The sequence below is a fragment of the Epinephelus fuscoguttatus genome, linkage group LG4, assembly GCF_011397635.1.
Source record: "Epinephelus fuscoguttatus linkage group LG4, E.fuscoguttatus.final_Chr_v1".
In the NCBI taxonomy this organism is placed as follows: Eukaryota; Metazoa; Chordata; class Actinopteri; order Perciformes; family Serranidae; genus Epinephelus; species Epinephelus fuscoguttatus.
In genome coordinates, this window is record NC_064755.1 from 11905778 (window position 1) to 12026753 (window position 120976).

A 120976-nucleotide genomic window follows, 5' to 3' on the forward strand; every position below is an offset into this window, starting at 1 on the left:
GATACGACTGTAGGAGACAGTGAAGAAATTGGAATGAATGGAACGAAATTCTCCATCCACGTTGTATTTAATGTCCTCATAGACCACAGCCTTCTACAATGGTGCCTCCCTTAAAAGGTACATTCGTAGGACCTTCTCTACCTTTGCCTTGTCTATTGTCTAAAACTTTTGACTCTGCCCTCTAGTGCCATCTTTTTGGTTGTATCTATGCCATCATAAAGGACATAAAGGGCAGGTACATTTACAATGTTTGAAACAGACATATGTATTTTCGCATGTAACGGGAGTATAAATGAGCATTAAGTCATGTGCACACAGTTTGACAGCTGCGTAAATGCATGGACGCATCGACCAGCCACCCACCAATATACCCAACGTGCTGGAAGGTGCGAGTGCCCATTCATCACCGCTTAAAGCTTTAATTCTCTTTGGGTTTGTTTACACATAGTCACATAGTGCATTGTTAGTATGATAATACTGATTAATACAGTGGTATTAAACATATCATTTGTTTATGTTCCCATTAATCCAAAAGTTGTGTTGAACCTATTGTGGTGAAGACAGCTTAGAAAAGTAGTACTATGAAGTGATGACAAAACTGGAAAGAAAATGCATGTAAACATCTGATTATGCATCAGAGTAATGAAAGTAAATTTTCTTGTGAGAAAAAAAAGGTTAAACCATGATAAACCAAAATACATTTGAAAAAATCTAAATTTTCTACTATACCTTGGACTTGTGTATTCCAAGATATGGTTTGCCCCCATCTGGTGGACATCTTTGTTAGTGCAGTTGGTCAAACAGGTGGAGAACAGTAGTAAATACACTGCTTTAGCAACTTGCAAATATTGAGGGGACCTGCAAGCCAAACCAACAGTGTATGCTTTAAGTGTGTTAAAACTGAGCCAATAAACAAATAGGAGAAGGTTATTTTACTTTTCATCTTTAAATCTGTAATGAATAATGCCCACATTAAAGAGGCACACCACAGCTCCAGGTTTTATTGGAGGTTTGAGCAAAAAGTAGAGAAAAGTCTGATTTGACTCTGCTTTACACTGGTCAGCTTTTTTAACCATTCCAGCAAAGCTGCTTCTTTCCCCACCTCTTCTGCCTAAAGGTCCCATCTTAACTCGCTACAGCTCGATAACTACTTCATAGATATGATGGTTTGGTGTGCCCCCTGCAGATGGCTTGCAGCAACACATGTCCTTTGTCTGAGTTTTACTCCTCTGCAACAAGCAACAGGGAGAATAGGAAGAGAGACAGAGAGAGGAAGGTGAGCTGAGCAGAAAAAGAACGATGAGTATTCAGGAATGATCATATGATGTAAGGAGATGGAGAGCAGAGAAGCCAGTCTCACAGAGAGGAGAAGGTAGAGAGAGCGGCTGAGAAAGATGGGACGACAAGACAGCAGCAGGGAAGAAAAGGGAGAGGAGGAGGAGGAGCGAGGATGCAGGGAAGGAGGAGGGGACGAGTGCACGACGTGTCAGGGAAGACATCAGTCACCGTGCGAGCACCAGCCTATCCCTCTGACCCATTTTATCCTCCATCAGCATGCTGAACGAGGGATGAGAAGAGGCTGATGAATAATAGAGGAGAGGGAGAGATGGATGAGAATGAGGCTGCCTTCCTCTCGTTCACTTCTCCCTCCTTCATAGCCCCTCTTCTCCCTTTTTTTCCCTGCGACCCCCTTTTTTATTTTAACTCCGGGACAAAAAAAGATTTTATAAATAACTAAAGAGAAGAGATTTTTTTTGGCTGCACTGCTGACGTGGGGGCACGTAGCGTGTAATCGTCAGAGATACGTCAGTCTTGAGTGTGTGTGTGTGAGAGAGAGAGAGAGAGAGAGAGAAACTTGTAGAATACAGGTATGCCAGGTCAAGAAAGGGGGATATTTCCAGTTCTTTCTTAATAACTTGGTGTACATTATATTGCATAAATAAATTGTCAAACTTGGTAATAATAAAATCTATATGTAGAAGAACTGAATCGCTTTTGGCTGCCAGTATATCATGGATGAGGATGCGAAAGTGGTCAAAACTAGCAACCCGATCATGGAGTTCCCCTTTGAGCATTGGGTGGAAATCACAGCATATGCTATTATTATTTTTACACAAGTCTGGTTGGTGGTTCAGTCTTTTCTATCCTAAGATACACAATTCTAAGGCACGCTTGCGTAATTATTGACCCCCCCAGAGGAGCTCTGTTATTGATTGCTTTGAGATGTCACAAATTGTACAGACAGACCAGATGGTGAGCAAACAGTGAGCTGCTGAATAAGGCTGCCTAACCGAGAAGTGAAAAAGAACATTTTAACTAAGATTTAGCAGTAGCTGTACATTGTCTTAAGCTTCACTGTCAATGTCTGACCCAACATGGAGGCAATGATGAGAACATTTTTAACTTTTTTCGACCCAAGAGTTCATGAGTTGCCAGGTTGGCCATAATTGACACTGTAATTTATACACACACACACACACACACACACACACACACACACACATGCACTAAGTAAAACCACAAATGTGTCTAATTTAAACCACAGACTACTGAAAATCTTAAACATATATTGTGTTTTTAAAATTTAATTAACATAATTACAAATTTTTAAATTAATGAAATCTCATTGGTTAGTATTTTCATAGTACAGATTCTGTATGTGACATTCAGCAGATTAAGGGCTCATTTATACTCCCTTTGCATACTAAAATGAATTCATTCATTTCAAACACACTTAAGTCATGCTGTCTTAGGGCACATTTACACTGGCACTATTTGGGCCGCTTTAACGAACCCTGGTCCGCTTCCATGGATAGTTCGGTTTGTTTGGAGTGGTGTGAATGGTCATTTGAACTCTGGTGCAGACCAAATGAAGGAAACCTGGTCCGCTTGAAAACTGGGGGTCTTGGTTCACTTGCAAGTGGACCATGGTGTAATTCACTTACAGTGGGAAATGCAAACAGACTACCCAGCGAACCATAGAGAGGAGGTGAACTAAAGAGAAGAAGTGACGTAGACGCAGTGCATTTTGGGTAGAAAAAAATGTTTTGCATTATACATCGTTTTTGTATGCAAGTTGACTTTATAAAGTTGATTTTAAAGATGACAATATGTCAATGTTGTGTGTACAGCTTGTTCTTGTTGCCTCAAAGTGGCAAAAAATAATCAGTTAATTATGTTTTAAAAACTGCAAATGTTTTTTACCTTTTGTTTTTCTACTGTAGATGAATTCTCCATACCCTTCACCCCTACCTCCTCTGTTTACAATCATCAGCAGCGATACTGTGACAAACAATATTTGTAACTTTCCAAAACCAGTGATTTGCTGGTTGTGTACACAGGATTTGGACTTCTCTCAAGTTCTTTATTAATCCTTCACACAACTATCTCTGTCACTTTTTGTGTGTAGCCTACAGTTAGCAGCCCGGTATCGTAGAGATATGTAAAATTGACAGAAACTCTTATTGACGTTTTACATGATGGTGGGGATAGTGTTCTAATTACTTGCTGGCAACATGGAAATGCCAATGCCAAGTCATTAAGGATTTTGGTAGACACAAAAAATTCAGTTCAAAAAATGAACGGGGTGATGAATGAGTCAAATAAAAATGGAATTTGACCAGGTGGCTTCGCTTTATGTCAAGTGTGAAACCAAAAGTCAACAAAATTATGGGACTTTACAATGGAAAGTACTTACCTTACGTCCAGTACGTAGTTTCAGGTATTTCTGTGAGACTGTCAAAATAAGTGCAACACCATTAATGCGCTGGAATGAGAGGCTGGCCCAATGTGTGGGCTGTTCCACCTTTGAATATTCCACATATTATTACATTGAGCTGCTCTCTGTGACGGCATGCTTTTGATCCTGCCTTTGATTGCGGCAGTTTGGCACACACTTTAAACACCTCCCGTTCAAATGTGCTTGGACGACACGTTGTACAAACTAGTGTGTTCAAGCAAAGGTCAGCCTTTGATGTATTGCTGCCACACACTGTTACATGCCTCCACTTCACAAAGCCCAAAAAATAAAGAATAAATAGAGCAGGGATGTTGTTGGTCAACCCCCTCTCTGCCACTATAGCTGCTGTCATGACCACCACAGTGCACATGGATCAGGAGAAAGACAGGCACGCTTAAAACAAGAGAACAACAGATGTCTCATGTGGCAGCAGTAAAATACTATTAAAGTTAATAGTTACTAATATTGTGACGATCGAACTTTTGTGTGTGAGTTAAACGTTGAAGTGACGCCTATACAAGCCTCACTCAAGCTCTGCTTTGTACACTATGTAACCCAGTAACCATTATCCGAGATTGTGTCAGCGCCTTCATAGCTCTTCGTGACTCTGTTCAGGTGATGTCATGGATTTGTGAGCACAGACACTTGTGTTACTAACTTCTCTAAATCCTAATCCCTTTGTTGTGGTCAGGAATCACACTAACTGCGCGTTGCTCCACCTGCCCTCTCAATCACCTGCTCACCTTCTTTCTCTCATCCTCCTCCACTTCCCTCCCCCTCTTTCCCTCTCTCTCTTTTTCTACTACCAGTGTGTTTAGAGGCCTAAGCCTTAATCCCCAGCCTCACAGTGATTTTATTACTGTAATCTGGGCTGGAATTGGCTTAACTCTCCCAGACACTGGCAGACAGAAGGACAAGGACAACAAGAGCAACAGGACAGCTGCAGGGAGGAGCTGAATGGGAAAAGGAGGACATGGGAATAAGTGTAAGAGAGGAGGGGATGAGAGGACAGGCAGGGAGAGGTAGGAGGAGACAAACAAAAAGAGAGTGATCTGAGGGGAGTTAATCTAAAATAAATTTAGTAACAATGTACCATCTGATGTTTCCTTTCTGGCCATGCTGAGAACCAAACACCAGTTAATGACCCTTTGTATATGAATTACTCAAACTGTGAAATCGTGAAGAAAACTTTTTTTTTTCCTCTTTCAAACTCACACAATTCATAGAGTACAATCAAAGTCTCATTAATCCAGTCGTATGCTCAGTACTTCCCAAACAGACAGCTCTTTCTGACATGGAACTGGGCTGAGAGTGAAACTCCATTTATAATCTCTCCAAAGCCAGACTCCATTGACAAAAACAGTGATTTTAACCCCCTGAGCACAGGAGCTACTGGTCTACTGCTGCCTAGCTCAGTTAGTTGGTTTGTGTTATTGTGTGACTTTGTTATTTTAAAGGGTTAGTGTGGATTCACCAAAGTCACACAATAACACAAACAAACTAACTGTTTGAGGCAGCAGTAGACCACCAGCTCATGTGTTCAGCGAGGTAAAATTACTGTTTTTGTAAATGGAGTCTGGCTTTGGAGAGAGCATTGGTACGTTTTACTTTCCGTTGTAAAGAGCTGTCTGTTTGGGAAGTACTGAGCATACGACTGGATAAATGAAAACTTGGAGAGTTTGTAAACAGATGTTTTGATAAAGTTGTTAAATGCAGACCTGTATGAATCCAGTTCATCAAGAAATTTCTCTAATTGTGGATTCTTCATTCACTATAGAGGCAAGTGAGAAAAACAAAGTTCTCATCACTAATTCAATGTAACACGGGGTGATACACAAATGGTTGTTTGGAAAGTGAAGTATTCCTTTAGGTGTGCCACATTGGCACAAAACTCAAAAGGGAAGTCCTGAGTGAAGGGCAGGGATGTCCTTTCACTTCTCCTCCCTCAAACACAACTGACATGCCCTTGAACACAACACTTAAAGGTTTGATCAATTCATTGTGAATCACACAGGGCAGAAAAAAGTACCAGCAGCAGTGACGAACACGAAACCTAAGTGTAATTTACAAGTCAGTAAGTTATTTTTGTGCCATTTGTACGCACAGGCAGCCAGCAGGAAGGAATCTAATGTGCATGCTCAGTTGGCCCAAATGGTGGAAGCCTGAGGGGCCTTGAAAAACTCTGCCAGCATGTACACCCAGTTAGCAACTGACATTGGGAACTAATGGGGGTATCCAGTTTTCTTTATACATCCATGGCTTGCCCCTTCATGCAGACATTTGCAGCTAAAATGCAGTGTAAATGGCTTTTACTTGCGCCCTGTGATGTGTTTCAACTGTAAGTGCCCCCATATTAGAGTTAGAGTTAAATAGCGGGCAGTTCAGCAGCAGTTTTCTGCCTGATATGATGATTAGCCCTTTAACCCTCAGCTGTGAGGGTAGCACTCCTCAGCGGGCACCAGCACAGACTGTGGCTGTACTTGCTGACCATAATAGTGTCAATTCAAAAATCTGAATCAGGTTGTCAGGAGTGCAATCAGTCAGTCATTTTGAAGTCCACAGAAACTGATTTCTTACCCTTGTTTCCGCGTGCTGTAAGTGACTGAAATCTATTTCACATTAAAGTTTCGGTTTCCCTAAACCATCATATTTCTGTTACTTTCATATCAACAAATAAGGAGGTCTTAGTGATGTTTCTGCCTCAGAGAGTAACCGCTGCATACAGACCATCATTAACATCCTTGAATATCCCTCTTACTCTTCCAAGCTAATTATGAAATGACAACTCCAGCCCATGCAATATGTACTGATAAGTAAAACTATCTTACAATATGATACAAAGATTTTTATGTACGAGGATTAATCTGTCAAACTGTATGGAATCTGGGAAATTGGGATTAACAGCTAGAAAAGTCTTTTTGTACTTGCAGGCAGAAGCAAATATAACACACTGTGCTCTGAGCTCTGTCCAGGAACAAGGCCCTGGTTTCTTGCAGTTTTAAGTGGAACTACTGATTCCTACTGAAAAAATGTTACTATAAATGCAATGAGCTCTGTGGATTATGCAGTGTGACGAGGGCAGTTTTCTCAAAAGGGATGTTGCTGTAGAAATTTTGAAAAGTAGCTTTTCAATGTTTTAAGCATAAAAACCATGGCACATCAAACCAAAACTATCCACATAGCCACATACCCCCTGTCTACACCAAACAGCTGCATTCTGTCGAACAGAACAGATGCTTTGGTTCTGATCAATACAGTCTGCCCTGATGACGCTGGTAGCTACAACCTGAAGCATCTTTTATCTTACATGGAAAGCAGTGACAGCGAGTCAACGTCTGCCCTGATGGGTCTCCATTTCCTATGATGACCAAGAGGCACATTGCTATACTTCTTGGTTCTATTAAAACAATTTTCTTGTTTAAAGGGCTGGCTAATGTTATTGTTAATGCAGCAGACTTCTGATGGATGTATTTGAATGGTTGAGAGGATTTAGATTTGCCTTTAACACTTAAAGGGGAACTTTTTCAACCAGGACCCTATTTTCTCATGTTTTTGTGTCTAAAAATTGTCTTGAAATTGCTCCAGTACTAAGAGAGAGTGCTGCAGCCAGCAGTGGTGAAACAAGCTACAATGTACCCACACGGGGCCAGACCTCCAGGAATGCCACCCAGCCTTGCAGCCAGCTCTTCACAGTGGCCACTCACGGTATTACAGCCTAAAAAATTCCTTGCAGCCCAAAAAGCATTTTCCCCATAGACCACTATTGTGAAAGAGACATCTGTAAAACTGCAAACAAGTTCAGTTATTACTTTTTCTTTCATTCTTTTTTTTTAAGATATCTTTTGGGGCATTCCTAGCCTTTAGCTGACAGGACAGACAAGCGTGAAGGGGGGAGAGAGAGAAGGAGTGACACACAGCAAAGGGCCACAGGCTGGAGTCGAACCCGGGGCCGCTGCAACAACAGCCTTGTACATGGGGCACCTGTTCCACCACTAAGCCACCAACGACCCAGTTATTACTCTTTCTATTATGAATTTTTCATATTTGTAAAACTGTCCTTGAGTCAAAAAAATCTGTGACGTTTACATAAGATAAAGTCTATTAGCTGCACAGGAACTCATGGCCAGGGCAGTGGGAGGACCCTACGAAGACATGAAAAGTTTTTTTTTACTTTTTGCTTGTTCTGGTCTCTTTTGTGTCTTGTAATGAGAGGTCGTGTTCTGAAATCTCACAATGGTTGTCTTATTGCAGGAATAAAACGTTGGAAATGCAAGTGAGAGTTGGAGAGAGGAGTGTCGGTAATAGTTTGTTGTGTTGGAATACAGAACGTAGCTTTGCATGATCTAAAAGATTTTCAGTGTCATGACGTGATTTTAGCTGATTTCGGCAATGTGAAAATGTGAGAGAGATTTCAAAACAGGACTCCTGCTTGAGTGAGACTTGGACATAAAACGAAGCTGAACAAGTGTAAAGGTATGGAAAAACATTTCATATCTCCGTAGGGTCCTTTCTGTAATTTGTAAGACACTCATGATATTAACCTGAGCCTGTCAGTGGCAAAAACAAGCGTTTTTAGTGGACATAAATTGAAGGGTGAGTGGTTACACTGCAGCCTGTTTTGCCTCTCACTCAAAACTGGATCCACTTCAAAAATTGTTGTTGGCATGATTCACTTAGACTTAGAAAAATACCAGAGTTCCCCTTTAAGGTATGTCAGACAGAATGCAAGGTGAGGGTGCAAGGTGATGCAATTGCATATGAAGTCAATGGATGATTCTGTTCTTATATGTCTTGATAGTTGGTCGTTTCCCAGATTGGAGTGAACGTGATGCTGTCTTATATGTACAGTACTGGGGTGTGCAGTACAAGGCAATGTCACTGGTTTTTCTACCGAATTTCTGTGGTCTTGAGGGAAGAACTATGTGATTCTCTCTGGGAAAGTCAAAGAGCTACTGACACAATAGCCACTCGACAGTGTAATAAAATGACTACACATATCATTTACCAGCAAAATAAATTTTAGTGTTGAGATTGACATTACTCTAACATCTGTGTGCTAAATATGAAGTTAGAACCAGGAGTTCATCAGCTTAGCTTAGCGTAAAGACTTGAAATAGGTGGAAACAGCCACTCTGGCACAGCAGGTCTAATACTTTGTGCCAAGCTAAGCTAACCAGCTGCTGGCTGTAGATTTATATTTACAGCACAGACAAGAGAGTGGTATCAATCATTCAATCTAACCCTAAATGAAAAAGCAAATAAGCATATTTCATATGTAGACTCTCACATTGAGCCAAGCATCTGAGAACCAGCTGAGACAGTGATGCAAGAAGAAAGACAAAGGGTGAGTAGATGATGAAAAGCTACAGGTGATGGAGGAAGAGAGAAGCTTGCATCTCTGCTGAGCGTGTGTCTCTTTAAGAGCTGGAGTGTGCTATTGAGCAGGAGGAGGGGGGTTGTTTGGCTGCATTGGAACAGTCCTCTTTAATGAGCAGATTTTCTGAGAGAGAGAGAGACATACACACACACACACACACACACACACACACACAGATCAGGAGAGAGAGAGGGGATACAGAGAGCCAGCCGAGGAGGAGAAGAGATTGTAAGACCAAGACAGCAGGCAGGAAAGGCAGGCTGTGCGTCAGCCGGTGCTCCATAGGGAAACATGGAGACAAGCAGGAGATGCTGAAGAGGACAGAGCACACCATAACAGGATCATATAGATGGATGTTATTTCATCAAGCAGGCAACCTGAAGGCAACCCACGCACAGGATAAACCACTTATGGACGCAGTGGATTAAAGACCTACAGACTGACAGAGAGAGAGAGGGAGAGGGGGAATAGAGGAGGAGAAATTAATCAATTCAGTTGTTTATTTTCATTGTCTATGTGTGCGCACTTGCTGTCAGAAAGATTGTGTGTGTGCCTGCGTATAGTGTGTGCGTGCAAAAGACAGGAGACTGCATTGCTGCTCCCCAGCACCACAGGACAGACAAAAAAAGAAGGCAGCCAAGCAGATTACCTTATGTGTTTTCCCCATTTTTCTGTCTCTCCCTCTCTCTATGCATGTGTGTGTTCCTTTGCTGTGCGACCAGGCACAGTATGTGTGTGTGTGTGTGTCAAGGCTGAGAATAAGAAGAGGATGGTGAAGCCTGAAGTGAGCTACAGATTCTGACTTTAAATGGGCTTTTTTTTTGTCTGAACATCGGGACCAGCCTTGAAGAAAAAAACTATTCCTCTCTTTTTCTTTCGCTCTTCATCACTCAACATGTCACAGCTCCAGTTAGGCTACTGGTGCTGATCAGAGAGCCTGAGGGTGGCTTCTATGCTGGAGGCTCGGGGGTTTGAAGGGCTGCCACCAGGGAGACTTCTCTGCTCTACACCCCAGAGAGGTGGAGGCATCATCAGGTAGGAGGCAGCTGAACGCGGGGGTCTGAGCGGAAAGCAGGAGAGGAGTAGGAGGAAGAGTTGTCGTGTGTGTCGTAGACTGTGTAGGCAGGCCGATGGCCAACTGGTGGAGCTGCCTGATGGTTTAAACTCCTGCTGAGGGGAGATAATGGCAGCTCCGGGCCCACTCTCCTCCTCTCTCACCTGCATCTGCCACAGAGAAGCTGGCAAGTGCTAGCCAATGCTACAGTGACCCCACCAAGAGGATGGTGTGAACAGCGTCACCTTTTCCCACCACGCCGGGAGACCCCTGACACCCCTGTGAGGGGCCAAGTTTTGTTGCTCACCTTGTTTCGCCGCCTTCTTCTCCAAACCAGCTGAAAACAAGGAGTGGCGTTGCTTTACTTGTGTGGGAGTTCTCTCCCTCTCCCTCCCGCTCTCTCCTCCTCCTCACCCCTGACCTCACCAACCTCCAAACTCAGCTCCATGAATTGGTTCTAGCACCAACCTGTCCTTCTTTCTTCTCCCTTCGTTTTCTTTTTCTTTTCTTTTTCTTTTTGTCGAGGCTTCAGGGGAATTGCCAAGACCTGTTTCATGCATGTCCACTGGCGGCAGGTTCAACTTTGACGATGGGGGGTCATACTGCGGAGGGTGGGAGGAGGGCAAGGCACACGGCCATGGGATCTGCACGGGACCCAAGGGCCAGGGCGAGTACTGTGGTTCCTGGGCCCATGGCTTCGAGCTGCTGGGCGTCTATACGTGGCCCAGCGGGAACACCTACCAGGGCACCTGGGCTCAGGGCAAGAGACATGGTGTGGGCCTGGAGAATAAAGGCCGCTGGGTGTACAAGGGCGAATGGACGCACGGCTTTAAGGGACGCTACGGTGTGCGGGAGAGTACAGGGACGAGTGGGAAGTATGAGGGGACTTGGAACAACGGGCTGCAGGACGGATACGGAACAGAGACGTACTCAGATGGAGGTAAGAAGGGGACGAGAGACACAGATGCATTGTGGGTGTTTTGGGGGTGGGTTTGAGTGTGTGTTTGTGTGATGTGTGAACCAAACAGTGCCTGTCAAGGAGTGATATTTGAGATTGACTGACATCTGCCGTTTGTGAAAATGACTTGTTACCGGAGAATGATTGACAGGCCGATGACAGTTACAGAGGTGACAGATTTACAATAGGAGGAGTTTGTCCAGAGGTCTTCTCGGGTCACCCTCTCTCCTGCCGTGCCTTGACGACACACCCAGACACACACACACACACACACACACACACACACACACACACGCGCGCGCAGACGTGCGGAGGCAGGGGGTTGCATCAGGACAGGCTCTGAAAATGATTCTCAATCTCTACTCTAATTTTATACCTCTCACTCTTTCTTTCTCTGTCTTTTCCCCCTCATCTTCTCTCCTCCCAACCCTCACCCCTCACCCCTTCAGTTGCACGAGGACACTGTGTGTTTTAAGGCCTTCAATTCAGGCCATGCAGTCTTAAGGGATGAAGAAAAGGTTGGAGGGACAGAGGAGGACAGCAGCTTCCAAGTACCAACTCCCAAGAAGGGTTTTAGAAAACAGATAACAGTGTTGTAATGATCTAATAGAGAGGGCAGAGACAGCAAATCCACGTCTTCACCCTCGATTTCCCCACCATACCAGCCTAATTACTCATGAAGGCTGTAAAATATCTTATCACGTACAGCACAGAACAAAAGATTCACACTTCAGTGGCAATGTAGGAGGCTAATTTTCAAATATTCTTTCACTCCAAATGAGATGCAATTAGTCGTGGTTTTAGTTATTCTTTGTCGAGACAAAACAAGATGAAGAGTCTATACCAGTGGTGGCTGGAAAAATTGAATTGCAGTGCTACTGTGACACTTGAAATATCCCTGAATCTGACAGTTTTGCCAAAACAAGCAATGTAAATAAGCATGTAACATATCTGTGACCCTGTTAATTGTTTTCATATGACTGCAATAAAAAAGCTAAAACAGAAATGTACAATTATTTACATTTAGATCTTAAATTTGTAGAATATCTTTGGGATCATCTTATTTTCCCTGAAATTGAAAGCAATGCCATCAATGTTCTTTGAGTCTCTTAGATCGGGTCAATCACTGTTAATGAGGCACCACACACCATATGGATTCCTGCTTAAAAATAGACACACACACACACACACACACACACACACACACACACACACACAGGAGCATACACATTGTGCGTGCAAAAATGCACACACATGAAATCTGACAGTGTGAGCTGAGCAACAGAGCTGACAGTAGCATACATGCAGTTAATGCTTTGTTACATAACTCTACAACTACCAGGCCGTTTTACAACGCCGGCCTGGACCACACACACACAAACACACACACGCACACATACACACACACAGAGTCCTGAGCAGCCTGATAAAATCCGCAGACCAGACTGGTTCGAGGGGTTGCATCAGGACAATGGAGAAGAAGGCAGCTTAACAGATAACCAGACAGATGGGATGGACGGACGGACGGATGGAGGGAGGGATAGATGGATCGACAGATGTACAGATTGATGGATGAACGGTTCAGTTAAATGATGAACAGATAATGGAAAGATGGTTGGTGAAGTGGATGGATGATTTTCATGATTACTGTGAGAGATATACTCTAATCAGAGGAAGAGTGAGATCATTAGAGAAAGAAAGGGAAAGAAAAAAATGGACAGCAAAGATAAGAGAACCTCCCAGAGAGGGATGTGTTGGAGAGACACTGTAGCTCTGTGAAGTATTTGAACCCACATACTGTAAATGCAGCAGAGATTGGCCTAGTTATAAGTGTTTATCTTGCTCCAACAGTACACAGTGTCCTTATTATAACAGCATGTGTTTGTCCTTTATATAAATCTATTAGGTAAAATAAAATGTTTTTGACAAAGAGGGTGATTGAACAGAGAGATGATATTGCCAGGATAATTGTTACCTTGCCATGGCTGACTTATTTAATTAACGTCTCTTTTTATGGATTTTAACATGGCACATACCTCCATCTGGGGTTATCTTTTCATTGTATCATTATACTGAACAAAACATTTAGTGCGACACTTGTGCCATCAAAGCTTTGCTTCCATTTTTCACAGGTTTAAGTTAAAGATCTATGACTTTTTAATGCACTCAGCATATATTTTTGTCGAATTTGGGTCACAAATTTGTCAAAATGCACTTCTCCTTTTCCAAGATATTCAACCACCTGACAGGTGTGGCTGATTGAACAGCGTTGTTACTACTGAGTTGTGCCTTGGGATGGTCACAATAAAAGGCCGCTCTAAAATGTGCAGTTGGATCACACAACACAATAACATAGACATCACAAGTTTTGAGGGAGTGTACCATTGGCATGCTGACTGCAGGAATGTCCATCAGAGCTGTTGCTCGTGAATGAAATATTCATTTCGTGACCAAAAGCAATCTCCTGTGCCGTTTCTGTGAATTTGGCAGTACAGCCAATCGGTTGGGTTTAAATTTTTGTTCAGTGCTTTATTCTGTGCAGAAGTCCTCCTCTAGATCTGCAGAGACCGGCTTGTGGTTTTGGTATGGAAGGAGACACTACACGAACAAGATGGACAAAGATTATTCATGTCAAGGGCCTACAAAAACTCTACTGCTGTAATAAAGTAAAAACATTTACATTTCAGATTCCACAGATTGGACCTTTTGTCCTGTAGCTTGGTGCTAGCTTGATTCAAAGGATGCAATCTGACAGGGGCACTGCCCTGACTTTTTGTCACCTCATTACGTTATTACAGCTAATGTGCTAGAAAAGCATTGCCTTACTTATGCCCATTCAGCAGCAGCTAAATGTTCAAATTTCCTCACTGGCCAGTTGCTAACATTGTCCATGCCCTCAGGTGTTCTGCAGCTAGCACATTTTCAGTGCAGAAACGATTAAAATGTCAAGATTGAAAGTAAATGTACTATTAAACTAAAATAAATAGCTAAAAGAGGGTTAAAAAGCTCACTTTACATATAATGTGTTTCAGTGTCAATTTAAAGCAGAACAGTATATAGTGGTAACATGGATTAGGCAATGTAACTAGCCATGTTTAATACATTTTTATAGTTAAATGGAACTCATCACACATCATTGAACAGGAATGACAGTGTTCAAGAAAGAATTAGTTTAATTTGTTCTTAATGAACAGGACAATTAAGACCTAGCGTTGTCATGAAACTCAGTCTTTTGTGATTTAATTGGTCTTCTTTTAAGGTTCAGTATGTAGAATTTAATGGGATATGTTGGGCAGACATGGAATATAATATTCATAACTATGTTTTCATTAGTTTATAATCATCTGAAACCAAGAACTGTGTTTGTGTCACTGTAGAATGAGAGGTTCATATCCACATATGGAGTGGTTTCTATCCCATGGAGTCTGCCCAGGGTTGTATTAAGAGACCTTGATGCAGTGCCGAGCGAGGGACCCCATTTATTCCTATAAAAGTAGCTCAGTGGTACATGTAGCCAAATTTTTTTGTGTGTTTTTGTGCGGTATAAAATTACTCAAATGATCAGAATTGTCTCCGCATCATTGGACCCATAGAGCAAGTGCACCAGAGACGTCTGCCAGCTACTTCCGGTTTAGTGCTCCGTTAACTTGAATGGAGATAAAATGATTTAATCATGTGGCTCTTCTAGACTACTAGACCAGATGGATGAAATCCTGATAATGAAATGAGTCATGGGGGGTTTACAGACATCTCTTTCCCAATGTGAGTCTATGGGAAAAAGTAATTTTGGGGCCCAGTGGCATCATGTGACAGACTTGGGAGTTGTTGTTACAGTAGTCTACAATGGACAAACCAAACTCTGGCTCTGGGGATTGTAATTGTAGAGAACTTCCACTGATACTCACTGCTAACTGACGATAACTACTGGGGAAACAAGTGCGCTATCCTCTTCCTGTTTTGACTGCACAATAGTTGACGCAATTCCTTTGTGCTTTAAATCGAGCCCTTAGTTGGGAGGTCATAACCGCTGGCAGACAAGGCACATACGGATCCAATCTATTCGTCAATGGTGCCGTTATTTTACATTGTACAATCAACATTTACTTTATAATGATAAGTTAAAGTAAAAAAAAAACTTGTCTATTGCTATCTAAATATGTTCAAATACCTTTGCCACCCTGAAATAAACTGTGCGATGGAAGGTCAGAGGTCTTTAAGTGGTCTTCTGATGGCCAAATGCAGGTTACTCTTAGATTAAAGCTGACAGTCCATCTTTGCAACCTCAGGGCTCTGCTATGTCCAAAGCAATAAGAGTCAGGAGCCAAGACGTTCAAAGATGCTCTGCTGCCTACATACTTTTGGAACACACTGTGCACTTTAGAGCCAGCTACATTTCCCACAGTCAGGTCTAAGCTCACTGCCAGTCCCACTCTCCCCTCCAACTACACCTGACGCCACATTTCTAGGAAACACTCCTCCTCTATCTTATCTCTGCTGTTTGGCTTTTCGTTCCTCTCCTACGTTTGCCAACTCTCCTCTCTTTCCACCTCTCTCTATCCTCCCTCGCTCCACTGCATTTCCACGGAGCCGCTCTGTACAGTAGGGTTTCCATAGCAACGCTCACCGACATGCAGCAGGTCAGCGTGTCACGAGGGACTGAGTGTTGCTTGCTGCTATTGGCCGCCCAGCCGGCTCTACCGGGCTTTGATTGGCTGGCTTGGCCTTCCGGGCTAATGGTGTTTACTGAGATGAAGAGCTAAGCTGACTGATTACCAACCACACATACACACACACACACACACACACACACACACACACACACACACACACACACACACAAAGAAAGAGAGGGAGAGAGTGAAGTAGAAAAATGAAAAGACAGCTTCAGTAATCATTTTAGTGAGAAACGAAGTGAGTCACAAAGGAAGAGGCAGAGATTACAACTGTCACTGTGTACAACAGTGGTAACAGCTAGAGATTACAGCAGCAGTGGTTGTTGTGTCTGACTAGCTGATACACCACACACAGTGTCACAGGAACTCTCTAAACTACCCCCTGCTCCATGAAGACTTCACCACACACCGACAAGAAAATAGAAAGTGTGACAGTGTTTATATCAACGCAGATGCGTCATTAAACGATGCTTGTGACAGCTCAGCAGCATCCTGGAGCCTCCCCCCGTCCCCCAGCTGCTGGCAAATACGCTGCTGCAACATTATAATTGTCCCACATTAACATATCTTGCTAGCTTGCTATAGGCCACCATCAGTGCTGTGATTATTCCAGCTCTGCCCATGTTATGGAAACATAATAAATTCACTTCTCATGTTGAACATTGCCCAGTAACTACATAAATTATTACCTACACTGAGATATGACAGGTGGGCCAAATAAGGTTAAAACCTGCTTCACTGTTGTCATGCAGTGGTTAGATGTGATGTTTGGAAGCGTGATGACAGGTGCATATAAAAGACTGTATTTGAGAGAATTATATTTGCAGCCTATTTGAGCATGTGGGAGGAAGCTCTTCAGCTAACAGCGCCACTCTGTTTTCTATCATCCTGTAACTATCAAGTGTTTCTCTGGACCACTCAGCCATGCGTGCGGATGGATTATGTTCAGATTAGAAGTATTGAGGACCATTTTTAAGTTGGTATCCTCTTATCCTCTTACCTTTGGGGCTCTTGGGCTGGTGACCAACCTGCTCCTGTTTCATCGCTGCATCTTCTACAGGTTTATTATCAGCCATAGCATTATTTTTAGACATGTTTTTTTTTTTTAGCATGATGATACGTTTAATTTATGGCTGTCATGGTGACCCTCTATGTCTCCATAAAGTACGACTGACTTGGTATTACGACTATCACAATATCAGATTTTCACTACATGATTATTGGGCCAAAAAAGTTCACGATAATGCTATTATCACGATATCTATAGAAAGAAAGAAAGAAAGAAAAATGATTTAAGAGGCATTGGATTATGTACACATATTATCATATGTGTATTATTAACATGACATTAACATGATCAACGCTCTATTTTTTTTTTTTTTTAAAGATATGTTTTGGGCATTTTTAAGCCTTTAATTGATAGGACAGAAGAGCGTGAAGGGGGGAGAGAGAAGGGGAGTGACATGCAGCAAAGGGCCACAGGCTGGAGTCGAACCCGTGCCGCTGTGGCAACAGCCTTGTACATGGGGCGCCTGCTCTACCACTAACCACCAACGCCCCCAACATTCTATTTTAAATATTAAGGTTATTGTCAATACTGCTATTTCCTGAGACCCCTACTGGTATTGGTTTAAAGTACCTAATCCTTGTTTGCAAGGGTAGTTTTAGCTTATAGCTTATACAGCAGCATCTGTACCGCTCACTTATCAATGAAACTGCATTTGACACATAAAAAACTAATGGATGTTGTCACTGTGACGTCACCTATTGGTTTGTTGACTCACATTTCGAAGCCTTAAGTTCGGCCTTTTGGCCGTTGCCATTTTGGATTTTTGGAGCCAGAGATGACCAGTGAGTGGAGTTGTAAAGGAGTTAGCGATGGATTTGACTTAAGCCCCGTTTCTGCCAAAAAAGTAACCCCTGTGGACATGTACCTAGACCCTGGATCAGTTTAGAATTTCCACTGCAGACAGTACTCTTTAATGTAGGCAGGGTTGTTGTCACTCATAGCTCGACAAGTGAAAATTAGAATATATGCAGTTCACATAATCTGGTCGAAATTTATATATGTATTTTTAAACACTTGAGGATCTACTCATTACTAAAATTGTATGTCATCCAAGGGAGACAATAAAAACTAATGGAACAGTCAAAGTTGTCACAGTGAAATTTAAGGTGTGTTGATTGATTCATGTCATTAACTTTCGCATTGAGTAACATTACAAGTAAACGTTCCACCTCAAATGTTCCTGGCAGTTGACTCAGTGAATTAAACTGTATTTTTCTCACTCCTCAGCTGCTGCGAGAGGCAGCAAAACATCCTTTCATTTTATAGTTATAGTTTGCTAATATATGTTTAACTTGCCACAGCAGTGGTTACATAAGCTTCAAAACCAGCTACAACTCAGCCCCGAGCAAGAGTAACTGTCCTCTATTGACCAATCAACAGACTGCAGTGTTTCTAGCTCCACCTTTTTGTACCTGATCTGTGTGCTAGGTACCCCAACAGAGGGGTGATGAAAAATGGGGACAGTAAGGAACAGTTCCATTGGTACCATCAACAACTTTTCACAGTGGAAACAGAAAAAATGTGTAACAAACTGAACTGAACTGGACTGAACTGGGCTGCTTGGTGGAAACAGGGCTTAAGAGCCTGAGGTAACACCTCACATTTAAACAGCCTGCCCTTAATTATGCAGAACTTTAAGATTTAACAAAATGTAAACAGGTGAGTTATATAAAAACACAGTTGTTATGAAGGGGGAAATTTGCTATAGAGACCAGAACCATTTTTAACAAGCTGTTAACACCTTTATTTCTGTTGTAAAGTTGGACATTTTAACATAGGAGTCTATGGGGATTGACTGACATTTGGAGCAAGCCTCAAGTGGCCATTCAAGGAACTACAGTTTTTAGCACTCGAGTGTTTTAGCTTCATTTTTCAGCTCTTTAGGTTGCTGCTTGGTATGATACTGTTAAGTTTTCCACCTCTTTCTATCCGTTAGCTGCCATTGCAATTGCACCAGCAATTTTTCTTTATGGTTATTGAGTCCAGTTTATATTAAGAGTGAGCTACAGTATGGGATAGTAAAGCCAAGTCATCTGCAAAGTAGGTTGTCCAGTTATGTCCCAGTTCTTGTGCTCTGAGAAAGTCTTTGATTGTTGTCAATTGCCAACAAGAGCAGAAAAGGGGACAGTCGGCAGCCTTGACCTCCGTCCTCACTTCAGAATCCTTTGTGAGTTTATTAAGAGGTCATTGCCTCATATGTGTTTTTGATCATTTTTAAAAAAAAACTTGACTGATAAACCAAAACGTCTTAAAATGCTCCTTAGTTACATGGACATAGAGCAGAAAGCTTTATCCTGCAGCATTTCTCAATCACGATACACAGAGGTGTGGTTTGGTCAGTACAGGATCTGTCTCTGTGAAACCCAGTGAGCTGCTCCTCCAGCTGAATGCTGACTAATTCCTTTATTCTGTTCAAGATGATCCTGTTAAGCACTTTGCTTGGTATGGGTAGGAGTGTGATCCCTCCATAGTTTGCACTCTTGCTGAGGTCGCCCTGTATTGCAGTCTTGATCCGAAAGAGAGGGTAGAGCATCTTCACCATACTGCTTAAGTAGAAGTGTTGGCAGGCCCTGCTGCCTTTCCAGATTTCCACAGGACGCCTTTAAATCCATTCTCAATACTTAGTACACTTGTTCTAAATAGATACGGTATGTCCTTTCTTTAATGATGTCTCGAATAAGGTTGGTTAAGTAGAGTGCGTGGATGTGGATGAACCATCCAGAATTAATGTTGGAATTGTACATTTCTACAAACCACGGATACGTTACATTTGTACATTACATATCAGATCAGTGGCGATTGCTCTAAGACTGCAAGGGAAGCTCAGCTTCCCCTAAAATGTCAAAAAATAAGTGGTCAAATATGTAAGCTTGTGTTTTCATGTCATTGACTAAATATGCGCTAGAACGCGTTCAACTTTTGTTCAGAATCAGCTACTGATCACAGGTCACTGACGCGATTTTCTTCTCATTCATTCCCATAGCATCACAGTGCATTAAACAGCGGAGGCTCAGCGTCCAAAGACTTCAGTGGGGAAGCATAGAGTGGGTTGTTCCACTGCAGCAAAACTAGACGGTCATTGGATAAATGCTCGGTTGGCCTGGACGCTGGGCTTCTGCATGATGATTGGATGATCTGTCTGAGGTTGAATCCCTTTTTGAAATGAGCGAATCAACGATCTTGAAATATAAACCACCAAAGCATTTTTCAAGTTTCATTCCGTTGTTCCGAGTTGATCTGGAGACTTTTCCAATCCTCTTGGTGACTTTTTCTTTGTTAAAAACAACTAGCGACAAATCTAGCATCTTGTTCTGGCGTTATTGGAGACTGTACTCGCGTTTGGAGACTCTGACTTCTGTCGCTCTGCAGTTACTGTCCCCAACGAGCAGCGGGTGCTGTGAGCCCCTCCACCATCCCAAAGCACACATAGGCGGTCACACTAGCCTCGCGCAGCAGGGTAGAATTTATGTATAAATGAACAGACACATTTTATCATGTAGGCCGAAAATGAGCTTCCCCTCCTTGAAAGGCCAGCAGCCGCCACTGTATCAGATACATTGAAACTTTGCTTTTCTTTATATTTCAACAATGCTGTGATAATGTGTGTTTAGGTTTAAGCACAAAACTACTTATGGTTATGTTACAGTTCAGGTCAAATGAGGACCCAAATGCAGAACAGCAGGCAGTTGGAGGTTTAATGTAGCTGGTAAAACACCCCCAGAACAGGGAGGCAAAACTCAAAGTACTAAAGAAAGAAGAACCAAAAATAAACTGAAAACAAATCAGAATGGCACGGAGAACACAAGGATGAACACAACAGGGAAGCAATCCAACGGAGAACATGACAGATCACCAACCGACCAGGGAAAGACACCATAAATACCGACAAACTGACAAAGGACACAGGTATATATAGACACAGAGAACTGATCACATGAAGAAGACAGCTGGAGTTAGCAGACACAGGCAAAAGGAGAGAAACTCAGGGATTGGCTGACAATGAAGACAACGAGGGTGTTGTAGGTAACACTAGGTTGGGGCAAACAAGACTAATAGAAGACACGTATGCAGGGAACACTTTGGAACAGAGAAGAGCCAATGAAACTGATACAAGACAGGAGTGGTAAGACAAGACATGACACAAGAGGAAAGTGACCGTCAGAATAAAACAGAAAACAACCTATAAGCAAAACCAAAGATCATGACAGGGGATGGTTAGATAAAGATCATGTTTTGCTTTAAACTACTTGTTTTTAATGGCACAATCCTGCAGCAATGTCTTGGTAAAAATTGCTTTTCAAGGCACTATCCCCAGAGGAAACAGCAACCGGCCACTAAAAACATCTACATTTGGTGGCTAAAAAGCTGCTAGAAATGCAGCAATGACTTGCTAAAAGTCTACTACCTACTACTACTACCTTTCTGGTGTTTTGATGGTCTCGAGCAGGAGTCTGCAGTGGTCTGCAGCTTGGCAGGTGTCCCGCTTATGTTACACGGCATCCACCACCCCCTCCACCTCCTGATGAAGTGAGCTTAGGTACTTCATCACTTTACAAACACTGATTTGATATGTAAAAAATGTACAAATGTAACGTATCTGTGGTTTGCAGAAATGTACAATGCCAACAGTTTCTTCTGGTGAATGGTCTGGATGAACACAGAGGTGGATGCAGGAATCAACCTGTTACTTTTCAAATACAGGACTGTTTCTCTGACACCCACATTTGAAATATTTGGTTGACTGGAAAAGCAAACATCTCATAGATTCAGCCACCCATTTGCTATTGAGAGGACTGTCAGTGTTTGTGCCAACTACTTGAGGTCTGAGGTTACAATCGGACAAAAAGTGTGGACATTTACAGATAGTCAGGGCAATGGCAAACCACCATGTTATCATGGGTCTTTTTCATGATATTTTTTAGCAGATAAATAATCCTCAAATGGGAATCTGAAAGACTCAGACAGCAAAAGGGCCTAAGCAAAATCTCTTAAACGGATAATGGTCCCACACAGTGATTTACACAGGCAAAGGGTTTAGCTTTGAACTGACTTCCCTTGCTTTCAGTGTTCAGTGATTCGACCATAGTTTGCTTGTCTGTCTGCATGGCTGTCCAGCATATCTGCTATGTGTCTGTCTAGCTGTTTATCCTGCCTGTCTGTATGGCCCGTTGCTTGTCAGATGTCTTGTCTACCTGTCTTTAGTTACCATCTGTCTTCCCTGTTGCTCCTCTCCCCAGCTGATGTGTCTGGGTTACCTGAGCTTGTGTGCTATTCTCTTCCTTCTCTTTTCCTGTATTTTGTATTTCTTACACTACAGTATGCGTCACTTCATCGCAAGTGATACAAAATATAAATCCACTGGCATTCAAGGACACACACACTTGCAGATTTACGTCTTCTTCCTAAAAGCATTGCACATTATACCTACACATCAGTTTAGAAAAAAGTGACACATCACCCGTAAATGGTGGAGTCACAGAAAATCCAACCTCCTCAGCATTTGTACATCGCTTTCTTGATTTCCAACAGATGCGCTCCAATTATACAGTGAAGTAAAGTATTCAGGAGTGCCCCTTGCACTCAGCATGGGTGTTTTGTTTTTTTCTTCCAGGGCCATTGCTAATACTTACCTCCTCTACTACCACAACAACCCCACTGCAGGCTTTAGCTTATGTAATGGGAGTGGTTTGATGTTTGTAGTGAGGATTAGTGGTGCTGTCTGAAACATGAAAACTCTAAATATCTATCTTGGAAGTCTGCCCTGCACCAACGCTGATACAATACGAACTGGACATACTAATGAGGGAGTTTGCCTGGAAGCTCTTAGGATGGCATGGTGCTGCAATTTCTCTGAAATGCTCAAATATCAGAGACTGTATGAAAATTGATAACGGTGGAGGAAGTTCAAGTGCTCATTTTTCGTGGGAGAGCAGGGGAGGGTCTTTTGAAAATTTTCTCATCCCATTTTTATATTTTATTTCATTTTGCGCATGCAAATATGTATTAGTTATTCTTTTAGTTATTGATAGTCTGACTCACTGGATGTAGACTGGCTGTAAGCCTGACATTGGCCGACTGTTTAGGCTGGTATTGTCCATTCCTTCCTTCTCTGTCTTACCTTTTTTAAAAATCCCCTTAGTTCCGGGAAACAACAACAAAAACCTCAGTGCTAAAAACCTACACGCTGAAATTGGCAAGTATTGATGAAAATTTGGACTGTGTCATAACGCATGCCTGCTTTGTTCTTTTGGTGGATTGTCATAAAGATCTTCAATAAATAAAAGAACTTTGGAAAAGCCTAGATTTCGTCTTACAGGACTCTCATGCCCGATGTTGATCCATTTTCTGACACGGCCAGTCGGAGTTGATTTGCCACATCTTCTAATCCGTTCCACTTCACACAAGCTTTTGTGATACCATCATACTAATGTTCTGCTAGAGCCGCATACAGCTAGAGAAATCGTCTGTGGTTTTAATGAGTCCAGAGAGTTCCTCCAGAGCTACAGTATAGTCATGCTTCACCTTTAGGGCACCAATTATCAAATTATGTTTATCTTTTTTATCAGTAAACACTGAATCACACAGTCAACAAACACCTGTTACTATTTTTTTTGTGGAATTTTCTTTTGTGGGGCCGTTTTAATGACAGTGCTCACCTCCACACCTACCAATGCTGCATCATAACAAGTTCACCTGTGACATTAATTTGCAAGGGCACTGTCGCTGCATTCAGGGTCTTAGTGCTGCCCAAGATGATTGTGGTTGGTTTAAAGAAATCAAACAAGCCCTATAGCAGAATGATAATGTGTACTTCCAGATCTTTGTGTTGTGCTGACAAAGCATCTGGCTACACAAGACTAAGTTATTGATGGTAAATTGTTGTAGTACTATCAAATTTTTTCGGGATAATGGGGGAAGGGCATCGTTGTTTCCCTTCTAAGTCGAGGGGACGGTGTGAATAAAAACCTTTTCAAAAATAGTGAAACATAAGGTTCAGCCCTCCTTCCCACTCCCTTAATTTTTATACAGCCCCTTCTTATTATTTGTAATCTGATTGTTATTATTACGATAATTGTAATTATACATTTCTGAGCTGTGTTAGTGGAGCATTGAATGAGAACTAAAGAGCTGCCACTGAAACCCTGACTGGCACAAATGATCTGAGCCACAGAGGAAACTCTGTGAAAAACTTGACCTTGTGTTGTCTAGTCTTACTCTCCCTCCTCATTTCTCTCACATATACAAACACAGACACTCCTTCTGAAATTCAAGTGCTGACATGGTGAAACAACACATTAATAATTCATAAAATAACCAATCTCAACTCTTTCACAGGCCGTCTTACTCTTTCTTACCGCTGTGCTTCACAAATCAATATTTTGAGGTGTAAAGTAGTCACAGAGGCAAATACTAAGCAATGACATGAACTACTTCAAATCCTGGAACTAGTGAAATGAGAGAAAAAAAAAACATAGATAGAGCAGTTTAAAGAAACAAGCATAATTTACAGATTTTGACAAGTGTCTTCTACGGCTGTATCCTTAGAATGAGATACGGACCCTGAGAGACAGATGGTTTTTAACCTAGAAACAGAGAACAGACGCGCGCATTTGTTAAAGAGACAATTATGAATTCAGCCTGGGGGTTGGCGCGTGATCAAATCGCTGTGCCTCTGTGATGTTTCCGCAGCTTTGATCTCTCTGTGTTAACTCTTTCCGTGCGGCCGCCTCGTGCCCGCGGTAGCCTCGGCCTGGGTTATAGGCCCATATGATTTGAGAGTGCTTCCTGTTTGGCCTCCAGGCAGAACCACTGAAATCGTTTTGGCATGCGAGTTGTGAAGCAGATTCTCCTCACAACTGTAGGCTGGGGGTTGAGGCCTTTGCACATCCAGGAGTCAATTTTTTTTCAGCACAACTGTGACAGGTTCATATTGAAAATGATTAGAAGGGGAGAACTTAATTTGCTGTTGCATGCCTCTTTTGTCACAAAGCAGGTAAAATGTTTCTGTTTAAAAGTGCAAAAATTATTTTTTTCTGACTGTTTAAAATTTGTTCCTTGTGTTTTCCAGTGTTTCCATATAATGCACTAATTTCACATGAAATCTGTAACTGGGTCTGATTTCAAGGGACTATCACCACCAACAGCTGGCCTCTCAGACTGTATTTCTCAGGACCATGGAGAGCGACATTGGAGAAGCAGCCTAGTGCCCCACTCAATATTTGATTTACTCAGGCATTACTGATGGAGGGTGCTATATGCTTTCAAGGAATCGTGAAAAGGCAAAAACCCACACACTGCTTCACATATACATTTTTTCCCTCACTCACCAAGTTACCAGTTTCTTAGTCACGTCTAGCTATAACTAATGCTGTCTGATGGAAGTTTATGAGATTATGTTTATGTTGAAACTGTTCAACAGCTGTGCTGATTCAACTTTATGATTGTGTTATACACAGAGGTTTTTCTACTATTTACAATAGTCTAAATGGTTTAGACAAAATGTTAGAAACAGTGTTTGCTAACAGTTAGGTGGCAATAAAACTGCAGCGTGTAGTTTCATTCAGAGAATGAAAGCCTCAGACCCAGAGGTTCTGACTCTCATCCCAACAACTTCACGCCCCACTGCATGCTGAAGGTCACGGTCTGATGAAGCCATCACAACCACATTAGCTGCAAAGGGCAGAGAGGCAATTCTGAGGTCCCCAAACTGGTTGTTCTCCTTCCCCCAGACAGTGGCGCCCCCAGAAATTTGTCATAAAAGTGGCCAGATGGGGCAACTGAGAAATGTTGGGGTGACACACCAAAAGTCATACCTGAATTTCAGGAATTCAGTTATGCTGTTGTATTATTATAGGCAGTATGGTGATGCAGTGGTTAGCATTGTCGAGCAAGAGGGTTCCCGGTTCAAATCCAGGGTGGGGGGTTCAAACCCTGGGTGGGGGAGCCCAACACCCACTGAAAACGTGTTTGACTTCCCGTCGAGAATGTAGACACAGTACGTGCTCCCCCAGTACCCCCCAAGGGCATTTATTTTGCAGTTAGTATACAAAAAATCAACATACTTGACAGGTTTATAGTGTAAGGAAGCAAACACTTGTGTTGTAGGACATCAATCAAACTGCAACTCAAACAGTTAATCATTTTTGCAAATGTACGTATTCGATTTCTTGTTGAGAGTAAGATGAAAAGATGAACATCACTGTCACGCCTGTACATTGAATATAAAGCTACAGCAAGTAGCCAGTTAGCTTAGCATGGTATAAAGGCTGGAAACAAGGGAAAAGATTGAGTCTGAATCTGTCCAAAGGTAAGAAACCCAAACAAAAATCCAACCAAATCAGCTGCTCTGCTAAAGCTCACTGATTTGTGAGTATCCACTTCTCGGTAGTCTTATGACCAGACCATGATTTTTTTTTCTCTGTCTGATCCCCCATCTGTCTGCACTGTCAGCAGAAAGACAGGTGATGCTCTGTCTCTGAATACTCAAGACTGTCTCTCTTCTTTGTTGCCCTCTGTCTCACTCTTCTGCTCAAGCATGCTGGCGGCCATTTAATGAAATGGTAATCTTATCATGCTGTTGCACGGGTGTTTGTGTGTGTGTGTGTGTGTGTGTGTGTGTGTGTGTCTGTGTGTGTGTGTGTGTGTGTGTGTGTGTTCTTTGATCTGTCTGTCATATGGTCGTACAGCTGTGTACTGACATGATTACAAAGGCCTGACCAGATGTGCTGGCCAGCTGTCCATGACACAGACTCTGTTTTTGTTTGTGTGCGTGTTTGTGTGTGTGTGTGTGTGTGTGAGTGAAGGGTAAGAGGCAGCATATTGTCCTATTGGCGAGGGCAGGTTCAGAAACAACACCACTTCTCACTCAAGTTTTTTAACATCACTGTGGACGTGCTTGTTGTGCCTGCGCGAGTGCGTCTTAAAACGTAAGCAAGAATACGATTGGCTTAAAACATTGGCTCCATTCAGCACTTCCCACTTCACTGACACTTGAGCCCACAAGGGAAATGTTTGTGTGTGTTTGCGATAGAGACAGAGAACGTGGTTGCAGTCCATATATGGTCATGTAGTTTGGTTAGAGCCAGTGCGTTTGCTACAGAATGAATCAGAGTGCTGTTACATCAGAGGTACGGGCAGGCGGGATGGATCACTTGCACTCCTATTGGAACACACACTTCCGTTTGTGCATGTGTGTGTGTATGTGTGTGTGTGAGAGAGAGGAATGACAGAAACACATACTCAGATGGCCTACTTTTCAGCAACATGGGGATGTAAGGACTATTATGCAGCAGTGCGGGCGGGTAGTGCAGAGACATGGTGTGAATGAATGGGAATAGATGGACAGAAAAGGGGAAGTCACTCCCATGTACAGTACTACACCTCAACTTATTCACACTGTCAGATCTGATCATAAATATGACTGTATACTCATGACAGAGAAGAAGTGAAGTTCTCTGATACTGCTGTAAAATTGTTGCAGTTTTGGGATATTTCTCAAAGTTTTATTCAGGTCAGCAATCATAATCTTTTGTCAGAATCCATTGAAAACCATGTGTAAATCAGGGGCAAAAAATTGCTGTTGAGCCCTGATTGACCCTCCACAAACACACATATATATTCAGGAAAATCTGCAAAGTCGGCGCAATATAAATTTTTTTTTGACCAATCACTGCTAAGTGGGTGAAATCAAAAATGGGAAGGTCATCAGTCCTTGCGAGCCAGCTACCCACTGTCTCATGCACTCTGCGGGAGATAGTCCCTGAAGTTCCCTTAGAAAAGCTCAGCTGAGTGACCGTGTACTGCTCTTTAACGGAGGTAGGGCAGTAAACCAGATGTACATTTGCCAAACCAACCAACATATCATACAAAGATACATATGATATCTAACTAATACGTGGCAAACATCGTAGCGCCTCTGCCGGTTAAGTTTGGCGTAGGAAAAGCAACTTGGATAAGTGACGTCACATTACGTACTTAACATAAAGTTATGTACTTAATGTAACGTGACGAATCTTAAGATAAGTTCACTTGTGGGCCTTTTCCGCTTTAACTTTTGGCCGCCCTGAGACAAGCCATGCCATGCTGATTTAGATTTCCATTGTCAGTTTAGACCTTCTCCTTGGTTTCACACGGCACAGAAACACCTGTCTCGGAGGAAAATCCTATGTTTGTTTGACCCATCCACCTCCCCAGCCTCTCTCCCTACGCCCACTTGCACTCTTTATACTACTTCCTTCTTTACTCCCGTCATTACATTGGTCACATGATCACAGCCTTCACAATTATGTGGGTTATACATGACTTACTAGCTCATGATTACGTGGGTTATATACGAACTCTGGTGCATTACTTTCGTAGGTATTGATGTAAACTGTGTATTAGAAGAGCCCCAACCAACCAGTTTTCATCCCTGAGGTCTTTTGTCTCATAAAGCCTAAAAACACTGTTTGAAAACACTTCAGAGAAAGCTTTTATCTCATCTTTGTGTTGCTTGTGTTGCTTTTCTTCTTCTTTGCCTCATTATGGTCCACAACATGAAGTCATTATGCTTAGCTGATATATGAAATTACCAAAAGCCAAGTGATACCAAGAATGTTTTGGTGCCATTGAGGGTCTGGGGGCCAGTAGCAGTTGCCCATTTTACTTGGTTGTTAAACAAGCTTTAAGATACTGTCTGGATAAGATTTTTGATTCCTGTCTGTGCAATGCATGATGGTAGTTAGCTTCTGAGTCAGTAACTACTGATTGTACATTACACTTTAGGATAAACTGTGGGATAATTTTAGCCCACTGTATAGTATAACAATTATGACGAAAGATTCAGACAACACTACAAAAATACAAACTGTATGCAGTGATGTACAATGCAGTGAGTGGTGAACGAACACTTTTGGCCACATGCTAATCAGCCTCACAACAGGTGTTTTGCGTTTGACAGTTTTTTCCGTGTTTGAAGCTGTGTGAATTATATAGTTTACATTCATTCATTTACGTGAAAACAGCTCCATCTTTGCCATGTGTAAAAGATTAATAAACAATATCAAATTTGCCTTTGTGACTCCTAATTAAGTCGGCCTTCTATTATTATTCATATAAGATTTCTGGTGCTCTTGTCGTTTGTACGCAGCACCAACTTTAAAATCCTGTTTAATAATCAGACCTACCACAGAGAAAAGGTTTTTATATAATTGGTCATTTTTCTCCTCATTTTTTTCAGGAACATTTCAAGGCCAGTGGGTTGGTGGGATGCGGCACGGCTACGGAGTTCGTCAGAGCGTCCCATACGGGATGGCGGCCGTCATCCGCTCCCCGCTCCGTACCTCCATAAACTCTCTCCGCTCTGGTTCGGAGCACAGCAATGGTACAGCTCTGCTGGACCGGACCGGGGCAGTGGTTCCTGGTCCTCCTCCTGTTCCTGGCACTTTGACCACCAGCGTCTCCATGTGCAGTACGGGCAGCAGCGGCAGCAGCCCTGCTGTGTCTCGTGGAGGTTTTGTGCTTACGGCACACAGCGAGGCTGAGCTGCTGAAGGGGAAGAGAAAAGGAGGACTCTTCCGGAGGTCCATCCTGTCCGGACTCAAGCTGAGGAAGTCTGAGTCCAGGAGCTCTCTGGCCTCCCAGAGGTCAAAACAGAGCTCGTTCAGAAGCGAGGCTGGGATGAGTACTGTATCCTCTGCTGCATCTGATATCAACTCCACTATCAGGTAATAAAAGGAGTAAATAATGGAGGGGGTAGGCAATTTCTACTGTAGGCCAGGTAGAGGTATGCTCATTGGTGTAGTGGTATACACAGATATACAGGGTATACCCACCTTTTTTTCTGGTTGTTTACAGTATACAAACATATCAGCCAGGCTTGGTTTTAAATTTCGACCCAGTACCCAAGGAAGTACATCCATACTGGATAATTCCACACCTCACAATTTATGTCCAATTCCAACATTCAGTGCTAAGTCAGGAAGTAAACTGAGTCGGAATTTGATGCAGGTGACTCAAGTTTGCTTCCTGTCCAGCCCAGTCATCAGAGGAAAATGTTCACATTGTACATTTCTGCAAACCACGTTATATTTGTACATTTCATTGACTACATAGCATATCAGAATTTCTAGAGCAATATATGAGCTAATTTTGCCAACTGGAGGTGGAGGTGATGGTGGATAATGTAACGTGGGTGTTGTAAGCCATAACATGACCTTCTCTGAACCATATCCACGAAAAAATTATGTACAAATGTAACGTACCCTTGGTTTGCAGAAATGTACAATGTGAACATTTTTTCTGGTAATGGCTGTGCTGTCTAAAACCCACAATGAATGTCTGCCTTTTTACTTATTGTAATTATGATCTTTCTGAAACCAATTTCCATGCACAGCTTATGTAAAAATTGAGAATTCACAAAATGCTGGCACTAAACATAAACATAAACATAATCCCATCTTTTTTGCCAAATTGTCCAGTATTGAGGCTGATGTCTGCCAATAAGGTTGTGTGCTGAAATACACAAAATTAATTATTAAAATAAATTTTCACATCATATTTCAAAACCACACCCTTTCTCGCTAAGGTCAACAACTTTCCTTGGTTCAACTTTTACTCTGCATTCGTCTAATATTGGGGCGACCCATCAAACCCTTCCTCAGGCTTCCCAGTATCCTGTTTTACATAGAAACATGTCAAAGCAATTTCAATGCCACTGCACTGACTGACTCTGCACTGCACTGAAAATGAATGAAGAGGGCAACAGTTAAATAATTGGAGAGTTCAGAGAAAAGAGTGTGTTATAGTAACTCTGTAATGAGGTAATGAAATGAATGAAAGAATGGAGAAAGGTGAAGTGAGACGACAAGGAGGGATGACGTACTTAAAAAGGTAACTGTCCCTCATCTGAAGGACACCAAGGCTACAACAAGCACCTATCCTACTTAAGTGTCTTCAAAATGGATTGGCATGAGGTTCAAAGTGACCTATAGGTCAAAAGGTCAGTTTACTGTTCAGCTAGCCTGATAAAAAGTTTACATTGTGTTTCTTAGTGATAAGCCAGTTATCGTCATCTCTCTCTGCTCCGCTGTTGTCCACTCTGTTTTCTCTTTATTGTTCTATGAGCAATCATATTGGACACACTGGCTCAGAGTCAGTCAAAGAGCGCACATGCCGCTGGGTACTGCCTGTTTGATTCATCCTGTAAACAGTAGCATCTTTAACTCGAATGCGGTGAATCAACTGTGTACCACTGGAAACACTGGAAAATTCCAAGTACTCTGGATTGAGGTGGCTTATTTTTAAAGGCACCAATTACTAGACGACAAGAGTAAGCAGCCCTTAACCCTGTTTGTTGGCAAAGTGGCTGACAGGAGCTTATCAGGTCTGATTAATTATTGGCGAGGCTGATAAGGTGAGAAACTTCTAGGGTTTTTTCCATTCTACTGCTGTAAAAATGCACAAAAAAGCCTCTGTGAGGGCTCATGTATGCATGCAAGATAAAGACAACATTTATTATTTATGTGTATGTAATGTATTGCAATTAATCAATTATTTACTGATGTGTTAGATATTCTTATCATTTGAGCATATTATAGCAATAACGCTGTGCTGGTGTAAACGTACTAAAAGGAAATAGAGATTTAATTAATGGGCCGGAGGAGGCAAAATGAATACAAGCCTTTGTCAAGCCTTGTCCTTTATTGTTCCCTACCAACCTCAGAACGACTGTATAGTGGCTGACCATAAGGAAGTGATATATCAGGACTGGTATCATATGAATAGACTGGGACAAGGGAATAGAATGAAATATATGTTAAGCATTGTTACTGTATCGACTGTTGTCAGGTTCTTGGGATGTATATTCCCTAAGACATCCAACACACTATATTGTTATTAAACGAACACTGGTCTTCAGGGTGAAAGTCCGCAGTTTGTTTGACCAATTCACCTGCTCTGCTGCCTGCCCCATACACTATGATAGCTGCTCGGAGCCTCAAAAATGCTGCCGCCCAGTGTGACTAATACCACCACTAAAGGGTACCCCAGTGCATCTTTATTTGACGAGTTGATCTTTGATTTTAATAGTTGTTTCTGGATGTTTTGCACAAACTTAAGTTATTCAGAATAGTTTAAAATTTGTGAAGTGCCCTTATTTTCTTCCTTTCCAAGCAAAGGATGTTTTCAATTTAATATCTGTGTGATAACTGTCGACTTGAGTAAGGTCATTGATAACCTAGCTTAGCACAAAATTGTAAACAGAAGAAAATAGCAAGCTGGGCTCTGTCCACAGCCTCTACCACCACCTTCATTTATATATTGTATCTCATTTATTTGACACAAACAGAAATGTACAATAGATAGATTGTTGAACTTTAGAGTTGGCGGTACTCTTATTTTTCAACTTCAGACAGAAGCTTTGGGCTAGCTGTTTCCCCCTGCTTCCAGTTTTTGTGCTAAGCTAAGCTAACTACTTCCTGATTCCAGCTTTATGCTTAATGCACAGAGATGAGATTAAAATCATTGCCACTGGTGCACAGCACTCCTGTTACATTATGGTAGAGCTCTCAAAGCTTACCTGCCAACCAAACCTCTCTTCTTCTTGTCAAATTTATGTGGAGGATTACTGATTGAACACACCCTCTAAACCAATGTGACCTGTCATTTTTCCAGTCTTGGAGATGCAGACGCAGAGCTGGCCGTTGCAGATGATGATGTGGACGCCACGGCAACAGAAACCTACTGCGGGGAGTGGAAGAATGACAAGCGGACGGGATTTGGTGTGAGTCGGCGGTCTGACGGGCTGCAGTACGAGGGGGAGTGGCTTAGCAACAAACGCCACGGCTATGGCTGCACCACATTTCCTGATGGCACAAAAGAGGAAGGGAAGTACAAACAGAATATCCTGGTGAGCGGCAAAAGGAAGAACCTGATCCCCCTCCGGGCCAGTAAGATCAGAGAGAAGGTGGACAGAGCCGTGGAGGGAGCACAAAAAGCAGCTGACATCGCCAGACAGAAGGCTGAGATCGCTCTGTCCAGGTAGGGGCTTTATGATGGTTTGTTCATGAGTCTGTGCAGCTGTCTGTCTTGTCTTTGTCATTTCCTTCCAGTCCTTTGGTTGAAACAGAAGGCCACCCAGGTTAGAGGTGGTTTGTGTATCTACACTGGTTAGATCATGGTTAATGTTTAATCTGAACTGACGAAGGCCTTAAAGTCCCTGAAACCTACTTTCTCAATCAGATTCTGAATCGGAGGGATGGGCTTCTATAGACATGCTAACATCCTGCAAAAGTTAGACTGATTTTGTTTATTTTACATGAGACATTTCTTTGTTTGGGTTTGTCTGTTTATCTGTTTTTACTGGTCTGAAGAAGGTGGAGCTCACTTGAAAAGAAGCATGTAATGTACTTCTGCACACCTGCACAAAATGGGATGACAGTCTGGGGATTGATTGCTTTTGTTTCCAGCATTGTCTATCAAGCCAGCTACCTAGCTACAGCGATGCTCTTGCTCAGGTTAGAAAAAGTCAATGAACTACATCATTTGAATCTTTTAACAGAACTGAATGAACTCATTCAAATGAGCAAAGTGATTTGTAATTTCCAACTCTAATTTCCATTCCTCACCTTTCATCTCACTCTCTGCCTTCTGTCTTATCTCGCTGTCTTTGTGTCGTACCAGTGTCCACCCCCTGCTGATGTCTCCATGTGTCTGAATCACTGGGGGAGCTGGCTCAACATGTTAACACTTGCGGATGGCCCCATTCCGCATTATAATTGAGATCAATGACAGATTAAGAACAGGATTAAGGTTAAGGTGAAAGTAGGGTTAAGGAGGTTATGGTACAAGTGAAACAGCAAGCGAAGCAAGACCGCCAGGAGCTGTTCAGACTCTGATGAAGCTGCTCTGCTGAATGAAAATGAGAGCCTGCTCTCATTATAACTCTGCTCATTGAACTGAAACAATGAGCACAGTTGGGGTTGTGATGTTAATGGGTGTGTCCTGACCTTTTTTACGGCCGCTAGAAACTTTTGGACAGGAATGTAAAGCAACAATTTTTGTTTTTCAGCTCAGGACTCAGAAATTAATTAGCTGTCCTGGGACCTGTTGTCATGGATACACATCGATACTCTTGTCATGTGGGGACCCATCAGAAGTAGGCCTATGACCCATTTTGGTCCCAGACCTTGTTGTTTCAAGGAACCAGGTTACAGGGCTGTGTCAGTTCAGTCAGTTCAGTGTGCTTGCTGTCAACCCAAGGTTTGAATAAGGAAATTTAACAAGTGTCAGGGTGAACATTTGGATAATGAGTTCAATCCAGGGATACAAACTGAGCAAGCAATTTGGCTGCAAGTTTCACAGGAATCCCATTCCACAGTTAAATCTATATCCGCTAAAAAGATGGTTTGCCTGAGCCAGTTCTGAAAAGTAACATAGGAGGTCACAAGTTGAATGTTTCTTCCTACGCCAATGACTGCAGTGGAATTTAAACAGTATTTCCCTGATACCATAGCAACAACATTGAGTATCTAAAATGTGAGAAAAGTCACTTGATAAGATTTAATTTAATACATAGTTTTGAACCTAGAGGATAGAGAGCCATGTTTGTGAATAGACAGTCAGTTTAATATTCTGGAAAGTGAAAGAGTGGCTGGGTTGAATCAGTGGTTGGTATGAGAAAGAACATGAAGTCCAGCACACACAGCTGGTATTAACAATGTAGAATTTGTGCATCCACAAAAAGAAATAGTTTGACATTTGGGAAATACACTTCACTTTATTTGTTATGTCATTTGTCGTCATGGACATTACTTTAAAGGTGTAGTGTGTAGGATTTAGTGGCATCTAGCAGTGAGGTTGCAGATTCGAACCAACTGAAACTTCTCCCGTGTTCCAAGAGAGCAGGAGAACCACCGTGGCTGACATAAAAAAGTGAAAAAGTGAATAGCCCACATCTAGAGCCAGTGTTTGGTTTGTCCATTCTACTGTAGAAACAACATGGCGGACTCTGTGGAAATGGACCCTCTCAGTATGTAGATATAAACAGCTCATTGTAAGGAAACTCAATGATTCTTATGGCGCGTTCCAGGCGTGTTTTTACAACCTTCTACCTGTGAAAGTGCACTGGAACGGCAGTCAAACCCGTAACTTACCACCCGTGAACTCGTACCAGATCAATCCCAGTTACGCTTTCTGACGTCACACAGCCCTCTAAACCAATTACCTTACTCCTCTAAACAACAATGGCAGCCCTATGGATGCGGTGTTGATGCAGGTGATACACGGTGAGAAATAGACATAAAATAACCCTAATGTTAATTGGCAGCTGCTCTAACAGCTGGTTTCAAGTGCAAGAATAAATCAATACAAAATATGTTTCCAAACACACAGATAATGTAAAATAAAAAGTATAATGGCATCTGTGACCTTATGCGCCGTTTCTCCTCCTCCGTTTTGTTCAAACGTGGAAGAAACCAGCACCTTTAGTGACAGAAGTGATCATAAACAAACATAAACCCGCACGGTCTGCCATGTTGCTTTGACACTTTGGCGTGACTTGCCTGGGACGCTATGAAGTCGTGAGTCGTGACTTGAAGTAGTGACTTACGGGAACGTAGCATTAGATTCAGGTGATTATGCATTAATTAATTAATTAATGCATTAAACTAAAGGATTGATTAGGACACATCATATAATGTATAATTTTTTTCTCCATTTTTTAATTTGCTGAAAATGTACGAACTATAGACTATATATTCTGTGAAGATGGAGTACATGTCTCCATTTATTCCCACTGTGCAAAAATGAGTCCAAATACTGCGAAAATTACCACTGTCATTTTGCACTGGTGACGTCATTTTGAGCCAGAGTTTGTGTAGTAGTGATTGATTAGGACTCATCATATAATGTATAATTTTTTTCTCCATTTTTTAATTTGCTGAAAATGTACAAACTATAGACTATATATTCTGTGAAGATGGAGTACATGTCTCCATTTATTCCCACTGTGCAAAAATGAGTCCAAATACTGCGAAAATTACCACTGTCATTTTGCACTGGTGACGTCATTTTGAGCCAGAGTTTGTCAGCCAGCCACCAGGGGGCGATTGAGATGTTTTGGCCTCAATTTTGGGGAGCTGCTGTCCATCTTGGTGCTAACTCTGTTAGATCTCTGTAGAACTGTTAGATCTTGTTTCATGCAACTCACGGTATATGTGACTTGTATGTTAACACTAAACAGTGGAATGCTGCAGTGTTGCAGTCGCAATAATGAACACAAGTTCAACCAGTCCCCTTGCATTCTGGTTGCAATTTTGCCTAATCACTGCAACTTTTACGGCAAATTTGACTATTCAAAGCAGGTAAAGTCTCATGTCATTGTAGAGTGCGCGCAGTGGACGACCGCTGCAGGAGTGTGAGCTCTGTTTCTGGGACACACACACAGTGACAGGGCTAACTGTTAGTATCACACAGCTAATGTTACCCAATGGTTACAAATGGGTTTAGAAACAGAGTCAGGCCATTTTGTTATCAGTGTATTGTTTGCATTGTTAAATGGCTCAATGTTTGATGTTAGCTGCTGCTGCTGCTGCTGCTGTGTTAACTCGTGCTATGTACCGTAACTAGGCAGAGAAAGCAGGAGAGCAGCTCAAGGAGATGGTCCTCCAGTGCTGCATTGAACAGCAGCAACAGCTGATCATTGCCAATGCTCATAATAAAAGGCTCCGAATCCGAGACAGCATTACCACTATGTATTTCTGCAAATTTCATGTGCCTCCACAATTTCATTGCAAACAAACAAACACATTGCCACATAGAAAAGTTGCTGTGAAATCAGACATTTAAGGCTAAAACAATCCCAAAAACAGCCCACAAAATCCCTGAGGGACTTGCAGGTACTGTGACTTAAGTGTTATCTAAGAGGACACCTAGCTTTGCAGTGCCAGCACAAGTTTTCCCTCTATTAGGTTATGTTGTACAACAGATGTGCGGTCCTGCAAAGGAAAGATATGAGCGATGATTGGGATAAATGGCTGCAGAGTGAAAGCAGTGGGTTAGTGACACTGAGTTTGTGAATGAGCCAGTGGTCTGAAAAGGGTTAGGTTTACTATCTGATAAGCAGCTGACCTTGAAACAGATCAACAATGAAGCACACTGACATCATGGTCAATAACTGTAACTTACATGTATGTACAGTATATGTATATACCTTCGTGTTTGCATGTTCAAGAGTAGATGTCCTGTATTCTACAAGTGTCAAGACTTAGATGGACAAGCGTGTTTAGGGGATAGAGAAAACACAAAGAGTGTGACAAAGACATGGTTTGAGACAGAAAAGAGAGAGATGAAGAGATGGAAAAGTTGGAGTTAGAGAGAAAAGACAATAACAAAATGAGAAAGAAAAAGAAAGAGAGAGTGAGAGAGATTTCCGCATTATGCCAACAATGCTGGCAGGCAGCCTGAGAGAGAGCAGAGAGGCTGAACTAGAGGCGTATACACACACACACACACACACACACACACACACACACACACACAAGCAAGAGAATACATGAGGTGAATCACTAAAGATCCAATCCTATTAGTCCTGATGACAGTCTTCTGCTGAGGCCAGTATGACCACAGCCTGCTACAGCTGCTCACCTAACTCATCTCACACTGTTGATAAGTCACGCAGAAAGAGAAAGAAATGACGACAAAATTAAAGTTCACATCAGTCACTGGGTTGTCCGATATAACAGTAATTAGATCTCCTCTCTCTTGTATGATGGTACATGTGTGAAGGAATAGTTCAGTCGATGGTGGTCAGCACACCGCCAGTTTGGAGAAGAAGACTGGAGTCAGACACAGAAGCTAAGCAATTTGTTGCTGTGGATGCCAATAACATATTTTTAAGCCACATAAAAGGGTCCCACCTAAAACAGTAAATATCAGTTTAAGTGTACGCTATATTGAGAGTATTTTAATTGCTTTACCTTTCTGTAAGACAGCCTGATCCAGTGGGAAAGCAGTTAAAGGCTTCAGTTCCCCGTCTATGCTCTCCTCAAAGCCACCAGACTCCATTGACAAATAGCAATTTTGGCTTGCTGAGCACGGGAGCTACTGGTCTACTGCTGTCTCGATCAGTTAGTTTGTGTTATTGTGTGACTTTAGTGAATCTGAACTAACCATTTTAATCCCCAAAGTCACACAATAACACAAACAAATTAACTAATCGAGGCAGACGATAGATAGATAGATAGATAGATAGATAGATAGATAGATAGATAGATAGATAGATAGACAGATGTAGACCAGCTGCTCCTGCGTCCAGGGATGTTAAATCACTGTTTTTCTCACTGGAGTCTGGGTTTTAAGAGAGTGATAAAAAAGCAGTTAAAATACTCCCAGTATAGCGTACACAAAAACTGGTATTGATGTTTTATTGCTGGCCCCTCCACAGCAGGACATTGCTTTGCTTCTTTGGCAATACTCCTGCCTGTTTCTCAAAAGTGGGGGCATACCAACTGCCATCTACTGTAGGTATAACATTGACTATGGATAAGTACCTCATACAGCCCTACTTAAAAAAAATCAGAACTATCCCTTTAAGTTGCAAGACTTGCAATTAACAGGTCATATACAACGAAGACAGCAAGCATAGCTAGAAACACCAAAGCTATAACATGTGTAGCCTAATGCTAACATAAGCAATGTGAATGGCTGGACAGAGTGGCAAACAATCTATTTTGTTAGGCTGTATCTAAAGCAGACTGTCAATTTGAATATAGTGTAACATCAGTGTTTTCACAGTGTGAGCCAGTCAGCAAATGTAAAATCATAATATCCCTCACAGTTTTCAACAAAGCATCATGGCTGAGCAAAGTCAAGTATCCTGTTTTAAAAGGTGTCAAAATTCCCTGTGGAAGAAGAATATGAACAGTTATACTCTGATGAGGAGAGTTAACTTCAGACATGAGTCTATGATAGAGTATATAAAGAGTTTATAGGTGTGATTTCTCCTCACCATACTAATAGAGGAAATAGGTAGTAATATAGATGGAATATAATAAATGGGTAAACTAAGATGAAGCAACAAACCTTTCCCACAGAAAAGCGTTTGTGGTTTTATGATATGAGATCATACTCTTATGTAAAACACAACTTTAGTAAAATTTAGATCAAACTAGGATAAAAAGTGATCTGGTTGATGTTTTGTGATGGTTTCACTGTTATAGATCACCACATGATTCCCGAGCGCGGCACCGCTGCTGCTCACCGCTCCCTCAGGGGATGGGTCAAATGCGGAGAACAAATTTCACACACTCAGGTGTGTGACAATCAGTGGAACTTTACCTTTACCTTTACTTTATAGAATGGAAAATTTACTTGCATTCTGCACAAGTAAACAAGGCACAGCCATGGGCAGATTATGAAACAATGGGCCCTCGGTCACAGATATACAAAGGGCCTCTCCATCTCTTGTACACAGGAGGAAGACACACAGATTTTGTGGTGGTTTTACATCTCTTTGTTGTCATTATGCATCTTTTTGTGTTTTTGTATCAGAAAGACGCCCGACAGATGTAGAGTTTTTGTTGGAATAAATATCAGATTAATCATGATTTAAATGTCTTAACAGTGTTAGAATTTCATGTTGTTTGTCAACTAACATTTACATTTTGCAGATGTAGGGGTTTGTTCTCCACACCTTATGACTAAATGTCATTACGGTACGTTGAGAGGATTTTGGCATTTGGACATTTGGAAGACGTTGAATTTTGGTTACCTACTATCATTAACATCTGTCGTCAGTGTTCTACTTCAAATAAATTTTGGCATTCTGACATTGAAGTTTGCTCAACCGAAGTCACAACCTAAGTTCAACCAAATATAAACGTCTAACAACATTGGTAGCCAGCTGAGTTTGTGGTCATTTTGTGTCTCCTTGTGGTTTTTTTTTGTTTGTTTTTTTTTTTTGTTTCTTTTTGGTAATTTTCATTTTTTTATCGTTTTGCGTCTCTTGGTGGTCATTTTGAGTCTTCTCTTGGTCTGCACTTGTTAATTTGACATTTAACATTTCGTGAATGAAAACCAAGGGGCACCCTGACACCTCAGGCCCCTGGGCCTGTGCCTGGTAGACTCGTTCGGTAATCCTAAACCTCTTCCTCTCAAGACAAATGAAATGCTATAAATGAACTGTATCTGTCCCCTTTCTTGGCAAGTTTTTGTAGATGAGGAAATTATTTCAAGTTTCATCCTTTTGATCAGCACAGGGATTGGTCCTATGTGTTTGTGAGAGTGTTTGTAAGACAATTTTAGAGCTGTTGGAAGGCATATTTTTGCTGTTTTGGTGGAGGCTAGCCAGTTCCCACTGCTTCCTGTCTTTGTGCTAAGCTAGGCACAAAGAATGATAAACTTATAATTACGATGTATTTTTTCAAAGGTAGTACCTCATACATTTTACTATACCTATCATTAATGTCAAAAAAGTATAATACTTTTATATAATTAATGAATGCCACACGCAGTATTGCAATGAAAAAATCCCCTGCAGCCCAAAAAGCATTTTTCCCATAGGCCACCAATGTAAAAGACAAGTCTGTAAAAGTGTTGACAGGACACTTCAAACTATGGTAGTAACAAAGATAATCACCATAGCATTTATTTGACAGTTATTAGTATTTCAAGATGTACAACCGCGTTTCCCATAGAACCCTCTGGTAAGGTAGTCTGCTTTGTTTACAGTAATTATACTATTGCCCTCTAATTAACATGCCAGCAATTTATTGATATGAATATATTTCAAACCTTATTATTCATTAGTTTCACCAGTCTGTCAGTTGTCTTTGGTTTACATCTGTCATTCTGCCTCTCAGTGGCTTTCTGTCTGTCTGGGGGCAGTTTAACTGGCGTTGTTTTTCCTGATATCCCCCTGAAGTTTTCCTTGAAATCCATTTAAGTTTAAAAGTTCAGTGGGCTTGAACAATGTTTGACTGAATCACACAAATTTGGGCCCACAGGTGGATCTGGCAGGGTTACGACATTATATTAAAAAAATAAAGTAAAGACACACAGGCAGATCATGCAGGCCTCAGCTTATGTATGCTGAGGAGGACTGTGCTCGGATATTTGGAGGGCATGAGCTCATGCACAAGGGGGGCTTAAATTATTTTTGGGGAGGGACAGAGTGTCCTTGTTTAAAGTAGGGTGCCACTTTCTGCATGCTTAAAGCAGATAAACCACGATCTCAATACAAAAAGTACTTGGATGAGCCTATTTCGTGAAGGCACTCAGAGTGGCAGAGGAGAGACAAGACTCAGAGTCTACAGCCATGCTCGCAGCTCTGTGAGGCAAAGCACTGCTGAGGTGCATTCAGCTAAATGCTAACACATCTTAAAGAGGACCTTTTTATGCTCATTTTGATGTTCATACTTGTATTTGAGGTTTCTGGTAAGACATGTTTACATGCTTAAATGGTCAAAAACCACTTTATTTTCCTCATACTGTCTGAAAAACTCCGTTTGGTGTCAGTGTCTTTAATCCCCCTCCTTAAAAAGCCCAGTCTGCTCTGATTGGTCAGCGTTTCCAGGTCTTTTGCAGCTCTGTTAAACACTTTTAAACACAATCAGGAATATGATCTGAAAGTGGAGATAAATTAACAACATCTGCAACCAAGATTGTTTCCCCAATGTTAGCATGTGGCTACATGTAGCAGTGTAGGCTTTGTAATGTAAACACCTATAGTAGAGTGGAGCAGATGGTCCAGGCTGTCACTACCTGATGTCATCTTGTAGCAAAAGTACAGAAAACAGTTGGAAACACAGTGTTGGGCAGTAACACGTTATTAGTAACACATTACAGTAACGCTGTTAGTTTTAGCAGTAACTAATACTCTAACACGTTAGTTTTTAAATTCAGTAACTCAGTTACCGTTACCAAACGGAGCGTTACTCCGTTATATTTGGCCAGGTGTTCCCTGATGTTCCCTTTCACTAAAACATTTTAGCCCTGAACAATAAAAGATAGTCAAGTCAGATAGAGGTATATGAACAGTTCTTACCAGAACATCTTAATGAAACACTTCTCTCACCATCTCTGAAGTCACTGTCGACCTGCTGGCCTCACCACAGTGCTTAAGATTAAGCGGTAGCGCTTCTGTAGATTTTTAGTCCCAGTAACGTTATATCCGGTGACGTGATATCCATTGTTATCCCAAGGAAGCTTTTAGCTCATTTTCCATATTTGTATCCAAGTACCATAGTTGTATAACGATTAGCTGCCTGACAGCAAGTGACTCCATTGTAGAAGACGGTTGCATGTTTTCTATACCGTTCAATTGTTTTGTCAAGTTGTAGTCTAACAGTCCGTTGGTTAAACTCCATCCGCTGTCGCTTAGGCGATGTAGCTACGAGCCAATACAGTTAGGAAATGTTTTAGGCTGCAGTGCTGAGTTTCCCAAAACATGATCCTTCTTAGCAACGTTGTCTTCTTTGTGGCTTAGAAAAACTACACTGCAAAAAAGAAAAGCACCTAGCGCCCTCTAGCGTCCCCACTCAGTCATCTACAGCCAGGACGTACTCAAAGTATAGATGACACTAGTGCGCATGCGTCAAGGTCATGGCGGGATTGCGAGCCAAGACAAGAGTCCTAAGTCGTTTTTTGTAACTAAAAAGTTACTTTTCACAGTAACACATTACTTTTTGGTTTAAGTAACTGAGTTACTTACTGAGTTACTTTTTAATGAAGTAACTAGTAACGGTAACTAGTTACTATTTTTCAGTAACTACCACACTGTAGAAACAGAATATTCAGAACAGTCTGAGGCCTGAGGTTTTTGCTCACCGGGATTACTTTCACACACGTTCACCTTATTCTGTGAAACTCTGGCCATGATAATTATGAATATCCATCATTTTAATAATTTATATATATATATATATATATATATATATATATACATATACATTTATATATATATATATATATATATATACATTTATATATACAGTACAGGCCAAAAGTTTGGACACACCTTCTCATTCAATGCGTTTTCTTTATTTTCATGACTATTTACATTGTAGATTCTCACTGAAGGCATCAAAACTATGAATGAACACATGTGGAGTTATGTACTTAACAAAAAAAGGTGAAATAACTGAAAACATGCTTTATATTCTAGTTTCTTCAAAATAGCCACCCTTTGCTCTGATTACTGCTTTGCACACTCTTGGCATTCTCTCCATGAGCTTCAAGAGGTAGTCACCTGAAATGGTTTCCACTTCACAGGTGTGCCTTATCAGGGTTAATTAGTGGAATTTCTTGCTTTATCAATGGGGTTGGGACCATCAGTTGTGTTGTGCAGAAGTCAGGTTAATACGCAGCCGACAGCCCTATTGGACAACTGTTAAAATTCATATTATGGCAAGAACCAATCAGCTAACTAAAGAAAAACGAGTGGCCATCATTACTTTACTGTACTGTATATATATATATATATATATATATATATATATATATACATATGTATATATATATATACATGAAGGAACATATAATATGTCCTCTTAAATCTGAGATTTGTTAATTATCACTTAACGCAAAATACAGCGCCAAATTGAATTTCGCCAAAGAAATATAATTCATCTTGAGGAGAACATGAAGCTGTGACAGTCTGCCTCATGGTTGATGAGATATTTCAGTAAAAGCCAAAAATGTTGCCCTGCTGGTGGAGAGGAAAATGATAAAGAGTCAGCAGATCATCAGAGTTATTAGATTAATCCTGTGGGGGCTGTGAATGTCTGCACTTTCATCTCAACCTATACAGCAGTTATAGAGTCCAATATAAAGTTCGATTTCTGCAATTGTTCCAAAGCACCACTCGCCTATAAAAACCACAGCATGCCTCTTCTGTGACTTGTTACCTTCAATTCAATTCAAAAAATACTTTATTGGTCCCTCAAGGGGCAATTTGAAGGGAGCGAGTTTGCAAACACAAATGCATATGAACAGTTCATTGACACACATAAAAACAATCTTCAAAACAAGCATGACAATGTTAGAAAGAGTTCAGATTCACCAGGATGAATGGTTGCGATCTGCAGATGGCCAACAATATCCAACGCCACAAAGGCACATTAACACAAAAAGTGTCAAAGTGCATGTATCAATCTGTATAGAGGGTTTACTGACCATGTCTTGTACTGCAGCTAACGACCTCTGAGTTAAAAATAAAGTCCTTTTCATTTGTTTAAACAGAGGCATCAGTTTAAAGTAGTCATAGAGAACATGTGTAAGGTCTCCGTTCATCTCATGTGCTTTTTCAGGACTTGTTCAGTATTAAAGCTGTAGTAGGTAGAAAAAATTAACTTTCTGTCATATTTGCTGAAACTGTCACTATATCCACACAGAACTTTCAACACTTTACAATAAGGTACACAAAAAACTAGTAGTTACTATGTAACTAATGAGGAAAGAATATGGATCTAACTGTTGGTCAGTGGTCAGTTGCTGAGTAACTCCCAATCAAATGTGATAGGGTAGCTAATCATTAGTTAATAATTAATTAATTGATGATGACTGAGGGTAGTACCTGATTTTTATGTACTTTATTGTAAAGTGTTACTTCACATTCCTCTGCTTCATTTTTGTACTGCAAGACAAAACAAGCAATCAGAGCTGATGAGTCTCTAACGCAGCTGTCAATCATATACAAACACTGCTCATGAACTGTAGTCAAACTGTCAAACTAGGCAGCACTGATCAAATATGAATAAAGATTCTGTTACAGCATTGCTTTTTCTGTCAAATGAGAACATTTGTGATTTGGCCACATATTAGCCAAGCCAAAAACCAAGCACCGCTTACCAGTCAAAGGGAATATTCTCATCTTACAGCTAAACAGTGCACTAAAATATGTTTCTGAAAACATTTGAGGCATGAAATAGGAAACACACTAACACAATCTTGATTGATATTTGATCAGCGTTCCCCAGTTTGACAGTTTGACCGCAGTTCACAAGCAATGATTGACATGATTGACAGCTGCGTTAGAGACTCTTCCTCTCTGATTGGTCTTCTTTACTCAAGTGTGGTAGATTCTACTATATGTGGTCGAAGCACAAGGAGTGGGAGAAGGAACCAGATTTTTTTTACGATCTGCTTGGTGTACTTCTCTGTGGATATAGTCTCAGTTTCTGCAAATATGACAGAATGTAATTTTTATAAAAGGTGTGCAAGAGATCTTTGTGTCTTGGCAATATTTTAGACCTGAGGTCATGAACACTTGACAAAGAGATGTAAACCAAAGAAAAAGTAAAAATACTTCCAATTAGAGAGAATGAGATATCTGCACTTCACCTGTTACACTCTAACTTTTCTATTATGCAGTAGATAATGTAGCCAGATTGATGTTGTCTTCCTAGAGCCAGCTGACATTTACACACTTAGAAATGGTCAAAACTCTGAATTTGTACTAGATTTAAAAAACACAATGGTTTTCGGTGTCTGAGATAAAGTTATTGAAACAGAAGCAGCATAAAGTGTTCATGACACTGCTGAATCGTGTCAGCAGGAGCAGGAAGTAATATGCACAATTAACTAATTCGACAAAAGTCGTGATGATCAGATTGTTTGTTTTTCTCGGAAATGGCAGAAACCCAACTTGAGTCTCTTATGATCCAAACTGTGCATACAGTACTGTTGCAGCCTGTTCTTCAAACCAGCTCTTTCCTTGTGGTGCACACACATGCACACACAGAGAAATGTCTAACCCAGATTCAGACAGCAGCATAGCCCAGGACAGGACAGCCTCTCCCTCTCCCTCTCTCTGTGTCCCAGAACAGCAGGGTATTTCCTTGTGGAACACCAGGAGAAACCCTGAGAGGTGAAACAGAGTCGCAGGATATTTGCTGCAGAGACTCTTGGAGCTAAATGATAGCACAATAGCAATCTGGTTCAAGGAGGATGCAGCTCTCATCCAACTTTCCTGGAGTGTATGCACGTTTCTAAATAATGTTCATATGCTGCATATGAACATTTATCCAACTTCTTAATGTGGCTCCATATCAGGAGGCAGAGAGGTCAAAGGTCAGGCTCGCCTCCAGAACAAATTCCCTGAGCTGGTAGAAATTCTGTGTCAGCTGTCCACGTGCCTGATGTTACAGTTAATCCTGGATTTGTATGTGTGTGTGTGATACTAGGCTGATGTTCCCTGATTACTGTTGTCACATGTGCTGATGTAACTGATGTGGCATCAGGCTACCTGTGATTAGTCGGTACCAGATAAACACACCAGTGACTCACTGTGCTTTGTGGACGGAGCCATTCACTGCAATCCTGTGACCTCGTTTCATCAGCTAGCCTAAAGCCCAGTGCACACTCTCTCTCTCACACACACACTATTAGCAGTGATGCACACCGAACAGTTCTGTTAGATATTCAGGTATGAATCACCCTCATCATCATCATCATCATCAGCTGGTTCAGAGTAATGACGGAGATGATGGAGGAGCTTAGCATGAGTCCTGGATTAGACTTTCTCCCCCTGTCTCTCACCTCACCTCAGTGAGTTTGTCTTCCTCTGTGTGTATCTCTTCCATCTACTGTTTGCTTTGGTTTTCCTCTTCTTCTGTCCTCCTTTATTTCCCTCGTCCTTTTGGCCTTGATATCCGTGCTCATTCACTCTGTCCTCTCAAAGGAGCTTCATGTACCTTTGTCAAAGTGTGGGCCTATGCAATACTTTGGTATAACTGACAGTTTGCTAAACTTCTTCGCTGAAAAGTGTTTGTCCAATCATAGCTTTACTACTGCACGGCAGGCCTGTTAAGCTTTAGGGCATGGTGACACATAAATGAATGCAGGTGGGTGACCATCGCCCACTCAGGCAATATGTGGGTGGTTGCTGGTTGTGACACACACATAAACCTAGCTTGCCAGCTAATGTTAGCTAACTTGCTGATAAAAACTGCGAAATATGATATGATACATTTTTCATCTTCTTACCTTTCATGCTTGTCTCCTGACTCACTGCCAGCCAGTCAGCATCTCTCATGTGCAACAGGTTTTATTTTTCATGGCCAGTATCAAACAATATACTTGGGGTTGCGTCTTTTGTTTTTAGCTTTATCAAAACCAAAAACACAAGAACAACATATTAAGTTCATTAAATGGCATGTTCTTCTGCTCTAATGCAAGCTGAGCAGTTGGCTTTAAGTGTTAGCATGCCTGGCTAACTTACCTGCAATAATAACCTAGCATTACTTTCGAAAGCCCTTTTTAAACTGGAATTGTGCAAATTTGCAGGAAAGCCCAATCAGTCTTCTTTTAGCGTTGGCAGTATAAAAGCAAAATCGAGGAGTGCAGCAAAATGCCGCCTGCCTAATTTTGTTCATACAGAATCACCTTTATTGGAGCAATGGGGGGCGTGTGCAAGTAGCAAAACGTGTAGCTCAGCCTGTGATGTAAACAGTGACATGGGAGGGAAGCTGCGGCTAGTCAGTCCTTTGGCGATTCTCTTGTAAGTCGGCCCATTCTTCACCATTCCCGTCATCTGATGGTTAATGGCCTCTTCGTTTGCGAGGGCAAGGAGGGCACTGGGTAGACAATTCTTTGTCTACCGAGTTGCTCATCTTTACAGTGTCTGTCAGGTTTGCATTTCCCTCTTGCTACTCGCTGCTCGCTAATTCCTGCTATCAGCCATTTCCTGTTTATCCACCACCTGTGACTCGCACGTGCGGCGTCATCAACAGCTCCTCCCACAAGTCTTCAACATTCGCCGAAAATCTGGCAGTGTAAAAGGGGCTAAAGTTAAGGGATGTAGTTTACTGGGCAACAGGTTACATTAGAAAAGTTCCCTTTTCATGCAATAATGGACAGCCAAGATGTTGAGAGTGACAACAGTGGTTTTGTCCTGAATTTGAATATGTTTTTTTTTTACACCCAAGCAATTCCAGTGTTACCTTTGCCAGAGTCATTGGTTATACCTTATCTATGAACCTCTTCTAAAAGTGAAACCATAAAAATAATGGACGTAGCTACTCTGATATCACATATTGGTTTGTGGACTCCCGTTTGAAGCCTAGAGTTTTGCCATTGCTATTTTGTTTTTTTTCGGAGCCAGGAGTGACCATATTTGGATGAGACAGTGGTGCTAAGGGGTGGATCTGACTCACAGACTTTCATGACGCCTCGCAGACAGCCTGTCACTCAAAGTGGTCACACCCTGTAGTATGAATACTTTTAAACCTTAATAAAATGTAAATGGGTGAGCTATGTAAAAAATCACCCCCCTGTAGAGTTGACATGAAGGGGTGAATTAGCTTTAGAGACCAGTACTGTTTTTATACCAGGCTGTAAACTTGTTTTTTTTCTGCTGTAAAGCTAGGAGACAGGCATTTTAACATGGGGGTCCGTGTGGTTTGACGCTGTTGTGGAGTCAGCCTCACGTGGCCGTTTTAGGTACTGTAGTTTTTGGCACTTCAACATGGCTTCATTTTTCAGTCCTGCAGATTGTGGCTTAAGTGAAACAAATGAACAGTGAAGTATAAATCTAACCTCTGAGTTGCCTCTCCGAGAATATTTCTCTAAAGGAAGCATCTGAACTTGGTTCTGTTAGAACAAATAAGATGCTGATTATTATTGTTTTTATCATACTGTAATATTACATGAGAGCTAACCAGTTTTAGTCTTGCAATGCATGAACACTGCTGCTCTGTAACTTCTGTAACGTCCAACCAATAGCCCAATATCCCAAAATATTCAATTTACACTTAGGGAAAAGTAGCTACTGTAATCGTCACCTTGAACCAGCTTGAACCAGCATATATTTGGTATTTTTATATATGCCTGCCACTTTGGTCCAGATTGAAATATGTCCACAACTTTGGGATGATTTTCATGAAATATCATACAGATGTTCATTGTTTCCAGAGGATAAAACCTAATTACTCTGGTGATTGGCTGACTTTTCCTCTAATGCCACCATGAGGTGAGCATTTTAACTGTTAATGCTGGAGGAAATGGCCCTTAAAATCACAGTAAAATCATTTTTTCTCATAAATCCCGTTCCGTGGTGTCATAAAGAAGACATTGCTGCTTGCCCCCTTTCCTTTTTCTTTAATGTAGAGGTTGTCAATCTTTAGAGCACTGCTATAATTACGCTGTCTCACAATTAATCTGGTAATGATTCATTGATGTTGAATATGTAACACCTTTTAACTCCATCTCCTTTCTTCCTTTTCAGTCTCTCCCCGTGCCACTCTCCATTACACCCTCTGTACCTTTCTTTGTCACACACTCTCTTACCTCCTCATCACCTCCATTCATCTCTTGTTCCTCTCTCTCTTCTTGCCCTCCATCATCAACTCTTTTTTCTTTTGGACAGGATGTTCTGTTGTATCATCAAGACCCCATTGAACAGGCATCTCTTTTCTTTCCTGGCAGTTGATTCATCCTTAAACAGGTTGTTCGCGGGGAGAACGGAAGTGAGACAGGAAATTGTGGAGGAAAGGATAAGAGAGAGAGAGATAGAGGCTGTGTTCAAAATAGCATACTAGGATACTGCTTACTCCATACTCAATCTGTATTTACTGCATACTGCATATTTAATTAATGATTCTGTACTATGATCACCAAAGCATTGTTGAATGAAAACTGGCTGCGTTTACATGCACAAAATATTCCAGTTTTTGCACTTATTCCAAAAATGAGAATATTCTTACCATGCTGTATACATGGATAATGAAAATGAATATTCCACTGATATTCCTGTTTACAAACAGCTGTGTATACTCTGATTAATGTGCCATAACATGTCATTTATCACTTCAAAATACAGAGAAGTAGAACCGCTTGTGTCTTTTCATTTTTGTTACAAAAAAGGATTTTTTCATAGTTACCCACTAGTGGTGCACTTGTTTGACCATATGAACGCAGCCTTCCTTTTTCATTTCTTCACACACCTTCTTGAAAAAGTTGGTGTTTTAACATTTGCGCATATCCAAAAACCTGTTGATATCAAAGTCTTTCATAATGTTTAAAGTAGGTGTGTTTCTTCTCCAGACCACAGATGTGGGCTTTTCTTTCGGGCATGCATCTCTACCCCAGCATTGCAAACTGTTGGCAAGTTGGTTTGTGTACAACCCATAAATAACAATGCACAGCTCTGTCTGCAAACAGACAAGAGGCAGTGTGTCACAAACTGCAGTAAAAACCCCAGCTGAGACATCTGAATCCGAATACGTTGTATACATGTTCAAAGAATGCTCCTAAAACCTGAATGATACTGACATATCTCACATGTCTTATGCCTAATTTGGAAAATTCAAATGGAATATGCTGTTCACAAATTGAGAATATTGTCATATTCCAAATAATAGTGGCATATTAGTGTGCATGTAAAGTTTAACATAGTTAATGTTTATCACAAATGTAAATCAACATAATTCCTCCCCTGAATTTAATGTTTTCAGTATTATTTTAGTGTTAAATATGTTTTCTATGATATATTTATGGCCTACTAAAGGGCCTACTGGGCATAAGCCCAGGGGCCAAAAGTGTAAGGGCCCCCCCTGGCCTTCATCTGCAAAATGTCACTCAAATTAACACATACTGACCAGGAAGAGGCTGAAAATGACCACAAAGAGATGCAGAGGAGCTCCAAAGAGACACAAAATAACTACAAAATGGCGCAAGACAACTACAAAGATACAAAACCACAAAAAGATGAATTACCATGCAAAACAAAGAGACAAAAAAATGAAAAACAATGACACAGAAAGAGGTTAAACAATATAAAGTCTGTGTATCCTGCTCTTATGTAGAAGAGGTGGGGGGACCTTTGCATATCTATGCCCAGGGGCCCATTGTGGGATAATCTGCCCTGAGTATATATGTGAGCTCCACATTTCCTCTTAACTGTACCTTAAAGTTACCTGTAATCATTTGTAACAATTTATTCAATTGTTAATTATTAATACTGTCTGTTTTGCAGTCCACCATCGGACAGTCTAAAGAGCTGCAATGCATTTCAGGATGGCTGAGTAAGCTCACGTCTCATACTCTAGTGTACATCTGGGCATTTCTTGCATACACAAAACCACATACTAAGCAGTTAGATCACACTGCATACTCAATTTTACATTATACTGAGTATGAATAAATTGTTATATGATTTCGATCACAGCCAGAAATTTAAGTATTTGTGTTGTGCTGTAAAGGTGAGAGCAGGTTGGGCCAAGAGTTTTCATGGGAAGCAGTTTATTCAAGATGTTTAGACCTTGTGAAAACCAGACCTCTGTCAAAATTTCTACATGTCATTACGTCACGTTAAACAGTAAGACAGTTTTCTTGTCTCTCCTTACACCTCACCTCCCCCACATCCAACAGGCAACACACATGGTGGTGTTGAGTATACTGTGGGCCTGGCAGAGCAGCGCTGGCAGAGAGTGCAGAGAGGGGCAAAGAGAAACAGAGAGGCAGAGAGGAAAAAAATCAATAGCCATCGACATGCAACACTGCATCAAGACTGTTACTGCCCAGAGAGAGAAAAGGGAGGGAGGGATGGAGAGGTTATTTTACACGAGTCGAGAGCCCTTCGAAAGACAGAGAAAGATAGGCGAGTGGAAAGAGAGAGATGGAGGTAAGAAGAGGGTTGTAATTGAGAGAAAAGATCTATTTGATATAACCAGAGAGAAAGAGAAAGAGAGGGTGGGACAAGAGGCAGATGAAAAGGGGATTGTGATAAAAAGGAAGGAGCAATTAGGAGGAGGCAGAAAAGAACATGGGAAGAAATAAAAGAGAGAGCAAGGGAGATATGAAAAGGCGGCTGTAAATGAGCAGTTAGTGAGATGAAGGAGATGTGAGGAGCCCGACAGGCAGAGGCAGTGAGATGAATTATTTTGTGATAGTAAACACATTTCAAGCAAATGATTATATAGCTTGTAAACAGATGAATACATACCATCTCATCATACTGTAGCGCTGTAATCATTTTCCTCCCATAGCTACTGCGTGAGGTATCATGTATTACATTAAGCTGTTCATGGTCTCGTGTGTTTCTCACCCTCTGGCTCAGATTTCTTTTATAATGAGATTCATCAGACACAACAACACACAATAGAAGTGATAACTCAGATATGAATGAAGGGGCTGATGCTGCATGTTCTTATCATATTGATAACTGAGAATAAATGATTTATATCGGCTTAAGTTTGCACAATGACAAGGAAGAATGTCTTTAGTGTCACTGGGACTGGAAACGGTAAGTAAAATATAATGTTTTCTCAGTGTTATACACTGAAATGAATGAAAAGAGCTTCCTTTGTGTCTTTTTAACATGCAGTGGCCCAACACTTCTAGAAAACTCAATCATATAAGTCTTATGTGTTCACTGGTGGCTGTTTTAGATAGTTCACTAATCATATCTTAGCAGCTGCAATTAAGAACAGGAAGGTCATCTTAGGTCATCATAGTTAGCTAGAAACTGTTTAATCAGTGTAAAGCATTAATGGCTTCTCGCGACCACTACTGTAGCGTCCGTGTCAATTGAAAATGATGGGTGCGTCACTTATTGGTTTGGGCAAAACAAAATAACCCAACCTCCCTAGAAGAAGTCAGCTAACATGATGTCAGGCTGAACAAATTAAGTCAAACAAAATGACAATTCAGTCTGATTATTAAGTTACACCCAAAACAAGCTGGCCAATTCTGAAACACAAGCCCTTTTTACACGGAGACTGTGCAATGGGGCCACTACGAAGTCCCTTGTTTATGCCACCTTTGCATTTTTACACATAACTAAACAACGGCAGCATCATCCCCGGCCTCTAGTGTGACATATAATATACACGTCTGCAGCACTTTATTTAAACCCCCTCCAAAAAACAACATGGCAACATTAACATGGCAATAACAATCATTTACTGTCCCTGTTATGTGGTGGCTGATCTCATCCTCTGCTTGGAGGGTAAGGAGTTCTCAGACCTCATCATTTTCCCACTTTGCGGACATTTTCAGCTGCTGTTTTTCCTCATTGAGTTAGCTGCTAACTGCTATCAGCTGTTTTTAAATGACCACTGACATGTAGTTTTTTTGGCGCTGTTACTGCCTCTGATGTGGGCTCATAGGTGAGACAACTCTGTCCCCCCTATTCTACGATTGTACTTTTTACACAGAACTGCGAGATGGAATAACAGCATGAAATTCCTGCCTTGAAGAGGCAGTGTAAAAGGGGCTGCAGTTTGCATTTGATGTGTGTCCTACAAAGTGTTTTCGGGTCATTTTCATAAAATTTTCCAGCCGCACTGAAATGTCACAAAAAGGCTACATTTCATCTTGTTCCTCTCATAGCTAACATCTGGTGAGGAGTGGTACAGACATTCTGGTTACTCTGCTGAATTTCAGCTCGCTATACCTCTGTTCTGTCAGCCTGTTCTCATTCTCAGGGCATCAAATATGGCAGCTTGGTGTCTGATTGTGACACACAAAGCACCCTTTAGTGTCTGTATGAGGTGCAGTGGGCTTTTAACTAACTCCAGTATAAATTTATTGAAAACAATAAGGTAAGCGCGAAAAAAATCTGCATAGAGCAGAAGGAGTGATGGTGGAGGGGGTCAAACAAACACCGAACTTTCACCCAGGAGACTGGTGTCTGTGTTGTGTCTGAAACCAAAAGTCAATGTTGAGTGTTTTTTTTTTTTAACTCTTTTAAGAGACATATGTGTCATGTCCCATACACAATGTTACATAATATACTATACTATTTATTTGAACCCAAACCCTGACGTGTTTTCTAAACCTAAGCAAATAGTTTTGCTGCTTAGAGGGAAAGTAATTTTGGTGACGAAACCTACCTTTGTTGTGAACACGGGAGTTTATTTTGAAAAGACACTATGCATGTAACAAGCAAAAATTGACGCAATGTCCCTGAGTGTCCAAAACTGACTACAGAGAGCATCATAGTTGGAAGTGTAGAGTCACTGACCAAGCTGCCATATTTGTTGAGTCAGGCTTAGAACGTGTTGGTTTTGTCCCTTCCGCCTCTCTGTTATCAACTACGCTATGCCAAACTCCTGACCTCCAGGTGCTGTTCTTATGTGCATATTTTTCTCTTCTGCCAAAACAATGAAAGGAGCATCAAATAGTGATTTCAAACAGCTTTGTTTCCAGGTGAGAAAAATATCAGGTTAGTGCAGGTAGAAGGTCTAAACAGAGAGCCTTTAGCCTGTTTAGTGGGCCCGTACTCATGTCCACCCTGTCAGGTTAACTGGTTGTCAGTTGGACAGTAAAGGTTACCAACTAGTCTTTATACTTGTCCCAACAATGTCAACAAGATCAGTTTTGGGATAAATGTGTATACAATTTTTCTTCCAACCATGAAAGGCTTGGGTCCAAGTTATTCCATTGCCCCATGGGCAACGAACACCAGAGTCCAGTACAAAGTTAATAAAGGTGAACTGGTTGCATTCTGAGAGCGTGTGTATTGAATAAACCAAGGCCCAACCACAAATACCCCTATGTCAGTGAAAACCTGAAATACTGTGCAGCACTGTTGGCACTTTTATTGTTCTAAAGGTCAGTTACTGTGTTTTTTTTTTTTACCTACAGTATTTCTGGACAGTTTTTTTTTTTTTATAATTATGTTCTGTTCTTTTGAACTGTAATTTCTTATCTCCTTCCAACCTGCTTTGCTTTCTTCTTAAAGAAATTAGTTCAGGATACTACCACCAATGATTCTGAATGTCAGAAGGTAAAGTTTGATGTATTTATTGTACCCTATACATTCTGTTTCCTGTCAGGACGGCTCATGCACAGGGTAAAGCAGAGGCAGCGGTGGCAGCAGCTCAGAAAGCCCAGGAGGAGAGTCGCATGGCGAGGGTCACTGCCAAGCAGTTCTCCCCTTCCTTCCAGCACCCAGGAAATGGTTGGCACAAACACTCCCCAAAATCACAACACATGTATTTACTCATATTCCACACGTCTATAATCCATAAACCCAGCCAGGCAGAAAATATAGGCAGCAACACGTGTGCCTACACATGCGTGAACAAACACACGTGTGTGTATGTCTGTGTGGGATGGTGATAAAGGTCAGTGTAAGCCACCCTCCAGCTTTGCGTTTCTGCCTCTGTCACTCACACCTGTACAGCACCGCAGGAAGCCAACCCACTAGAACATGCACTACTCAGTGACACAAACACACACACCCGTGCAGACACACACTGACTATGACACATACTGTACACTCCCACACACAGATACCTGAGATGACAGTGATTGTTCTTTTGCCATCTATTCTACTCTCAGCGGCTGTCTGTTTTTATTGTGAGGACGTTTATGTCAACAAGCATCAGTGGTGACATTTTGTGACATGTTTGTGTTGATATGTTCACCCTGGACATCATCGTGTACCCTTCTTCGCATGTGAAGAAAAGTTATTACGGGTAAAGAAGGGGTCAGAGAAGGGAGGGTAGTTTAATTTTTTGGAAAAGCAGGGCAGTGTTCATTTTATCAACAAAATTTTGACAGTAAGTGACATGCTTATGTTTCAGGGCTAAATTATAACAACAATGTAAATAAAAAAAATGTTAACAACAAAAATTGCAGTGAAATCTCTGCTCATTGCCCTGATGAGTAAAGACAAGACGAAACAGTTGGCTCCGTTCGAGCAGACAGCCCAAGTAAGATCGCAGCAGCCATCTCAAAGTAGTGGTTGTTCTCCTTTGTAATCAATATCATTAGCGATTAGCTTGCCTTGCTCCATTAACACATTGTTTAAAATTTAACGGAGCCAAGCTAACTTACGGTAAACATCTATTCCTTCTGTTATATTCATCTATTCTCCTTTGAATTCTTATGACTCATAAACAGACACTAACTCACGTGGCTAACATTTAACATAATTCAGTATTCATTTTACTTCCATGTACAGTAAAGTGTATAAACATCATGTTTTCCAGCTAATGCTTGTCTGCCTTCACAACACAATTTACACATTTTCATGACTTCTGAATTATTAATCGGTTCTAAATTTAGCAGAGGACCTCAGTAATAACAGTAATATAAAGTAATAGTAATATAAATAACTTTAGGCATTCCTTTTTTTATGATATAAAAGAAGTACAGTGAGTCAGTTCTTAGCTTAGATGACTTAATACATAGGCCTAGTCAAAGGTTTGTTTGCTTCTCAATGGAACTTTTACAACCAGGAGAAATAACCTTCAGCAGCCTCCATTACACTATCATGTTGATGAAAAGCACAGATGTTTTTTTTTAACCAAATTTAAACTTTAGGTGACATTTAGTCCAGGTGCTTTGTGGCAAGTAGCAGACACACACGAGCCCCTGATGAAATGACTAAGTCAACTAGCCTTTGAGCAACACTTCAATGGCGACTTAGCAGTAATGTAGCTGGCCATGCTGTTGTGTCACACTTCATAGTGTGAACAACACAGAAGACTAAAACTAAATTTGTAATCACTGTGAAAATGAATACTGAGCAAGGGAGAGTCTATAAACTTTTTCTCATTTCACTCTTCCATTAGGATATTTATTGTTAAAAATGCTTTATGATTAAATAGTTACATTACAAAGATGTCTGGCCGTGCCATTAAGGCATTGTGTAGGCTAATTGATTTAATGGACATATTCATCATTTTGGTTTGTCTGCCATAACTTGTCTTTAGTTTTATGTCAACATGTAAATTTCAATATTGTTGGAGGGGGTTATAATGCAGGACTCAACCCTCCCTAATCACTTTCACACAGTCCCTAACATGTCATGTTATTGTCAGTTGTACTGATACTTATTGTGCTTTCATTTAAAGAAGTTTAAAGTAGTCAACAAACATGGGGACAGCATCATAGGTACCCCACCTCACCACCTCCCAAAATGTCTGTCATCTTTCTGACATCATCTGTCTCTTGCAGGCATGGAGGTGCAGCGTCCCAAACGTCAGGTGTCCAGCGAGGTGGAGGGTGAAGGCTTGTCCAGTAGCGCCGGCACTGCCGACAGCCCCGACCTCTACGTGAAGAGTGCTGCATCCGATGACCCCTCTAATGATGCTGCCACCCCTGACCTCAGCCCCCCTTCTTCTTCACCGCCCCACACACCTCCTCCACCTGCCCGGCCGACTCAACGCAGCAAGAGCGCCCGCTTCCATCGGCAGAGCGCTGTGGACCATGGGGACAAGGGGAAGGATGGAGGAGAGAGGAGTGAGAAAGGTGGCGGAGCAGGGCAGACGGAGATCCAGGTGTTGATGGAGGGAGGAAGTGGGGGAGGTGATGGTGGAGGAGGTGGAGGAGGGAAGGCGGAGTACCCACGGGCCAACAGCTGGAGCGAGGACAAGAGGAGAGCGATGTTGTCAAAAGGAGGAGGTGGGCTCAGCGGACGAGGAGCGAGCCGGACCAACGGACACAAACACAGCTCCTCTAATCACAAGTCCCGGGAGCATGGATCCTCCAATCACAGACAGGCCAGAGGGGACAGGTGGACGGAGTCCTCCTCATCTGCCTCTTGGACGTCAGGGCACAGGGGTGTGCACGGCAGGGGAGGCCGGCTGCTGGAGCAGGACGAGGAGAAAATTAGCAATTATGAGATGGAGATGAAGCCTTTACAGCCCAGAGACTCCACTACCCACAAGCCCCATGGGCACGGGGAGGAGAGGCACAGCCACAGTCACGCTCACGGAGAGGGGCGCTCGCACATCGTGCAGCGACAGAGGCATAAGAACCGTGAAGGGAGGGAGGGGAGGGAAGGGAAAGAGGGGAGGGAAGGGAGTAAAGACTCAGTGCACAAGCTGGACAGACCGGGGGAAAAGATGGATCCACGGCCGCTACGTCGGGACCTCACCCTCTCCCCCCCTCTGAGGTCCTCCCCCATCACACCAGATCAGCAGGACCACAGCCTCATGCAGAGCAAAGGCAACTCGGTAAGATGCATACTGAGCACACCAACACAACTCTGTTACATGCAAACTCAACACTTAATCTCTGAAAGATGAGATTGAAGCTGTAAGATGTTTTTTGTTTCAAGAATCTGCTGATATCCTCAACATGGCACTGGACTTTCCTTTCAGGTGTTTTGTATGGTCACTGGCTGAATCATCATTGCTTTCACTTTAAAGGGGTAGTTCAGATTTTTTAAAATGGGCTGTTATGAGGTACTAATCCATAGTCAGTGTGTTACCTACAGTAGATGTCAGTCGGCACACCTGAAGTTTGGAGAAGCAGGCTGGAGTCCAACATGGAAGCCAAGCAATGTACTGCTGTGGATGGGGTCGGCAATAAAACATATTTCAGCCACCTTAAAAAAGTTCCACCCTAAAGCAATCAGTATCAGTTTAAGTTCACGCTGTATTGAGAGTGTTTTTGCTGTTTTACCTCTCCGCCACACAGCAGTTTCTAATGGGCAAATGAAGCCGTTATGTTGTTTTCTTCAAGTCCAGACTCCATTGAGAAAAACTACAGTTTAACATCGCTGAAAACAGGAGCTGCTGGTCTACTGCTGCCCTTATCAGTTATATTTATGGTGTCATTTTGTGACTTTGACATTCAAAAGGGTTATTTCAGATTCACCAAAGTCACCCAAAAACACAAACTAACTAACTTATGTAAGCAGCAGTAGACCAGCAGCTCCTGTGTTGAGCAAGCCAAAATTACTGTTTTTGTCAATGGGGTTTGGTTGCTTTGAAGATATGTAACTAAAGCCATTAACAGCTTCCTTGTTGGAACAGGCTGTCTAACAGGAAGGTAAACCAGTGAAAATACCTTCAATATAGCATACACTTGAACTGATATTGTTTTAGGTGGGGATTATTTAGGTGGCTTAAATACATTTAGCTGCTGACCCCTTCCACAGCAGTACATTGCTTACTTTCTGTTCCAGCAACCCTGCCCTTTCTCTAAATGGGCTACATACTGAAAGACAATTACTGTATATAATACACTGACTATAGATAAAAACTTGATGCAACCCCACTTAAAAAAACTGAATTATTCATTTAACAGTCACTGTAAATAGACAGCCATAACATTAGATTACAAAAATTCCATCAGTACAGATCTGCTTTTTGCAGCTTTCTTAGGACCTTCACTGACAAACTCCTGATGAACAACCCTGTAAATATTTCCCGGTTTAAGAATTTAGCTGGAGGATTAAATGTTTCTCTTGTGTACTGTTTTGGAGGGCACGGTGGCATGGTACGAGTAGGGAGCCAAGCAAGCGGCCTTCACTCTACCTCCAGTTAGACACTGAATTCTTATCAGCTGCAGGGCTGCTGTTGAGTCTGATCTCTGACCTCCCTGTGAAGGGGGTCAGGAGGCAATTTTCTGAGGATCAAAAGTTCTTCCACAGTGAAGTTTTATTTTTTAAAAGATGTACTATGCAGGATAGTTGGTTACTGTTTTTAAACACACTTGCCAGCAAAAGAGAAAGTAAAATCCAACCCCAGATCACTCGTTTGGCGTTTGGCAAACGCCATTTATAGGTACGCGCCTATAAATATCTGGAACGCAGAAAATAAGAAGAAAATAAGAACAGGACAGAGTCTCTGCAGAAAAATACAATGACACTCACTTCTCGTGGGCCATAGGTGATACTGCTGTATGAATCTACACATTGTTTTTCATTTCTTAAGACAACATACTGGAAAGAGAGGGTTTTTTTTATTTCGCACATCTAGAAATAACCTGGAAATTTCAATGATAGAAATTCAAACTACATACATTCAGATAAACTGATTTTAAAGTAAAAGCTAAAATGTTAATGGTTGAATTTCACCATTAAAGAGGCTATAGTCAATATTTTTATATTCACAATGGATCACATGACCACTTGTTTGTAAAATATGATGTTTGTAGTGATAACCCTGCCGAGAATAATCACATGACTTTGTAGTTTCCCTCAACTCTACATAATATTTTCTTTTATTTCATTGTTTAAAATTGTCCAGCCCCACAACCTTACCATTTTGATTCAGTCTCACACTTCTCATCTGTGTTGTTTTCAGCCGTAGCAGGCAGCTGTTTTCAGCAAGAACCCGTAAAATTCAGCAGTACACCACCTGCTTAACACGAAACACTAAAAAGACTCTGTTAGCAACTAGCGGTGAACGAGCATTTAGCAGCCAAAGAACCAGATCTTTTTCTCAGGAGTTGGTGAAGACCAAAAACAGAGCCAAAAGAAAAGTAAATATTGGACTCAGGTGGACACAAACAAGTGTGCTGGATGTACGTGTTTGCTAACCAGCTAACATCTCTTCAACTGCATGTCTTTGGTCACGTGTGTGTGTGTAAGTGTATTACTAATATAATTTGCATTCTTTATGAAATCAGATTAATTTCTACATGCTTATGTGAAGTCTGATTGAAAATCCACGACCATAAACACTGTCCCTAGTGATTACAGGTGTAATGCTTTAATACGTATCAGCATCACTGTGTGTTGTCACGTGGTCAATGTACAGTATGAGCTGTGCCTGGATTTTCAGTGACAGTGATTAACAGCCTCATTCATCTAATCAAGCAGCACACTGACAAATTTGTGCTGAAAGCATTTTTAACACACGAGGACAAACAGCTGCAAAGTAAACCGGCACAGTCAGCATATTTTATTTGTTTGTTCATTTGTTATGGTTCAGTAATACACATAATAAACTAATGGCTCAATACTGTTATTGTATTATTTTTGTTAATTTGGCCATCACTCCTGCTGGTTTTCATAATAATGTACACACCTGTGTCGTGGCTGGTATCTGAGGGTGTGCTGCCTCTGCTGGACACAGCTTTACAGCTACAATGCCTCATTGTTTTTATGATACAGTTACACTCAGGGCTTTTTAAAACCTGTCTGATTGTTTGTGTTGCTAAGCCTAATGAACCGTTATAAGATTATGTCTAGCAGAGTATCTCTACAAATTAATCTGATGGGTACATTATTATGATAACTGATTTTAAGGGATGGCTCAAACAAAGGGAGAACAGATCTAGAATTAAGATTTAAAAAGAAAAAAATCACACCAAACTGGGTAAAACATGTACTGTAGCAATGACATTTTTCTTCACAGGAAACAGCACCAGACCAAAAGTACACATGCTCCTATGTCCATACACAAAGGAAAATATTTGCATTGTACATTTCTGCAAAACAAGGACATGTTACATTTCCACATTTCATATGTATCAAATCAATGTCTTTAATGTGATGTAATATATGAGCTGACTGTGTCATCTGGAGGTGGAGGGGATGGTGGATGGCGTGACACCTAGGCTAGAAACCTGCCAAGTTGCAGACCACTGTTCGAGACCAACAAACAACAAAACCTATTGTGATTTAGCGAGTCATCACTGTGTTTTTAGTAGCTTTTTGGGCACCCACTTGGCTGTTTTGTAGCAACCCACGTGCAGTGATAGTGCCACGAAAACTAGTTCTGTTGTACATCACTGCTTTTCCTGACAGGGTGTGCCACCAAAACCATGTATTTTAAGCCACAGTGTTATATAACCCTAACTCTAACCCTAACCGAGGGGTTTTGTGCCTAAACCTAACTACAACTTAACCACAGCGCTGTTGAAAACATAAAGTTTCAACATATTCACCATATAATAATGTGCAAATGTAAGGCATTGGTGGTTTGCAGAAATGTACAATGCCAACATTTTTTCGGTGACTGGGTTGCCATACACAAATAAATTTGAACAGGGAAGTGCACATACTTAGTGTGCACATGTTGCTTATCTTTGAATAAATCCTTAGATTCCCTTAAGCCTGCATTAATTAATTATGGGCTGCTTTGGCGCCTTTGTAAAGTTGATATTTCAAATGTTTTAGATAGTAATAGCAATAGTAGTTGAGATTGAAAAGGCACAGAGCAACATTACATTAGCATTTAATTGCTAGCATTCAACTGTAGTCGTGTTTCTGTCCACCTAACGAATGAAAAATATCTGGCTCTTCAGCAGCTTAATGCTACACTGTGTTCACCAGCTAGTCACCAGCTTTGTTCGTCTGCTGTCTGGTGCTGGGCAGGTAGCTCAAAGTAAGTTTATCAGAGCTTTTTGCCAAAACAGCTGCTGGAAAACACTTGTGACAATGTTGAGACTGAAACAAAACCTAAATGTTGCATTCCACAACAAGTTGGAAAAATTGCTGTAAAGTTCTGTAGAACTGAAATGAACTGTTGAGTGAGTTGATAATTCTTTGAAGTTTCATCACTGTAGAGGTGTTTCCATCAAGCTGTTTTAATGCAAGTTTCCAATTTGCACATAAAAAACCTGGAAATGTCAAAAATTTGAAGGAGGTGGAAACTTTTGGTTAAAGTCAATAGCGACTAAGTGGAATGGAAAGAGATTCAGCCAATAAATGATGATGTACAGTCATTGTATAGGCCACTGTAAGTTCTGTTTGTCATCTCTGGCTGGTTTTTAACACGCATTTGTATGCACACAGGGATGTTACCAAAACTCTTCTAAGAGCACATAGCTGTGATATAAATTGTTAAAAAAAAATCTCTATTTTCATTGTTCAGTGTGCTCTCCGTTATTATACATCTATTGTTTTCCTTTGTTTGAGGTTTAATTGGGGCTCTTTGAAATATGTCATTTCATTGCACCTTCTTCTGCAGCGTCACCTCACAGGAGAATTAGAGCCACCTGCTGCTTATCTCGCAGAACCACCTCCCAATACTTGCATAACATTAGTGGATAGAAAAGTACACAAATTTGCATTCTCTTTTGCCAATCTTCTGAAAATTTGATTAAAATTTGCGCTACATTTGGATGGAAATCCAACTTATGAGTGACCCATTTCACTTTACATGTGATCATTCTGTCCATTGTTAATATAAAAATATTGATCATAGCAGCTTTAAATTTCAGTAGTTTGGACCTCTGCATGGCTCTGTTTGGCCCTAATATCACCCTGGACAGCAGCTGTATGGTGCATTTGTCATATCTGTCATGTCACTGCCACACATTGATTTGACTAAAAGGATTTGTTGCCCACTGTCATGTGGATACATTCCATCCCCAGTGACATAACACAATGTTATCCCACATATTAAGATAATCCTGGGGGAGAGGCACAAGGTTTAACCTTGTGAAATAAAGAAAGATTTTTTTGTACTATGAGCAAGCAGGGGGGGATTACGCTGTTTTAATATAATTTTTTGGCTACGTCTGGTGGACGGCCCCAACCACACTAATCCTGGACGATAATACGGTCACAGCATTAGCTAATGAAACCAACAGGAAAATCAGCTGCAAGTTGATACCATACATCGTATGCTACAGACATCCTGAGCGCTAATACAATCTCTCTCTCTCATACACAAACACACACACACACACACACACGCACTTGTGTGTTAACTGTTAAATACAGTTCCATACTCCTCACACAACTTAAATACAAATTTGTCCGCAGTGGTGTGATGCCGAAATGAAGAAGTCGGATATTTGGTACTTCAGTGGCTGATGGTGCTACCTGCTACATGAAAACCTGAAGCCTAAACCACACACACACACACACACACACACACACACACACACATACACACACACACACACACACTCAGATATACAGGCGGAGAGACAACCCCAACGGTCCTCTCTGCACCTTAGTAACAGCAGACTGGCAAACTAGCCCCTTCCTCACAGAAGGCCCCCTATTGGTTAACCAGCGCTCTGTTGCTAGGGAACAGCTTATGCCTTGCTTCAACGGCGGCCAATCGGTGGGCGTGTGTCAGTGACAGGGGGGCGGGGGGTGGTTGGAGGTGGGGTGTATGTGTGTGCTTGTGTGTGTGTGTGTGTGTGTGTGTGTGTGTGTTTGCAGCCGCAGAGAAGCAAGTGAGATTTGTGTAAGACAGGTTCACAGCATACACAGATACTATCACACTCTGATAAATACACACAGGGAACACTGCGAACACCATGGGAACAATGGGGCTGCTCTGACACAGATGTGAGCGCGCACGCATACACACACACACACACACACACAAAGGACCTCTTTTTGTTAATCAATCAATCAATCAATCAATCAATCAATCAAACTTTATTGATAAGGTGCTTTTTGCAATACAAAAGTACATTACATAGAAACAAAAAAGAGATGCTTACTCTCTGACTGTATCCAGTATGGAATCTCTGTACCAAAATAGCACTGCACCTCTGTGTCCACTAAAAGACATCAACCAGTCGTCATCATGGAACACAGAAATGAACCTCTGTGCATCCCAAAGGCTCATATTTACAGGAACAACACCTCAGTAAGATGTGTCCCCAGACGACTGAGCCTTTCATGGCCCTCAATAACAAAAAGTAACATGATGACAAAGAGATCTTGAAAGTGAAGAAATAAAATGACATTAAATATGAAGGAACAGGTTAGTGGATAAACCAGTAACTATGAGCTAAAAAAAAAAACATCTTAAGATTTTGCTTTCCAACAGATTGTGATGCCATCCGCCCCAGACAGACACAAAAACCTGCTTCTCTGTTGTTCTTATAAATCATGGGACAACTTAAAAGCCAGTGCTGAACAAAGGAGCAGATTTAGCAGGGCCCCTTCTCTAAAGCGTATTTCACATGTAATCAGTCACCACTCCAGTGAGTGATTTGAAAACCAAGAGTAGAATATTAAAATGTACAAAGAAGAATCCACAATCAAAGAGACTTTAAAACAGAATATCTACACATAATATGTCCTCTCCTGCTGACTGTGGTCAGCACACATGCTGCTGCATTTTGGCTGGGCTGCAGTTTATGTAAAGCTTTCTTAGGTGGGCCACAAAAGAAAGCAAGCCTGCTAGTGGTAAGCACGCATAGGCTTGTTGGTATCTTCGTAGGAGAGATGTGGCTGTACTTTTTCAGTATTTTCTAAGATGATAAAAGGCAGTGCTGGTGGTATTTTAGAGCATCAAAATTCAGATGTGGATCAAAAATCAGACCGAGGTTACTAGCTTGGGCCTGATGTTTCTCAAGGATTTCAGTGCACTGCACAACATCTTTCTCTGAGGCTGTGCTGTAAATATTTAGAAAACAATAAAATATCTTTATATATTTTAAAAAGCAGGATGGTGGGTGGTGGTGTCGCATCATTATCATGGAGGAGACCAGGGTTTGCATCTTATCCCAGACCTGCACTGCATTGTTTGATATCTGTAAATGGTCTATAGGGCAATGAAAATCAATTTTCTGTTCACTGGTAATACTTTCAGTGGTTGCATTTAAAGTCTGAACAACAGTGGTACTAGATTGTAGCCTTGGGGCATCCCACAGGTCAGTATTAGCAAAATAGTGGTCACTAATACCCTTTTTGTTTAAGTGGTTCCACTCGAGATTCTGTAACCTTCTTGCGATTGTGAACCAGCTCGCATCTGCACCAGTTGTGAGCAGAGCAATTGTAATCAAGGATCTGTCATTACCAGAGGGCATTACACAGCGCACAACAGAATTAAACAGTAGAAGCAAGATGACCGATTGCATTAATTACCTGTGAGCTGTTATCAGTTGCAGATATTTGTTTTTATAAATAAAAAAAGAAGCATGGGCCAACTATTAATAATAAGGAGATGTAGAAGAGTATTTCATGCAAGACTTCGTCCTCTCTTTCCAGTGTCCAGAATATGACACACCCAGCTGTGTTATCAAGGTTTGCACTTCAGGTCAACTAAAACAAGCTAAGACAAAAACAAGGTAATGTGCAAACAAGGAGTTGCCTATTTACACATTCAACAAACATGGAGCAACATTAGCATTCATTTCATCTGGGTTCTGGCCACCTAAAGTCCAGTATTCACCCTACTCTCAGCTCTGTTCTGGCCTCCAAGCTCCTTATCTGCTAGCTTCTAATTTTGTCTGTCATTTGGTGCTGGGCAGGTAGAGTACAGTGGGTTTATTATAGTTTGTTTGCTGAAAACAGCTGCCTGCTGCTGCTGTGAATACTGTAGGGGTTGATAAGAGTGGTAAAACTGAACAAAATTAAATTTGTGGGTATTAAGACTAAAGATTAGCCAAATGAAAAGCTCTGCGGATCATTTTCATGGTGCTAGTCACTGTCATTTTCGCATTACACATAGTCATTTGATTAGTTATTGATATAAAAATATCACTTGGTGAAGCATTAAGGTAAAGATAAATGTTAAAAACGGTCTTTCTAGTGATTTTACTGCATAATTGTTTAAAGTTGGCCTAAAGGACACATCTAACTTTTCTGTAAGAGATGTTTCACAGTGGCAGCTCTCGGTGCCAGGGGAAGATGCCAGAAACCAGGAAAATGACTTGTTCTTTGCCAGCACTTCATCCTCAGGATAATAAGCATTCTGTTATGAAAAGTGTTCGGCAGGGTCAAGGGAGCTGGTGGTGAGATTAAGCTGCATTTCTCTTTTGAAGACAGCAAAGTGATTTTAAGCAAAGGGAAAAGAATGGCAAAGAGGGGCTCACACTTTTTGTACCATGATTATACTTAACCTGATCTTTGTTATCTCTGAGGAGTACTGCTCTGTGCTCTGTGCTCTGTGCTCTGTGCGGTTTTTATGATTTTAAACCACAAAGATTAAGGAAAAAACGTCTCTGCTGAGGTGTTTTTGAAAAGTAAATAGTAGTTAAAAAATAGGTTGTGAGTTCAGCATTTTTGGTGCTGCACGGTCCTTTAGTCATACTTGAGGAATGAAGTAATAAAAGACCTACTGATTTCAAAGTGCTATACCAGTCACTGAAAGAGTAAAATAAAATGACTCAGAAATACATTGCAAGTACTGTCACTTATTACAGATAAACAATAACATGTATAAAATGCAGTTGGATATTTGCTTCAGATTCATCAACCTAAATTGCTACACCTCCAATACAATACAATTCCTTTAGAAGAGAATTAAGTGAAAAAAAGGGGGTTCATGCAATAATTTATGTGAGAAGTGGCATGCCATCTCTTTATTTCTCAACTATTTTTCCTCAGTTTTTTCCCCAAAAAAATGGAAGGAAAAAACAATGTACTGTAAATTTGTATGGAAACTGTAAATTTTTTTGACAAAACTCAGTTTTCTTTCTTGAGTCTTTCTTGAGCTGAATGTGCAGAATTCTTAAAGCAATTGCTCAACATTTTGAGAAATACATTTATTATATTTCTAGCAGAAACTTAGATCAGATCTTTATGCTAACATGACACTACAACCAGCAGCATTTATCTTAACTTAGTGTTAAGACTTGAAAAAGGGTGAAACAGCTAGCTTGGCTCTGCCCAAAGGTCTGAAAAATTGCATACTAGCACCTCTAAAGTGCAGTGATCAACATGTCAGTATCTTTTTTTTTTTTAGCAAATACGTGTATTTTCAAGCATGTCCCACTTTTTGGTTAAAGGAATACTTCACCCACCAAATTACCATTCTTATATCAATTTATCACCCATGTTACACATAATTTCTCAAGAAAACATGACTATTCTTGCATGTCACCAGTGAATAAAGAATCCAAAAACAGAGAAAGTTCTTATGAGTTAAAGTCATATATGTCCCATTTAACAACAGCAAAACTATATCAAAACAGCCATTAACAAACTCGGACACAACTCGTGCAGTATAATCCAAGTCTCATTTATTCAGTCATGTGCTCAGTACTTCCCAAACCCATGCATTTTCACTTAAACCTTAGTATATAATACTGAACTGAAAGTGACACTTATCTATGCTCTTTTCAAAGCCGGAGTCCATTGGAAAAAAACAGTAAATTTAGCTTGTTGATCATGGAAGCAGCTAATCTACCACTGCCTCCATCAGTTAGTTTGTTTGTGTTACTATGTGACTTTGGTGTTTTAAAGGATTAGTTTGGATTCACCAAAGTCACAAAATAATGCAAAGAAAGTACTGATTGAGGCAGCGATAGACCAGCAGCTCCTGTGTTTAACATGATAAAATGAATGTATTTGTTTATGGAATCTTCTTGGAAGGTAAGAGAGTGTAGATAGTTTTTACTTTCAGTTCAGTTTTTCATGGTCAGGTTTAAGTGAAAATGCATGTGTTTGGGAAGTACTGAGCATATGGCTAGAAAAATGAGACTTGGATTATACTGCATGAGTTGTGTGAGAGTTTGTAAATTGATGTTTTGATATAATTTTGTTGTTAAATGTGGACCCCAATGACTTCTATTCATTAAGACTTGTAGTTTACTGGAGGCCAGTTTCCATTGGATTTACTCATTGAAAATCCTAATTGTGAATGGTTATCCTCCATCAGCACAAATGAAATAATTAGACTGAAAAATAATCAGTTTATTCAAAGTCAGGAATTGTACTATAGTGCATGGACTCATAAAAAGCACACATTTTCTCACTGAATAGAGGTAAAGAAAAAAGGCTAATGATTAGAGGATTTCATCCACCTGCTCTGGTAATTATCTATGACACAGATCTGTGATAAGCCTATCACCGGATTGATCAGCAGAAACCTTGTTAGCAGCCACTCTGGACAAATTCATTTAAAACAATGTTGCACTAATGTTGCTTGGTATCAGCGTGCATGGTTACTCAGAGTCCCATTTTCCCTCTCCCATTGCAACTATTGTTAATATTATTTCAGAGGTAGACTTAATTAAAAACATAGGTGTTCTGTGCCTCCTCTTCGGGTAAATCCTCCGATAAGACCAAAATACTCTTTATTTTCATTATGTATGAGGGATTCTTTGTGAGCTATGAAGAAAAACTGCTGCATCGGTGAGAATGTCAGTGAATATACTAGACTCACTTTAACATATTTATCCAGAGTGGACAGGTGGTCAGAAAGACTGGCCTTCACCCACACGACCCAGGTTGTCAGCAAGCATCTGTTTAAGTGTCACTGAGCAAGACAGTGACTCCCCGCCAGCTCCAGGCTGCTGTTCTGCAGCCGAGTTCGCCCTTTGACCTCCCTCTGTCAGAGAAGGTGGGCCTCCCTGTGGGATCAACACGTATTATTTATCTTAAGATGCAAATTGCTCCTTCATCATTTCACTGCGTATATGCATCATCATTGCTGCTGGGTCTTATCTCCATGTGCTGCAAAGATGCTACAAATATGAAATAACATTACAATTTGTTTAATTTTCTTGACATATTTTTAAGCTTGGTATTATGCCATGTTTCCACAAACCAACAAAACAATATAAACCAGATATCTAGAAACAGTGGTAAAGTGAAAACTAAATCTGTTTAGTTATATCAGATTGTCTAAGAAAGTAGGTTGACATAGTTTGCTTTGTATTTATCTAATTGCTTTGTATCCATTGGTAATTGTGTCCCACTGATCTGTGGAGTTCCTCAAGGCCCAATCCTGGGACTTCTCCTATTCTCCCTCTATATGCTCTTTTTAGGGCACAATATCCATCAATATTCGTCTTTGTTATTGCTATGCCAATGATGTCCATCTTAATGTATTTGTAAAACTAGGGCAATTGTTTAATTTGACTATTTTACCTAATTTTCATGAAATGAGAGCCTCATAGTTTCCTGCAGTTAAATCACAAAACTAAGGTTGTCACAGAGGTTCCTTGGCTTCTAACTCAGACACCTTCAGTTGGTTATTCAGTCACAGATCACCAAGATATTCCCATTTATCTGTCAAACAGCTCGAAAAACATTGTTTTGTATCATAACGTCTGGACTATAGCAATCCATTGTATTCTTGTTTAAGCCAAGGAGCTGTAGCACTACCAACAATGACATCACAGCCTTCCCACATGGACCTGGTGCTGGCTTTACTTCACTGATGTTCTGTAAAATTTAGGATTGAATTCAAAAGATGTGGCATCACACAATTGGGTTTCATCCTATTAATGATGGGAGCTGATCACATATATATCAGGTTGCTTACCCTGATTTGTTCTTATTCTTCAATTATTTTGAATTAGGAGGAAATGCTTTTTATTGTCATTTTTATAACTGTGAAGGACTTCGCAACCCTGGTTTTGAAATGTGCTGCATAAATAAAGTTTTACTTACTTACTAACCTACTTGTTATTTCTAAAGGCATTTTAGGCTAGACAGAGAATAATCAGGCTGATCTGTGGGTATATCCAGTAATTGAAAAAGAGGATGGTTTTCTCCACATATCTGATGAGAACATCAGCCACACTGTGGCTGACATTAACTCATAAGAAAATTTCCAAATCTATTAGTTTTCAGCATCACATAGCAACACTAAAGCCAATATCAACATTTATGCAACATAAGGGAATGTTGCTGCTGTCAGGTGAAAAGCTTACATCTTCACAGTGTGAGAGAATTGTATTTAACTTGACACCCAAGTGTTTAAGTTTTAGATTCTTTTTTTTTTTTAAGATTTTATAAACCCCAGAGCTGTAGGATTTTCTAAATCAGTAAAAGAGCCCCCATCAGAGGAGGTGACAGTTACTAGAATTCACCCGACAGCAGTGGGATGTGATTGATGTGCATGCAGTTATGCAAGGACCGATAACGTGATGTTAAAAGTATGACATTATTTCAACACACACAAAAATCCTCTTATTACCAATGACTTTGTAGAAATACGTTGATAAAATAGGGGAGAATCATCACTCTTTATGTGAAAAACTGGAGTTTGGTCCTTTAAACTGTTAAAGGGGACCTTATATATAGTCAACGGTGAAACATGTTCATATTAGCATGGCCAAAGTTTCACATAAGGGCATAAACATATGTAGAAGTACTCCCTGTGAGTCTTCCTACTGTTCTGAACTTTATGGGCTCTAGTTTCGCAGACCGGGCGAGGCGGAGGCGCAGCGCACCTGCGCTTCGCCAACTGGGTGTGGCCAGGCGGATTTTGCAAGTTTGGCACACCGTGCGTGCTGGCGCAGCTACTCGTCTGTCCCACCTCCGTCCCACCTACCTGCGCAAGTCGGAAAGAGGGAGGAGAGAAGGCGTGGAGTGGGTTTTACACACATCACACCAATCAAATGAGCCCCTCTCCTCGCCCTTAAATGCACCGCGCGAAGGTGTAATGAGAGTTTATTCAATTCGCCATGGCAGAAGAGAGCAGCAGCGTCAGACGGCCAAACTTCTCCCAGGAGGAAACTGACGTTTTGGTCCAGAAGGTCCAAGCTCGCAGTGTCTGAATATACGGAACTGCGAGCACGGGCTGATGGTGCAAAGGTAGCCTGGGAGGAGGTCACCACAATTGTAAATCAATGTTGCGTTTCTCTCATGCGCGTGCGCTCTCTCTCTTTCTCTCTCGCAGCCTCACTCTGTTTCTTTTCTTTTGACTTTCCTAAGATGACAGATGCTGAATATATACTCCCTATCTGATGCTGTGGCTGTTTGTGGTTGGCTGAGAGGGATGTGAACTCATTAGTTTGCAGCTGTGTTAATCAAATCAGGTTGGGTTTCCATTACGCGTGCCAAACGTGCCAAACGGTGCCAATCCCCTTTGATCTGACATCAGATGTGACGGGACAGTCGATATAGAGATACATTTATGTGCTGATTGCAGATAGTTGCATTGAATAGTGTTTTTTTGGGTATTTATTGCATTGTTAATGTGCCTGGTATTCTGGAAACCTGCCTGTGAGGTTTTGGTGACGTGTGCGCACTGTCCGCCGGTCAGTGAAACTTCGGCTTACACCGGCTGCGCTCCGCCTGCGCTGACAGTAGACCTGGTTTCAGCTGGCAAGCTTTTAGTGCACCTTCGGCGAAGCCTTTTGGCACGAAACTGTCACTGCGCTAAGCTGGATCTGTCGCCCCCCCCCCCCCCCCCCCCGCTGCGCTGCCACACCCATCTCGGCGCACCTCGGTCTGCCAAACTACCAAACTGAGCGCGCCTCGGGTTGCGCTGCTCGAAACTAGCTCTGTGCGGGGTTCACCACCCTGCGCCACACCGGGAAACTAGAGCCCTAAGTGTCCAACAGGTTGTTTTTTTTACTGTGGCTACAGTATGATGTCATAGTGTGATGGATCTCTTAATATAGTCATCTGCTCCAGGCATGCTGCAAGTGTTTAGATTACATAGCCTACACTGCTGAATGTAGCTACATGCTAACATCAGGGAAACATGTAAATTTGGTTGCCGATGTTCTTAATTCTCCCCAGTTTGGATCAAATTTCTCCTGGAACATGTCCGCTTGTGTTTAAAACCTTATATTGGGGATTTTTTTAGGGTAGAACATACCGCTATTCTCCGTTATAGTCATTACCTGGCTGCAATGATGGTGCAGAGAGATACAGAAGACCCGGAAATACTGACCAATCAGAGCAGACTGGGCTTTTTTGAAAGTGGGGTTTAAAGAGACAGACAGATGGTGAACACAGGTTTTCCAGCAAAGACAGTATGAGGTTAATAAAGTGTTTTTAACTATTAAAACATGTAGCAGAAACATCAAATACAAGTATAAACCTGAAAATAAGCATAATAGGTCCCCTTTAGTGTTTAGTCACACCACCTCACTACCTATATATATATATAAAACCACTGGTTGGTTATTAGGTGTGTGTTCCCCTTTACTTTATTGACATAATAATGACCAACTGTGGTAATAAGAAATGTCTAGGCCTTTCTGCATTGCTTTGGTTAGAAGGTAAATGGATGAATATAAATGACTGCGCACATTTGTATGTCTTAGCAGGTTAGATATACTGTCTGTATGAAAACAGCCTTGTGTGTGAGCTCTGAGTGTGTGTCCTGATTATTGACACTCTCGCCTTTTCTCTCTTTCTCTCTCTCTCTCTCTCTCCCACGCAGGCCTACAGCTCTATCCTGGTTGTCATGGTGATTCTGCTCAACATTGGAGTGGCTATTTTGTTTATCCACTTTTTTATTTAAAGACAGCACCGCTTTCAGAGTCAGCCTATCTATGCTACAACAACTATAAATTCATATGAGTATTACGACCAATCTGCCACCCCTTCGTGTTCCTGGTGGGAGGACCGCAACCGGCCGAGGGAAGACGAGGACCAAGGAGGGCTCCACCAATATTTGGGCTAAAGGTGGCTAACCCGGGCTAACCTCGGCTACACTCTCCCCAGTCATCTGGAGAGAGATGCCGAAGTGTGTAGCCCAAAGAAGTGGATGAAAGAGGGGGTGAACCAGTCCAGGTAACTGGACCACAGGGAGATTATATAGTCCAGAAACTGGACTTAAATGAGCTTCAGCAGTTCACAAATAGACTCAAATGGGCTGTACCGGTCTGATCCCCAGGCCACGAGAGCTGCAGCTGGCATTACAGCAAGATGTCTGCTTCCACTGTCTGCAGACAGGACTGACAAGACAGACTTTTTCATCTTCAAATCATAGTTTTCAACAGATTTGTAACTTATAATTTATTTATTAACATTTTCTCTCATGTACAATATGTTGATGGATATATTCTTTATTTTGTAACCCTCCACCCCTCTTTATATAACTCCTGCCTTTTGGTTCCTCCGCCTGCCCTGGTGTTGTTACTGGTGGTACAGGGTGTGTGTTAATGTGTGTGTGTGTGTGTGTGTGTGTGTGTGTGTGTGTGTGTGTGTGTGTGTGTGTGAGCTGGCTGTATACATGGTTGATGGCTCCCTGTCCAAGCACACACACTGACACACTCATTGCTTTTACCTCATTCCTCTCATTCATTCGTCCTTGCTCTGATGTCTGTCTCCTCTCATTCTTCATCTCATGCTGAGAGTGAGAATTTTGTGTGTGTGCATGCGTCTGTGCGTCTCTGCATACTGTATTTATAGTATGTTTGCAGTGTACATGTTTTTTGTGCAGAATGTGAGCGTGTTTGCGACTGCATCAAGACGGCATGTCTTCATGCGTGTGTATGTATTTGTGTGCGTGTGCTCTCCAAGTAGCTCAGTGGCCTTTCACGCTGTTCATGAACTTTACAGGAGCATCTCATGAGAGCGCAGTCACCGCTCATCCACATCTAGCCTACTAGCATCAGCTGACAGCTGTGCTCTCTCCATCTCTCCCTCCTACTCTCTCCCACCTCCACACACACCAGTCAGAGGATGGAGCTTCCTCTGAGTTGGTGGTAGTTCAAGACAGACTGTCCTTGGCAAAGCCCTGCACCTACTGTACCACTAGCTGAGATATTTAGAGGAAATACTGCATTCAGTGAAGCAGAGCCTGTATGTGTAACACCAGAACTACAGTTTAAAGACAATATCATATTGATAAATCAGTGTCTCCCACTGCTTCTCTCAAAACATAACCTGATGACAACAACAACATCTTTTATACTATACTTGCAAGATGTCTGAAAAAAATACTAGTCACCACCTGCCTTGCTTTTGTAGCGCAATCGATAAAAGTACAACAATGCATGCATATGTACTGTAATATCTTAGTTGTGCATTGGATCTGAAAGCATAAAAAGCTTCAGAAGCACATGCGACATGTTAAGTTTTGATAGGAGCAGTGTCTGGAGAGAAGACTATTTGATACTGATCATGAAGCTGGGATAAAACAGCAGAGTCAAAATTTCTGTTATTGATCTTTTCTGGGTTAAATGAAACAAAGTGAAACCTCTACGTTAGGCTAAGTGATACTCGGAGCAGCCTGATAGGAACAAACTGGAAATGATGCAAATCTGTTGTTGTGTAGTAGCAAGCAGTGGGCAGGATCAAGGTCAGGATTTACAGCCTCCTTTCCTCAGCTTCTTCTCCAATCATCCTAAACCATCTATGACAAACAAACAGACACAAACACCAGTCATAATTTAATTATGTTTTATAGTAACTGGGTATGTGTGTGTCTCAAACCCATCTGGCAGACCAGCCTCTGTGTTTGTTTGCATATGTGCACATGAATGCTCATCGGACTGTGTGAACATGTGTGTGCATCCTGCTCCTTCCACGTGATTGGATGGGATGGCAGAGCCTATTGCCATCGGTAACAACTTCCAGGAGGCAGGGAGGTTCGCTGTTGTTTTTCTGTCCGACAGCGTTTCTCAAACTACGGACTGGAACTCAAACTCGGCTGTAGGCTCATTTCTGGTGTTTCCCCCACATTATTACAAGAGTACAGTCTAATGTGCCTGCACCCCGAGAGGCAGAACGATGTAATTTTCGTTTCATTTCAGTCCCAGACTGAAAAAGGTTCAAAAAGCTCTGCTGTATGCCATCAGCCTGGTGACGATGCCCTGCGTCACCCTGTTAGTCCGCAGCATGCTACAGCATGCCAAGCTCTCTCTCTATAGTTTGACTCTCTTTCTTTCTTTCTTTCTTTCTTTCTTTCTTTCTTTATGTTTCTGGGAATTACTCTGTTTTGTTTTTGAGTTATGTGGAGAAAATAATGAAAGTGTTTGAAAGAAAATGACTCCCGGCTCCTGTGTTTTTAATCTTTCTCTGTCTTTGTGATGCGGTGTTGTGTTTTCATACTTTTTCTGTCTGTGACTGTGTGTTAGGCAGCATCCCTGATGCAGAGAGGGAGTGGCACAGGCCTGGTTAAGAGGGAGGGGTGTGGTAACTATAGCAACCTTAACTAAATTTTCTTCCGTCAGAGGGTGGGCGGGGCTTGCCGTTGGGGGCGGGGTTTATCTCTTGAGAGCTGTGTTCTCAATGAGAGTGAGGATGGGGGGCGGCTGTATTGACTGAGAGAGGAGAAACATGAAGAACTACACAGGAGGGCACAGTGAGGGGAAAATGAGGCTATAAATGTTTAATCAAGTACATCTGTGTTTAATCAACATTTTAAAATAATTTTTTGGTGTGTGACGTTTTCATCATGCGCGACCATGCACAGCCAGGTGTCATGATGGATGCAACGCCACATCCAACAGAGAGGATGCTGCTGCATCAGGTATCAACATGGACATCTGCCGCCATCTTCTGGTCCTGGGTATGAACTACATAATAACGGCAAAAGAGGGCCTTGGTTCTCACCAGTGAGTTAACAATGAAGATACTATTTTACTGTAGATGTAATATGGATCATTGCTGCCGCCATGCTGCACCTAAAGTATTTTGATACAGTAGTTTTAGTAAATCATCAGCTGGGCTGAATAGAAATCACATCACCACATCTTCCAGCTATGGATGGATTACTGAATGGGCCACAGGGAACAGGCCCAGAGGGCCAGAGTGTCAGGGCCCCTCTGGCATGACAACATAAAGACCAGGAAACAAGCTTGATAGACCTTAAAGAAACATAAAACAGCTGCAAAGAGACACAGTGATACTCACAATGACTACTACTACAGACTCAAAATGACTACCAGGAGACACAAAAAGATCATAAAGTGATGCAAAGAGAAAAATTACCACAAAGAGTCCCAAAGCAACTTCAAAGAGACTGCTTCAAAATATGACTGCTAAGAGACAAAAAGACCACAAAGAGATGCAAAACAGCTGCAACGAGATACACACATGCTCACAATGACTAAACAACTACAAAGAGACAAAAAATGACCACAGAGAGACCCAAAGCAGCTACAAAGGGAATCAAAATGATTGCAAAGAGATGCAAAAAGACCACAAAGAAACACAAAATGACTTAAGAAATACACAAAAAGATGACAAAGAGATGCAAAACAGCTGCAAAGAGACATTCAGATACTACAAATACAAAAAGGGGTTAAACAACCACAAAGAGACACAAAATTACCACAAAAAGATACAAAGCAACTACAAAGACCATCAAAGTGACTGCTAAGAGACACAAAAAAACTACAAAGGGATGCAAAGTATCTACAAAGAGACTAAAAATGACTACAAAGAGATGTGAAACAATCACAGAGAGATGCATAAACTACAACGTCTGTGTGTTTTGCTCCTATGGAGGACAGGTGGTGGGACCTTCTGCATGTCTGTGCCCAGGGTATATTGTCTCAGAATCCACTTATGCTGCCATCCCTTTCCAAAACTGTATTTCTATAGCCTTATATTACCGTTTGACACTCATCACTGTGGCTTTATGGCTGCCTTTTCTTATTTATGGCACTCTAAAATCTGGTAATAATACTTGTCTTTAATTTTTTTTTTAATCTTTATATATTTGTATTTATAATAGTAATGAAGGTTATGGAACTTCCTAATAACTTTCCAGTTTCCCTCTAAACTCAAACAGTAATAATAATAGCTACTTAAAGTAATAACTAAATTAGTCGTAGGGTACATAGACCATAACTTTCTAAGTAGTGAGACTACCATACTAAATAGATTATGTAGCATCGCTTTAACGACGTGTATCTGGCACTTTAAAGCTCCAGTAATAAAGCTGAGATATGTATGAGCGCATGAGAAAAAGATGTGAAATAGCAGGGCAGCGATATCCCTCTGAGCCAATCACGAGAGAGGCCTCGCATGCGGACGGGACTCACAGCCAATCAGTGGAGGCCTTTCCGTGCAGTGGGCGGGTCTTGCTGCCAGAGTTGGGTTAATGTTATACACAGCTGTTTTTTTTCTTGATTTCAAGACTCATGGCAGAATGCAGGGAGCGGAGAACAACATGTTGCACTAAATTCATTCATGGACTCTGAGTGAAAGCTTCGGTAGAGTTTGTGAGTTGTTTTCTCCACAGCGGAGTTTTAATATCTCTGTGTTGTGATGTTATTTCCAGTGGCAGCAGCAGCTTGAGGCCACACTAGTTTGTTTTTAAACTTTAACCCTAGCACAGTCTTGCTAGCGGTTGGGACTTTGTCGCTGGGCTTCCTCGCGCAAGTTTCTGGAAAAGCATGAGGACGGAGGAGCAACTCTACAGGAAGGGATTGTTGTGCCGCTGCGGGACAGGGGAGCGGGTCTTCTCCGATCAAAAAGTCATGATTGAGTGTCTCCTTGAATGGGGTGGTGTGTTTTGATCCTCGCTGCCATCCTGCAAGAAGTGTTTCTGTGCCGTCAGAGGGGGGCAGCGGTCCGACCGGCGGGGAGGGACACGGCGGAGGGACCCCCGGCTGCCGTGCTGAACACAACCCAGACCACCTTGGCTACATGTGAGGCGACTTGGTGAGGTTATGGTTGGGAAAGGCCTGCTGCACCGCCGCCGCTGCTCCACCAACAAAGGAAATAACTGTTACTTCTTTTATTCCACTGCTGTGGCCGCACTGTGTGGAAACAGGCACTGAGAGTGGGGAGTAACACAGCGTCACTTTAGTGGAAGTTGACAAATTTTGACTTTCTGGCCACTCGACATTAGCACTGCCCACGCGCGCCTGCGCAATTACGCACGCACACATACACACGCGCTGCCTTTGTTGTGAAGTTTACTCTCTGTTGAAAGTTTGACATTTTAATCCCAGTTATTGTCTCAACATTCAGCTCAAGTCCAGTGTGAGTGGATGTGTGAGGATGGTGGAGAGCCGGGGCTGTGTCCAGAGGGAGGGGGTGTACCGCTGGTTCTCCTCCCTCACCTCAGCCCAGAGAGCCGAGTTCCTGTGCGGCCTTCTGGACCTCTGTGTCCCCATCGAGCTCCGCTTCCTCGGCTCCTGCCTGGAGGACTTGGCCCGCAAGGACTACCACTCCCTCCGGGATGCTGAGATCAAAGCCAACAACCCCGCCGACCTGTCGGGCCTCACGAACATCACGGACGAGGTGGTGCGCAGCAAGCTGCTGGTGTCCCTCGCCCTGCTCGGCTCGGACAACAGGGAGGCGGCGGGGGTCTTGTACCGGACCCTGACTCACATAGACACGGTGATCAATAACTATGGGCTGGCGCTGAACGACGGGAGGACCGAGGAGCAGTTTCTTTTGTTATTCACCATGGCCTCTCACCACCCGGCCTTCAGCTTCCACCAGAAGCAGGTGCTGAGGCAGCAGCTCAGCCAGATCCAGGACATCCTGCAGGTGAGAGGGATGCTCAAAGCAGGGAGCCAATAGAAAGTCCACAAGGTTACCAGGAGTGAGGAGCAGGGGCCCAGCTGTTAGACAGAATACAGTATCACTGCAAAACAACTGAACCCCTGCTCAGTCATATTTTTGATAAACAATCCTCAGTAATGTGGATATAATGACCAAATGGGTGAAATCAAGTAATAGAACAGATAGTCTGGTGAGTTCAGAAAATTGCATCACTTTACTGTAAAGCAGCCTGTAAAACCAGAAAAAGAAAACACATATGATATTACAGTATCCAAAATCTATACATCGATATCAATATAATATCAGTATATTGCCCAGCCCAACTTTGATGCTTCTACACAAATACAGACTATAACATTGAATCACTTGCCAATTTCTGTGTAGGTGGATAGGTCCGGAACATGTTCTAGTACATACTGTACTGCACTGTACTGTACTGTACCAGGACTTTGTGTCTTGAGAGGAAATGCCACTTTCTCAACATTTAGATGAGCTGACAGAACTTGTCTTTCACAAACACAATTTAACGTCTAAATTCCCTCAGTCAGATGCAAACATGTCTGTTGACTTATAAGTACAAGGGCACAGACTGTATCAGGGGACAAAGGTTAATCATGGTGAAAGAGACTTTTCATGTGTGTACTCGTGTTGCATGGTCCTGTCTTATGGTTGTGAATGGCATTTAAAAAAACAAAACACGCTAACTAGTGAAAGTTGTATCAATGGCTGACTGAGAGCATGCGGTTACCCACTGTTCAAACAAAGAGTGACATGAAAGAGCTCATAAAGCAGGTGAGATGACAGGGCGGTGAACATGCCGCAGGATGTTACCCTGCCATGAATCCTCATCTCTCTGACAAGGTGCCTGCTTCAGGAAAGTAGAATCCCGTAAATTCAGAGCACTGGGCGTTGTTAACCAGCGCCTGGTGCTCTGAGTTATCACCACGTCCGCCCATCCATCAGGCCCCTGGGCACAGGTGAGGCTCTCACCCGCTCGGAGGAAAGGAAAAGTCACCGCAGCAGGTGAAACGCAGACTAATTTCAGGCTTTTCTGAAAGCTGGCAGAGGAAATATGTCACAGATTAGTACAGCACGGTGACATGTTATCTGTACACCAAATTACAAGTGAGGCTGAGTCAATGACAGGCTGCCTGTGAGCACAGCAGACCTCAGTCATGTGTGTGTCAGTGGTGAACAAAGTAAATGACATGCTTGTAGGTGAGAGCTGACAGCCAGCAGGAGTTTGTAATGTTGACCACAGCTGAGGTCAGATTCAAAAGGTAGTCTTTTTAATTGACTAAGCTAAAAGAAGAATTTGCATTTTTGACATGCATCTGTAACAAAGTATAATTTTAAGGCTCACAGCTGCAGTTTTTAATTATATTAAGCTCTGTTGGATTTATCATAAATGCTTAGATACAACCGAAATAACCGGGTTCTGTCCACTGAAGTTTGGGTCCCCTGGTCCTCTTTAACAGCTCAGAAAAGCATACTTATCATTACTGATTTCTTATGAAGTTCTCTAATTTTATGGGAATTACTTAGAAACAGGAATTTAACTGATGGCATGCATCAGACTTCCCCTACAAAAACTTGTGGTACAGATTGTTTCTGTTTGGATTCTCAGCTGTAAAACATTGTTATTACAATGGATCTTTAGAAGCTTTATCTGTGATTGGTGTTGACAGTAATTTTTACACAGTACTACCCCTCCCAAATAAGACTACTTGGAATTCTGTTCATAAGGAATTGACAAGATGTTAGACCTCTCAGGTGGCGTATTGATCCCAAACATAAGTAGAATCACCATGCAGGATAAATTGCTATAATTTATGTAATTAATGTGGGAAAAAAACGAGTACCTATACTTCATGCTCTTTTCTGTATTTTTTCACCTTAATCCAATGTCAGGATTCCCACAGTCACAGAAAACCAGGAAGAGTCATGGAATTTCACAGTCAAATTTCTCAGGCCTGGAAAAGTCAAGGAAATTTGAGATAGGAAAGATATCCTTCCACGTCACGTAACATGATAACAGATTTCTTTTCTGTAGCTATCGACATCTGTAGCTACCATCTATCTTCATGTATATCAGCTAACTGAAATTAGGTTTGAATAGTGAAGCATCTGTTCTGTTTAAAAAACACCAGGCAAGTTTGGCAAGAAAAAAAAAATATTATTGGTCCTTGAAAAGTTTTGAATTTACGTCTATAAAATGTGTGGGAACCCTGATGCAACATTGGAAGCGTTAATATCGCAGCAAACAACTATTTGCTTTGAAAAGTTATAGAGAAGTTATGATGTCCTGAGCAGAGAATGAGTTCATGCTACCTGTGTGTGTTGTAATCCGAGCTTCTCTGTGGTTTGTTCTGGTAAGTCGGTTTGACAGCGTATGCATGTTAGTGCATGTGTTTATCCCACTAGCTCGCTAATTGCCGCTGCTTTGCACTGTGCTCATACAGCATTTACCTCTGATATCAGGACACACACACACACACACTACACAGGAAGTGTAGTGCCCAACGTCCGGTTCCCCCTGTGTAACACCGTTAGCTCTGTCAGCACTGTTGCTGTTGTTTAGTGCTGTTTATGGAGTTGGTACCGTTAGCTGCTCAGCCATCTACGCTCCACACACTCTGAATTTTTCATTGATATGGAGGCCTATTTCCACCAGTGTGATAAAAAAAGATCCTCTAAGTCATTATAGGTCAAAACTTTTTCAAAACAATGACTTATTTATTGCAAAATAATGACTTAGTATCTTCGAATAATGAGAAACAATAGCTTACTGACTTATTATTTTGAGATACTAAGCAATTACTGGCAGAAATGGGCTTCCATACATGGAGCCCCTTTGAAAGAAAAAAGTTGACTTCACAATTATTATTATTTTTACCTGTAGAGAGAGTGAGTGACAGAGTCTCTAAGCGATGAAGAAGCAGCTGCTAACAAGAGATGTGACATCTTACTCTTGCCGGGTTTCTGATTCAGCATCTTACACAACATGCTGGTTGTTCCAGGTGAGCAGGGGAGGAGGAGGAGGAGGAGAGGCTCAAGCAGCAGGCCCCGGCGGGGATCGAGCTGCCGCGTGTTACACTCAGCCACATCACCACTATCACCATCAGACCATGCCCCTGCCACTGGCCTCGTTATCCCCTGCTGCCTGCTCGGTGCTCGATGCCAGTGCTGCCCAACTGCCTCTGTCTTCCTGCCAACCCTGCCACACTCACTGCACCTGCTGGCACAAGGTAAGGGAGCAACACAGGCAGAGTTTATTCGGATGTGTCAGTGTTCATGTACATTTTTAAATTCATCAATACATAAACAAATAGCATTTTATTGATGGGTTATCTGTGGTTGTGGTAGTTTTATCCTTTGTTATTCATGTGTTGTTGTGGCTAAAAGGCCGTTTATCTCTTCAGCTGACTTTGGTTCCAGTAGGGAGTGCATGCAATAGGGTAGCATAATATGCTACCCATACAGCATATTATGCTGTATGAAAGCTTTCATTGGAGTGAATGAGGTTCCATGTATTCACTGATTGTTTAATATATACTTGAGACATTACTACAGACTGAAAGCTTTCTGCAAGTTTGGAATTTGTAGCATGTGTTGTACTTGAAATTCTTTTCATGTATGATAGCAACTATAGCTGTTTTATATCGGGACTGAATCTGCATTTACAGTTTTACATTTTAAAATGAATAATAAGTTCATGCAAAAATACATTGTAACAAAAAATGTATGAAGAAAACATTCATGAAACACTTTTCAGGGGAAGGCTAACTTCAGTATTGTTCAACCTGAATGCATTTTTCCCAATGTTTTTGTGTCTAAGTGACTAATGAAGAAGACAGTTTTTGAAATTCGCCCATTACTGAGTGAGATGAAATGGGCCGCAATGTAATCACTGTGGGCGATAGATCACCATCAATTTATCCCCACTAAAAGTGCTTGTTTTTGCCACTGACAGGCTCAGATTACCCTACAGAACCCTACAGAGATAGGCCATTTTGTTAAAGACTAAAATCTTTTTTATTAGAAACAGCCCAGAAATCGCTATCACCAAACTCACCACACCACATTTAAATAAACAGTAATTTTATTAACGTAAAGCACACTTCATTCAAAGTTGACCAGAGCAAAATAAAACTCACAAAAAGCTGTCTTGGTTCTTCTTTCCACTGTTTTAACAATCACAGCTGTGGTTTGATTGAAATCAACCACACAGTGAAATGTGGTGTGAAAATTTTGCAGGATCTATATGCGCTTAATTTACTCTTTATTCAAATGGTGTCTGGTACTCTTGAACAAAATTGTCAATATCTTCAGGGATCCTTTTTGTAATGTTTTGAGACCCTTAAAATAACAATCTGAGCCTGTCAGTGGCAAAAACAAACATTTTTAGCAGACAAGTATTGGTGCTCAATTGCCCACAGGGATTACATTGTAGCCTCCTTCACTGCTGATGGCTGCAGCAGTGTCCCTAAATACTGGACCAGCTTCAGAAAGTGTTGTTCCCATTAATCACTTAGACACAAAATATGGGAAAACAGGGTCCAGGTTGGAAAAATACCTAAGTTACCCTTTAAGAATCCTACAAATTCAAACACTACTACTGTTGTTAGAAAGCCATGTTTCTGGGAGCAGGCTCTTGTGTTATCTGCATCTCTCGCTCCCCTGGAGGTCATGTGCCAAGAAACATAGTGCGTGCCAGCTGAAGGTGAGAGGAAGACTTCTAGCAAGCATCAGCACAGGTTTTCAAAATATTAAAGATCAGCTTTGCAACCCTACAGAGTGCACAGGTGGGAGGAGAGGAGGCACAAACAGGTGGGAGGTTCATTCAAATGAGGCAGCGCAAAGCAAGTTGTTGGTATTTTGGTAGAAACTGAGTCCTTAGACGTTGGAGTAGAGCAGACGTGTGTTTCTAGTGCAGTGTCACTTTGCTGCCAGTCTGGATATTTAATCAACAACAGCAAACTAAATACTTGCAGCAAATGTGCAGCAATGACAGAGTAATGCTTTAAATATTGTTTAATGTGATAAAACCAGGAAACGTCGGTAGATCAGTCTGCATTTATCTATTAATGAATATGAGTGATTCTTCCAGTATCTGATGTCCACAGCTGCTTCTTACTGTGTCAAAAGCTTCTTCCTCAGTTACTAAAATCCCTGCAGCCATTTGAAGGCAGTGGGACACACATGTTGAAAAATCTGCAGCCTGCACATGACACCAGGCTGCCACAGAATAACCACACACATCTCTACACACATCAGGCTGGTCAATTATAGCTCGGTGCTCTGTTGTTGGAAAATGTAGCTGAGACACAGACTGTTCACCTCAGTCTGTCCCTGCTTCGTTTGTTTTGTTTTGCTATGTCATACATATAACAGAAACTGTAACCCCATAAGCTGTATTTGTGTGAAAGGTGTTAAAGAACATGTTGGAGTACAAACACAACAGTGACATCTTTTCTCAGTTTCCGTTCGTTAGAAATTTATAATTCCCACTAGTTGGAGTAAATGCCTTGATTTCACTTGACTTATCTTAAGCAAGTGGAGCTGGATGTGGAGTTTGAACCATCAACCTTCTCTCCGGTGATGAGCCAAATCCCCGTCATGTGATAAATATGTTGAAATGTGAGGAAATGTACTCCTCTTGTAAAACAAATCTGATTCTGTAGCAACAAGATCAGTGGTCAACCATAAAATGTCCAAATACTGATGATAAAAGAGGCCAGGGAGAAGAAGATTGTAGTTGTTTACAACTAAATGTGGTCCGTCCCTCCGCCTGGATGTTTTGTAATGAAAGGTGGGGATCATAAGGGGAGGGGAGAAGGGGATTTCCCAATGATGCAGGGAAATGAATGGCTCATTAAGCCTCTGTTACGGTAACATCTGGGATCAGATTTCAAAGAGCTGATGAGGCATAATTTAGGCACGAATCAAGACTTTGAGAAATAAGGAAAACAAAGAAACTGATAATCAGTGTGAGCAATATTAATCGAGATGGGAAAAGAAAGTTAAAAAAGCACTGGGTGTTTTGCTCCCGTCTGTGACATAGTCATAGACCCACACACGGAAGCAGGCAGGCATACTGTTTAAACATGTGTGAGCAGTGAGGGGAAAGTACCCAGCTCAGAGAGGAGCGTTTGTATTTAGTGTTTTGTTGCCCTTGGCTCCTGCTTAGTGCAGGTCAGCACATTTCTCTATGCTGAAATCAACCCTCTGTGGTGTGTGTGTGTGTGTCTGTGAGCGTGTGCGTGTGTGTGTGTGTCTCCAGTGAATCCCCAGGAAGTTATAAATGCTCTCACTCTCTCCCTCTCTGTGGCTCTCTTTCCTTCTCTGCTCTGAAGGGAATGACAGGGTTTCATTGTAAACCACAGCAGTCACGTACATTATCTGCTGTACAGTAGAGCAGCTTTACGCCGGGCCTGCTGTCACCTACTGTGGATATATAAAGGTGACACAACAGCTTTTACTCAAGGCTCTAACAGTGTGTGTTGCTACTGTAGCAGGGCTTACATTAGTCAAAATGAAGACAGGCAATAATGCCAAGTGAATCTGTGTTTGGGGATAGATTTTCCTTTAAAGGCCCAGACATGCCAAACCAAATTCAAACAAGTAGTGGCAACGAAGCCAATTGTTGTGTTGCCTCAAGTCGCCCGTGTCTCGGCCAAAAAGTTGAACACACCGCAGACTGCAACTGATGTCCTACTAACTAGGGATGTCCCGATCCAGTTTTTTCACTTCCGATCCGATACTGATATTACAGCCTTGAGTTTTTGCCGATACAGATACCGATCCGATCCAAGCACGTATTATACATATTCACTTATTTTGTTGTCAGTCATGTTAGAAAAGGTTTGATCAAGCGATATTACTCTAACAAGAATGACTACTTAATCGGGTTAGTTAGAATGATCCACAACAGTTGGTATGAGAAACTGACCCATTTATTGTGAACAGGGTTAAATAAACAAACTTTAAACTTGAACATTAACATTAAATAAAAAATATAGCTGGTTTGCTTTGGCTGCTTTGGCCCCTTAATAAATAGAAAATAAATCAACACAAGAAATCTTTAAAATGTCTAACATTGAAATTAAAATAGCAGCAAGACTCCACACACGTGTGCTTTGCCCCCCTAATAAATAAAAAATAGATTAACACCACAAGACATTGTTGACATTTAACAAACAATGCAGCCTTTCCTTTTCAGTTATTTTTGTAGTGTCGGTGCCAGCCTGGTGCTGCTGTTTCCTGGGACCAACAGAGGGGACAAAAAACCACACACAATATTGTACAACTGTTTAAACAAGCAATAGTCCATCCATGGCTCCAATTTCACTAATTGTGCCCAAAACAATGCCACCAGTGCTCTTTACTTAAACAATAAGAGTGTAAACCAAATAAAAATATCACTCTCAAAAAACCAGAGCAGAAAACAAATAATCAGTTAACTAAATTGGCCGCTACTCTTTCTACCCTTCCCTCCATGTGTGTCTGCATGCTGGCCTGGTGGATTGATAGTAAGTGCTGGAGCGGATCGCTGGAATGGACTGCTTGAATTGCGGAGCGCTGGGCTGGCCAGAAAACCTGGATCGGATTCCATGAAAAACTGGATCGGAGTTCTGGGATCGGCATTTTTCCATGCAGTCCGATCCGATGCCGATGCACGTTTTTTGCTAATATCGGCGGCCGATACCGATCCATATATCGGATCGGGACATAACTCTCCATAGCTATTTGTATTCATTGTTCAAAAAGAGAAACTCAAAGACACACAGGACAGATTAAAGAAGCTAGTTAGCCAGTTAGCACCTTAACAATGCAACGCTATGTTGAAAGAACAAAGGATATTTATTGTGCGCTCCCAAACAATAACGCAAATCACAAATTGCGTTATTGCATTCGCAAATAATTGCAAACTGTTTCTGCTAAGATTTCACTGACTAAAAAAGGAAACAAAATATTTCTCAATCGTTTACACGACAGCAGCGTTTTGGGTGCCTGAAAATGCAACGTTTTGAAAATGGGTTCCAGAGTGCAATTTTTTAGTAATGGCACCATCTCCGTTGTCATGTAAACTTGCAATATGCAGTTCCTCTGAAAACGGAGACTTTTCGGACATTCGCACTGCGGTTCCAGTCACTAGGCATGCGCAAGAAAGTCGACTATCACAACAACAATGGCGGACTCCCAAGCTCTGTTTGTGCTGCTCACCCTGTTGAATTATCAACACTTCTCCAGCAAAGTGCAGATTTACTGTAGCAACTCCACCTCGTCATCCATTCAGACAAACGTTTGTGCAGTTGCCATTTTGTTTGTTTATACATCACCACTATGTAGAAGGAAGCGCATGTGCACAGGCGTGCGTTGTTTCATTGCGAAGTCACACCGCCAGCTACTGGCCTGGCATGTATACTGCAGCGTTGTTGGTCATTTTTGTGGATCTGTGTGTACAGCAATTGTTATCAAAATGTTGTCGTCTGAACGCGGAAACTTTTCAAAATGAAAGTGAGAAACGATTCCGTTTTCAGAGGATCATTTTCGTGTAAACATCTGCCAAAAACCAGCCAAATAGCGCCAACTATGAGGGACAATCCGCAAAATAGGATGACAGACGCTCACCAATGTCCCCACATTGACTGACAGCCGACTGTTGGCTTGGTGTGTCAGGATTCTAAGATATTTGTCCTTAACTTTTATTGGTATGACTCTTTAAAGCTGCTCTAACCAATATTTATTATATTAGCAATGGATCAAATGATTACATAAAATGTGCAAGAAGTTACTCCTAGTGGCGACCCACAGAACTGTTATCTGTCTGCAGTTCTGCTAAGCTCTCCAGAGTGTTTTAGCGTCTCATTGTGTGTTGCTTTGGTTCACACAACTTTTTATTGGTTTGCTTTCACAGCTCTCCTCAGCATCAGCAGATGTAGTAGGCAACATTTTAAGATGGAAAAAGCTTTGATAAACCCACTGCACGTCACCTGCCCAGTAGCAAATGACACACAGACAATGTCAATGACTAGCTGGTGAAAACAGTGAAGTATTTAGTAGCTAAAGAGCCAAATATTTGACTACTGGGCTTTGTCCTGTGTTCAGAAATACAGCTATAAATAAATCCTAATGTTCCTCTGTGTCTGTGTAAAACAGTAACTGGCTTGTTCTGCTTCCATCTTTTAGCACAAGTAGCAAAATCACATTGTCAATTAAAAACCCAACACCCTAACCTCAGGAAAATTAGCTGGTGCTACTAGCATCAGCTAATAGGGATCCTATTTGAATAAATAAATTAAAGTTCTTCATGCAAAGGTTTGCTTTAAAAGTAAAATCTGTCACTGATATAAAAGCAAGACTAATCCTGAAACCACTAAATGCACTGAATTGGGCAAGGGTGCATTTTATTGCTATTTATTTATTTATTTTGTATTTTCTTAAAAGAGACTTTGTATTTTAGCATCTAAGCAGTATTTTCATGTTGAAGCTTTAAAGCTGCTTTTTAATAACTTTATGTGCTATTGGGTTATTGCATAATGTTAATCTACAAAGCAATACAGCTGTATCATAAATGTAGTTAAATAAAAAGTGCAGTATTTTTCTGTTAACTACTTTAAAGTAGTAAGACACATAAATACTCATTGTGGTCGAAGTACCTCAAAATTAGTACATTTTAGTAAATGTACTTAGTTACTTTGCACCACTGTGCAGAAAACAGATGGGCCACTGCAGTCAGTTCTTCCTCTTGGATTTTAAGTCAACTTGCATGAGCTTATTTTAACACGAAGCAGCTGGATGCCGAGTCACTCCAGAGGAAAAATAGTTGAATTAAATTTTCTCCAGCAGGATCCAGCAACAGTGCAGTGGTATAAACAACACATACAGTACATCTGTTGGGCCTGTCCAAACCTGCATAATCACTCTATTATATGTGTGCTTTATATACCTATTAAAGCAGTGCCAGTGTCAGAATTAACAGCAGAGTAAAGCTGACTGTTGCAGAGCGGGAGGAGGAGTTGCTGTCAGCACACAGCCTGTGTTTTATAGGTTTCAGTTTTTTTATTGTACGACTGCAGCGTTGAGGGAGATTTGCATGCTGTCCACTTATCTGGAACCTTTCTTAATTTCATTCCCACACTTCTTGTTTTCCTGTTTCTTCCTTGTAATCCTTCCCGCTGATTCATGTTGTTCTCATGAGTGCTGTTTTTACTAAGTGGACTTACAGTATGACACAGTCAGACCCTCCCTCCCCACGCTAACACTCTGCAGACAGAGCTGAGAGTTGGCAGGTTGGGCAGGCAACATGCGGATGTGGCAGTAGCACACTTAATCGTTTTCAGATCTACTGGCCCATGCTGTGCGTGTGTGTACGATTGCAGGCCACAGCACATGTTGGGTTTTCCCTCTGAAAAATGAGAGAGCCGCACATTTATAACTCGAATGCAGTCATTTTATTTGCAATGTCATGAATCAGCTTTTGGAGGGGTTTTTCTGTTGAACTGTATGACAAGTAGTAACCGCTACTTAGAAAGGGGTAAAAGCAAACACACATCATGTTCCAACTGGTTTTTAATGTAGCACTGATTGTATCACAGTAAGTAATACAATGCAGATTTTAGCAGCTACTTAAATTCAGTCTGTGGACAAAAAAAGTTTATTAGTTTTATTGACTTTTTAGTACTTTTTATCCTTCATAGTTTTAGTCTACTTTAGTCAGTGACAGCTAAAAAATGTTTACTCCAGTTTTAGTCGACAGAGTCACAACATTTTAGTCAACTTAGAGTCATTACTACAAGTCAAAATGTTTTTTCTCCTCAAACAAATTCAATTAGGACAAGATTTTGGTATTTGAATTGTTCTGGTTTCCATTTGTAGTCAGTTTGTAGTCCAAGTAGTGTTGACCAAGTCTGAATGGCAGGTAAGAAGTCAATGTGGACCTTGCTTCCAGAGGCTTTTTTGTTGTCAGACAATAGCCGATGGGTTCCGAGATTGCTTCTCTCCTAATTTGTAGCCACGGGGCGTCTCTTTGCCTCCTGTTACTACAGTGCATTGTGTTTTCCTTTCTAACAAATAATAAATAGTTTGCCTCAAGATCTGTTCTGTGTTTGTGACCAAACCTTTTTTGCGTTAAGCCATCATGTTGTTGTCATAAGTTTGGGACATCATCAGCTGTAAAGTTGGGATTCTGGAAATCTGCACACATTCCTTTACCAATACAACCACTGACATTTCTTATGTTTGGACACACAGACTAGACGCTCAAATGGGGGGAAATATTATGCATTTTAAAGGTCCAATCGTGCAACACTAGCATTTTAGTCCCATCTAATCTCATCAGTGAAAACAAAATATACATTGTGTCATAAATTTGTCATAATAGATCTATTTTTAGCACTTTAGCATTTCATCTTGGTCATGGAAAAAGGTCAGTGGCAAACATTTTACATCATAGATTTTGTTAATAAAGTTAACACTGAACTTTAGTAACCAAAATGTTCACTGGACGGTTTAGTCCACATTTGATACATTATATAGAGCATACCTTGCACTGCATTGTAAGATACAGTAAATGATAATATATACCCTTGTTCACATAAAATCTCACTTAAAAATGGAGTCATCGATTCTGGAGGAAGATTGTTGACAGTGTGCTATGGAGTTCAGCAATAGCTTTTCCCCCGTCCTGTGCATGAGCACAAACGCCCCCTGCTGCTGATTGGCTGGAATAGTCCTGTGTGGCTTGGTCCGAGCCACTTTGTTTGTTTCGCACTTACAGAGCCAGGGCTGTGAATAAACACCAGATTTTTCTTTTCAGCTCACACACAGCTGGCGGACCGTAAGGAGATATTTGCTGAATTAGATAAAATTATATTGGATTAGGATCACTGACTGCACCTTTAAGTGATGAACAGATACTGTACACATGTGGCTCACATTAAGTCTGGTTATTTTTAATTTCCTGTTGTGTTCACAACTCATACATTTGCATTAGTGTGACTAATAGTTTACAGTACTGGCTCTGAGTTGAGTAATATTTCATAATTTTATGGGCTCTAGTGGCTCATAAACTATGTTGTTTGTCTTTAAGACTGACAGCCTGTGGTATATGATTACCATGTTAATGTTTCTTTTTAAGTAAAACATACATTAACCTTCAGTTCATGAACAATAGATAATAGATGGGTGATACAAATCTCAATTATACAGATTTGTTTCTCTCCTAAATCTGCTCTAATTTGCAGCATATTTGCAACAAGCTGTAAATACAAAACATACTGTCTTCTTAATTATATTCATAATTCTTATATGGTAAACATTCATCTCTTTGTGTTTGGGGTTGTTGGTCAGACAAAATGAGACATTTGAAAATGTCACCTTGGCCCCTCGGAAATTTTGATGGGCATTTTTTCACAAAGGTAAAACCAAACAATGAGCTGAGAGAAGCTAAAACATTTTGTAGAGTCAAGAATATCTTTAGGTGACAATTATTTGTGGGTTTGTCACTACAGGTGTCAAGACACATGTCTTTGTGCTGTAGCTACCTGTTGTTCATTATTCACAACATGCTGTATTACTTTGTGTTTAGTTGCCTTTGTTCATTTTGTTAAAAGCCAGTGAAAACATAAAAGTAAGAACAAAACATAATGTGGCACTTTTTCCTACTGGTTCGCTCCAAATGAACTGAACCACAGTTGTGAAAGTGCCTGTGGAAAATACTAATTTCAGGTTATAGGAAGTTATAGGAAAGTACGTCCAACACAAACTGAAATTATATCCCAGAAAGACTGTTTTGATAATGAAGATCTTTGGAATTTTTCAAAATTGAATTGTTAAAGCATGACAATAGTTCCTGGACTGGATTGGAAAAGTCTGGTGGGAGATCTGGGATCAGTTTCCAAGGTGTTGCCGAGCAAAGCACGTCAAGCCCAATTTCAATTGTAGCAGCAGTTCGTCCAGCTGTAAAAGGCAGCTTCAGGTTTGTGTTTGGATGTTCCTCCATACAACTGCTCCTCGAGGACGTTGCTAAAAATAAGAGCGCCCTCTGAGTCGACGAGCCTGGTTAAATATTGGTTTGCCCGCGCTGCCAGATCTTTCTCCTCACTTTGTCTTAGCACTGTGCCAGCCCTGGAGAGAGTGCTGCTTAGTGTTTGAGTTTGTTCAAGTAGTGACAGCACAGCTTCAGCGTTACATTCGTATAGATGGTTATTGAATGTTGCCTTGTGTGTGTTTTGTGCCCATGTGGGACTGTGAAGGTTGACAGGAGGGGCAAAATGTGTGGGAGTGTTTCCTTCTGGTCGCATGGGAGCAGACGCAGAATTCACTACATGCGTTTTCGCAGTTGACCCGTCTGTGAGCAACAACATACCACCTTGAGGTCACTGTTATATTGGTACCACACATGCTCCAGTGTGCAAACAAGCTGTACTTGAGGCTGATGAGTTAATGCTGTCCTGTCCTGTGTGTAGTTATCCCTGACCTCTGCTCTGTGGTTTTAACCTCTCTTTTACTGAATGATCTCTCACCCCTGTGCTCCAGAGCCAGACCAGAGAGGCCGGCACAGTCTCAGGGCTGGGCTCAGGGCTCACCATGGGACGACGAGAGCAAGCGGTCAGCCAGGAGCTTACCCCTCCTCACCCAGACCTCCCTCCTCCTCCTCCTCCTCCACCTCCACCACCTCCACCACCTCTTCCACCACCACCTCCACATCTGCCTCCTCTACCTGCTGGGCAGGGCCAGGATGCAGCAGTACCAACCAAAAGCCTCCAGGGAAAAACAGGAAAAGGTGAGCTACTGGGGTTATTACAGAAGCTCTTGTTTTTATATTTTTAAGTTATTTTGTCACTCCCAGAAGAGCACTTATGATGATCCTGTGCTATTTACAGCACATGTAGCCCTCACAGGGTTCGACTTTCACCATGGCTTAATGATTTATGCCAGAAAGTTACTCTGTGACCACTGAGTACCACCTGTAGGTGGTCCGCTGCAGCCACTTAGTGTTATCAGTCTCTCCTGAGAATGAGCCTGCGTGCCTCACTTAGATGACCTGTATAAATAAAGGCCAAAATAAAAAAACGTATACTAAGCCTTCAGAACGCAACGTTACAGTTCCACAAACATCTCAGATCATTTGCACCTTTTAGTTCAACATCCAGGTAAAACATTGAAAGGTACTTGTCGTCAGCTAGGCGGTGCTCAAAAGTAGTGTCGTCCCATCATCCCGGTGACAATAGAAAATGTGTTTGGGGCGAGCATAGATTTTACCCAGGATGCCTCTAAGACAAAAGGGATTTTTAAATGTATGTATGTCTCTACTGCCGAAGTACACTGCTGTGATTCTTGCACTTTGATGACAACGAGTGTATGTAGCTGTGATTGATCACAGAATGCTTTACATAATCTGAAAAACAGTAAGAAACATCAGTTAGATCAGTGCTTAAAAATGTCAGCGTCTTTCTCTGCCTCTGTACTGGAAACATTGTCTACAGTGCTGTTGTATTCTGTCTCTTTCTACTTTTTCATTGAGGAGGACCTCATTGTCTCTCTGTCTGTCTTACTGTACGTGTGTGTGGCCTAACCCCCATCCTCCATCTGTGCGTGTCGGCATGAAGTGTGTGTGTGTGTGTGTGTGTGTGTGTGTGTGTGTGTGTGTGTGTGTGACGGTGTACACCCAGTTAAGCCCAGTTGAACAAGATGTGGCATGTTGGCACATCTGAACACTAAAACTAAGCTTAAAGAATGCTGCCCTAAGGCTTAGGTGTGTGTGTGTGTGTGTGTGTGTGTGTGTGTGTGTGTGTGTGTTTGTGTGTGTGAGCTTCAGTCTAGAATGTCACTTAAGGATACACATGTTTTCAGGTTCAGGGTGATGCCTCAGTTTAATTATCACCAAACCCTCTAAATCAACAATCATTGCGATGAAACTTCAGGGGCTGTCTCAATGTTTTCTCCCAGTTTGATAGATCAACCTGTTGTTATGAACTCTGTAGTACATACTTTTATGAAATGAAATTAATTGAACATATATTTTCCCCTTTTTTTATTATATTATTGTTTATTAACTATTTATTAGATAAGTAAAGTGTAATATTCTCTCTCAGGGTTGTTACATTTTGGTCTCCACCAACTAGAAAAATGTCTGAATCTTTATCTGCGAAATGGAAGTTGTTAACTTTGTCTATGCTATATTGTTTATTAGAGCTTGTTTACTAAACACAGCTTCTTGTTGCTACTGGAAATGAGGTCTAATCATTATAAGTAGCTATGGAACAATAAATGTGTTGTAAAACCAAAACAGTGAGCTAAAAGAGGCAGAGTTGGGTAATAATTCTCTGAGCGAAGCATTTTACACTGTTTCAGTGTCAGTATTAAGATATTGATTCATGGAACACAATTGTATCTTAGTCATAATCATCTTGTGTCTTTTTCATGCAATGCAGATTTGTCATAAATTGTTCAGTAAAATTGCTGCCAAATAGGATAAAAAATGTCTCTTCTAGAACTTTCCCCAGCAGACATTTTGGTCATGGTAAGTATAAAAGAAGGAAAAGACATGATGTCAATCAGCGTTAATATTTTGCATAGGAGCCAGTTTGGTGCCAGTTCTTTTACAGTTAATGGGGCAGGAACTTTGCTCTTTCACCTTTGACCATAGGTCCTTCCACCAAATTAAAAAACACACATTACATGATGTTAACTGATGTTTTTTATCTAAATGTGCACTTTTGTTTTCTTTGTTATTGGTCTCCAAACAGATCATGGCTCTGCATATAACTCAGCAAAGTAGAAAAACCCAACAGCACTCACTAATAAGTATAATACTTTTAATATAGTGGATTGCACAGCAGCAGCCAAACGGGAGCGTTTCAGCTCATAGCCGTCCACAGCGTTACATGGTTTGTGGGCATGTGTGTCCCTTTCAACAGAAACCAGCTGGTTCAGATTAACATTACAAAAGATATAAATATGGATCATTCATGAATGTAAACCTCAGTAATGCATCGAGTAGTATAAATATTATAGAAAAATAGAAAATTTTAAAGCACAAAATACAATATCAAAGAATAGACCAGAATGTATAAAAAACTTTGTGAAAATCGACAGTAACTTTTTGTCATGACCAAAAGTGTCAAAAATGTCCAACAACATGAGAAAAACAACAATAAAACCTATATAGGTAAATACTATTGCAGTCAACAGATGTGTGACCAATAGATGGTCCATATACAGTACTGTCTGTGAAAAGTAATGGGTTTATTTGTTTATTTGTTTATGGATCCCCATTAGCTGACGCCTGGACGAAGAGCTAGTCTTTCTGGGGTCCATAGTCATAAAACTCATAACATAATACAAAAAGTATACAAACAAGAATACATAATTGAAAAATAATAAAATGGAGTAGCTACAAGTGTAGCTGTCCGAAGAGCCCACGCAGAACCCCCCAGACAATAATAATGGACCACATTCATATCACCATCTATAGTTACAAAAAACATGATAGTACCAATTCTTCATTCAGTCCCCTCGGATGCTTAATAATGAATCCATTTGAGAGGTATACACAACTTGGCAATTAGCGCCACCTCCTGGCAACAAAAGTAAACATTATCGAAACTTTATAGCTGATGTTATGGCTATGTTAAAGCACTTCTGAGTGTTCCCTCCCTAAACACTCTTAGATGTTATTGGCAGTGTAGTTGATTTGTCCATATTGTTGTGTTTAAATTATTGTTGCTTCATTAGATTGCTCAAGTAAGCAGCAGTGCTACTGTAACGTTACACCGTCATTAATGCTAATGTAACTTCCCAGTGATTTGAGCTTTTAATTTTTAAAATTTTGACAATATAACGTGAAATCACAGTGGTTAAGGTCCTAAGGGGTATGGCTGTTGGTAGTCCTAGTTTTCTTCAAAATTACTGAATATTGTTTTTATAGCTTATCACTGTCCATCTCTCGACTTTGTTGGGGAAAATGAACTGAAAATATAAAAGCTATCTGAGGTAATATATGTCAACCAACATATCAAATGTTAGCTAGTTAACAGTATCACAAATTACCGATGATTCTGCCAGGTAATAACAAGTTAAAATCCCATCCCATCCCAATGCCATTTTTCTCACGTAATGACTGACAGAGCCATGATCTGTTTGAAGACCAATAACAAGGAAAACAAACGCGCACTTTCAGATTAAAAAACCACCAGTTAACATCACATAATGTGTGTATTTTAATCTGGTGGAAGGATTTGTCAGTCAAAGTTGTAACAATAGTGTGATTTGCTGTGCCCACCCTATTAACTTCAATAGAACTGGCACCAAACTGGCTCCAATGCAAAACCTGAATGCTGTCACTGACGCTGTGTACTTTCCTGCTTTTATAGTCTACCTGATTATGGCTTGCCATAACAGAAAGACACAGGCATAGACCATTAAAATTCAATGACATAACCATTCCAAATGGGTCCCTTTGTTGGAATTTTTTGCAGTGTATGTGAGAACATCAGCTGACAGGAAGTAAACATAGACCCAAGCTGTTGCCGAGCAATGCAAATCTAGTAAAACGGTCTATAATTGATAACATGGAAAACCACAGCATTCCATTTAAGTAAGCACACCCCAGGGTCCTGCTGTTATGCGTGTTAGCACACTGTCATGGCTTACCGAGACTCCTGATAGAAGTGAGCCATTGTTACCTTTGGTTTTTTTTACTGCTATGACAAGATGTCTGCTCTAAAAAAAGGGTCTTTAAGATTGACAAAGATGTGAATGTCCCATAAAAACAGTGGCCATTTGAGTAATTGCATTTTGTAGAACGTTAGTGTCAGGTAGTTGGCCCGGAGGTTGTCGCTTAGGCAAAAGGGTAAAAATCTCATCATAGCATATACTAAACACACATGATAACAAAGATGACAACAGTGTCTTGTTGTCTATTGTAAGTCGTAATCACAGGCACGCTGAATTATTGGTTGTCATAAGACCATTTGATCACCAAGGATATCTTCCATTATCATTCAGGTGACATCAGTCACTCAGTGACCAGCTGGTGTCTCAGCGTGTACAGTATGTGGTTTTAGTCAGGGTGAGCCTCTCCACGCCAGTCAGTTACTGTCTTGGCCCCCGGCCTCTGTCTGAAACACAATGCTCAAATATCTCACTACCTCATGGTCACACCACATAGCTGTCACCAACATAAACACACACACACACACACACACACACACACACACACACACACACACACACAGTTGTATTCAGCATGTACAAGCACATAAAGCACAAATGCAGAGAGGCATATACACTCTGTCAAGCACACACAATTCAGTTTATATGCCTTGGCCTGCTATTTTCCCTGTGTGTGTTTACAGTTTTTGCTACCTCAGGCGCGGCAGAATGAGCCACACCTCATGTGTTGGTTTTACTATGTGTTTTTCTCTGGCACACACACACACACACACATAAAGTGCAGTTGTAAAGTAATAAAGACACAGAGCCAACATGATGCATATTTATCAGTACACAGTATTATCTCTTTCAGAGATAATTGAAACTCTTCTTTTGATCCTGTCATGCACACACACTCCTGGACTTCAGAAAGAGTGTGTGTGAGTGAGTGTGTGTCTGGCAGCCCAGATTAGTGTGAATGGCAGGCGGCATTTAGAGCCTTCCACAGCTGCTGCCCGACAGGCACACAGCAAGGTGGTGAGGGATGTGTGTGTGTGTGTGTGTGTGTGTGTGTGTGCGCTTGTGTGGGACTCCTCGCTCTTTCCTACCTTATCCCCTTCTTTATTTGTCTCCTCCTTCACTCATGTCGTCTCCTCCCTCGCTGCTTGTTGCTGCACGCCTTATGTGGTTTCAGATGGGGAGTCTAATATGTCTGAACCTATACCTGGAGGTCTTCTGCGCACACACACACACACACACACACACACACACACACACACACCCTTCTGTTTAGCTTTCCCACCACTTCAACTCACTTTCACCCTCTATCTAATGACATGGATCTAATGGCAGTGGAGCAGCCCTAACCTGCCTCTGCACCTGAGGCATGCATCCAGACAGAGAAGTAGACAAACAATCCAAGATGGTTGAACACATGTGAATGCATACAGTCTTAACTCATGTGCGACTGATATATTTCTATATATTTATTTAAACAAGTCCTATGTACAAAAAAGGGGACAATATGCATTTTGACAAGAGGAGACAGAATTAAAACTAAAAAAGATTGCAGTATAAAGTCGTTGTACAGCAACTTCTGATACAAATATTATGTGTTCTGAACGACTTGGAGTGAGGGCGGAGGAGACAGTTTGGCCTGTGAGGAGGATTTGGTGCCAGAATTGAGGGCTGGTTGATTACTCAGAGGTCTCGAGATGTAACTGCCTTGATATTCTTGGCCAGGCCCCAGAGTTATAAATTTGATACAAATATCTACAGGCAGCCGGAGGACAGAGCACAGGTTGGATCAGACAGATAGCAGAATTTGGGGAGGTTGGATCCCAGGTGGGGAGCACCATCCTGAATGAGTTGCAGCAGCAGCTGTGGGTAGGGCTTTGGCAGTACAAACTCTCTGTCCAGATGGAAAGTTGGAGTGCATATACATGGCTCAAGTATTGCCAAGATTTTAGCTTCATCTGATGGACAAAATGTTCAGTCAGGTAGCTGCTGGGCCTTGACCGTACAGAGTCAGAGATCATCAAGTCATTAAGCGTTAAAAGTATTAAGTGGTTCACAGTACTGAGGGTACCTGACAAATCATCTCGGATGAATGGAAAAACAAGGAGCTTTCACACTTAAATCACACAGATTAGTTCATTTGGCTCACTGGTAGGTACAGATGAAGCTAGAGGTACAACAGGAGTAGAACTGGATTAGCACATCACGAGAACACTGTAATTTACCTTCGCTCAATACTCATTTATACTGAATAGAGCTTGAATGCATCAAAATCTAACTCCATTAGCTGTTAGTTACAGCCACCACCTGCTTAGAGCTAACATTAACTAGCTCTCCTTCTAACAATGTCAATATGGATTAGTTGTTCACAGCGTAGCTTTATTAGGAAATCAATAGGTTCCATCTCCTGACACGTCGATAGTGAGTTTACTGCGTCCTTTCATCCTGAGGAAGATCTCTACTCATCCCAGACATGCTTTCTATTGAGCCTGGTACAACGGGATGCTGGCCATGTAGCAGCCAGCGTTGTGTATCTTTGATCAGTTAAAATGCATGTTGTTGGGGAGGAAGAGTGATTCTTCTTACATAATTCAGGAATTTAATCTCAGCATCTGGAAAAGACATGGAGTCAACAATCCCACCAACCTTATGCGCATACTGTACACTACAGTCATTTTGTGCTATGCTTAAACATTCACAGTCCATGTTGTTACACCTGATGACATGTTTAAACTTCTTCACTTGTAGCCTGATGCTTTTGTCCTTGCATGATTTCTTACTTCTGAGAGGAGGCCAAGTTTAATTTCCTCCTGGCATTTTATACTAATAAGCTGTAGATTACTGATGTTTTAAAGTGACTGTCCAAAACATGTCAAGTGTTGTTGATCATGTGTGAAACAATCTGTGCTTCTTGCAGTGGTGATTGAGAGGGTGGTGCTGAGAGGAGTGACACCTAAGTCTGAAGACACCAGTGAATATGTGTTCGAGGTGGGTCCAGTGTAAACAGACACCTGCTCACTTTTCCACATGTTCCATATTCAATTCTTCATGTTTTTACTCTTTTCTTCCACCTGGTTTTCTACTTCTTCCACGCCATCTCCTCATCCTTCTTCTTCACTTCCTCCTGCAGGCCAGCTGGTCCGATGGTTTTGTGTCGTCCGTCATCAGAACTCAGCCAGAGGTGACAGAGCTGCTGACCCAGGTCAGGATCACCACTGAAACACACTTTCCCTGATTGATAATAATAATAATAATAATAATGATAATAATAATCTCATGCTCAGGTTTAGACAACAGTACTCTACTCTACAGACTGACCTTTAACAAATGTAAAGGGCCTATAAAATTCTAAATGAATGAATCACTCTCTCCTCCTCTGACATTTGTATTAATCTGTTTGAAAGGTCATCTTTCATAGTGAGGAATAGCTCGGTATCATCTGCATAGAAATGTATTGGTTTAGTAACCTATGCATTTGTGTCTTAATAGTTGAAACTTTTTGTTCTCTAAGCTGTCACAAGCATTTCCTGATGACGGTGTGGAGAAACTCCTCCCTCAGTCCATAGAGCTGGACCCCAGGTTAGTCCCATAACACTTCCTGTTTATATTTGTCTTCTAGGACAGGAATTTGATTGAGCTCTTTCAGGAATCAATGTTTATTTCAGAGAGTCTGGTAACATACCAGGAATCAAATATACAGTAGCTTGGGAGAAATGTTACAGATTGTTTTTTCTCCGGACACATTTTTTTTAACTGTTTATAATAGACATTTGCAAAGCAGATATTTTGAATAATTAAAACCCTGCACTCTTTTGCCTTGTCCACATGCTCATGGGTATTTTTTGTAAACATAGCTTTTTTTAATGCATTTTGGCCTTCATATGCCATCTGTGTTATGGGGCACTAAAAATGAACCTTTTGTAAAACTTCATCAGGCATAAAGATTTTCAAAAACTCTGTTTTTCATGTTAACATGTAGACAGGGAAAACTGAGTTTTTGGCTTCTTTTTCAAGGTGCGGCTAGAGGGTTACCGTTATATCGTTGGTTTGGCATGCCCTTGGCAGCACTTCAATTTTGTTTTTGTGTTTTCATTTGAATGGGGATTTTTTTATATATATATAATAGTGTATAATAGTATAATAGTCTTTTTTGACAATGAAGGAGGAAAAACCCCATTTACAAAAATACCCCTGTCTGTGTGGACTAGGCCTTGACATTTGCATCCTTGTGTACAGGCATAAGATAAAAACAGCAGGGATTGCTCTGTAAAAATATTGCTCCATAGTGCCCCTAGTGATCAAAAACTCCTCAGGGTATCCTAAATCCTCCCATGCACTTGTTGTAAAGGCATCATATTTGCAAATTTCAAACATCCATAAAGCATTCATAAAATTCCACAGTTTCATTGGCTAGTAGCAATTGCCTGTGAACATCGCTTTGCTTGCTTGCTAAGTCAATTTAGAGACAGACTGTCACAATAACTTACCTTTGCTGAATTATTTTTTACATAGACTGCTTTGAAATTGAATTAATCCGCATTTACAACACAAACAGTGGGAAGTGTTGATGTATCTCATTCTCTTACCTGAGTGTTGATATGTTAATATGCATTAATATGCACAAAGCTTATTCTTAAATGCCCCTCTATGATGCAGCTAAATGTGATGACGCTTCTTTTCTTGTAGTTTCAAAATCCAGTTGGCTTTCTTTGGCCTCCTCCTTGTGTCTGTCTGACTCCTTGTCTGTCCCCCTGTCTCTCCCTCTGCTGTCCTGCCATGCCTGCACCCAGGTGTCTGACAGCGCTGCCCTGCCATGTCCTTCAGCACCACAGCGTCCAGTTGTTCTTCACCTCCACCAGGCCTCTCTCACCAAACTGTCCTGCCTCCCTCCCCTCCCCCCTCCCTCCATTACCCTCACCTATTCCCACGGCTCCTGTAGCCCCGACCTGCCCGTTCACCTCCAGCTCTAGTAAGTCTTTTGCTTTATTGTCAATAATTTATTTTTTCTCAATTTTTTTATTTCATTTTATGTAATTTTTGTGTCTTTTTTTAACGTAGAGAAATAGGATAGGTTTAAACTGCAGATGTCATGGTTTTGTGGCTGTGAGTGTGTGAGTCTATAAAACCAGTAAGTCTCTAAAGAGGGCAGCAGGGATATAAAACCGAGATCCCTATTCTTAGATGCAGGGAAAGATGGTGCCAAGAAGGACAGGGCAAGACTGGCAAGATAAAAGTCCTCATGTCTGGGTTTTAGTGTTGGAGAAGAGAGAGAGGAGAGTGAAGAAAGAGGTAATGGAAAGGACAGGGCTGTGTGGGTGTAGGTCTTGGTTGGTGGTGGTGAAGAGGTGAGAGAGGTGAGGCTGCAGGCAGTTTGTGTTTTGGAGGTGTTGGAGGGAGCGGACAGGGTCTATTTTAGTCTGGTGTGGGAATTCAGCGTGGCATGTTTGTGTTGGGAAGCCTAGAGTGTGGTGACCTCATGTTGGTGTATGTGTGTATGCGTGTGTGTTTGATTCTATGAGTGTGACTTCATCTCGGAGAGTATTTATAGCCGTTAGTGCAGTGTATCTCAGTGTGTGCTTGTACTTTTGCATGTGTTCCTACTGTTGTGTGTGTGTGTGTGTGTGTGTGTGTGTGTGTGTGTGTGTGTGTGTGTGTGTGAGGGCGTGGGTGTGTGAGTGTGAATCAGACTCACAGGAGACCCCGGGGAAGCAAGGTTAATATGAATGTGTCTGAGCTGTTATTTGCCTCCACAAACACACAGAGCTCTGGCCTCCACCACAATATATCACAGTCCATTCTTCATAAGCTGGATATGAGGCAATGTTATCACATTTATTGCACTGAACACATGGGTAATGGGTTTATATCACTACACACACAGCAGACACTGCTTTCAGAACAGAACAGAGTAACAAAGTTTGCAAGCTCTTAATCATATAATGATAATAATATACTGATAAAACATCCGTTTTTCCCTCATTTTATGGCATAAATGCCCCAACATATTTTTGATGGTTGAAATGAGGACTCACTCATTTTTCACGTAGAACCATCTTACATTTAAGATCATGACATGTTGCAGTTAGAAAACTTTTCGGACAGTCCTCCAAGGATGCATTCATAAATTCAATTTGACACTCTATACTAAGGGTAGTGTGTTGTTATTCTAAGAAACAGAGTGTTCTATTTCTACATGAACTAACAAACGGTTTAGTTATTCACATAGTCACTCCACTTGGCACTCTGCTGCTCCGTCTTCCCAGATAGATCATCCAGAGTACGCTCTGCTGCTCCCAGAGTATGGTGTTCTGAATGACCGAACCATACAAAACAACAGCCCTCCGAATTCACAAACTGTCTAATTTGTGCCAGAGTGTGCTCCCGCACTCGGAGTAAGCGTTTCCATAAGCACCTGAAGTGTCTTTGCATTTTAACTTAAAGTTAACACAAGTTATTATCTTAATTATCTCAAAAAAATTGCAGTTCCAGGAGTCAGTAGTTAAGTTTCTAGTAGTACCTTTGTTGTAAGTTGAAACAAATATTTTGACATCCCGAATCATGGACATCAGCATATTAGATTCTTAAAGTGAAAATTTGTCACCTTTTGTGTGGATATCCAATCAGTGCTGATGGTAATGTAGTCAATAATTGAACCAATAAATTCCTCAGTGCATGCTATATTGACTGATAAAGCTAGGTTTGCAGCTGCAAAATCGGTTGCTCTTCCTGCATCCAGCGCTGTCATTTGACGTGACAGTGACATTGTTTGAAGCGAGGAAGAAATACAGTTTGTTTCAATTTGGATTTGTAGTCTCCGCCTCCTAGTAGCCAAGGGGCAGTCTTTAAATGTCGCTAAACAATAGAACTTGTTCTCTTTGCTTGTATTATGAACTAGCTACATACCCAACAGCGAAAATGGCATCCCAAAATATGTTTGCAGAGGAATTTATGGATGAGGATGCATTTCACATTGGTTTGGCTGACTGGCATAGTAAGTCGTATTTATTTGAGCCAGAGTATACTGCTGAAGAGATGCAGCAGAGAGCAGCCAAGGCTGCAGCTGCACAAGAGGATATGGCTAACGGGGAACCTCCAAAACCTGAGCTGAGGAGAGCAAACACCGACTGGTGGTGCCTTTGCTCAAATTGCCCTCTGATGCCAACAGAAGCTGAATCATTGTGCTGCACTGAATTTTGGTGTGGGCAGTAACTCAGTATTGAGAAATGCATGCTAACGATTTTAAAAACTGTAAACCTACAGTACAACTGTGGTGGAAACACAACGTAAACAGAAAATTGATGCAGTCAGTACAGTCACAATAATCATGTTGAGTTATGGGATATACTGAGGAATAGTCTGACTCAAGACTCAAGATGTCATCAATCTGCATACTTTCAAATACTGCAATAATTTTTTTTATAATCCTTAGAAAAAAATTTGGGGGTTGATGATGATAGTGAAGATGATGGTGGTCTTTTTGCTTTGACTCTGTCCCTCAGATCTTGGTTGTATGGTTCAGTACAGAGGAGCCAACAGGTAAGAATTTTCTCTTTCTTTGTTTTTCTATTATTCATCTTTATTTGTGCCCCCCCTGACTGTCCTTCCCCCCACAGGGCGGTGTACAGAGTGGCCAGCGTCCAGCCCGTCGTCAGCACCCACAGCTCTGTCATGACTCGCCCCTCTCCACACCTCTCCTCCCTTCCTCCTCCTCTTCCTCCCTCCATTCCTCCTCCCCAGCACTCCCCCCAGATGTCGCCCCTCCCTCCCCCCGTGCCAGCCCTCCCTGCCCAGTGCTCCTTGGCTGGCGGAGGTGACCCCTCCTCTCAGCCGCATCCCCAGCACAGTCAGTCGCACTCATACTCTCAGCAGCACTCCCAGCACCACCTTCATCCACAAACCAGCAGTCAGTCCAGCACACAACCTCAGTCCCTGCACCTGTCCCATTCCCAACCAACATCCCACTCACATTCCCAGTCCCTTTCATACCCCCAGTCCCATTCCCTGTCTCGTTCCCAGTCCCATACACAGACACAGTCCCAGTCCCAGCTCAACACTCCAGAGCAGAATGGCATCCTGGACTGGCTGCGCAGGCTTCGGCTCCATAAGTATTACCCTGTCTTCAAACAGCTCACCATGGAGGAGGTGATTCAGCTTTAGATTCTGTCCTTTAATTACTCAAGATATCTTACAGGAAACAAGTACACTCAATCACTTACTGAAATCAGCAGTTCAAGCTGTAGTCATAGTTGTTCATGTAATGTAGTAGCTTTTTACACTCAAAAAAAAAACAGGATGTCTGATTTTCTTAAACATGTTTTTTTGTCCTGTGTGACCTGCAGTTTTTAGCGCTGACAGAGGAAGACCTGAACAAGTACGACCTGACCCAAGGAGCGAAGAAGAAACTTAAGACTCAACTGGAACTTCAAAAGACTCAACTCGAGCTACAAAAGTCAGTACAATATGCTGCACACATCACTAATCATGCTGATATATCAAAACATAAAACTGTTTCTTTGACTTATAGTTGAGCGGCATTAAAGGAATACTTTATGCCAAAAATGTTCATATGTATATAAATTACTCACTCTTGTGTTTTGTTAAATCTGTGAAGAAACTGATTCTTTTGCATCCCTCAACAGTGAATGAAGAATCCCAAAACAGAGAAAAATTTGAATGAATTGAAGTAAATGGGGGCCATGTTTAACAACAGCAAAGCTATATTAAAACACCCGTCTACAAACTCTCACACAACAAGTCTCAGTCGTACGCTCAGTACTTCCCAAATACATACATTTTTGTTTCGCTACTATTTAAAACACATGCGCAGACAAGTAGCGCACCTGGTCAAGAACATGCTTGTGAAATCTGCATGTGAATATCATTGAAATCCCACCTCCTAGCTCATTTATTGGCTAGAAAGTTGTTGTTGTTGTTAAAGTTTTGCTGGCCTCCCTTTAACTCCAATTCATCAAGAATTTTCTCAGTTTTTGAATTCTTTGTTCACTTTGGAAGCATGCAAGAAAAACGAATTCAGCATAACGATGGTGAGTGATACATGCACAAATAATCATTTGGGGGGTGAAGTATCCACAGTGAATCATTGTATTGAAAAACAATGCGCACTATGCAGAGACTGATTTCATAGTACTTTTTTAATAACTGTATTGTCAAATAATGTAGCTAATTTAAAGGAATATTTTGACATCTTGGGAAATATTTGCTTTCTTGCTCAGAGTTAGATAAGAGGATAGATACCGCTGTCATGCCTGTGCACTTAGTATAAGGCTTCAGCCAGGAGGCAATTAGCTTAGTTTAGCATAAATATTGGGATCTGGTTTAATCCATATACAAATAGATATGTAACTTTAAATGAGAATATGTAAGATATGTGTTTTTGTCAAGTCTTCATGTGAGCAGTGACGATCACCTCTTACAGCCCAAGACAAATGTCCCACATGTGGGACAATAAAGTTAATCTTATCTTATCTTATCCTAATTTGTTGTGTCAGGGTGAGTAACATGCTGTGATGTCTTGTCTTGGCTACATTTCTAAAAGTGTACATACTTAAAAAAGGAGATTAAATGTGTTCATTTCTGAGCTTTTGAGATGCTGGTAGGTGTAATTTTGAACTTTGGACAGAGCTAGACTTGCTGTTTTCTCCTGCTTCCAGTTGCTAAGCTAATCGCCTTTTGGCTCCAGCTTTAATCATAACCACAAACTTTATATAAACATGGACAGCATGATAAGTGTTGCCAACTTCTTTCGTATGAAGGTAGCCAGCACTAGCTTCAAAAGTCGCTAGAAGTTGCCAGATGATGTTACGTGCTTATTTGCATATTGGTGACATCATCACACATTCATATGTATTGGGATAATGAAAGTATTTTACAAGGAGTGAGGGCATCAACATAACCATAGAAACTCACTACAGCTGAACATCCCACATGGGGACGCATGGTGTCTCCTCTCCTCCTGCCTGCCCCACACTTACTGACTGCCAGAGAGAGACTTGGTGTTGTAGGTAAAGGAGCCGCGGACTGGGTTTACTTTTAGCAGCATGCATGGGAATGAATTACAACATCTATGTAAAGATATATATCTCTGTTTTTCCCTAATTGTCTGAATAAGGTGCCAAATTTGTCACTTGTTGCTTTGAAGACATTGGCAGCACTGAGCACGACAGCTCCCCAAAAGTAAAGTCAAAACATCTCGATTCCCGCCCTCTCCTCCCTAGTGGCTGGCTGCAGTGGTCATAAAGTCTGCCCCCTTCGTATTAGGGGATTGGACAAAGTTTAGTTTTAATTAGTTACATGATGCTATAAAATGGAGCTTTGGCGTCATGACTGAGTGCTGTGTGTGTCAGTCGGTGTGCTTGTGATCAATAGCGCTGCTCGCGATTGAGTCGAACACGTATATGGGTGGGAATTCAATACCATGGCTTCACTTCCCGGTCGCTACTATGCAGACTGGCTCCAATAGTGCATGATGGCAGCAGCTGTATCTAAGATATTTTGGCTTCATTTCTATACAGTCGTCCATCTTTATATTCAGTCATTGTAGCTTAACACAGACAAAAGAGTAATATCTTGTAATCTAACTCTCAGCAATCATGCAAATTAGCATGTTTTCGATAACGTTGAATATTCACTTCACGCCATCAAAATGCTGAGGACAACGGGAACAAGCAGCATTCCAGTTAAAGTGGTGGTGAGGCTGCTACATCAGAGCTGTGGAGTTGGCCATGGTATGATTGAAATGTAAACAACAGCTGATCATCGTAGATAAATCCCAACATTCTAAAAGCCACTGTTAGTAGAACAAAATCAAATCAACAGGGAAACAATGTGTTTTTTGTAAACCTGTTTATGTGTAATGAGTGTGACCTAAATATTTACGAGGTGAGGACAGATTCATACGCATATTACAAGAGTCCTTATGTTTTCAATTTAAAGTTGCACAGTCTTAGTTTTGGCAGTTTGTATCCCTTGTATCTAAACTCCATGGAATTGAAGTGTCATCCTGTTAGACCCTGCTCTCTGAGTAACATCTACTGTATGTGTTTGTTGGAGCCAAGAGTGGCTTAGCACGCATCCTCTCACGTTGTCATGTGCTCTGAATCTGCCAGAACATCTGGAGAAAATCAGGAGAGCAGATTTTGCACTGAGGGCACACAAAATCACTTAGAAATTACTCTGAAAAAATCTGTCCACTTATCTTAACTAGCATATACATTACAGCTTGAATTTGTTTGTCCTCGTGCATAATTGGTACATTCTCAAATAGTGGAAGTGATGAATGCAGTGTAGATGCAGCACTGACATGTTGGCAAGTGATGCTGCTGCTGTCCTCAGGCCCTGCGATGTGACTTCAACATGAGGCTTGTTGGCATTAAACCCAGTGCAGATCTGTGTGGCAGCGCGTGGAGAAGTTAGCAGATGCTTTGTCCTATTAAAGATTAACAGACAGAGTGATTGGCCGCTGATTTCAACAGTAAATATGCATCAGTAACGGTCCATACAGCATCAATGGTTAACCAGCTATAAGTGGGCCACAGAGATAAGATATACCTGTGAGCAGATAAGCAACAGAGACACATGCAAGAACACAAAAACATGGACTTGAATATGAATGCGTCCTCATGCCCTGACCCTCTTACTTCCTCAAACACTTCCACACACACACACACACACACACACACACACACACACACACACACACACACACACGTGAACCTACTCCTGTTATCTCTCAATTGTGTTTCCATCCCCAGTGTCAACAGGTTTCCATTAGACAGGTGGCAACACGTGTGTATGTGTGTGTGTGTGTGTGTGTGTGTGTCCATGCTTAAACAAGACACGGGAAATGGAAAGTTCCTGCAGTGGTTTTCCAGGCAACAGGTTTGCAGATGTAGAGCAGCAGTTGGGACACAGAAGAGCACGTTGGGTGGATAATGTCTCCCCCTTGTGGTGAGAGGTGGACACAGGCTGCTGTTCAACTCCTGGGCCCAAACTGAGAAAGTTTAGTCATACAAAACAGTTTTTCAGATAAGCTTGGGCCATAAATTAAAATTTGAAATTTTATATTTAATGGTATCTAAATTATTTTGTGTCTGTCTGTCTGTCTAAAAGAAACGCTCCATCACATGAACTTTATGTATCATTGCCCTTTTATATTTATGCTAAAAATATGCTTCTAAAAATAAACATCAAAACAGGATGCACCACAACATGCGTCACACCTGTCTGCCTGTGTGTGTGTCCCCAGCAGGGAGATGAAGATGGAGAAACGGCCCTGCAGCGGCATCGCCAGGGTGACACCTTCCAGTCACATGGGACCCTCAACACATCCCACCTCCACTGCAGGTAACACAGCTGGTTTGTCTCAGCCTGTCTCTGCACAGTCACCTACAATGTTTAGATGTGAGACCAGGTCAAATGTTTGTTGCCAGAGGGCCAAAATGAGTTGATTCATTTGTATGAATTTGTATGATTGTGAAACAGCCTCAGTGCTCAGTTTCCTGGATTAAAAAAGGTTTAAAGAGCCTAAAGTTGCAGTGTGTTGAAATGTATTTTAGGAGAGCTGCGAGTGGAGGTGGACGCTGTGCCACATCATCACCCCATCTCGACAGACAGCAGCTCGTCCTCAGGCTACTCCAGCTCTTCCTGCTCCCCTCGGACACCACTCTGCTGTGACTCCACCTTCGACAGGACCAGGGACATTCACAGGCGTAAGTTTTCTTACAAGACTGTTGAATTATCCCAGAGTAATAATCCTGAGAAAAGGACCAAAGCCAGATCAAAGTCTTGAATGTAGCAGCTTTGAAGTGGTGTTAGTGGTAACTCAGTGATTATTTGACTTAATGCTCAATTCTTTATCAATTTATTCCCATTTAGGTACAAAATAACAATAAATTCTATTATTTTAAGATAATAAATGTACATTAATATGGGCTGGTTGACCATAAGGCTGCAGCACTTGTTGGATTTACACAATATTTCCACTGTATTATTATGGAAACAAAGAAAGGCGGTAAAATTTCAACATAAAATTTTGTAGCCTAATCTTGTCTGCTAAAAATCTGTTCAAATTCCACATTCCCTAGCAATTTTCAGATCTACAAGTTCAGGTCAAATAGAAAAATCAAACTGCTGAAAATTAATTCATCTAATGCAATCAGCAAAATTCAAGATGGAAGATACAAACTTGAATCTCCAGACTGCCGAGGATAATCAGCCGGTCAGACCTGTGCACTGTCAGATATATCATCCATGAAAACTTTTTTTGAATTCCTGAAACTTGAATTTGCCTTCTGAAGATCTTTTTGTTTGTTTGTTTTTCGAATTAGAATTCAGATATTCAGTTTTCCTGGTGTAATACTATAAATTCAGTGGTATTTTTAGTAGTGATAAAATGTTACTAATGGGGATTAAGTTACTTATAAAACTAAAATTATTATAATTTCGGAAAAAAACAGCACACCTCTAAACATTTACAAAAACCCTTTCTATCCCTGGTAGTCAGTGGTTGAACTGTAAATTTTTAACAAGGGTAATGCAATGTAGTTTTGATTTTTTTGTGTGCACACATCATCAAATGTGACAGCACAGATGTGCAAAATTAATCAAGATAACAAAAAATATCATGACCTATACCTGCTGCCCTTAAAAATAATGCAGTAGTATTGCTATTGCAATACAGACAAAAAACATTTTAGAGTGTAAATAAGAGTAGTTCTGAAATAGCTGTGAAAATTAATCTTAGAGTCATTCTTATCCTATAGACAATTCCTTAGCCAGTTATAATTTCTCCTTACCTGTGAAGCCTTGGGCTAATAATTGGTGCTGCTGTCAGGTCCCTGTCCTGATACCTGCCTGGTTTCTCCCTGTCCCTCTTCTATCTATTGCAATAATATAGATAATAAATGTGCAAAGCAAAATTTTGAAATAGAATTAAGAATAGTAGTGGTGACATAGCTGTGGAAATTAACCTCAAAGTCACTTTTATGCTATAGATATTTTCTCTCAGCCAGTTATAATCTCTCCTCACCTGTGAAGACCTTGCATGATCATCCTTGCTGACCTCTGGTCCACTGTCTCCTCCCTGACCCTGCTCTTTATATTGTTCCAATAAAGATTAAAAAAATATGTGCAAAGCCATAGTGAGCACAAGTTCTATGCAGAAATTAAGGTGGAGTGGGTTTACTCCTAGCATGAAACTAGCTAGCAAGTGAATTAACATAGGTAACAATAACATTAGTGTTCTTGTTAACTATCTTAACTTGATATATTGGCATCTATTAATTAGTCATCATTTAGCTAACATTACTATCTACATGCAACAGCATTACTCAACTTACAGGGTTAATTTGGAAGACACTGTGCAAGGTTTTTTGCTTCTTGCTGGCTGGTTTGCTGAACATAGTTAACACACAGCAGCACTGCCCAGCAGCACACGTTTTGTCTGTGCGATTGATTCAGATCACAACACAACAGCATATGTATGCAGCCTTCATGGTGCATTTAAAGTCGCCTCCCCAACCCCCCCAAAATACGTCCCTGCCTGCACAGATTCTAGATTAACAAGGGGGATGGTTTTTGGTCAATTTTCTAACAAAGGGGATGGTATCCCCCCTCATCCTCAATTCGACCACTGCTGGTAGTACATAATTCTCAGTAAAGACAAGGGGTTAAAAAAATCAATATTGTACAATCCAGTTATCATCTTAATCTCCCTCCCTATACACATCCATCTTGTTATTGGTGTAATACTAGTGACAAACAATCTTGAAGTCATTGTCTGCCATAAAATGTAAAACAAAAAAACAAAAAACAAAAATGGTGCCCATTTCTAATTTCCCAGCCCATTATGTTAATCAGACTCTCTGAGGCCAAAGACAAGACATCTCCTAAAACTAGACTAAGATCTTTGGACGATATTTCAAAGCCACAACATGTTAGGCCTGTAACATACAAAAATGAATTTGTTTGTGTTGCGTTTTATTTAATGAAATCCAAGAACTTCTGACACTCCAATATCAGTATACCATTTCCCAGGAGTCTCGGGATTAAAAGTGGTGTAGTTAAACAGATGTAATGGCAGCCCTGAGCAGTCATTTATTATACTGTCTCTTGATTAATTTTATGTATTTTTTTATGGGCGATCTCGGGATGAGCATTGCAAATTAGCTGAGGCTATAAATATTGTAGAGTGTGGCATCTTTTTATGGTGCAATACTTGTCGCTATACAAATAGAGATTTTACTGCATCTAAAAGTTGTGTTGATATGTCTGGTGTAACGGCTGTGAGCAAAAAGTCATATTACTGGAAATACTGAATCCCCTGTGAGTGTAATCTCTGCAATACTGTGTACCTTTAAATGAATATTTTTGATTTACTCATTGTTTGTATTGATGTCTAACATGCCTGTACTGTCTGACTGTCATTTAGTCCCAACAGATTTGCACATACACACATAGACATTAGCTTTTAACACACCACTGTGTATCTGTGTTCCAGGTGTGTCAGGTCCAGATGCAGCAGGAGGAGGTCCAGAGAAGGACCGGTCCTGTCTCTTCATCCTGAACTCCAGCTGCCCCACAGGCTCCAGTCGCCCCACAGCCCAAGTCCTACCTGTCCAAACCGACCCAGCTCCTCCTCATCCTCCCTCCTGCTCCTCCCACCTCCCCCTCGGCCTGCCGCAGTCTCCTTACCACCCACAGGCCAGTTACCCCCAAACCCTGCTCTCCCCGGTCTCAAACCCAGCACGTATCCTGACTTCCCCTCGTAAGCCCCGGCCCCCTCCGCTGTGCACAGAGGACAGGACTAAGCCGCTGGGCTCGGGCCTGCCTGTAGCTGGTGCAGGCTTCAGTGCTGGACTCAGTGTGGGGATGGGGGTGAGGCTGGAGAGCCTGTTTCCTGGGCTCAACATGGACGGCTCCTCCACACTCCAGGACTCGCTGGTTTGCCGTGGCCTGGCGGGAGGAGCTGTGGGTCTGATGGTAGAGACCAGCTCTGCTCTGACCTCCACCTCCAACAGCCTCCACCACGTCTCCCACCCCCCTCTGCACTTCCACCTCTCCTCCTCTTCATCCCCCTCTCCATCTGGATTCTACTCCTACCCACCTACCTCTTTCTCCTCTTCCTGTCCCTCCACAAAGTCTGCCTCACAGTCTGGCAGCTCCAGCAGTGCCAGTGGCTTTGTTTCCATGGCAACCACAAGCAGTCTTCCTGTGGCTGCTGTGCCAGGCAACACTTACTACCCAGCCCAGCCTACCTCTAGCCCCTCCCCTTCCCCATCCTCTGCCTCTTCATTGGATCAAAGTTCAGGTCACACCCCCTCCATGTGTGTCTGCAGCTCGTGCGGTTGTCGGGGGAACTGCGGTGCCTACGGGGCGTTGCCTGGATACGCAGCGACTGGCTACCTGCAGCCGTTCTCGGCTGGCCCCTCACTCTTCACCCTGGGCCCTCTGCTCCACCTCAGCCCCCTGATAGCCTCGTCGAGTGCCGGTGGCCCCGGAGCTTCACCCTTCTCCTACCCTATGATGGTGCCACCACCCTTGTACCGCCACAGCCCTGTGTCACATGACCAGCAGCAGGGCTTTGCCTTCTACCATCCCCATGGCATTTTGGGAAATGGAAGCCAGAAACGGGCTCCAGGGAACGTGTCATGTTATAACTGTGGTGCCACCGGACACAGAGCAGAGGAGTGCAAACAGCCAGCCATGGATTCAGCACAGCAAGGTGAGCGAATGACTTAAAGCAGTTATTATTTTCATGCTTTGTCAGCGGGTAGTTCAATAATGATCAGCTAAACTTCCCATTATAAAATATAATTATTACTTTGTAATTTTGAATTAGCGGACTCAATTTTTTTTTCCAATGCTTGCTTTTTATTATCTTGGTATTAATTATAAAGTAAATAGTGAGAAGGTCTACAGTTGACTTAGTAACACACTGCAGACTCATTGGATAGATAGTTTTATATTGTAATATTTTCAATTATTTAATGGTAATATTCTAAGTTCTATTAATGCAAAACAAAAAAAATTTAGGGGCTGGCCTGCAAAAGCTTTTTTTTTTTTTTTCCTGAGGCCAGTGTATTTTTTGATTATTTGCAATGGGAATGCCATATATTAATGCTAGGCTACAAATGCCAGCAGCATGATGAGGCACTGAGCATCCATTTTGCGTTGAGGGCTACATGTTTTGTGTTTTTTTTTTTTTCCTGAGTGCTAAGAGTTGAAAAATGTTTAACTTTGGATAATACTCTGCGCTCGTCAGAGTCACTTTTTACCGAGCCGTCCAGTCACAGTGGAGGAGGGACAAATACCACAAAGACCAACTGTACATCTTACATGTACAAGTACTGAACAACACCAACAATGGAGGAGAAATCTCTTAATATACTGTATTTATATTAACATGAACCTCCGCACAGATTTTATGGATATTCTGTATCATAGCAACCAGATGCAACCAAAGTGTCTAAGCTGAGAAAACACTGAGCCTACAAAGAGCTCTCAAGCACTATCAGTTTGGTGTTTCGGGGGGAAAAAGTTTTGGTGGACACGTGGCTTTACAGTAAATATAAATACCAAAACAAAATGCTCATCTTGTTTCTCTCACCCCTTTTCCAACAACACAGATTTAGATTCCATTGTGGTTTGTGCACTTTATTTTAACTGTTTGGAGCATTTCCACCAAAAAAATTTATTTGGAACCCAAAAGCAGGTTCACAGCTGGAACCAAAAAAACATTTTCCTTAATCTGAAGTGTGAAGTGTGACATCAGTGGGCATGTCATATTCTTAAGTACGAGAAGAGAGGATGGAGTCCTGCATGTATTAGTCTTCTACATATTTTTTATCATTAATAGTTTGTCTGTGCTTGTTTACTGGAAAAAACAAATATCTGTAACTAATAACAACTCACAGATAGTCAGTGTGATGTGCCATCTTGCTACTACTGTTTACTTCCATTAGGCGCTGTGCAATACTCTCCGTTGATGACACATGACAATTGTTTCGCTGAAAACTAGTGAATACACAGGCTTGTTTGACAGATAGCACCACGGTTCCAAAAACCCTGAAAGGAACCAGTTCAAGAACCAGAGCTACTTTGGTGGAAAACTGGCATACGTGGTACAACCTATAATCTATCCATCAACACATGAGAAGGGTCTGTTTACCTTTGGCTCAAGCTTGTACTGTTTGGGCATTGCCAAGCTTCAGCACATCAACTGTGTTTCTCTGTTGTGTTTCACAGGGACATTTCGCCTGAAGTACACTCCTCACTCTGACAGTAAGGACTCAGGGGACTAACCAGGAAGAACACTGGTGGATTTGACCCGTCATACTCCTGACACATCTGTACCTCATATTCCTGCTGAAGCCAGCGGGCAGCAGACACAGACGGCCTCCCTCTGGGTACAATGAGGCAACGCAGTTCGAAGACTGCTGATCTAAAAGCACAGACCCGCTGTATCTTCTGTAACTCTCTTACAGCGTCTTATAAAGGAATGAGAGGAGGACGGAAAAGAAACGGGTTGGTGTGAGGAGGAGAAGAGAGAAGCAGTTGTCACAGTCCGTGTCGTCAGGTTTGCTTTCATCCTTCCTCAATTCTCCGCAAACAAAAGTCACAAGGAGAGCTGGAGTTTCAGTAAGCACTGCCTTCCTCCTTTTTAGAGATGAAGCTGGAACTCTGTCTGTCATGTTACCTGTGTTTCCTGCCCAAAGAGCCTCAAAATCTGTGACTCAGCATTTATAGTCTTCTAGATGGTTCACAAACCTAACACACAGCACTCGGGTACCCTACTAACTTTCTGGGCTCTCAGTCAAGTGCTTTTACGTGTCTGGAATCATCCCCTTATTGTGATATACCTTGGATAAATGCAAAGCACCAGTGTTATCTTCAGAAAAATTTCTACTATTCAAAACTTTGATACTTTAAAAAGCAGTTCTTCTGTACAGTATGTCTCATGATCATGTTTGGCTCACTGCTACATATTATACACAGCATATACTACATAGTCATGTTAATATTACACTGTTTTTGCAGCTAGAAATCAACAAACATTTTTGTTTTATACTGACAGGAAATTACACAATACATGTGCTGGGCAAAGGCAGTCAAGATCTGACTTCAGAACTGCCAATTAAAGTTAAAGGTTTTTTTTGTTTTGTTTTTGTTTTTTTTTCCCAGCTGTGAGCAGTCCCTATACGTCCTCTTCGCAATGCATTGTGGGAAGAAAGTTGTTTTTAGTATGCATATCAACTGCTATAAGTATACGTCATCTTATCACGTGTCCAGTGCGAACACACTACATGCATCATTTTCTTGCTCATCATCCTTGTAAGGAGCAAAAGGGGACAAAAAGAGTCCAAGGATAAATGAGTCACTTTAAAGGGGACCTATTATGCTCATTTTCAGCTTCATACCTGTATTTAAGGTTTCTATTTGAATATGTTTACTTGTTTTAGTGGTCAAAAAAATTGATTTTCCTCACGCTGTCTGTGCTGCAACACCTGTATTCACCCTTTGTTTGAGAGAAGGCTAGGTTTTAGCATTTGTCTCTTAAAACCATTCTACCAAAAAAAAGCCCAGTCTGCTCTGATTGGTCAGTGTTTCTGGGTCTTCCACATTTTGGCATCTCTGCACCATCATTGCAGCTGTAGATTGACTGTAACAGAGAATAGCAGCTCTTATTACTATTAAAAGCACTGATTAAAGCCCTCAGGCACAACCAGACATGTTCCAGCTGGAATATGATTCAAGTTTTAAATTTATAAAATCAGCACCCAAGATTACATTTAACTTATCCCTGACGTTAGCATGTAGCTACATGTAGCAGTGTAGGTATGTAATGTAAACACTTGCAGTAGCGTACCTGAAGCAGATGACCATATACGGAAGGGCTCATTTATACTCCCTTTGTGTACGAAAATAGATACGTCAGTTTCAAACATAAACTTCACAGCCCACATACTTCCATGAGTCCTTTATGATGGTATGTATATGTATTTGTAGCCAATAGATGGCACTAGAGGGCAGAGTCAGAAGTTTCAAGGCATAATAAAGTACCTTTTAACAGAGGCAGCGTTGTAAACAGCGGTGGACTGGAGGCATTAAATGACACCGCAACCGTTCGTTCTATATGTCATAACCTTAAGCATAAATGAGCCCTGTGACATACAGGAGGAGCCCCTGACATGGAAAAACTCTAGGAAACAGAGTAGTAAATAAACAATTAGACACCTGTCTGGTTGTCAGACTGTTCTTTTTTAAATAGAAGTTCTTTGGATATATAAAACCGAGTTCTTGGCTACCTCAAATTAAGTGTCCATCCCTCATTTACCCTGTAAGTTATTCATATTTCTTTAGTTCGTAAGCATCCACAAATCAAAGGAATCAAAATGGTTTTTCATAAAAATGAATCCAAGTTGTGTTGTTGTGTTGGTATGCCGAGTGCTGTAACACTCCCTCTCTGATGCGCTGTCTGCCGGAGCTACATCAAATAATTGAATCATGACTGATAAATTATCTGAAGCCTAATTTTTAAACACGTAATATTCACATTGGTTTAGATAAACAGTGCGACTGTATTTCCCATCTTTGCTGAGCAACAGTTTTGTGTGAAAGAAATGAAAGGCCTGTCTCAAGTATAGACCCAAAGTAAATAGTAGCCCAGGCTATTAATTGTTTTACGATATATGAGACACAAAATCCGTAAAAGCATAATAAGTCCCCTTTAAATGTCTCCTGGTGTGTTTTTATACCACTTGTAGCACTATGGAGTCATGTTTTGATGAGCGGGTCCATGGTAAACATGGATGTAAACAGTGCAGGATTTAAACCAGCTTTGTAAATGTTTTACATGGATGGAAATGCACTCAGCGTGTTTGTTAAAGCTCAGTGATACACACAGTGCATTATGATGAGAAACACTTCATGTAAACAACTCTTGCTTGTTTACAAGAAAACTCCACAGTGCACCTTTTAAAGGAACTGAGCAGCCCTGATATAAGGGCTGGACCCGCCTGAAGGAATCAGCTGAAGAAGGTGTATCCAATGCAACCTGCTGCTCCACCCCTGATCAAATGGTCTAACCCCCACTGAGACCAAAACTGATGATGCGTTCAGGCGCTTCCATGTCAAGTTATTAGAGATAATGACCATGGTGTGGCATTAAAAGGCTGATGAAGCGTAGAGCCACGTGAGAAAAAAACAGGCTCCATGGTACCGAGGATTACAGTACAAGTTTCAGTCCACCATATGATGGCTGTGGGTCAGGAAGTACGTACTGGTTGAAGAAATATGGAAATGCATTATCTAGCCCCTGTGTTGGTACACAGCATAACTGTCATTGTTGAAGTGTGTGAGGACAGGTCACACTTGGAAACTGGAATTCAGCAGCTGAGGGATCACTGCACCGGCCACCTTATGTCCATGAGACCTGTTCAGCAGTGCCTCCTGGGGCTGAACCCATCACCTTTAGGTGATCTGCAGCCTCTCTACCTCTGAGCCAACCTGAGAGCAATTGCCTCCAGTGCCAAACACTGCCCCTCTCTACCAGGACAATCACAGTGCACACTTAATATTTTCAAACACTTCAAAAACTTTTTCTTTGTCAGTACAGACTGTCTTTGTGTCTTCAGTTCACATCAGTGTTGGACATTTCAAATGTGCCAGTTGTTTTCATTTCAGTTTGATGTTTTATTTTTTTGATGTAAGTGAATGAATGTTGAGCAGCCTGGATGTTTATCCTGAACTTGTTGTCGCTCCAGGTGAGGTGGAGCTGACTCTCTTTGTGCAGTCTTTATGCAAAGACAATTCAGGACTGTTGAAACGGGAAAGAGGCTCAGTAGGTTAAAAAGTGTTTATACAGTGCATTGAAGTCTGTGGCTGTGAGTGAGTTGCTGGGCAGGACCCAGAGTTTTACAGACACGAGGACAGCTGGTCCTTCAGATGAAACTCTATCTGTGTCCCTGGAGGGCACGGCAACGGGACGTGGGATGTTTATTTAAAATAGTGAATACTGAACATTCAGTATGTAGAACAACTTCTGTCTGTTGTTTAAAATAAGTCAACAATGTGCCTTTGTATTGTTATGTAAATGTCTAGAAATAAGCCAGTCGTCGATTGTTCAGCTCTGTGCTCATTTTAAGTTCTCCAACAATGCAACTGTTTTTATGAACATGGCCACATTAGAACACTTCATACATTTTTTTCAATGGTTGCACACTACAAGATAAATGGCCTTCTTACATCATACCAAAGAGTGCCTTCTTTTGAGTTTTTTTTTCTTTTGTTATATGGTTACACTTTTGTAGGTTTTGTGTAACTGTTTAGTCGCAGTTTTGTTAAAGGGAGTCTGAAGCTGTAAGAATCTCAACAGTACCTGGTTAACGGATGCTCCAGCATGCATGTTCAAATCTGCTTTTGAAAGTATTTGTGTGCACATTTTTTACATTACTTTTTGTGTTTAAATACTTGTTTTACCTGAACTTCAAGGGACAAACATGTTTGAGTAATAAAATATTTTCAGATTCTGTCTTTCATTAGTTTTAAATGTGTGAACTTTTCACATATATCCATCAACATATAATAAGCAAATCTTTGTATAATGCAAATAATTATTTTTTAGCATAATAGGCTTGGATAGCAACAACCCCCCTCTACTTCACTGGGTATGTTTGGTACAGATCTACACTTGTCATTAGATGTTGCAGCATGAATATATGCAATAATAGTTCTGTTTATATAGTCTGATCTAAGTCTGTAAACTTCACTAGTGGACTGGAATATTTGTGTTAAAATTAGCCAGAGGAGCAACACTGAGATTACAGGTCTCATTTTGTTGTGGATAAAAACTACCATTCTGATCCACAGAAAATTACAGGGCAGAGAGTGGAACAGACCCATATTTACACATGTATGATTAGATGTTTCAGAATGCTAAAAAATACGGACACATCTTTAGTGTTGGAAAAAACAGAAAGACCTTAAATATGCCTTTCATTTTTGCTGTCCAGTTAACAAGGTAAAAAGCGGTCGTTGTTTTTTGGGTTTCTGTTTTTTTTACCCATACATAAGGAATGTACATAAAGCCATAAAATGGGAATACCTCAAAAGAGAAATACAAAGGACCTCAAAGAATGGCTGAGTATTTCAAAAAGGCAAGAACATGTTGTCAAAAATACAATTGATCATCATTTCTGAATATTTTAAATGGTTTCAGAACTCATTTTCTGTAATACTGTTACACTGGTTCCAGCTGTGCTTTTCTTGATCTTTACAAATACCATTATTATTACTTTTGTATTATTGTATTATTATGGAGTGCTGGAGTACTGTTATGGCACCTTTTGAAAGTGTTAGGATGTCATAAAAATGTCATCCTACAGTGTATTATAAAAAAGTCATCGTATAATATTTCATAGAAAAGTCAAAGTAGAGTGTTTCTAAAAGATGTTATTAAAAGTCATACTATAGTATGTCATAGTAATGTCATAAAAATGAATGAGTGTCATTAAAATTCATAAAAAGTCATAGTTTAATACTTAATAAAAATGTCATCAAATTCAATATAGTATAACATACAAATGTCATAAAAAGTCAAAAAATAATAAGTCATTGAAGGGTCATGTCAATGTCATTTAATTGTCAAAGTATAGTATGTCATAAAAAGTCATAGTATAGGATTTCATAAAAATGTAATAAAAACTCAGTATGACACAAAAAAGTCATAAAATTTTCAGAGTTGTGTGTCATAAAAATGTCAAAAAATCTTGGTATAGTATATCATAAAAAAGTCATAGTATGTCACAAAGAAGTCATAGTATATTATTAAAAGGTCATAAAAAGTCAGTATAGTATTAATTAAAAATGTAGTATGTCATAAAAAAAGTTTGTATGTGCACTTTCCCTTTGCAGCCCTTAAATATATAGTGGCTCCCTAACATGGCCGTCAGTCATCCAAACTTTGATGAAGATCTTTATTTAAAAATGCTCTGTAACGACCTGTTTAGCTGTAAAGTTTTGAAGTATTTCTCGTCTGGAGGATTCCCCTCAGACCCACCTGGAAGTTTGTGTCACAAATGAAATGAAAATGGTCCCCCTCAAAGACAAATAAGTGATTACGGCCCTACAGTCTTGGCCCTGAGAGCTCAACACAGAAAATTAAGAAAAAATACAAATAGACGAAACAAATGCCCCATGTCCCCTGGACATGTGTGTGCTACTAGCTGTATCTTGTGTCGCGCCAGCAATAGCCATAAACGGAGGCTTTATGTTTTTGGGTTGTCCATCTCTCCGTCCCATACCCATGAATGCAATAGCTCAAGAAGGCCTTGAGGGAATTTCTTCAAATTTGGCACAAACGTCCACTTGGACTCAGCAATGAACTGATTAGATTTTGGTGGTCGTAGGCCAAAGGTCAAAAGTCAATGTGGCCTCATCTGTCTCACTATTGTGAACGCAATATCTCAAGAAAACCTTGAGGGATTTTTTTTTTTTCAAATTTGGCACAAACATTTACTTAGACTCATTGATCAGAATTTGGAGGTCAAAGGTCAAGGTCAATGTGACCTTGCATCCGTTTCAATCTCCTGAACGCGATATCTCAAGAACACCCTGAGGAAAGTTCTTCAAATCTGAGACAAACGTTCACTTGGACGCAACAATAAAATGATTACAATTTGTATGTTCTAAATATTGAGGGGGGGTGTGCCCCCCCCCCCAAA

At 41.3% G+C, this 120976-nt stretch overlaps 2 protein-coding genes across 4 annotated transcripts; both read left to right on the forward strand.

Moving 5' to 3' along the window:
- The first annotated feature begins 9277 nt into the window (after window positions 1-9277).
- On the forward strand, window positions 9278-75103 carry jph3b (junctophilin 3b). The gene is made up of 6 exons (XM_049574822.1): window positions 9278-11110; window positions 29088-29574; window positions 32522-32887; window positions 54625-54749; window positions 56756-57756; window positions 72526-75103. The coding sequence occupies exons 1-6, from the start codon at window positions 10729-10731 to the stop codon at window positions 72604-72606; spliced, it is 2442 nt and encodes an 813-aa protein (XP_049430779.1). The 5' UTR covers window positions 9278-10728; the 3' UTR covers window positions 72607-75103.
- Window positions 75104-76694: 1591 nt separating this feature from the next.
- On the forward strand, window positions 76695-118792 carry zcchc14 (zinc finger, CCHC domain containing 14). 3 transcript variants are annotated; one of them, XM_049574998.1, is made up of 15 exons: window positions 76695-76715; window positions 78018-78542; window positions 81578-81805; window positions 92100-92346; window positions 99154-99224; window positions 99367-99438; window positions 99748-99815; window positions 101027-101205; window positions 103736-103772; window positions 103850-104378; window positions 104576-104685; window positions 108502-108599; window positions 108812-108964; window positions 111754-112977; window positions 114501-118792. In XM_049574998.1, the coding sequence occupies exons 2-15, from the start codon at window positions 78048-78050 to the stop codon at window positions 114554-114556; spliced, it is 3567 nt and encodes a 1188-aa protein (XP_049430955.1). In that variant the 5' UTR covers window positions 76695-76715; window positions 78018-78047; the 3' UTR covers window positions 114557-118792. The 3 variants fall into 3 exon arrangements, with proteins under 3 accessions (XP_049430955.1, XP_049430956.1, XP_049430954.1); XM_049574999.1 differs by lacking the exon at window positions 76695-76715 and having other exon boundaries at window positions 77211-78542; window positions 108505-108599; XM_049574997.1 differs by lacking the exon at window positions 76695-76715 and having other exon boundaries at window positions 77212-78542.
- The last annotated feature ends 2184 nt before the right edge of the window (window positions 118793-120976 follow it).

What these genes read in the sequence shown, in the direction of transcription:
- zcchc14 (XM_049574998.1), top strand. Translation starts at nt 78,048, where the DNA reads ATGGTGGAGAGCCGGGGCTGTGTCCAGAGGGAGGGGGTGTACCGCTGG. An exon ending in TCCATAGAGCTGGACCCCAG is followed by an intron (nt 99,816 to 101,026) that starts GTTAGTCCCATA and finishes GCCTGCACCCAG; the next exon opens with GTGTCTGACAGCGCTGCCCT. An exon ending in CATGGATTCAGCACAGCAAG is followed by an intron (nt 112,978 to 114,500) that starts GTGAGCGAATGA and finishes TGTGTTTCACAG; the next exon opens with GGACATTTCGCCTGAAGTAC.
- jph3b (XM_049574822.1), top strand. Translation starts at nt 10,729, where the DNA reads ATGTCCACTGGCGGCAGGTTCAACTTTGACGATGGGGGGTCATACTGC. An exon ending in GATATCAACTCCACTATCAG is followed by an intron (nt 29,575 to 32,521) that starts GTAATAAAAGGA and finishes TCATTTTTCCAG; the next exon opens with TCTTGGAGATGCAGACGCAG. An exon ending in TGCAGAGCAAAGGCAACTCG is followed by an intron (nt 57,757 to 72,525) that starts GTAAGATGCATA and finishes TCTCCCACGCAG; the next exon opens with GCCTACAGCTCTATCCTGGT.